The 140,971-nt window shown below is 42.7% G+C and overlaps 1 protein-coding gene across 1 annotated transcript; it reads left to right on the top strand.

The window, feature by feature from the left end:
* Window positions 1-24,718: 24,718 nt before the first annotated feature.
* Window positions 24,719-120,380, top strand: znf385d (zinc finger protein 385D). The gene is made up of 8 exons (XM_030748962.1): window positions 24,719-24,954; window positions 34,711-34,853; window positions 80,614-80,721; window positions 93,470-93,638; window positions 110,535-110,882; window positions 112,436-112,617; window positions 116,287-116,388; window positions 119,270-120,380. The coding sequence occupies exons 1-8, from the start codon at window positions 24,933-24,935 to the stop codon at window positions 119,519-119,521; spliced, it is 1,326 nt and encodes a 441-aa protein (XP_030604822.1). The 5' UTR covers window positions 24,719-24,932; the 3' UTR covers window positions 119,522-120,380.
* Window positions 120,381-140,971: the final 20,591 nt, after the last annotated feature.

Genomic DNA, 140,971 nt, shown 5'->3' with positions numbered 1-140,971 from the left:
TGAATCATGCCCTGGTGACTCTTATCAAGGGAAAGTGGTGTAAAAATAATGTTGTGAAATGAAGAGCTGTTTTGTCAATAGTCGTGCCGATATTTTGATTTATGATATCTGGGGGACTTGGGGGGGGGGGGGGGGGGGGGGTGACAAAATTGCAGCGAGTATACTGGACTCATCACAGCAGCTGTTTTGCTTGAGATCAGCATAAAGAAATATGATGTCTGGAGCTGTAAGCTAATCCATCCAAGCAAGCTGAAGCTGATTCAAACAAAGTGCTCTTATTATATAAAAGAACCGAGTACAGCACTGAAGAACTCATATGAGGTGCATTCAAAATGTTCACAGTCTGTGAAAAAACAAAAACTGTAACTGATTTAAATTGGACTCTTATGATAGCCTTCTCATGCAACATTGCCATACTGACCACTTGCAGGTATGTATTTCCAACCCGCGCTGAACCTCCAACTTCAACATGAATGTCATGTTGAGGGAAGCCATAGGCGTAGGAATCGGGGGGGGGGGGGGGCGGGGGGGACATGCCCCCCCCCCCCCCCAATATTGGAGACAGGCGCATTTGTACCAACCAAAAATTACACCGCCGAGGAGAAAAATCTTTAACTCGTGCTTTTATTTTGAAGGCACAACACAGCGTCATGCCACTGCGCTCCCCCCCCCTCTCTGAACGGCTGCTAGTGTTTGGGAGGTGGAGACAGGGGTAGGACTCAGAAACTCTGAGTGAGGTAAAACAGTCCGTCGGGAATGTTACCATGAGTATGGCTTGTTTGTCAGTTTACTTTCATACATAGGATAAAGTTTATTTACTGGACAAGAAGTCAGGTGGAAAAATTATTTTGGCTCTTCTGCTTAGGCCAATGTTTTTAACCTTTTGTGTAGCTGTTTGGCTAAATGCAGGGCTGTAAAGAGGCACACAGCTTGTCTATTAAATGTTAGAGGTATCACTTTTATTCATTTCTTTTGGTTATTATTTTTATTGATTTTTATTTTTGATTTATTAGATTAGAGTTTCAAACTGAAAAGGCATATTTTAATAGCTGTTTTTTTTAACTTAAGGTTGATATTAAAAAGTGAATAATTTGTTCATTACATTATCTGTGAGGATTCTTTCATGTCAGAACGTTGTTTAATTAAAGAACCAGTTCTGTTGCCAGTCAACCTACATAAATGCATTTTTGACCATTATTAAATGTTTTCGACTACTAAAACATATCAAACTTTGCACTTCTGCTAGTATATGAAGGAGTGAGAGCCACATTGAGGAAAAAAAGAATCATTTTGAGCATTTTGAGAATAAAGTCAAAATCACCTAAGTCGTCATTTCAAGTCAAATAACGGCCACAGCTGCTATACTCTTTACAAAATTCATTGGGTAGAAACAACTTGATCAGCTGTGTTATTGTGTCTTGTGGTTCTACATGTCCCCTCTATACTGTATGAAGGTGCAGCATCCTTCCATCTAACCATTGCCAGTTTGTGTGGTTTTTCCCTCTGAGCAGATGCAGCTTTCTGCGCTCTCTCTTTAACGTCCTCATACTTATCACTACATTGTGTTTATGTACATTTCCTTGTTACTAAAACTGATTCTAAAGCATAGTTTCACTAACTCATAATACAAGACATCCTGGAGGGTATAACAGACGTGTCGTGGCACGTCTGACTTGAAACGACTTTAATCTGCACATTTCGACTTTTTTTCTCAAAATTTTGAATTTATTCACAAAATGCACAATTTTTTTTTTTTCAATGTGGCCCTAATACTCCTTTGTACTAGTACCAGTGTGGCCAGCAGATAAAGTAAGCCCTACAGCCTGGAATGACATGGTCATTATGCTTCATAAAAGACTCAAGCCATTTTGTTTGGTGGTTTGTCCACGTCTTATGATTATAAAACATATATATATGTAAATTATACATGCAATAATATAGGTGTACACGACACTATTTTTCCAAGAAACATTTGAAAAAGAAGAAAGTAAAAGATCAAATAGCAGTTTTTATGCTTTGCTCCGAGTATTTACGGATCTGTCAGATTTCCGATATGTGTCCCCCCCAATAGTAAACTCCTTCCTACCCCCTTGAGGGAAGCCAACAAAGTCTCAGGGAGCCATATGGGACAAGCTCTGTGGTGAGTGGAGATTGTGTTGAGGGTGTTTTCTGGGGTGGAAAAAAATCATTTTGCTGAAACCAAAATGATTTATTGAAAAAAAGAGTAAACCTTTGCAAAGGGATCAATACAGCACCAGTCTTTGCACCGGCATTGACCAAAGAACAAAATAATAACAGCTCTTTTATGCTCATTGTGTGGAAACAATCTTGTTCTGTTGACGGGAGTTCCAGTTCCCACACCATGTAGGCATCAGCAATGATAATAACCTGCGTCATGACCTTGGACACGGCTTACATTTTAGTTGTTTTCTCATCTTCACACACTCAGTCTTTGTACAAGAAAATTACAATTACATACCCAAGAGGTACACAGAGGTTATTTGAGTTTAAACACATATTTTCCATCACAGTTTCCACTTAATGTTTTTCTGCTTCAGGATGTTAATGCAGAAAGTATGAACTTGGGGGGGAATGTTTGGAAAACAACAGACATGCTCCGACCTGATTCCCAGCCTTTGGGCTTGGACATTGCCGGCTCTTCCATAGAAACCTGCTGTTTCGTCTCTGTGTTGTAGCTGAAGGACCAGTTCTTGTCAGCACTGATGATCCTTGACATGAAAGTTGGTTGGTTTGATGCACACCTGGAAGTGATCAGAGTGGGATTTCCAGGGAGCACAGTGGAAGTACTGAGAGCATCGATGCACAAGCAGAAGGGGAGCCAAAAATAAATCAGGTACGGCTTTTGCTGTTTGATTGCATCTTGTATGTTTGCTTGATGCAGTCAATTAGACTGTTGAAACAAGACTTGGAATCTTTATGAGGTATGGCCAATCTTTGAGCTAAATGCTAATGACAGTATCTTCAGCGGAGCGAAGCGCGTGAGCTAGTTCAGCCAGGCAATCCAAACTGCACTGCGTCATCCACCCTAACATGCCTCCCCCTCCTCATGTCGTGTACCAAACACTCTCACAATTTATGCTACAGGATTTCCCATCTCTCCCACTAACAGCTGCTAGTGTAGCTGGATTGCTGCCTGCTGCTTCAGTCACCCCAACACCCACCTCAACAAGGTGCTGGAAACATTCCTCACAGATTTTGGTCCATATTGACATAAGAAACCAGTTTGATTGAGCTGTGTGACATAACTGGATATGCTGCTGGAAGCAGCCATCAGGTGATGGCTACACTGTGGTCATAACGGGATGGGCATGGTCAGTAAAACTATTCAGGTAGGCTGTGGTGTTTAAACCATGCCCCTTTGGTACCGAGGGGCCAAATGTGCCAAAAAAATATCCCCACACTATTACATCACCAGCAGCCCGAACTATTGCTATAAGACAGGATGGATCCATGCTTTCATGTTGTTTATGCCACATTCTGTCACCATCTAAAATTAGAAACATCCTTTCTCAGAGTGATGCTGAAAAGCTAATTCATGCATTTATTACTTCTAGGCTGGACTATTGTAATTCATTATTATCAGGCTGTCCTAAAAGCTTCCTGAAAAGCCTTCAGCTGATCCAAAATGCTGCAGCTAGAGTACTGACAGGGACTAGAAAGAGAGAGCAGATTTCTCCCATATTGGCTTCTCTTCATTGGCTCCCTGTTAAATCTAGAATAGAATTTAAAATCCTTCTCCTCACATACAAGGTCTTGAATAATCAGGCCCCATCTTATCTCAAAGACCTCATAGTACCATATCACCCCAACAGAGCACTTCACTCTCAGACTGCTGGCTTACTTGTGGTTCCTAGGATACTTAAGAGCAGAATGGGAGGCAGAGCCTTCAGCCTTCAGGCCCCTCTTCTGTGGAACCAGCTCCCAGCTTGGATTCAGGAGACAGACACCCTCTCTATTTTTAAGATTAGGCTGAAAACTTTCCTTTATGATCAAGCTTATAGTTAGGGCTGGATCAGGTGACCCTGAACCCTCCCTTAGTTATGCTGCTATAGGCCTAGGCTGTTGGGGAGTTCCCATGATGCACTGAGTGTTTCTTCTTCACTCACCTCTTTACACTTTCTATGTCACCACTCTGCATTTAATCATTAGTTATTATTAATCTCTGTCTCTCTCCCCCCTCAGCAGATTACCCCCCCTCCCTGAGCCTGGTTCTGTTGGAGGTTTCTTCCTGTTAAAGGGAGTTTTTTCTTCCCACTGTCACCAAGTGCTGCTCATAGGGGGTCGTTTTGACTGTTGGGTTTTCTTGAAGCAACTGTTTGTTGTGATTTGGTGCTGTATAAATAAAACTGAATTGAATTGAATTGAATCTGAATGTCACAGCAGAAACAGAGTAATCAGACCAGGTAACATGTTTCCAAGCTCGTGTACACTATAACCTCCGTTTCCTGTTCTTAGCTGACAGCAGTGGCACCAGACAGGAGTGTGGTCTTCTGCTGCTGTAGCCCATCTTCTTCAAGGTTCAGTGTGTTCAGAGATGCTCTTCTGCAAACCTTGGTTGCAACAAGTGGTTATTTGAGTTACTGTTGCCTTCCTATCAGCTTGATGCAGTCTGGCCATTGTCCTCTGACATCAACAAGGCATTTTTGTCTGGAGAACTGCTGCTCACTGGATATTTTCTCTTTTTCAGATCCATTCTCTGTAAACCCTAAATATGGTCGTGTGGAAAATCTCAGTAGATCAACAGTTTCTGAAATACTCAGACCAGCCCATCTGGCACCACCAACAACGCCACATTCAAAGTCATTTTCAGCATCTTTCTTCCCCCATTCTGATGATCAGTTTGAACTCAGCAGGTCCTCTTGACCTCGTCTGCATGCCTAAATGCTTTGAGTTGCTGCCTCATTCCTAGCTGATTAGATGTTTGTGTTAAATTGAACAGCCTAATAAAGTGGCCAAGTGGGTGTACATACACCTGTGCTTTTCTTCCCGTGACAACTCCAAGTGTCAGAAACGTCTATATGGACTGAACCCAGCCATTAATATATTCAACATCATCGTCAGACGTGATGTCTGATACATTTTCATGATCTCATATCATATCATAAACCTACCTTCTGTGCCACATTTTTATTTAAAAATTTTTTTTATCTTTAACATGAATTGACATTTAGCTTTTTTGTGCTCTAAAAAAGTTTGTTGGCAATGCCTGCTGAAGTTCAACCATTCAAAATGATTGTTCCTGCTCCCGCTGAAGCTGCGTTTATGTGACAAAAATCTGTGCCTGCGATATTGTGTGTGACGGGGGAATGAAAAACAAACGAATGGAAGTAAGAAAGCTGATTTATTGTCACCCCATTGCTAGATATTTGTTTTGCAATAAAACGAAACAATGGAAAGAGCAGAAATTACATGGCTGTGAAAGTTTGGTCTCATCACAGCGTGAGCATGAAGATGTGAAGAATAATTTCACAGCATTTCTGAAACTGCCTATTCTTAACCTCTGGCACAACATTAATTAAAGTAGAACCTGAATAAATAAATATTTTTTTTTCTTCTTCAGTGACTCCTGCAGGGTAGCCGAGTCAGTTCGCTCAGTTGTCACCCAGATATAACGCTTTGATCCCACTCCCCCCCTCAAACGAGACAACTCCTGCTGCAGCTGCATGGAGCTCAGGGCGGCGATGATGGAAAATAAAGAGTGCTGATCCCTCTCAAAGTGCTTTGCTCGGGGTAACCTTGATAGTAGCTGCAAGTGGACCGGAGGGTGGGGAGTGCAGGTAGTTTGAGCGGAGGGGGGGGTTCCATTTATCTTGTGATGCAGTGACGGCAGCAGGATTTATGGGGCTTTGGGTGTCATCCCGTGACAAGGTGCACATTATTTCCGTGCATTATGGGCCCAGATGATACTAGTTGGAGGCTCCCTGTAAATAACCTCGAGGTTATGTCTTTTATTGAGTTATACATTGTGTTAAATTTATGATTGAGGCCCTATGGAAGACACAGTGGTGGGGAAAACGCGTTTGGCTTGCTGTACCGGTGATAATGTAAAAACAATATTGCAGAGAAAAGTGTTAAGTACAAACATCGGTGGGAAAAACAAAAGCAGAGAGATCAGCACAACACAAGAAGACAAAATCCAAAAATGTTGATTATCAGCAGCTCAGTTTGTCTGTCCATGGTTACTTTGTCACTGGACAACATGAATGAGTAAGGATTACTGAAACACTAAAACCACCAGACAGTGAAAGGGACAAAGACAAAAAGATGAATAAAACTTATTAGTCTTCTACTTAAATTAATATGTGAGATTTTCAATCCCACACTGATTGATTATCCATCAGTGCAACACTGATTTCTATCTCCTAAATGACCTGAAAAGGAGGAAGCAGAAGGCAGGCCCAAGAACCAATCCTGACAGGAGGCTTAGGGTCCTCACACAGCACGGCCACATTAATGGGAAATACGTAGTTTGAAACAAACCACAACAAACGATGTATACTGTACAGATTATAAACAATCTAAGTGTGATCTGGAAACATGGAGCCTAAAGTGCATAAAAAGAAGAAAATCAAACTTTTATGCTTTATGTCGTTCTGTAATCCACAGTTCTCGTGAAGAAAATGACTAAATGATAAGTTGGTTTCCTCCTATGAGGGCTCTCTCTTCTACTAGAAGGATTTCAGGAACCCAGCTTGGTTTTGTTTTGCTTTGGTGAATTCAGTTAAAATTGTCCCTTCTTTGTTAAGCCCTGAACAGTAGACATACTTGGAAATGAACTCAAACTAGTGTCACTCAAAAATATATCTTCTGGGTTCTGCTGGGTGTCGGGCAGTTCTCAGGCGCCCGGAGCCATGTTCTCGGCTCGTGCTGGGGGGGCCGGCCCATGGAGGGGTGGGCAGCTCATTGCCTCTGGCTCTCTGGGGCTCTTGCCCTTTGGTCATGGGAGCACCGTCTGGGGTCTCCTTTCTTCTTCCTCTGGGGTGTGCATGCGATTGCCATCGGGATGTGTGGCCTCAGGTCTTCTGAGCTCCTGGTGGGCTGTGGTTGGCCCCGGTCCCCTGGGTCTTTCCCTGTCTGCCTCTAGATCCCAGAGGGTGGGGGGTGGGGGCATCATTGCAGCTTAAAAAAAATAAATAAACAAATCTTCATCCTCAGCCTGTAGTTTCTAATCTAACAAGCTTAAATTGTAATGTACTGTCATGGTGTTGCTGTGCGGCTGAAAGACAGTGTACCCAGAATGCAGGACTCAGAGGAAGAATTGAACTTAAAGGCTTATTTATTGAAGGAAAATGACATGAAATACTAAATACTAGGGGTGGGACTTTAACGCGTTAATTTAGATTAATTAATTACGGGGAAATTAACGAATTAAAAATTTTAATGCATTTTAATTGCACATTGCACCGTGGAACGTTTCTCAGTGCACGAGTTCCAGGCATACAGATTATATTGACACACAATGTCCAAATTCAGGGGCCGCATCCTTCGAAGGACTCGGCCCACGTCCTTCAGAGCCCAGCAAGACCGCAAAGATCGGAAGTGAACGTCTAGCCTTCATATCAGCGTCGCCTGCCCTCACCTCTGCGTAGCTCATGTCGCCTAGCAACCGTAAGTGTGAAGTACAGCTGTGGAAAAGCAGCTGGTTAAACGGAGAACGAACTTTTCTCCTTTTTGTGGTTTAATTTGAAGTGTTTAATTCAAAATAAGCTGTTAAAACAAGCATAACAACATCAAGGAATACAGCTGAGCAAATGATTAATTTCCAGCTATATTAAGTGAGACATTAATGTTGAATAAAACTATCCAGTTATGATGCTTAACTTTAATTTCAGGTGTTTGCTTATCACAGGAGCACTTCCACCCTTCGGTGGTCTGTGTAGCAGACTGGTGGGAAAATAACATTTTGAAGTTTAAGCTTATGTATATTGATTCATTCATCAACCAAACTTAAATTAATATTTCACATGTTAAATATTAAAATGTGATTAAAATGTGATTAATTTCGATTAATTAATTACAAAGCTTCTAATTAATTCGATTAATTTTTTTTAATCGAGTCCCACCCCTACTAAATACAAATAAATGCAAAAGAATGCAAAGTATTTCTCATGGCTTTAGCAGAAAAGCAGACATTACACAGTTTATTTTGTATAATAATTACACAACAAATGAAAGCTAATACAAACCCACACTTCAGCAGTCCTCACAGTGAGCTTTGAGGCACCTCCATACAAACGCTCTGAGATCTGTTACACGAGCCCTTTTGTTGAGGAAAAAATGACTCATTAGCAGCGATCACGGACATGTTAGCTCAGCACGCTGTAGTATCGACCTCCTGCAGTATTTTCTGCAGCTCCCCTTCCCTCTTCTCGCCTCACTAATCCAGTGATGCTGGAAAATACAGCAAACATTTTCTCCGATGGTTTACAAATGCAGACTTTGTTGAACAGCCAAGAAATTTTTGGATCAGATCACAAATGCATTTTAAACACTGCGAGTGGATGTATGACATGCTTGTATGGGCCCTGAAGTGCTCACTCAGGCCTGCGCATTCCTGGTGTCAAGGAAATTCTCGGTTCTCGAGAATCTAATGAAGACAGATTTGATAGGAAAATTGATCTTTTAAAGCTCTGGATCTGCACTAGCTGTGAGGAAAATATCCACTGGGTTTTGTCCTGCAATGAGATTTCCACAGTTTGAAATATGGGACACTTACTCTGAGAAAATAAGTCTGTGTCCAGCATTAATTTGCTGGCAACCTCAGACCTTTACTCATTTATTATTAATTGGTGGAGGATGTTCTCATTGTGTTTTTACTGTTACTTCTAATTAGTTTCTGATACTGCTCTGGGTGAAATAATAATCAGCTGTGTTCTTCCACATATACGGTGTAAAAGTACACCTTAGAGCAGTGTTTCTCAAACTGTGGGGAGCACCCCACTGGAAGGGGCGCAGGGTCATGACAGGTGGGGCGTGAAAGACCTGGGAGAAAAGTCATGCGCAACAACATCGGATTAATAAGTGGGGCATGATGGATGATGGTAAAAGTTTGAGAACCGCTGCCTTAAAGGGACATTGAACCCGAGTAAAAAGAGAAACGCCCTAAAATCAGACTTGATGTACATAAAAATGATGTTTATAGGAGTGTCTAAGATTTTGTCGAGTCCACTTAGCAGATTGTTCTTAGGAAGTTTTTTCCCAGGAAACGTGAAGAGGGATAAACTGTATTTTGCCAACCAACCAAACAAATGGAATTTCACAGTATCTTCCCAATACGTGGAACGCCTTCCATCCATGATTTGGAGGGACACACAATCACACTGTAAGAGAAGGAAAGGTGAATCTTAGTGTGTCTCAGCTGTGAGTACAGCTGAGACAGCACTCAGCAGCCACACCAGGCGTGCATCTGGAGATTTCAGGGAAAAACTTCGAGCTCAGTTTTCTAAGACGTTGATGCAAATCGGATCTGCATTGACCCGACATCCCGAAGGCTCGGTCGAGCCACGCGGGCTGCAATCGATACGGCCGCACCAGATCAGCTTTAGTGCCACAGGTCTGTGTGTTACTCGGCGAGCTCTCTGATTTATCCCCACAGAAACGCCTTCTTCCTGGCAGCTTTAATTAAGCCCCGAGACAGCCAACAACAACAGGGCGAGGAGTCCCAGCCGGAGATCAAACAAGATACAGAGCGGCGTCTCAGACAATCCTTTGAAGTTTGTGTCATTAGGCTTGACTTGACGCTGCCAAGACGACCACAACACACTTTGTCACGAGTGCATGTAAAGCCGTCTCCGGTGTGTATCTAATGGCATTCCAACACTAATACCTCCTCTGCTTTCAAGATAACAAGAGTCATGCAGCCTTCCAGTAATGTTTCATTATGTACAGCCACAGAAGAGATCTCACCTACTTTAATAACTTTTAATGCCTGCTCTTTGTCTTAATTAAGGCAACAGTTTGTGTCAGTGGTCTTGCTTGTAATCTCCACTGTTTGCATCTCCACTGGTTACAAACAGCAGGCCCTGCTTAAAAAACACAGTTTATTCTGTTCCTCGTAAAAGGAGATGTTTAGACAGTCGCCATCCCTAGCACACTTTGCGTCTTTCCTTGATTTAGTACCGGCAATGGCTTTTAAAAGTGACTGGATGAAGCAGGAGGTCGTCAGGAAGTCAGGAACACATCAGTATCCAATTAGACGCTGTTAAAACTGGGAACCCTGTGTGTGGAGTTTGGCAGACGTAGGGGGTTAAACTGTGTTTTTTTCCTGCTTTCAAGTCAAAGGGGGAGTGGAGAGTGAATATTCCCTGCTGCAGCTCGGGGCGCGACAGGCGCTGGCGGTCGATGTGCAGTCGAACAAAATTCATTTTGGATGCCTGTTGTCTTAGATCACATCAGACTCAGGCTCGCCATGTTTTTACAGAAATTTTAGAGCCCCAGTTTTGACTTTCCTTTGACACTGAGTGACTTCATGGCCCAAGACCTGCATGTCTCTGCATTACAGGCTTTCTTCATTGCAGCCTTGCGTGTCAATATTGTGTCTAACCACATAAGGAAGGAGCAAAATGGAAGATCAGATGAAAACACCAAAGCTGACATTTAGATGTGAGCTCGGCTGAGCTCAGAAAGCTCTTCCCTCTTAATAATCTTCAAACTTTGATGCCTCCTTTTGTCTAAGCACTTTGGTTAATCTCCTCTTTTCTGCGAGATCCCTTTGAATGGTGGTAAACATTTATCTGAGGCAAACTTGTCTTTCAGGCGAGTGATGAGCTTTTGACATCAATTTGTGTTTGTTAGGCTGCAGCAATTCTCCCTCCCCCAGAGATCAATACCTCAGCTCGTCTCTTTCTGGCTGTTCAGCTTTACAAGCTGTAAAGACAGATAAAGTGAAAAAGAAAGAGGGAGAGGGAGATTGAAAGGAGCGAGGGAAATAGAGGTGGAGGGAATCACAACGGCCAAGCTGCAGAGTAAATCTGGAATTGGTTTTATTACTGGAGCATGACTTCCTTGATGTTTTCCTGCCTGGACTATGTGATGTTTTCAGATCAAGGTTACCGGACTTTCTGTTCTATTGTAATTCTATAAAATAAATGTTCCTGAAAAACGTCTCTCACTAACTGAGATTTCCACCTCTGAGAGCAAGCATTTATGAATCGCCAGCCTTTGAAAGTCAGACTTTTTTTTCTTGTTTTAAAGATTAGGAGCTTGTCAGAGGAGGGCGAATCATATATTGTATGATAAGGAACCTTTGGAGAAGATTAGGCCTTTAAATGAAGGGTTCACTGCCAAAACATTCAGTGTAATAGAAGTCTCCCACCGACTGATAAAAGAATTCGAGCGAAGTCTCATTTCCGCCTGCTCCACTCGTGTGTACAGAGCTTTCTCTCAACATTTTATTCCACTTTCTTCTTTTTCCTTTCTCACCACTGCAGATACAACTCGATTCTTCCTGAGAAACAATTAAAGGAACAAATTAAGATGATGAGATTTTATGACTTAATGGTGAAACCTCCATTGTAGCATCAGAGGCTGTTGACGTGACAAGCTGATGAAGGCTGAAGCCATATTTCACTGATCTAAAAACTAGATTTTGATTCTAATATAACAGCCACACTAGTTTTCTGCATCCAGGCAGGCAGTTTAGCGCAGTTTCATGAGTCGAGGGTTAGTTATTTGTTGCAAACACTACAGAGGAAAATGTGGGGCCAGGAATTTCTTTTACTTGAACCGGCGTTACAGTGGAGCCGTTACTGGGCGGGGCTGTTCCTGGTTCAAAGCTGCCTGCACTCACCCAAGACAATGTTGTGACTCAACCGGACCAGGAGGCTGTGCCCCACCCCACACTGATAAGAAAAAAGTGCTGTACAGACTGTGCAGAGCAGAAGAGGAGGGCAGAAAGTCAGAGGAAAAGACCTAACGCTGACTACATGCTCCACTTCTAAAACACTCCCAGTGTAAGACACAATGTGACGCATACACACTCAGTGAATTCGTGGAGTAAGCAGTGACTTTAAGGTGGTCACTGTGGTGGAAAATGGGAGTCGTCGTAAAACAAATGGCAACACAGAGCAGTGCCAGAAGAAGGCCTGGCCACGGGACACGAGTACCAACACAGGAAGGATGAATCACAGATGGTATGTCAGACCAGCAGTAACACTGACACGATTTAACGTGACTGCAGCATCATTTCCATATTTGTGATTGTCAACACGAAGTCTAAAATCCAAAAGTCTCAGTTTTAAAATGAAATCCTTACTGTAGATGTAACCTGTGTAGGAAAGATTCAAACGGGAATGAGAAGTGGGTGTGGAAAATGACAAAGTTGGATATACCCAAAATTTTAGGACCAAGTGGTGGAAAAATGACTCAAACTACTTAATGGAGGAATCAACTGAAGAAGTATATTTTGAGATTTATATCCTCAGGAAAATGTGATCCTTCTCAGAAGGCAGCAGCTGTTTAAGTCAGATTTACCTCTTCAGCGGCCTTTAATAAGCCCCACTGTATATGGCACTATATTGGTCGTGGTTACAATGAATTCAGTCTTCTCCAAAATGATACAAAACAGCAACATCGAATATGATACGTCCAAAAACAAACTGGCTATTTTAATCATCAAAAATGTGTCAAGCCTGCTTCGCTGCTGCCTTCGCTCCACATTACTCAGGTTTGAAGCCAAAGTAAAAGAATGTGGCTTCTGCACTGCATTTGTGTCAGCTCTTATTCCCATGCAGCAACAGCACGAGGAATATTTGTGTCAACTCATCCACCCTGACAAGTCAGTGTAATGCAATATGCTGTAACAGTCTGCAACATCCATTTTGCTGCCACACCTATCAAGAGCACCGACCTGAAATGTCATGACAACAGAGAAAAAATAAAACAAAAATTAATAAGCTGAAGCGTTTCATTTTTATTTGGAGCGATTATGAGTCATTCACGGAGAGAAATGTCACAACTGCACAAGTGGAAACTCAGCTCCAGATGAGAAAGCTCTGGCCCACGTCGACTCAACCACTGGCTCGCAGACCGGGTATTACGCTGACGGCACATGACGGAGGGTTTATGAACTGCACTGCTACATAAAACTGCACCATGTCAAATGTGGCTTGTGTGTAACCCACCAACATGTGCGCTGAAGGCATTGCGGCCTGCGTCCCTCCCACTAAGCCTTCTGGGATTGAATCTGGTTTCCCACCATTTCCTCTCCATGTGTTTTACATCATTACATGAGGAGTGAACAGGCAGGAGATAACTGCTCGTACCTGCAGGGCCCAACCAAAACAGTTGGAGGAGCTTTTATTCTGGAATTCGATATACACCATCTAAAAAAAAAAAAGAAAAAAAAGTGGCCGTGCTCTGGAGGGAACCTGGCGTGAGTGTAAAGCACATAACTGCTTCCAGTTACAGCAATGAGTCATACAAAAGCTTCTTTGCTGAGAATGATTATATTTTTGAGGATATCATCAATGTTATATGAGATATTGGCTGAAGGTATGTGCTGTTTGTCTGCTCTGAGAGATGGCTGCGATGGGTGTCAGCCGGAAGCAGTTAAGGAATAAAATGACACGTGAAACAGCAGCGGTAACACTTACAGTTGCTGTCAGATTGAAAATGGAAGTGAAATGGGGCTTCAGGTAATCAGCCTGAAAATGCTGTGGCTGCATACTCTGCAATGCTCGACCGCTTGCCAAACTGTTGATCCGTCTTCCACGTTTTTTTTTTTTGCCTTCGAGTTTCTCAGCAGAGAGGATCAAAGAGTCCTCGCAACGCTTTTCAACATGCTCCACCACCAGCCCCACGCTTTTACCCAGTGAAGTAATTGGAAACAGATAGCGCAGCTACAGAGCGCTGGGTGGATGTGGGATCATCAGCGAGCAGGATTCAGAACACAAAGCAAGAAACAAAAAGGACAATGATTTAAACACAGATACACAATTACAACAGTAACAAATGCATGTGTGTGTGCATCCTGTGTGTCTTTGACATATATATATAGTTTGAATCCAGTGCCAAAGTGGTGGACTGAAGATGAAAAATATCTAAAACTGAACCTTTTATTTACTGTCATATAACAAGTTCAGCTCAGTTCGCTCATATTTTATTTAAATAATGCCAGTTCACAAAAAATGTATTTCAAAGCTCTATATATTGTTAAGACCCTACAATATTAGAAGGATGATCCCACCGTTTACCTCTTAAGGAACAATCCTCCTATGAGCAAGCACTTGGCAATGGTGGGGAGGAAAAACCTCCTTTTAAATATCAGGAGACATGTGGGGAAGGTGAAGTTGGGAGGTGTGTGTTCTCGGACAGCCAAAAGCTCCAGCTTCAGATGCTTTTTCTACTCTGGCTCTGTGTGATGTCAATGAGAGCTGATATCCTAATATGGTCATTTCAGGAACGCACCTCTAGCTACGAGAACAGCAGCCAATCAGAGAATTGGCTAAAAGTTACAGTGTGTAAAATCTCAACACTAGATATGAGTAGACTGCAGAAACGTGAATTCTGCTTTTGTATGTAATCCTAGCTACGGTGGCCGCTGTAGGACAAACATGTTTTAGTCAGCCAAGAGAGATCAAACATATTAGACTGTACCTGATAACGGCCGCGGCCGGCGTGCTTCACAATGATTTTTGTGTAAAAAAAAACATTTTTGCACACTATATTTTAACATATTTGAATAATGTCAACACTTCGCTATAAATCAGGAATAAAAAAAACAGACGTGTGGAATAAATATTTTATTGTATTTTCTGTTTTTACCCCTGAGTCACCTCAAAAACTCTGGCCTCCATTCGGAGCTTCCCTCTGCCTGCAGGCCGCTGTTTACCTCAGCTGTCAATGCTGTGTGAGAAGCATCCATGTCTATTTACTCTGGAAGAGGCTGTGAAACTCTGAAAGGAGTCCGATACGAGTCGACACCGACACTTCGTGAATAAACTTATACAACGTGAGAATGTAATCAAACTGTTCATCAGAGGGAAAGTGGGATTTTCAGGACACTCAAGCCCAGCATTAGCTGCCACAAATGTTAGCTTATAACCAGCTGTTGTTGTTGTTAGCTGGCTCACTGTTAGCTGTCTGGAGACAGGAGGGTCACACATCTAATCTGCTAACAATAAACTGCCACAATATCAGGAATAAATATGCTTATTTTCACGAGTTAGAGCCCTGACTTCAGGAGGTGAGGAAGACGAGGACGACATTTTATCCAGGTGCCAATCACGTCGTAGCTCTCCTTCATTTTTTCACTTCTCTGGGGAAGAGGACCCCGTCTCAGATGATAAAACAGGTGTGATCCTTCATATCTTGAGTCTGAAAGTACAGACATAAGCTAATATTTGTCTCCGAGTTCTCATCTCCTCCACCTTTGGAGTACTGCGTATGTCTCTGAGCACATATGTGAACACGATTAGGTGGAACGGTGATGTCTTATCTTGGCTGCTGTATCCAAGATGGCTTCCACAAACTGGCACCCACTCTTATGTTTATTTAATGCATTAATTGGGAAACATAATTACACCCTAACCAGTATATATTTAGTATAATATTTGTTTTCTATTGCATAAACTAAAACAACTAAAAAGACTGACTGTGCCTTTAACGTAAGGGTGGCCTTAAGCATAGGGGCGCTAAAACATTATTGACTTTGTCCCAGGCGGTGGATGAGCTGAGGGGCTGCACCAACACCCAGCAGAAGATTAGTAAGAATTACTTGGACGTGCAAATGCAAATCTAATGCTTTTAAACGGCTTTTGGTGAAAGAGTGCTGACCTTAAATAGCACCGAAAACAAGCTCTGATGTCACGAAAATCTCAAAACACAGATTGTTTTTGCTAGAATAAATAGTGTTTTAGAACAAATGCTCCAAACAAATTATAACAAATAAAACACACATGGATTCCAACTCGGACAGAAATATCCACTTACTAAATCAGTGCATCACAAAATGTTCTCCGTGGCGCCACATGAGTCTATTTCCCACAAGACTCTGATTTGTTAGAGGCCAAGACAATCAGAAGTCCTCCTTTGATTCACTTGAGGTCTCATTTCTCTCGTTTCTGTTTCTTCACAAACCTCCAGCCCCCCCCTCCAGGCTGCTGCTGGACGGCTTTGAAACATCGGGAGTGTGCCTGTTGATCAGATAGCCTTATAACTAATGAAAAGCGTCGTGGAAGTGACAGCAAGATTAATGAAGTATCCCAGGCTGCACTCGCATGCGGTGCACTGGGGCTTTTCCTGCAGGGCTGCCGCCACTGCTTAACCGCTATTTATGGTGACAAATAATGCCCCATTCTGCCACCGACACCTGCGAGTCAAGGTTAAAAAACACATTCTCCACAGCCAGCATGCGGTCGAGGACGACACGCACAAAAAGGGGTGGAAGACAGAAGGGAGGGGGTGGACAGAGACGAACAGAAAGGGAGAGCTGCCCTTTCAGATCCAGGATAAACTTATTTTCTGTAACTGGGCTCAGCAGGGGGATCGGGGAGATGGTGGGAGGGCGGACAGGGAGAAAGGGAATTCAGGATTAATTGAAAACATATGTGCTGTGCAAAATGGCCGCAGCAGTAGAGCCTGAAGGCGGTGATAGCAGAGAGGAATCTCTCACAGCACATGAGAACATTTTTTTAAATATTTGATTCTGTTTTTATTTATTTATTTTTTCACTCTTGAGGAGATGGCTGATGATGTCACCAAACAACTGGCTGGCTGATAGAGTGTGTGTGTGTGTGTGTGTGTGTGTGTGTGTGTGTGTGTGTGTGTGTGTGTGTGTGTGTGTGTGCGCGCGCTGGCGGGCAGATATCGCTTTGATCAAGGAAAGTGTCTCATTTGTAGTCGATACTGGCGGCCGGAGCTCAGGAGCGGTCAATTCTGTCTGACCTTCAGCAGCGGTACAGTGGGCCAGTCACATCGTCTGCACTTGTGTGTCTGTGTGTGTCTGGCAGAGGCAAAACCCAGGCAGAGGTTAAGCATGTCTGGGAATAAGAAGCCACACTTACACTATGAAATGGATAAACAGATACATACACGCTGGTATAATCCTGCTCAGACCCCGGGGAGCATTTGAACTCCAGCTGTGAACCTTTACAAACACGACGCGCTTGTAAGGAAACACAGGTGTAAGTGAGTATGTTTCCTGTGTGTAGTATGTTTCAACACACAACCACACATGTGCAAACCTACACATCTATACACAGCTTGTCTTTGCTGGCATGTTTTTGCAACAAAAACACAGCTAAAAAAAAACTCGTCTGAGTTTAGAGAAGGAAAGGAGTGAAATACATCACTTTAGTGCTTTTAACAAACGACAGTCACAGCAACCTCCAGGGCTGGACAATGAAGACAACACACATATAAGTTCCTGCAGTGACAACTGAAGGCTGGCTCCAAGAGTGAGTCAATCAAATTAGCAGCATTAAAGAGCATGTTTACAGCCTGGTAAAGAGAAAAAAAAAAAACACTTTAATTTCTTCATAACCATGATTTTTAATAACTCACCCATCTGGATTTTGTTAAAGCTTGTCAGCTGGGCATCACCTCAGCTAATTTGAGTCACTGAACTAGCCCTTTCTACCATGTTTGTGTATTTTTATTTGTGTCTTGGGGCATTTTAATGACAAGTAATATGGCTTACTTTGAGGTGTAGCTTTTCCAAGAGGTTTTGCTTCAGCTTTGGTGAAAGAAGTTCTGCTGAAGTCTATTTAGCAGTAATTAGTAGACTGCTAATTCCCATTATACATCAGAGGCATGTTTTGTCTCACCTTGGTGTGGAAAAACTGTTTCTTGGATTTGGTGCCTAGACCAAACCAAAATGTGAGGTGACTTCAAGAGCCTGACCGATTTATCCCCCGGCTGATATTAGCTATTTTCTGATATCAGTATTTATAATGGCAGATAAATGAAAATTAAGAAGAGACGCTAGAAACACCCTTCAACCACGATGAATGCTGACATTCCAGAGCTCATCCAACTTTCTTGTTGGCAGCATGATGATGATGATACTTTATTGATCCCACAATGGGGAAATTACAGCTAACAGGTTTGAAACACCACAAATGCAACAACCAGCTGATCTAAACAGAATCAGTTTATGTTTGTGTGTCTGAAAGAAAAGGAAAAAAAGGCAGTTACACTGGAATTTATGCAGACACTCAGAGGCAGACTGAGTGGAGCCGTTTATTGTGGGCTGATGGCAGGTTGTACAAAAAAAAAAAAAACTTAAAAAAAAAAAACAAACTTATTGAAACCAAAAATGAGGAAACATGTTAAAGTGAGAAACACTAGGGCTGAGAATCACTGGAGCAAGGAGAGCAGACACTGAGGAAGGGAGACAGTGACTATAAATACACAGAGGGGCAATTAGGGGAAGTGGAGACAGCTGGGGAGAGTGAGACACAGGTGAACTAAATCACAGCAGGTGAGACAAAGGAAGCAAAACTAAAGGCAAAGCACAAGGAACACAAACTCCCCCAAAAACAGGAAGTGAGATGACAGGGAAAACACACACACACACATGAATGAACTCGACACACGAGGAGGGAACACTGAAGGAGGACTAAAACTAAGGCACCTGGGAGCTCGTAATAGAACTAAATACACTAAAGAAGAAACACAAACCAAACCAGGAATCTAATAGATCATTTAAATCAGCAAAAGGTCCAAGTGAAGTCATGGCACCAGCTCCATGAACAGACTGCTGAGTATCCAGATATAGAAAGAGATCTTTGGGAGTGATTTCTTCTATAACAATAAAGACCAATTAAAGAGTTAACAATATTTGAAGAATCTGGAAAGATTGAACCCTCTGACATGCATGAATGAGTCATTTTGTTTGCTTAAACTGCAGTCAGCAGTTCTCAGTGCTGGCACCTTGTGAAACTAATAACAAAGGCGTAAATTATGCTGTTTTGCAGATAACATCTCACATGTTGCAAATTAGGTGAAAATGAGCTCTGGCTTCCATTGTGATCTCAGTAAGGTGCTAGTAACCTGCATCATGTACATTTTAGCACACTAGCAAAAAATAAATAAATAAGGAGATGAGTTCAACCTTATCCTGCCGGCATGAGCTAAGCAGCAAAGCTATAAGTAGCAGCAGAAAGTGAATTAAAAGTGTACAGTTTTCATTCACAGAGCATTGCTTCCCTTAGCCTGGGAACCATTGTGCTTGTTAGTGTTGGAAAACCCTGAATTACTTTTTTACATGTTAACATGAGGTGTAAAAGCAGGGCCCATGAGTCCGATGTCAGCTGCTCCAACATTCTCCTCTTTTCCCTACCTTCAAATCCCCCCAAATTCTGTGGAGTCTAACACAAATGAGTGGAAGGGTAATTTGCTTGAGGCAGTGTAAAGTGAGTTGTTGACACTGTGGTGTAAAATGGCTTGAGAACCGAAGTCTCTGAACCTTGTTTCATTTCTGGTGCAACAGCCTGTCGCTGCTTCCTCTATGAAAGGCTGCTGACAAAAAAGAAAAACCATAGCAGACAAATCTACAGTATTTATGAGAGTAAACCAAAAACCATGGGAAGCAACAATGACGTGCTACTTTTTACCCCAGGCCTCAGTCTGTGCCTGTAATGTTTTCATTTGAACCACAGTATGAACGCAAAGTTTGAAAAGCCGGACAAACTGTTTGACAGGACTTTGTGTTGTTTATATGAGATTTCTCATCACCAAACTGAGCCTTTTACGCTGCTGCAAAAGCAGAACTTTATTTTTGTTGTTTGTGTGTATTTGGGTCTATATGTTGCATGATGACAGTGCTTTTGAGCACCCATGTGTGTGCGTGTGCACACGCCTTAGAGTAGCATGTCTAAACTACAGGAAGGGTTAACGTACACCTATGTGCAAAAATGACATATATGAGGATCTGTAGCCCGGGCTGCAGACTCTGTGCTCAGGGCTGCAGTGTCAAACACTGCAGTTTTGTTTAAGCTGCTGGCATCTCAGAGATAAACTCAGGTATCCTTTGGTGCTGGTGCTGTGCAGCTGTACGATCAACCTTACTCACAGCTTGTCATAAATGGAAACTTGGTAGGAACCCCTTGGTGTCAAATTTTAGCCACAGTTTGAATGTGAAAGATTGATGGAGCTTCTGGGTCTAAAAAGCGAAGCCAAGAAGAACCTTAAACCTGCATTATTTCTATTGGCAGCAAGGGGCGACTCCTTTGGTCACAAAAACACTCCCACAGTCTGTGGGAAAAATGGCCCTGGGCTCCTTGGATCTGTGGCCTCAGTAAACACTTTCTTTAAGTAAATTTTGGTCAAATTTTGTTCATTATTAGAGTCAGAAAGGAGGATGAATCAGACTGAATCACTGGCTACGACTTGTCAGTTACAAGTTGTTAGTTGTTCACTTTTAAAACACCAAGATAGTGAAAATGCTCAACTTGAGACTTCATAACTGGACTTAATTAACTCTATATTAATACAGATATGTCAAATTTTATATGTAACTGTATGTTTATGTGTTGGTACGTGTTAAAGTTTAATTATATTAAAATTTTTTTGGACACATAAGAAATCACAGCTAGAAGACGAATCTGGCATCAACTCTATAACTTGTTTTGACCACCTCTCCTCATGGTGATGTGACCCTTGGAATTTGACCCCAAAAGTTTTCTCCACTGAATTAAAGTATCATAAAACAGATAGACCATCCAGAGCGTTGACACTTGTTTCCCACTTCTGGGCAAAGTTGTGCAGCACTGAGTGGACAGCTTGACCACTCGTCACAAAACAAGCAGTGAAAATGAGTTTCCTTGTGGGGTGGCTGCGCTCTGCCTTACAGACATCCGTAAAGAGCTCTGAGTAGAATCGCTGCTCCTCTGCATCAAAAGGTGCCAGTTGATGTGGTTCAGGCTTCTGGTTAGGATGGTTCTCTTCCCTTTGGATGCTTTCCATGCACGCCCAACTGGAAGGAAATCCTAGAGCAGACCCAGAATCTGCTGGAGAGATTATATATATCTGGCCTGGGAATGCCTTGGGAGCCTTCAGGAGGAACTGTAATCCTACAAGAGAAGGATTTCTTGAGTACCCTGATTAGCCTCAAGCAGAAGAGGATGGATGGATGGATGGATGGATGGATGTTTGCTGTATGAAAGAGTGTTTAGGCTGCTGCTCCTGAGAGGTTAGGTTGGAGGCACACTGATTTTTCCTGGAATAGGCCCACTGCCCTGTTCACAGGTTTTGGTTCTTCATCCTTTTCTCCAAAATGAAATTCAGTTTAAAGTTGCTCTGCAAAAGCACACCTGCAATGTGATGTCCAGGGAGAGCTCTAAAAATATCAGCAGTCCAAAGGTACATGAGGAGATGACCTTGAAGGGGACAGCAGCCAAACTTAAATCAGGCTGGTTTTCTTCTTCACAGGTGGAGTCCTGGAACTGGAACTCGCTCACTGTAAGTCTGTTTTCATGTGTGAGTGTGGGTAGAACATGTACAGATGATTTTGTTCCTGTGTTTCATTTCTAGAGGCCCTGTGTGTGTTTTTGTGTTTGTGTGTGTGTGTGTAAAAACCAAAGAGAGGAGCAGCAGAGCCTCATGGCTGCAGAAGCAGAGCAGCAGCCCCATATCAGCTCCTGTTGAGTCTGATTACAACCAGCCAGAGAGCGAAAAGGAGGGAGAAAAAATTGTGAAAAGAAAACAAGAGAGTGACTAAGTGAAAGGAAAACGAGACAGAAGGGAGCGAAATGCAACAGAATGACTTTCTGGGAATGAGTGTGTAGGTATTTGAGAGAAAACAAAAGCCTGAGTGTCATCAACAAAGGCTGGAAAGGATGTGTAAAAGAGGAGAGAGAGAAAAGAATCAATCAGGGTACTTACATGTGCATAAGTAACTGTGTTACTGTCGCCTCACTGCAGTAATCGGATTTCTTTAGCATCATGAATACAAACAGCCTCCAATTAAAGCAGGTGATTAGAGAAACCTGATTAATGTGCCATGTTGCTTTTGGAGACTTCAGAGTGGTGACGTGTCTGCAAGCAAAGCAAAATGTTTCCAAATAAGTTTTTTCTCCATGTGAAAAATTATGAATCAAACACAAAGTGAAAGTTTTAAATGGCGGCTAAAATTCACACCGTAAGGACCTTTTCATGCACCATCAGTCCAAATCATCCAAAACAAAGAAAAATAAAACAATAAATCAAAGGATATGGAAGAAATCTAATTATCAACCTGCAGCATCCTGCATAAATATTTTTTTAACTGATGCATGTTACCACACGGCTCCAAATAAAAATGCAAACTATAAATAAACACAACAAACGGGAGGTGTTGAAAATCTTAACAGTTACAAAAATACTAACTCTCTGGGTGGTCGCTAATCTGCTTTGGAACTTGGAGAGAAAAAATAAGACGTGGAAATAAAAGTGCAGTGTGCTCAGCAAGTGATTAAAATAAATTAACCACCCATGGCAGCAACGAGCACTGCTGAGCCAGTCAGTGCGAGAGAAAGAAATCGCTTCCTGCTTTCTTTGATTTGATAAGATTTGACATTAATGGAAGTCAGAATAAATAATGTTTTCTGCTGCTTTACATCAGCAACACATTTCTCTTCCTGGTGATCCTGCAATAGTTCATTCTTGTGCCCAGAGGTCAAAACAGCAAGTTATAAACATGGCATCAACATGTTACCGCCTCATTCAGCTGTCATGGTGAACATGCTAGCACCTGGCAGCCTATGAGGCAACAAGAACCCTGAGTAAAATATCTGGATGTTTAAACCACGACCCCTCACATTTTCTTTTTTTTTTTTCTTATTTTACAAAAAATCCTGGTTACATTTTAACTCTTGCCTGCTGCACGTGGTGACTGAACAAACACGTGCTCCTTTAGATCACGTGTCAACTCAACAGCTGGAAAATAAAGTTGAAAACAAATGTTGCCTTTGAGGCTGGCCTCCAACACCGAATCATTCTTCATAGACTTTCATATTAAAACGTCTGACTTTGCAGGAGAAAAAAAAAATGATTACAGCTGGATACAAAAACAGTTTTGGTTCCTATAGCGACATCCTTTCTTTCTAACTCACCTGTTTAAATTGCGTCATTAGGGGTGTGGGCGGAGCTAGCTGCCTTCTGGACTTCGTCACAGCTAACCTGGATCAGTGACGTGGGCTCTTGATCAGGTTTGTTGGTTTTTTGTTTGCGTCGGTGCATTTTTAATAATAAATAATACGGCCCGCTGTGCTTTTAACAGCTTGCCCGAGACATCTGTGCATCAGTCTTGGTGAGTAATATTAAAGCGTTTCATTTGTATGTTGCTGATTACTAATTAGCAGATATCTGTGTCTGCGGTGTGCACCCACACAGTTTATGGATGCAGTTTGCTAATGAAGTCTATTAGTGTTATTTGATAACTCTGCACTCCATCTTCCCACCTAAATATGATCACTTATGACTCCAAAAAAACAATGAAATAGTGCTAAAATCAAAGCGGTGCTTCAGCAGGTCTCTGTGGCTTCATCATTAATAGAATAGAAAAGGTGGGGATCCGCTGTCTTTGCTGTGGCCACATGCTTATAGAGTGCAGCACAAATGAGTCCTAAAATTTGGATATTAATTAGCATTTTTGCATTTTCTGCTGTCAGTGGGACTTTTGAATGTCAAGCTTTAGATGTCAGAAAATAAAATTCACACTAAATACTTTCTGCATCAATTTTAAAGCGATTACATTCAAGAGAAGATACTCGGACGGGAGTTTAGTGGTAGTGACGTTAAAGCCTGTGGAGTGGTTTTTTTACACTTCAAGAATTATCAAAGTGGGCCATCTTCATTCTAATAAAACAAAAACAAACATGTAAGTGATAAACTTTTATTTCCCACTGAGCTTATTGTATGTGATCCTTCAGGACGGTATGGGAAATCCCTCTGGCTGTGATGTTGGTATCTGGGTTATATGTTGTGACCCATGTTGCTCTGCTGAGGAGTTACTTTGTTCACCAGGAGAACAACAAGGTGAAAGCAACCCAAAACAATGGGCTGCAAGAGAGCTGAGAAGACCTGGAGCATGGAGGGGAATATTTTTCTGCTGTTAACATAAAAAATATATTAAAAAAAAAAAAAAAATATATATATATATATAACACACACACACTGATGCTTTAAAGGAAATTAATTCTTCTTAATGCCTGAATGCCTGAAATGCTTCTGTCAGATGTCATCCAGGACTTTGATGCCTACGTGCTGCTCCATCTCCCCCATAACCTGATTTTTTTTTTTTTGTGTGCATGTAAATGTGTGGAGTATAGAGAAAGATGAGGCGGAAACAATGAGAGCGAAAAGGAGGAGAAAGAAATAAGGGAGATACGAGAACATTCAGAGTAAAGTGACAAGAAAAGAAGCGAGCTGGAGATGGAAGCATGGAGAGGAGAATACGATCAAATAGAGCAGTGACAGCGGGGGAAAACAAGAAGTGAGAAAGCGCAGGAGAGGGAGAGGCTTGGTTGACACATAAAACAAAGATGAGACAACTACAGAGAGAGGAAGAGGCATTGGTGGAGGAGAAGCTATTGCTGGAAAATGTAGATACACACCTCGGAGAGAGAAAAGACAGAAGTGCAGGGATTCAGCTCGTGGAGGGGCCAGAGAGGAGAAGGAGGAGGAAGACGAGGAGGGGGAGGAGGGAAGGGAAGAGCTAAAGAGGAGGGGAGGGGACGAAAGAGGCAAGGGACGACGAGTACGAGGAGAGAGAGAGAGAGAGGCAGATACGGAGGTCCACGAGCAGCAGCGGTGTGCAGAGTGCAGCATGCAGACTGGCCACTGACGCTGCTGTCAGACTGAACACACATGCAGACACACACACACCCCTGAGGAGTGTATGAGACATGCCCAGGCTGCTGTCCACTGACATCCACACACTGGCAGGGCACCAGAGAGGAAATACAGCAAACCCCCGAGCCTGAGGAGCTATGGAGAGCAGCATGTTCTTTGGTGAGTGTCTGCATTTATGTGTGTCTGTGGAGTGTTTACATGGACCACCTCCACATCGTATGTATGTATGTGAATCAGTGCAAAGGTTTTCCTCTAAATCTGTGTGATCTTTCTTGTTGTGAATACTAAAAGCATGAGCAGGAAAAGCACAGATTTCCATTGAAGGAAAAGAGCGTGAAGTTATACACAAAAGAAACCCTTTTTTCTGTGTATATGAGTGTGTGTATGTTTTTAAATGTTTAATATAGTCAGAAGCAGAGTGTAAGTGCACATTCCCTCCCCTCCTAAATGTAAATGTGTCACAGTCTGCCTGTAACTTGTTGTGGAAAGTGAAAAAGATGGATCTGGGAGCTGCTCGCCGACAGCGTGAAGTTGCTCACTGAAGGCTCCTAAAAATGTTGAATGAACCTGCTCCTCAGGTAGACTCCTTCCTTTCGCTCACGTTTGAGTTTACTGGACTTAAACCTGGGTGGCTGAGAATTCACGCTTTGGATTTCATTGTGGATGTTTAACCAGGCGACACTCTGGAGGAATCTAAATACGACTGCAGTCTCCAGCCATGGGCGCCACTTGATATTCAATGTAGTTTTGGAGAAATTGAAGAAAGGCCTCTTCCATTAGTTTTGATGGAGAAGGCTGAAGGAGGCTTTGGAAGACTTAATGCGCGAGCAGCTTCGAGTCAAGTGCTCTTCTCACGGCTGGCTTACAGTCACATTGGAGGAATAATTACACAGGGATCCGGAGTTCTAAGGGGGTGATTTGTTAAATGAAAGCCTTTTTTTTCTATTCAAGGGATTAAAGTGATCTGAAGTTACAGACCGTGGCTTGTAAGCATCAGAAGGATTTTCTCTTGTTATGCCATACACAGAGGAGGAGGAGGAGGAGGAGGAGGAGGGAGGGAGGAAAGGAGAGCTGGGAGCTTATAAATGAATAAGCTGTCAGGTGCAGAGACAGCTTGAGCTCTTTGAGATCCACAGTTGATGTCGGTCAGGTGTGAAGCTGCTGGAAGGCGAAGAGAAAATAAAGGTAGTGCAGGTCTGGCTGGATGGGTGGGTTTCCAGTTTGGGCTCGTTTAACCCAAAATCGTAAGAAGTGAAAGAGGAAACGCTGAGAAGAGTTCAGAGAGGTTTTATTTTATTTATTAATTTTTTTTAGAAGGTCACGCTTGTTTGGTCTTCAGTCTCATCGGGGAGAATGCTAAGAAGCATTTTATCTCCGGTGCTCAGTGTAAAACAAATGAAAGGGTAAAGGTCACCGCGCACTGGATGTGCATCGGTTTAGCATTTATGAATGCGATCCTGAGTGCACTGCATGGAGAAAATAGATGGTAACTCTTAAAAGATTAATAACACTGTTTGTGCTCCGGCTCTGCGTTGTTGCTGTTTAACTGGAGCTTGTTTTCTGCTCAGGTGATTAATATCATGTCAGGTGTCTTGACCTCTTTGAAACAAGATTCCAGGAGTGCAAGAATAAAAATAAACAGAGCAGAAACAAACGTTAATCTCTCATACATCAAAATCAGTAAATGAACTCCGAGCGGGGTAATAGGTGCTGAGTGTGGGCTGCAATCATACAAGCTATTAACGTTGTTGAGTCAGAGGCCCAGAGGATATCTATCCCGTGTGTTTGCCACTGCGGTCGGCGTTTAGCCTCACATAAACATCTTTTTGGTTAACCTCAGATTACAGAGTGCATGGGAAGTGATTGTTGGAGCCGATTCACAGACAGCTGTGTTTATTAGCGGGCCCCACTCGTGACAACAGAGAGAGCCACAGTATGCTAATCTGACGGGAGTAGAGGTAGCATGTGTTATGTAGCTGAAAGCCAAATTTATGCCACATGCCGGTGAGATTTTAAAGGTTAATTGGAAAATGGGTGAACGTGTAGCTTTCAAAAAGTAAGAATGCTCTAAATCTACCCTTTGTACTCACTTTGTTCATTTTAATAGGGGTGAAATGATGTTCTGCTCCGTGCTTGAAGGGAAACGCTGATCTCACAGCATGTTAAGGGTCACAGAATACAATCATGAAAACACAAAAGTGTTAATCACATCTGGAACGTCATCAGCATATGAATGAGTTTCTAGAGGAATTCAGATTTATCTAATAATTGGATTTATATTTGCTGAGAGAAATTGATGGCTGTGCGAGAGCGAGCGTTTTTATTTTGAGGCTCTCTGGCTGCGTGGACCGTCGGTCTCTCTGGGCAGATCTTATCGGAGGAGCTTCCAGGTTCAGGACAGTAAGAGGAGGCAGAAGGTGGAGGAGAGCAAGCACAAGATGATTCATTATTAATGCCAGTCGGCGTCCTCCAGACATCATTTTTACTCTCTCCCTCTCTCGACATAATGCCGCAGGAGTAAAAAAAGCTCGAGCCCCAGATACAGGAATCCTTCAGGAAGGGCAATGCAGAGGACAGAGTCTAAAGCACAGTGCGAAACTGTGGCCACGCACACATCTTGTTCAATGAGCTGCTCTTAACATCTCATACGCCGCGCGGTGCAACACGGTCTCAAAAAGAATGGATAAGCAAAAAAAACTTTAATCTATTCTGATCTTTTTCAAATGTTTCCAGAAGTCAGATCTCATCTCAGCTCTGCATCTTTACACTTGTGGGCAAAGCGGGCAAAAAAAAGCTTCTCCAAGAGCCCGAGGTTGAATGTGTATCAACTGGATTGTGCCTAATTTGATTCATTAGAATTACGTTGAATAAAATAACCCCTAAAGCATGCCTGCAGCTGACATTAAAATGTTATCAAAGCTGCATTATGCTAATGTGTTTACATGTCCGGCAGACACAGAGCATCATTAGCATTGGCTTTGCATCTGTGACACAGGAAAACACGACAGCTTTAGCTGGGATGTTGTTTTTCTTTTAGCTCAGCTTTGGTCGCCACCGGCTCGTTAGGGAGATCTCGGGCTATTTAGCTGCTACGTTCCCGTGGAAACTGCTGACTCGGTCCACAGGAAGTTTGTTTGTCACGGCCTTTTGTGCAGAACACAACTGCCTGCTGTGGCTGGAAATGATTTTGATGAGACCGAGTGAATCCAAACTGTAAAGTAAACAAAGTGAAACAGAAACACTGTATCGAGCTCAACAGGGTCAAGTGCTAATTCTCCGAGTTCAACACTGTGGGTGAAACTTGTCTATTTAGACATTGTATTTTGAGCTACTGTTCCTTTAAAATATAGATTAGCAAAGAAAGTTGCAGCACTTTCTCGAGTCAAAATTTTGTTTGAGTCGCTCTTTGGATGGAAAAAGCCTCCAAGGGCCGTACTGTGATTCACGTGTAAAATGATCTCACAGACAAAGTTAGAAGCATCAGAGATGTTGCAAAGGATGAAGAGTGGCTACAGCTGGTGACAAAGATACTAAATTAACAACAAATGAACTCATGCTACGTCACTGCTGAGAGCGGGAGCGATGTCAGGTGAACAAACCGAGACAGTTTCTGCAATTTAATAATGCACACGAATCCCAAAACTGAAAACCAAATATCCACTGAACAAATAGTTGGGTAAAGAAACCAGTTTTGATATGATTAAATTGGAATTACACAGAAGTACTGTACATTATTCCTGTTAACCTGTCTTTGCTGAGACTTAATTTCAGCTGTGGTTGCATCTTATTTTATATTATATTTGATTTATTCATTTGTTTTCAGGTTTTGTTGTCTGAGAGAGACGCAGGGACACAGTAAGCTCTCTCTGCAGTTTTCTGTGTGGCATGAAGTACAAATTTGTGGTTACATTTCATAAACAAGTGTTTTGCAACTGCAACCACTTATAAATCTTACATTTAGCTCTGGCATACTTGGTGCCATCGCCGGCACGAGAAGCTCACAGAGAGGTCTTCATTCAGCTCCGAGACTTCCCTCACTGTGTAAACAGATCAGTACTGGAGAGATTGTTTGGAGGCCACTGTCCTGACATATAACCGGGCTTCTTATTCCAGTGACCTTTACTGTGTTATTTTGTTGGTTTTTGCTTGTTTACTTTAGCTGTAACGATTTCAGCGAATGCTCCTGACAGAAAATAGACGACTAGAGCAACGAGAACTTAACTTCCTTTTTTATAATGTCCTGCCTTATAATGACTGTGACCACATGACCTTCCAGAGTAGAGTGACTCTCCTGAATGAGTCTTGATGTGAAATAGATGTGAAATAGATGCCACTGTCACCTGAACTTACTCACAAAGTCACAATTTAGAAGCAGTCATCACAGGTTAAACACTGAAACCTTCGAACAGTTGATCCCATTTGTGTTCTTACTGCCTGCTGTAACCGACTTTTCCTGTCATGAATCAGCATGCTGCTCAGGAGTTGGGGGTCAAAGTTTACCTTCCTGGTTGCCTGATATTGTGACCCTTTGCTGGTGGTGACAGATGATCGGGCTTAAGAAGGAATGCAGGAATGTCCTCATGTGTTTGGGCATGTTGGCCAGGTTGCGATTGTTGCGTTACCTTTCACAGGAGACTAAAAAAAGAATCGCAGTTACCTTTGTACACCTCAGACAGGCCAGGATTTAGGAAAGACTAAAAATTCACAACCACATTAAATCCACTTACTTTCATTTACTCCTTTACTGACCTCCTTCATGCTCCAGGGAGGAAATTTGACTTTTACACCGCTGTACTGATTGGACAGAGCTAATTACTAGATGTTTAGATCATTAGCCATAGTAGCTGCATCGATCTACAATAAATGTGGGAATATGGGTGAAGATTGATCCACCACTATGGTCCAAATTAAGAGTATTTAATGTACTTTTGTATTCACAGGCATTACTCCCAGTGACTGTGGTGATCCCTTGACTTTTCACATTGCACCACAATGAGGAATATCTCACAATGATTGCATCAGTTGCTGTAAAATTGAAAGATATTCAACACGTACTCATGTCTGATTCTCCCAAATCACCGTACACACAAGTTAAAGACGTTTTGCATTTACATGTAAAGTGAGCTCTCAGAAAGCAGCAGGGGGTCTCTTACTTTTATGTCTCACTCGGTGCTCTGCTGCTCGCTCCTCCTCACGAACACAGCAGACGGGGAGAGAGGGGAGCGCTGTTCCTGTGCCCGGAGAGCAGGATGTTGCACAGAGCAGCATTAGAGTTGTTGTTTGGCCTCTTTTGAAGTGACAAAGGTGCTAAGTTAGCAGCAAATAGGTGAACTGAAGTGTGATTATCACTGCGGTGAATGAGAAGGATGTCAGGTGGAGAAGCTGAGAAGGTTTCTGTTTCCAAAAACAAATATCGGAATCCTCAATTTGGGAACCGAATACTTCCCAGAGAGTGAATATCCAAAAAGCTGCATATTTTCTTATAGTCCTAATAAGGACATGATATCATGCCAACATTTTAAGGGGAGACTGTGACCAATATCACAGTTAGGCATTTAGTTAGAGTAGCCACAGACTGAACCCTGTTTGGAGCAGGGTGTGTGTGTGTGTGTGTGTGTGTGTGTGTGTGCGTGTGTGAGACTCCTTTGGTTATGAAGAGACGTCTGATTGTGTAAAAGTCTCACTGGAAATGACTCCACTTTTTAACTGTTTATGACCTCGTTTGTCACTTTCCTAATGGGTTAATAGTTTGAACTGTACGTACTTTAAGACGTGGCTGTACGATGACTTTTACTACTAATAACAATAATAGAATATTGAATTCAAGCAAAAAGACATATTCTTGCCAAAAATAAAACTGAATAAAATTAAGTAGAAGTTAAAACAGGAAAACTCTGCATGAAAAATACATGCAAAGGCTACAGTTAAAAACATTAAAGCTGTTAATCATATTAAAGTAATATTAATCCAAAAATCTCGAGCAGTAAAACACCCTAAAAGTGCCCATTTAAGTAAGTCCAGTAATGGAGATGTTTTATGTGTCTTGAAATAAAAACAGCTTTTTTTCCACTAGTTACCGTGTCAATAAAATAACGACTTTATTGTGATTTCCTGTTCAGTGGTGGAACAAATCAGTTACTTGTGTATAAAAAAAAAATCCCAGACTTCCACCATGGTGGGATGTCAGATTTCATATCCTATCACTCAGCAAACCAAACACGACCCTATCAAACAAATCCACTTTTCAGTTTGTCACTCCTCATCTCGCTGCAGACTAATCCGACACATCATCCCCGTCGTCTTTGAACGGGCTGTTTTGACTGTGCGCGTCGAGCTGATGAATGGAGGATTTGGCTGGGAGAGAGGTGAGGCGAGCCTGCAGGCTGACGTCAGGCCGGCATGTTGAGAGATGGCACGGTTGGACGATCCCTGCAGAAGAGCATGCTCTGTTAAAGTTGGGACTAGGACGTGCCTCCACATGAGAGCCGGCATGTGCTGTTTTTCCAACAGATGGCAGCGCTCCGGCGACTGGAGGGAGAAGATGGAAGACGGAGTGGGAGAAGCGGAGACAACTTGTGGGTTTTTTCCCCTGTTCCCCTCTCATCTTTATGACTTTTGCATTTTATTTACCCCTAACCGCTGCCTGGGGACTGAAACGTGGCAAATCTTGTTTTTATTTGTCTCAAGATGGTGGTTTGATATCGTATCTGCCAGAGCTTTAGAGCCACGCTGGCCCAGAGCTCCACTGTTGTTAAATGTGCAGTGATTTAAAAAAAAAAAAAAAAAAAAAAAAAAATCATCCCTCTGGTTCTCATTATAGCTTTACGAAATAGCTTCTTCAATTCCTAATGTTCTGGAAGCTTGTGACGGCTTTCTCTGCTCTTTCTCTTTCAATCCTGGCCGTGCTGAAATCGGCCCTGTGCTGTTTCTAATTGGTGGTTTTAAAAGCACTCTGCTGGCGTGGCATGCTCGCATGACAATAAAAATGAAATATTTACTTTTGTTTTTCCTAGAGATGTGTGGGCCAGGCCTCACTTGCCATTGAATCATTGAAACGTTGCGCCTGCTGCAGTCATTCCACGTCAGCTATTTCTGGTGACGATTTCAGAATGAGAGCATCTGTTTTGGAGAGATAAACATCATTGCAGAATCGCACGGCGGTTATCTGCATATAAAGCTCGTTCTCGGTGGACAGTTTGGGTCTGATTGTGATTACAACAAGGGAATAAATTCAGTGAATTCACAAGACTGCAGAATGAATGAGTCCAATGAATTATTGAAACAATTCACAGTATTCTCTTGACCAAGAAATACATCACATAAACATACACATTAACGGCTGCTTTTGCAAGATTACAGTAAGTAAATTAGTTTGAATGAACCTTTTTATCATGATGTAAGTTATAATTATAATTGATGAATTGTAGATATGATACAAAATGCAATAAAACGACTAAATTCTTGACTCTGGAATCAACAGGCATGCTAAAATATCAAGCCTTTATACCGAATGGTATGTTTCCACAAGAACCATCATTTCCTTGCTGAGCTTATTACCTATGCAACCAGCTGAGCAACTGTGATGCAGTTGTGTTGTATTTCTAACAGCAGAACAAAGAGTTGCATAATGTTATGCAAATCAGGAATGCCCACCATAACTTCCCTCAGGAAGCTCCCAGAAAACCTCAGCATCAGCACGGATTATTTCCTGTGTTGAATAATTTCAGGAGCAAATTTTGCAGGATTGGAGACACTTTGTGAAACAGCCACGGTGGAAGTTTAAGTTTGAATTCCAGGAACAGAGAGTGCATGAGAGGCATTCATCCAGTCAGGTGCAACTGTGCACGAGGCTGTAGGACATGGCTGTTAGTCATGTGACGTTATGCCATTCAGTGGTTCACTGATCCAAGCATCCAAGGAGCAGAAACCACCGAGACACGTACTGACAGTTTCATAAGTTGACCTTTGATGCAAACAAAGTGAGACAGCGACTGATGCTACAGAAGTTGTAAAACATTTTTAAACAGATGAAATGAAATTGTAAATGTTATTTAATTATTTTGTTTTTTTTAAGAATTGTTCAGTCTTGGTGGCCGTATCATCCACAAAGAGCAGAGATGAGCTCTCATCTCTGCTCTTTGTGGATGATACGGTCCTGTTGGCTTCATCAGGTGGTGGCCTCCAGCTCACAGTCCAATAATTCGCAGCGGAGTGTGAAGCGGCTGGCATGAGAATTAGCACCTCTAAGTCTGAGGCCACGGTCCTCAGACGGAAAAGGGTGGAGTGCCCACTCCGGCTCAGGGACAAGTTGCTGCCCCAGGTGGAGGTGTTGAAGTATCTCGGGGTCTTGTTCACAAGTGACGGGAGAAGAGGTCTGTTGGGGTGAAGAGGGACCTGAGCGTGAAAGCAAAGCTGTCCATTTACCGGTCCCTACCCTCACCGATGGTCACTTTGGGCAGTGACCGAAAGAATGAGATCACGAATACAAGCAGCGGAAATGAACTTCCCCCGAAGGGTGGCTGGCCTCTCCCTTTGAGAGAGGGTGAGGAGTGCAGCCATTTGGGAGGGGCTCAGAGTAGAGCCGCTGCTCCTCCACCTTGAAAGGAGCCAGTTGAGGTGGCTTGTGCATCTGACTAGGACGCCTCCTGGGCACCTCTTGGGTGAGGTGTTCTACTGGGAGGAGGCCCCAGAGCAGACCCAGGACATGCTGGAGAGATTATATCTCTTGGCTGGCCTGGGAACGCCTTGGGGTCTCCCCGGATGAGCTGGTGGAGGTGGCTGGGGAGAGGGAGGTCTGGGCATCTCTGCTTAAGATGCTGCCCCTTTGACCCAGCCCTGGATAAGTGGAATAGAATGGATGGATGGACAGACGTATGTTCAGTCTCCACTATTGATGATATATGAAAGATGGTCAAAGCCACAGATTAACAAACTGTTGGATGGGCTGTATAACACAGGAAACATTTGTCAGATAATTTCATTAAAATACCCCAAAAGGCACCAACACCACAAACGTGTCGGAGACGTTCATTTCAGTGTGATTAGATAACGACTGGTTGCAGTCCTAACTTTAAACCTGAAATCAAACTCCCACCGTGCAATGATTATAAAGGGTGAGGGTACCCACAGAGTACCAGGCTCTGAACGTGCTCGGGCATTTTAACATGGGTGTCTGTAGGGATCGATTCCCTTTTGCCTCAAACAGCCATCGGAGGAACTGCAGTTTTGAGCACTTTTGTACTGGCTTCATTTTTCAGCCCGGAGGTTGGAACGCGTTCGGTCTTCAGCGTAGATCAGCAGGACACTCTCACATTCTTCCTAAGTTGAGATGTGATTAAAAGTTCCAGAAAAGGTTGTAATTGGACCTGGAGTTGAAATAATGTAATCACAGTTGAGTGTTAAAACATGAAAATCCTCAAAACTGGAGCGAGGAAATTAGATTATGATGAGTTCGAACTACAATAATAAAACCATTGCTACAAAATGATTAAAAAAAATTACTTTGAAATAATGGAAATCCCCCAAAGGGTATCAAGGTTTTTCCAGCTTTAAAACATTAAAACCAACTCAAGTGGAGGTCTGGGGGGGTTTCCATGCCATCAGATGAATTACAACCTATTTCACAAGCAGCCAAAAATACTTTTTACTTCTGGCATTAATTTAAGAGAAGTCAGATTACGCTGTAAGCTCTGGAGCCAGTGTGAGGGATGTGTGGCCTTGGCAGTCTTGGTGGCTGAGGTGCTAAAGTGTTAGATTAAATGATTTACACAAACACGATGTGATGCCACAGTGATATCGTAGACCTGGACTAAACAAACCCTGAAGGTTAATTCGGACGTAAGCTGCAAGGTTTCGGCTTGAGCGCTCCGATGCTGTCTGCAGTTCAACATGTTGCCTTTGCTCTCCCTCCTGCAGGTAACACATGTCAAAATGGCCTCATGCCTGCGTTGGTGCGTCCCGCCCTGCCTGCTGTCCAGACCTCGCTGAGCATGAAGCAGTTTCTACCTATTCCATTGGATACAGCCTCAGCGGTCAGCCTCTTCCCTGGATTCAACACAGTGAGTCTCATCCTTATCTCCTCGCGTCATGTGATTCACTCGCTGGTTTTCTGCTTCTGTTTGACTCCTGCTAAGGTCACAGCGAAGGACGCCTCCTGTGATCTCAGCGGCAGAGAAGACAGACTGTGTTTTTGTCAGATTTGTCAGCACGCTTGTTTAAGCTGTTATTACTGCTTCAAAGCTACAATGAGGAGCTTTTAGCTTTTGTCCGAGTCGTTTTATCAAACGCTCTCTCACACAGTTGTGCATAAAACATTTAATTAGGAGGATTCTTTTAAAGCTTTAATGTGAGTTTGATAAAGCACGAGTATGTATAATGTGGCTGACGCTTCTCTGAAGAGGACCGCTTCTTTCTGTGCAGTAATGAATGCTTTCTTATGCAAACATTTAGATAGAAGCTGTTTACATTGATCTCCAATCATGTCATCGTATTTCTCTTATAAAAGTACACATTTTCTCCTTTTGTAGCGCTCTAATAATGCGTCTCTGACTCTCTGCATGCGTGATTATTGTGATTATTGTGCACTTACTCTGCAGAGAGTTAACATATTCTGTTTTATCTTTATATGATTTATAGGCAACTCTGTCTTTAAGCTCCAAGTTCAAAACTCATAAAAACTGAGAGCAGGTTACTTCTCTTGGAGGAATTTGTCTGCAAAGGACAGCTCATCTCCTTGTTAACATTCACATCTGTTTTTATTTATAACCCAGACACAGAAGATGATGTAGCCTACTGTAGAAAATGCTGAAAACTAGTGTTCATCCCAGCTGTGCAGAAGCAGTGTGAAATGGCGCCATCCACAATGTGCTGAACAGTCCCGGCCCTTTAGTTTTAGAAATGTACCTTCTTTGAGGAATTCTCACAAACTGATTCTGCTTCGTGATGCACGGACGATGTGGGAAGACTGCGGTGCAAACTTCATGCGAGTGGCGTCTAAAGGTAGCAAAAGTTTGGCTGCAGAAATGTTGCAAATGATTTGGCTTCATTTTCTGTGCCAGTCTAATCACAAAGGTGTTTCCTGGAAGGAACCCTGTAGTTCAGTGTTAATTACAGGAAAACAGATGCTGTTCAAAAGTTACTTTTTCAGACTTGTATTTGGAAGTAATTGCTGTCAGATCTGGAGTGAGTGCAGTTGGTCAGCTTAATATGAAAAACTGTTCAATTTGTTTAGAAGCAGGCAAACGTGAAGTTTCTCTCTAATTAGTGACTTCTTATAGAATCACTAAACAAAAGCTTTCCAATTGTTTTTCACATTGTCCATTTTTCACTGGGTCACTTTTGTGTTTGGCTCACATTTTTTCTTTGTTCTTAATTAGCGCTGTCTGCATCCATAACACCCCTCCTGAAGCTAACTTCAAACATTTTTGTAGACCAATTTCATTTCATACTTGTAACATTTTAAAGATGATGAAAACAAGAGAAATCTGTACTTTCATTCAGTGTAATGGTCAGTGGCAATTCATTTGCCTGCATTGTTTCAAACACACAGAAGAGCGCCAGGTTGCAACACAACTGAATTTACCACATATTGCTACATATATGCATATATGCATAGTGGACTCACCTAATGGAGAAGATCACGGATAAGGTGTTTAAACAATATAACCTGAATATATGACTAATATATGAATGGATCTCAAATAATTAAAATTTGAATACAAATCTTCTTTTGGGAGCATGATTCCTAATTTAGTCAAAAGAGATGTTTAGTGGAAAAAGTAATAAAAACAGTTCCTACGATCCCACAACGCGCTCTCATGGCAGCTTGTTAAAGAGTTTGTGTTCCTGGACACAAAATTAGATACTTTCCATTTGGTATTGCACATTGGATCAAAATCAGTTCTTTTCTGTGTTCATAATTCCATCAGTTTTGGCAACTTTCCCAAACCATGACAGAGCCTCCACCATATTTTATAGATGCTGTAGACACACACTGTTGACAGTTTGAAAGAAGAACTGGATCAGTCACTTCATGAGATCTTTTGCCACTGATTTTCGGCCCAGTCCTTGTGTAATTTGGCGTACCTCAGCCACCCATCCACTGAGACCATTTCTGATGAGGCTTTGGTGAACAGTAGATGGATCAGCTGAGGGGCCAGCTGCATCTCCCAGGTCCTGTGTCAGGTCTTTGCTGAACTCTGTCAGATTTCTTAAGGACATGACTTTCAGATATCATTCATTGGCTGTAGATAATTGTCTAGGCCTGCCACTGCTTTGGTCTGGTACTTGTCCAGTTTACCCAGATTTTTTAAGGACACACCACACACCATGCAGTGTGAAAATAAGTGAAAAAGCAGCCGATATCCAAAGAAAAACTTTGGTAAAATGCTTGGTAAAACTGTTTTCTTGGTTGTGCATCTGGTAACACATCTTGGCTTTGGAGCAAATATGTACTGTGGACATGACATGTACTTCACGACTCTAAACTGGGTAAGTGTAGCTGTGCTGTTATGAAAAAGCATGATATTTTAGCTCAGTAGCTGCATGGAGTGTGGCGCTAGCTAGCCGTCAGCGTACAGAGCCGATACTGCAGTGAGCTCTGGTAAGAGTAAAGGCACTGGGCTCTGTGTTTACATAAATACTGACTGGTGCACAAACCAAATTACTATAGAGACTTACTGCTCCACAGATTTGGAAAATGTAATCCTCGAATGCAGAGATTTTAACCGACTGAGGGAGTTTTCTGTTGTCGTCATCAGTGGTCTGTATTCTACCTAAAGCTAACGCTAAGCTAGCGCTGACACAGATTGGTCCAGAATTTTTAACAGCACCCTGGACACAAATATTAAAGGTTCCTATAAAGCCCTCCATACCCCACTCATTGGACATCTACACACGTCTTGTCTGCAGAAACAATCTGCCACAAAGACAGTGAAAATATGTCCCACAACTTCATGACAGCTTTGACTGCACACACTGAGCAGGGTTTGCTCAGCAGGCTGTGCCGGGCGCAGAGACCTGGAGCAGGGGTCCGGAGCCACGTGTGGCTCTTTGCACAAGCTGCACATTGAATCTTGCTGTACTGTGTACGGTGACAATAAAGGAATTCAGCTGAGTTCAGTTCAGTTAAATTCAATTCAATTCCATGCACACAAAGAAATAGAATTGTTTTTTATATGTCCCTGTTTTTGCTTTTTGCTAGTCGGTCCTGGGTCCTTTGTCACAAAAACAAATTATGTTGTTTGTTATACTTCTGATCGAAAGCTCCCCAGAGGCAGAAATTACACACTGTACATTTAAGCCGGCGTTTGAAATGCTGGCTTAAAGGCACAGTGTGTAATTTCTGCTCCTCATGTACCAGAAACCGTGTAGCCTGTTGTTTTACGACAATGAGTCTAGCACCTTACAGGAGTTTGGCCGAGTCATATTGTCAGCTAGGAATAATGTTTATCTACATGAACATAACAAAATGTAGTTGCATTACTGGTGAGAATTTTTAAAATGTAATTTATTATTATTTAATTTATTTACATATTTCTCAACTATTTCAATTATATTTTCAAGCAGAATTACTGAAAACAAGTCAATTTGAAATTCTGAAATTTCTGCGTTTACCTGTATTATGATATTAAACTGATTATCTTTGAATCCAAGATTGTTACTTCATCACTGATGTTTTTACTGCAGTTTAGCTTTGACAACTGAAGCAGACTGAAATCTGAACACAATATATAATTTATGTTCAGGTGTCCATTACACCTCCCAATCTTTGCAGCGGTTGTTTTGCTTCATACTTATTCTCTATATTTATCTGTTAATACCTTTCCTTTGCTCTTTGTAAACAGTAACAGTTGTAAACAGCTTTTTTTGTAATGCAGTGATAACATGTGGCTGCACAGGCATTATTAGATTTTTGGCCTGTGAGGAGCTACCTTTTAAATGGAGCACTCACCCGAGGTGCACTTACTGTAGCAGGATGTGTGCGCTCGTATGGATCTATTGATTTTCCTTTTTGAAAGTAGAAAGTAATTATGAGGAAAAAAAATGCGGCCTCACCAGCTCAAATCAGTGAGGTCATCACAAAAATACGATGACTCCTGAAGAGAAGAGAGAAAAAAAAAAAAAAAGGAGAAAAAGCCTTTTTTTTTTTTTTTTTTCTCACCGCTGCTACTTTTGAAATCGCTTAATTCAAAATGTGCTCAAACGAAAGGCCTGAAATATGGAGCACAGCTGGATAAGAGGGAGAAAAAAAACATAAAGGGTGAAAAAAGTGGGACATCACAGAGAAAAGGCCAGATAACCCATGGGAAGACAGATTGTTTCTGCGAGGAGAGTTTCATGAGAAAGTTCAGGAATACTGTGTCCCTTTACTCGCCCTGTCTAATCTGTATTTAACAGACTTGTCTGCAGATAATGACTAATACACTGGGAAGCCTCCAAATGGTAGAAAGCTGATACTAGATTAACGCAAAGTAATCACGTCTTGCACTCTGTTGCACAGACACACTAACACACACCATCTCAATCTTTCAACCTTCCTCTTTTCTTTCGCGAGCCTTTGTTTCCACTCGTGTCTCATGTTCTTTCAGGATCTGTTGCGAGCTCCTGATTTCTTAATCACCAGAAGAATGCGGAGCAGTTTTAAAAGTTCATACACAAGTAGAAAGTTCCTACATGTACTGTTCTACGGTGCTCTTGTTCTGCCTATACGGGCCCTTTGTGGCACTTTGAGCACCGGTGCAGGTTTGGATTCAAAGGTGCAACAAAGGCGCCTGTTTGCCAGCTCACAGGTCTGATCGGATTTCTTTGTGTCACACAGCAGGTGGTGTGCTGGGTGGGAAGAGATGGTTTTCAGATTATACAAACAGTGGTGGAAATATCGAATAGAAAAAGAAAAGTTCTGAATTCGAGTAAGTTCCTTGACTACAAGAAAATTTTTCTTTCTATTTGCCTATACTTGTGTTTACTGTGAAATCAGGAGTAAAATATAATATTTCCACCTGAAATCGTGGATTGCAGAGGTGAACAAATGGAAAATATTTCAAGTATATTACATAAACAACTTTGTTGGTTTAACTAAGAAGTTGCTTTCCCTCTTCTGCACATGTACGATACGGCTTCACTCAAGCAGATTATTAGAGGAGCTCTGATTTTAATTGCGCACAGAAACCAAACAGCTGTTTGATTCAGCGGAGCAGATTTAGTGATTTACGGATCAAGCTGAAGCTACTTTCCATCTGTACTCCCACTGAGAGCAGACGCTTAATATCTGCCCAGATGAGGTCAGATCTGCTTACGCGCCATCGGGGCTCAATAAACATTTATGCTCTCTTTTTCAAAAAAATGCCACATGATCCTATAGGTGATGATGACAGTTCTTCCATTAGCGCACTGCAGCAGTAGGAGCACACTCAGTAAGATTCGTATTATCAGATGCATTTCTCATATGTGATAGAGTTTAAAAATAAAAAAAAAAGGAACTGTGAAAGTGTTTGCGTGTCCACACCTGCATGCAGTGGGACTAATACCAAAGTCTCTTGTTGAGGCTTTGTGTACTCTTGTTCTGGGATGAGTGACACATTCAGGAAGTCCTTAGCCAGAGGGGAAGAAACAGTGTTTGTTTTCTCTCTCTCGTCTGCTCTCTTTTCCCCCAGTGGGGCGCCTTGATACAATAAAATGTAACAGGAAATATGTGGCTTCAAGCCATAGACAAAGACTTCATGCATGCAGCTACATGTGCTCAGAAACACACGGGGAGGAAAGTCTATTAGGAGAGGTTTTCCAGTTCATAAGGAGCTTTAAGACAAACAGTGATGTTAGGAGTTCAGAACGGGGGGAAAACGAGGCTCTTGTCATGGTGCAGTCGTATTCGCCGCCTTACAGAATACTTTACTGCACTATTTCTGCTTATGGTTTGGTTTTTGTGAGCAAAGTTGCAAAGAGTGCAACAATGAATTGGTATTATTGACTGTGCATATGGATTTTCCATTTATTGCACAAAGATCTGATTTGTTTAATTATCCAAAAACTACAGAGCTCACCACTTAATGAGGAGAGGGAAAAAAAGTCATGTGCACAAATGATAATTTATTGATTTTTCTCTTGAAATATAAATTTGTGCACAAATTAATGATTATATGCAGAAATGAACAAATTGACAACATAGTTTTGTTCATAGAACTAATTACTACAATATAATAATACAGATAAACTCAAATATGTGCATCCATCCAAAATCAGAGCGAGCCTATGCTGAATCCAAGCAGCTCAATTAGATTGGATAGAGAATGAAATTATTATTTATGCATTTCAGAGTGCAGATTAATTTTTCTGTGTATCGTGACATTTTCTGAGCGATGTAACAAACTTTAGTATCTGCTTAGCAGCTGTGACACTTGTGTTGTTTTACCTTCATGGGGCTGTGCTTGTGTGTGCATATGTGTGCATGTGTGTGTCATCACAAAATGTGGTTCTGGACCCCCCCCTCCCCGATACCGAGAGATGGTTTTGAGTCGTTTGGGAGGCATTTATATTTCTGTCTGCACACAGTTTGTTATCATGGTAGCAACAAAGCTGTGAAAGATGCAGCCACTCTTTGATGTTTTGGCTGCTGCATTTCCATCACAGCACAGTTTGTAGTTCCTACCTCCGCTGAGGATGTTACGTGGTTGGTCCAGTTTGTCTCAAGTAAGACTCAGTCCAACATCCATCCATCAATCCAGCCATGACTGGGAACCCAAAGCGTCTCCCAGCATTCACCGGTGCGCGTCTATGCACTGTAGGAGGAAACCACAGAAAGACCTGAACCAACCAGAAGGTTTGAACTCTTGCTGTGAGGCCACAGCGGTAAGCGCTCCACCTCCACCCTGCTCAAAACTGATTCATGTTTGGAGTCAGTTCGGATCCAGATGTGGATACAGGAATTTATGTCAGGATTCTTCACCGGTTCAGGATGATAACGAGTCTTCACAACTTCATATTAAATTAAAATAAGACTTTATGTTCTGAGAAAAATAAAACAAATTATCCAAATCCAGATATCCTTATTTTAAGAAAGGTGTTTAACCATCTACCAGGTGCACCTGATAACCTGTAGACAAATATTTTGCAAGATAGTTAAATAAAATTAATCAAACAATAACTGATATAATCAGAATTTCTGGCTTTATGTAAAATGAAATTCCTCTACTTTTTATACAGTCAAAGAACAACAACAGTGTTTATTGTTACTGAAATTTATCAGCCAAAAGAGGGGGAAAAAATCCAATTGATTTTTTTTTTTTCTCTTTCTTCAGAAAAATGCCCACTTGCTTCAACGCTGTTTGTTTGTTACAACTGACAGCTCTCAATACTTTACACACACGAACGTGCTGAAGATTTCACACAGTTACTTTTCAGCAAAGCAGCCGGTTTCCAGTAAAAGAAACAGAAAGTGAGCTTTGAAGAAGTTTTTGGATTTGCTCTGCAACTTTCAATTGATTCAATCACAGCAAAGTTATTGAAATTGCTACCTTGAAAGAAATGGAGCAAACCCGAGAAGAAAAAGGGGGGAAAGGGAGGGAGAGCTCAAAAGAAATGGGAGAGTTTTGGAGTGTAATGAAAGAGAAAAGTGAAAGGGGGAGAAGCAGTTTTCAGTTTAACAGAGTGGAAGGCCTCGTCAGGGAGGAGGAGGAGGAGGTGTGTGCGTGTGTGTGTGTGTGTGTGTGTGTGTGTGTGTGTGTGTGCGTGTGTTTGGGTTGTCTTTCTTTGGCTCTGGAAATAAGATCTATCTTGCCTGGAGCTTACATTTGTCTTGGAGAAACAATACAAACTCTATTTCCCCCTGCAGAGTAATCAGGAATGTGATTTATCGATTCTGGGCACAGATCTGCACGCTGGGAAATTGCTTTGTAGTCCTGCAGCTGCAGTGACACACCGGCCTCAGTCTGCATTCAAGACAACATCACAGTCCATTTCAATGTGTACCTACCCTCACTAAGTCAATGTTAGTATCACTGGCTGTAATGGAAATGTGCTCTTTGACAAAGCACATAACACAGTGAGCAGTAACGCTGGAGGGGTTCTTTTATTTATTTGGGTAAAAATCTCATTTATTTTCTTATTTTCTGCAGAGTTTTTTGGTGACTGACACATGGAAGCTAGCCTGACCTCAGAATCTCTGCACATATTTCACATTTGCAAACTGGAGCTTCCCTGCTTGTACTATACTCTGTCTTTGCTGGCCTCCAGCTGCTGACCTTTTCACCTTGCTGCAGTGTTGTACAGGTGTACTGCAGGAACCTGTGACATCACTGCTGCGTGCATTTGTAGATATAAAAAAACACACACACACGTCTGAACACACTGAATCATGACCTGCAGGAAAACTCTACTTCAGCCTGGTGTTAATTTTACTGATGATTCTGGAGCAGCTACACAGAGAAAAAAAACAAACCTATGCAAATATGCGTGTTAGGAAGATGTTAGGGAATGTTTCAGAAGTGGTTTCTCTCTCTCGATGTACCACTGCCAAAGGAAACGTTTGGAGACGCACGCAGCATCTGACATACAAACCTCAGACTTGCAGAGAAAGAGAACTTTACTCTGTTCGCTCCTGCAGTGGTCTGATAACAACTGCAGAATGCAGCCTTAGCTAAAACAAGTTCTGATGTCTTAATATTGTGATGTTTACTCTTTGTTATGCTGACCCTGAATGAAATAACAACAATATTCTGCTTTAATGTTGAAATTATTTCAGAAATTGCAACAATGTTAATTATGTCAAAGAAACTAACTGTGCAAGACACATTTCTTAAGATACATAAATATTAAGTTAAGATAAATAAACTTCCATAGCAGACTCGTTATTGAACATGTAGGTTATCACTGGTCTTCAAAACAGGAAACCGTGGGGATAAAACACACTTCGAGACCCAGCATCCCCTCCAACTCTGCACCTTTGTTTTAACATGTTGACAAAGGATTGCACAAAGCGCGCTTTGGACGATAAGGTAAAAAGAACAAAGGCTGAGCTGAGCCTGCTTTGCAGACTCTCATTTGATTTATACATGTCCTATAAACATCTAATGCACTCTATAAAGTGTGTTCCTGGGGGAAGCATGCACGACCACAAAACAACAGCGAATGATCAAAAGCTAGAGAGTGCGAGCAGACCACCACGGTGCCAGGCGCTGCCTTCCAGCGAGTCGCACCTGGAGCCGAGTGGAGTGCATATCTGTTTAATGTGTGGCACAGTGGTCCTTATCATTTAGCGCGTGCTCTGGGGCTTCTTAACCCCCTGAACTGAGTGGAAGCTTTATGCTGGCAGAGCTCGTCTTGATGTGTTCTCCCACGATAATATTTCATTCTCTCTGGATGGCTGCCAGCTCACCGCTCTCTCTGGTGGAATGCAAAGAGCTCTAGATGATTTTTTATGGAGGTATTTAGTGCCAGCTTCCCAGGCGAGCCGACGCTGTAGTGCAGTGTCTCCTCGTTGTCTGAGTGACCTGCTGATACTGTACACAGCAGTGAGGCTAACAGCTCTCAAAGCTCATCTCAGTGTTTAAATTCTGAGGGTTTAAATTCTGGGAAATATCAACTGTTTAATAAGCAAATGCCAGGGTTTGAAAAAAAAAAAAGAGGTTCCTCCTCTGTGTTTCAGAGATCAGGATATAAATGGAAAGAAATGGAAGACAGGACCAATCTGTTTCTGATTTGATGGTGGTGCCATGTGCTTTGGGTTTTTTGAGGCGATAACAAAAATATGTCAACTTTAACTGGCCATCTGGTCATCTTAAAAAGCAGGAATACTACTCAATTTGAGAACTGAAGACCGTATGTATCAGTTAAAAACAGCAGAGTGTGTTTTTGATTTGGTCTTTAGAGAAAGTTGGTCGCAGAGAGGATCCGGCGTTCCGTAAACAACAGTAAAAGCAGCAGACGTGTGGACGTTTGAGGTTCATTGAAACTGTCACCTCAGAGCCAGACTAGCTCAAAACGGTCTCATGTTCGGGCACAAACAGCACCTGAAAATGCCACAGGCCTTTACAAAGTCTGCATCTCCAGTTGTTGCACGCATGGCCACAAATGTAGAACAGATCATCATGATGCTGACACAGCTGTGCTGGGAGGTGGGAATGCTCACAGCTTGGGATCATTATTGCATGTTACCCCCCCTTCATGACTCAGAGTATGGAGTTTAAATTTAATCACGATTAGCTTTAACTAACTAAGCTACTTTACAGTTGGATATATCTGATCTATTTTAACCAGCTGTGGTTCAGTTAATAGTTAAAGTAGCTCTGAAAAAGGCGCACAGCCACCAAACAAAGACAGAACCAGGGTTCAATCCATGAACCTTCTTCAACGTGCCACCTCGTGGCCAGTGGTAGTTTTCTCAGTGAAGCTGGACGTTTGTAATTAACCAAAGTGGGAAACACAATTACTCATGATCAATAAGATCTTTTAATTTTTCTTTATTCCACCTCTTCATCGTTCTTCTTCTGGCTCTGTAGTGACACCCTAAAACTGCACGGCAGAAATTTTTGAGACTCCGAGCTCCCCGTGGCTCCGTGGAATAAAGGTGAATTTGTAAACAGAATTCAGGAAGTTCTCCATGACGTCTCTAACTCACACGATCTTAACCCATATTGTATTTTATGAAAGCATTTAAATATTTTTTTTGCAGGACAATTTTTTTTTTTCCCCCAATCGTTACTAAAACTGGCACCAATAATCTTCAGCCTCACGTTGCTGACATGTTTACCTGAAACAAATAATTCCTGTGTTCAGTAGCTTCATGGGAGATCCCAAAGGTTCATGGATTAAATACTGGTATAAAGGATGACTGAACATCCTGGTCTGAAAAGTGATGGCAACGCACCTTAAATCTGTTTCTAATGGCCAGCAGGGGGCGATACCTCTGGTTGCAAAAAGATGGTCAGATTGTATACAAGACAGAAAAATAACTCCCCGGCTTCCTTGCTTTGACTTTCCTGATGACCTTATGGACTCAATGTATACTGTAAGTCTCACTGACTACAAGATGAAGTCCATTATTAAGTTATGGTCCCAGTTAGAGTCAAAAAGGGTGATAAAGATTTGAGGCGGTCCTATGTTATGATTGAAAGGTTGTTGCTGTATGAGCTCCACCCCTGACTCATCACATGCTTCTAAAGATCGAGAAAGCAAAAACATTCAGTTTGCCTTTACAACAAAACCGAATGGCGGAGCGTCCCCACGAGGGTTTAAATACCCGGGGCTCTCCACCCTCTGGTTTTAGAACCGAGGAAGACTTTTGAATGAAAGGTACCGCCATGACCCACACAGACAAACAGGTACATGAGCTTGATGAACCAGGATGCCTTCCTATCAATACTTCCAGCCACACTTTTCACATTTTCAGATCAAGTTGCCAGGGTGACTGTGTCATGCTGATCAGCTGGGGTTCCTCATCACAGCGTGAGCTATTTTTAACAGCGACATTATGAATTGAAAAGTGACATGAACTAATGGTGTCACTGGAGAAAACACCACTGAGAACCAAAACCTGGACTTTTTGTAGTAATAACAAAATATGAATCAATTTATATTTAATTTTCATCATGATGACTTGGTTAATTAATTTATATCTATAACTTTTATATTTCAAACATATTCATGCAGTTCTGTGTTATATAATTATTTGTTTAGTTAAACTGCAGGAATGTCTTAAAGACATTAAGGCCTGGATGACCTCTAATTTCCTGCTTCTAAATTCAGATCAAACTGAAGTTCTTGTACTCGGCCCCACAAATCTTAGAAACATGGTGTCTAACCAGATACTTACTCTGGATGGCATTACTTTGGCCTCCAGTAACACTGTGAGAAATCTTGGAGTCATTTTTGACCAGGATATGTCCTTCAATGCACATATTAAACAAATATGTAGGTCCGCTTTTTAGAATTTGTGCAATATTTCTAAAATTAGAAACATCCTTTCTCAGAGTGATGCTGAAAAGCTAATTCATCCATTTATTACTTCTAGGCTGGACTATTGTAATTCGTTATTATCAGGCTGTCCTAAAAGCTCCCTGAAAAGCCTTCAGCTGATCCAAAATGCTGCAGCTAGAGTACTGACAGGGACTAGAAAGAGAGAGCAGATTTCTCCCATATTGGCTTCTCTTCATTGGCTCCCTGTTAAATCTAGAATAGAATTTAAAATCCTTCTCCTCACCTACAAGGTCTTGAATAATCAGGCCCCGTCTTATCTCAAAGACCTCATAGTACCATATCACCCCAACAGAGCACTTCTCTCTCAGACTGCTGGCTTACTTGTGGTTCCTCGGATACTTAAGAGTAGAATGGGAGGCAGAGCCTTCAGCTTTCAGGCGCCTCTTCTGTGGAACCAGCTCCCAGCTTGGATTCAGGAGACAGACACCCTCTCTATTTTTAAGATTAGGCTTCAAACTTTCCTTTTTGATCAAGCTTATAGTTAGGGCTGGATCAGGTGACCCTGAACCCTCCCTTAGTTATGCTGCTATAGGCCTAGGCTGCTGGGGGGGTTCACATGATGCACAGTTTCTTTTCATTCACCTCTTTTCACTCTGTTTATACTCCACTCTGTATTTAATCATGAGTTATTATTAATTCCTGTCTCTTCCCCCTCACAGCAGATGACCCCCCCTCCCTGAGCCTGGTTCTGCTGGAGGTTTCTTCCTGTTAAAGGGAGTTTTTCCTTCCCACTGTCACCAAGTGCTGCTCATAGGGGGTCGTTGTGACTGTTGGGTTTTCTCTGTATTATTGTAGGGTCTTTATCCACAATACAAAGTGCCTTGATGTGTTTGTTGTGATTTGGCGCTGTATAAATAAAATTGAATTTAAAAAATTGAATTGAATAGAATGAGTTTTTACATTTATTTACTCTTATTCAGAATAGTCAAACAAATAATTGGCTGGATTGAATTTGATCTGCTTGTAAGGAACAGCATGTGTGTCGCAGTATCGTTCTCGCTCTTACGTTAACAGGCGTTCTTACTGCAGACCTAAATCTGATGTTAATTAACCAGAAAAGTTGAACTCACGGAAATGTTTACATTACTGAAACCTTAATAATCCAAAGATTGTAAACACAGCATTGGTAAACTGAGCACTGTTACCCTTAAAGACGGCTGTTTTTCCAAGAGCCGAACATTCTCTGAGCGTCAGTCATCCGACATTCGTCCTTTAGTCATCTCCTCCGCAGCGTGTGTGAGAGTTAGCCTCGTGCTTTACCATGTTTCACCGTCAAAGCAGAACCAGCTGGAGCGCTAGTGGGAACAGTTTGCACCTGTAATGCCATCAATCCCTTAATGAAAAGCACACTGGGTCCAGAGGGAGAATTCAGTGGTGTCTTTTTTGCACGCAGACAAGGTTGACTGGGGATTTACGAGTGTGACGGACTCCCAGGACTAAATCATAATTTTGATGAGGCAGCCTGCGGCTCGCACGAGCTCGTGCCAGCAGTACGAGGTCTTCAAACACACCCTGTTTGTCTGCAGCAACAGTTCCCCTCCGTTCTCATATATAAATTTTGAGCACTGTTTTTCTCTCCATGAGCTCACAAAATGTGTCCCCTGTGGACCCGGAGAACTCGAACAAGGGCCAACCATAAATCATTCATACTGCAAAGCGCCTATCGGAGGGTGGCAGTCACTGTGGAGTTAAAGAAACTGGGCTCAGATACTCAGTGGTTTAAATCCCTGCTTTGACTGAGAAAAGTTTGAGAAATACAATACTCAACTGTCACTGTGTTGCAGCTTGAGGAGAGCACATAACCACAGGGGAGGCCCCCCAGATTTCAACTTCTGAGTGCACATAGTCCATATTTAACAGCACCAGGCTTTACTGTAACAGATGATATGTAGAACCGGATAAATGAGGCTTTGATAAAGAACATGATTGCTCAGCAAATGTTTCCTGCATTAAGTGAAGCTAAAGAATATCAACATCGATGAAAGCAGGATCCCTGCAGGGCTTTTGAGGAGTTACAGGAATTACGGCGCATTTGTTGCGTTGTTGAGCTTCGGTGTCTGCAGGTGGCTCATGCATTTTTCTATCGGAGGACATCGATTTTGGAAATCCAATAGATGGCCACGCTCCTCAGGCTCCTCTCTCATTACCACAGATTCAGCCTCGTTTGATATTCATGGTGGAATATTACGAGAAGATAAATCGTTTAATCTTAGATTTTATTGAACGCTGTCACGAGTGAGACACTCCCCTTCGTTCTGCGGGTGTAGCTGAAGCGGTTTGACAGAATGACGGATTAGAAATTAGCCTGCGAGGGAATTTAGCAAAAACACAATCGAACAGCAGTTCCAGTTTGCTCATTTATATGCAAAAAAGACTTTCGCTGTCCTGACGCTGCACTTTCCTTAAGCTTAATAAGATGCATATTACAAGCTAAATACATGCAATTTTTGAGTGCGTACTTCTTCTACTTTGTCTTTATTGAAGTTTGGCAGTGGCAATCTTAATGCTAAATTTTTCATTACAGCATGTCTACGAATGATAATACTGGATGATAATTTCCCATCTCAGATTTTTCAGTATTGGCAGATCTGTTAGCTGATATGTGCCAATAAGATTTTTTTTTCCCCCCAAAACTGCAGCCTCTGGACCGAAATCCCGAGTGTGTTCCAACGACCTTAAAATGCTGGCTCCAAAAAAACGGATTAGTCATAAAAAATTCCCTTCTTAAAATTTACAGCGTTACAGTCAAGGTTGATGTTGCAGTGACTGCATCCACCTTTTTAAAACAGTCTATGCTTTTGCTTTTTTTATTGGGGCCATTTAGTATTACTGTTATTACATAGTTTGTCCAGAAGAACGGCTCTAACTGTTTATGATACTCTGCAGCACATGTGGTAGAGTAGCACCGCGGCTGAGCAGAGGGCAGTGCAGAGGAAGGGGTCTCTACATGGTGAGCTGCAAACTAGTTTGTGAAATACATTGTTGTAATACACATTTCTCCTTATATACATATCCAATACATACAGCACTATATGTGATCCATCCATCCATCCATCCATTCTCTTCTGCTTATCCTGTTCAGGGTCGCGGGGGGGCTGGAGCCTATCTCAGCCGACACAGGGTGAGAGGCAGGGTGCACCCTGTACAGGTCGCCAGCCTGTCGCAGGGCTAACACAGAGAGACAGACAACCATTCACACCTATGGGCAATTTAGAGTGACCAGTTAACCTAACCCCAGTAACTGCATGTCTTTGGACTGTGGGAGGAAACCCACACAGACAGGGGGAGAACATGCAAACTCCACACAGAAAGGCCCGCGCTGAGGTGGAATCGAATTCTAGCTGTGAGGCATCAATGCTAACCACTACACTACTGGGCTGCCTACACTTACACTTATGGCCATATCACCCTGAACCTGCCCGATCTCACTATATGTGATGGATATGTTATTGTTTTCAGCCCTGAAAATACAGTACAATATTCATCAGGTTCTTCAATTAAAATATGTTTATTCTATACAGCCATGGTCTCAGTGATAAATATATTTATAGTTTCTAGTTTTTAAGGGACCTTCATGCTATCAATGTTACAGATGATACAGGTGTGTTTGGGTCTAATGGTGCTTTGGTGGAATTTGATTGGTCTTCTTGAAAGAGCAGTCTAAATCAGTGCTTTGAGCTAAAATCCATCAGCTGCTTAGTAGATGCTTAAAATCACATGCTTGTTCTACAAGGTGTATGAGAGCATCTCATATTTTTCCACAAAAACTTCATAACTGTATACAACTGAATCAAAGTGTGAGCATATTAACCCAGCAGTAGTTTGACCCTTACAGCCCAGGCGGCAGATGAAAGTAGGACCTTTATCGATTCAAGAACCAAGATTAAGTATTGATCCTGCAAAACCTACACCCAGATTTTTATCCTTTCATTGTTCAAACAAAGGTGTTTTTTTTTTCTGTAATAATGAAATATGTTGGCCAAAAGTTGAAAAAAAAATATCACCCATGCTCTACAGGCAACTGTTTAACTCGACTCTTCTCCAAAGCTTTGATTTAAAGGAGCCCCATAAGACAACAGCCATAACAGTAACAGTACTGTTAAAGGGATGTGATGCTTTAAGTTTGTGGGAGGACCCGGTGCAGAAGGGGGTCACAGTATTACATTTTTATGTTTCATCTCACCTGGACTGTGGACGGAGTGTCAGGCTGCCAAATGCCTGGTGGGAACTCGCCCAATTCAATATTTTGTCCTGATGGTAGCCGTGGTGTGAGAGGGGTCAGTGGGGAAGAGCAATGGGAAAATATGGAGGGAACATACATACCTGCTGAATAACACCATGTCTGTCAGAGAGCCGTGCACAGAGAATGGAGGGAGGAAGAAAAGAGGTCCAGGGTTAGCAATAAGTGGAGAAATGAACTGAAGTGATGGAGGGTGGAGTACAGGGTTCGACCTTCACAATAAAACTCATCCACATGTCTGACACGGAGCCTTTTTTTTTCCTTAACTGCACTGCTTAAATCCTATCAATAAGAAACTTAGCTTCAAAAATGAGTTCACTGGAAGAAGTAAAGGTTGAGTTATTCTCTGTTAATCAGTTAAACCTGGAAAATTAAAGTTTATCATGAAAGCCAAATACACTTCCTCAGTTCTCCCTCAAATGAAAAGCGCGTAAACACACACGATCAAGTGAAAAGCTTAAAGTTTTAACGAGGCCAAATAGATTTTTAGTAATCCATTTAAATCCCATCAGAATATGTTTGAGGAGTATGGAGAAAGCAGCTTTTATGAATATTATTCAAAGTGTGAATTTTCCTGTTCAGTGAAGCCCTCAACAATGAAATTGTTCTTTTTTGCCTTTTATCTGTGCAATGAAAGTATGTTGGAGTCATTATATTCATTAGACTTCATATAACTGCTCGCACAAGGAAATAATATTTCTGAGTAAATGCTGCATACATGCAGCAGAAACATGTCGGCAGAAACGTGATGGCCACCCAACCTCGCGCTTAATTGGGAGGAACAAAGATAAGTTTAATCTAAAGAATGAAAGCAGGGAAAACGCTCTGCTTTTTTGCTGTTAAATTATAAATAAGATAACTTTTAATAGGGCTCTTTTTACTCCATTTAACAAGTCGATAAGTTATTATGCACCACACTGTAGCAGACAACTTTAACAGAAACATTACAGGACAAAGTCAAACTGCCAAAGTCAAGTTCTACAGGCAACTATTTAAACTCATGCAAACAAATGACCACCAGTCAGTGGGCATTGATCTGTTGTACAGTAAATGCTTTGATAATGAAAGACAGAAACACAGATATTATTTGATTGCCGAGTAAATGACGACTTTAATTTGGGCTGACCGAGGGAGGGGGCGTCAGATAGCTGCTATTTTGTCTAAATGTGTGAAAGATACACACAAGATGTCCTTTATCACTGATGCAGTCACACCAACACTGCAGTATTCAGCACAGGGAGGATTCAGTCTTTTGGTTGGTTTTCTTTGGATTTTCACTTTGTGTTCCTGCACCTTGAAAAATAATGCTAATTGTGTCCAGTACATTAGAGTGTGATGCCAGTGTATCAAGTGTCTGTATTATCTGGGAGGGAACCCAGGCTGGCTCCATTCAGTACCAGCAGGGCTGAAGGGAAGGATCTTCTGCAGTGTGGCCTGGTTCGTGTGCACGTTGCTGCACGTCTGAGATCTCTCTTGTTTGTTTTGGGATGAGAAATTATTAAGCTACTTATTTTGCAAGTTAGCTAGCTTCAGATGGCAGAGTTCCTTCTGCGGGTTTGACCCTCGGTTACTCACTAGCTGTGAGCACGCCTGTGGCTGCAGCTACTGCTAGATTTAATCATTCATTGTTCTTGCAGAACATAAAAAAGTAGCAAAAGGTTATAAAACAAGTCACAAATGTAGCTGAACACATAGCTGAAAGTTATTATAGTTGAATATAAAACATTTAACACTTCATATCTTTGCTGCACTGACTTGGTTAAAGCATTATGAAGAGTGCACAAGTCTCTTAGTGTGTGGCATTTTTAGTTTTCTTTTTTCAACAATTATTGAAATTTCTTTTCTTTTTTTTGGCTCTTTGCTCAGATTTAAATGCTTATTTACTTTCTCTGCAGAGCATTTCCTTTGGTCAGTTTTGGTCAGAATTTGTCATCATGGGCATGAGTGTCGTGGTAATTTGGGCCTTCGAATTATTTCTTTGAACTGTTTGTTTCCCAGGGAGCGTTGATTTAAATTGTTTGGTTTCCTGGCACTGACCCGGCTTTTAAGATCTAAGATCTAAGATAGTGTTTATTTGTCACATGCACAGTTATACACAGTACAATGCACAGTGAAATGTATTTTGTACCTGCAACCATATATACACACATATAAATAAGAAGAAGAATAAAAATAAAAAAAAGTAATTCACACTATACACTATACTCTATATACTATACACTATACACACTTTTACGTGGAATTATAGATTATAAATTATAGATTATAAATTATAATATTTACATTGTGCAATAATGGTCCAGTTAGGGCTCAGAGTTGAGCAGACGGATGGCTTGTGGGTAAAAACTCTTCTTCAACCTTTCAGTCTTAGTCCTCAGGCAGCGGTAACGCCGGCCTGATGGGAGCAGGGAGAAGAGAGAGTGTCCGGGGTGGCTGGGCTGTTTTAGGATCTTCATGGCCCTCAGCCTGCACTGCTTGGTGTAAATGTCCTGCAGGTTGGGGAGGGTGGTTCTGATGGTCCGTTCAGCTGAACGAACCACCCTTTTTAGGGCCATGAAGTCCTGCTCGGTGCAGTTTCCCATCCAGGTGGTGATGCTCCCACGCATGATGCTCTCGATGGTGCAGGTGTAAAAGTTCCTGAGCACCTTGAGTGGGAGCTTGAAGTCTCTCAGCCGCCTGAGGAGGTAGAGACGCTGTCTGGCCTTCTTCACAGTGATGTTTATGTGATGAGTCCAGGACAGGTCCTGTGAGATGGTCACTCCCAGGTATTTGAAAGTGTCCACTCTTTCCACCTCAGCACCACTGATGACAAGTGGATGGTTTTAAATGTAATCCATAAATTTTAAACATCGTTGAAGGTAATTGGCTTTGGAAGGACCACTGCTGAAGCTTAATGTTAGCCTGCTTTATCCATGACAAGTGTATGTAAACGTCTGAGCCCCACTGTGTCTGATACGGGCATGTCCATGCATGAGAAGTGACTGGAGGATAAAGGAAAATGATAATACTTAATGCTCCTTGAATTTTTATTTACGCATTTTGATTAATTTACCAAACATTATTTTTAGGCAGTGTTAGATTTTGCCTGTTTACCCACTCTAAAACATTATATTTGTTTTGGGTCAGTCCAGTTTTATATATGACTGAAAAATTACACACTGGCTTTAGTGCTTCGTGGCTTTGATTTTGCCTGTGCCATCTCACAGCTGGACTCAGGACTACATTTTCTTTGTGATACATTTGCTAAGTGTTGAAGTCCTTTCCATGTTGCAGCAGTCTGATGATAAACTAACAGACTGGGTCAGGTGCTGAACGTAATTGGGAGACACATAGTGGGAAGGATTACTTTTGACAGGTCATTCATCCCACTTTAGTTAATAGTAAATGAGTTGAGTGATGGTGAATAGAGCATTTAGACCTCAATGACCAGTCATTCTCTCTCTCTCTACACACACACACACACACACAATGATCACACATAACATTGTGACCACTGACTGGTAAAGTGTATAACACAGATTTTCTCTTCATCATGGCACCTGTTAGTGGGTTCAAGTGAACATTTTGTCCTCAAAGTTGATGTTAGAAGTATGAAAAATGGAGTTTGATGAGGGCCAAATTGTGATGGCTAGACGACCGGGTCAGAGCATCTCCAAAACTGCAGCTCCTGTGGGGGGGTTTCCAGTCTGCAGCGGTCAGTATGAACCAGCGACAGGGACAGGGATAGGCGTGGGGAGTGAAGGCTGGCCCGTGTGGTCCGGTCCAACAGATGAGTTACTGTAGCTCAAACTACTGAAACAGCTGATGCTAATTCTGATAGAAAGGTGTCAGAATCCACAGTGCATTGCAGTTTGTTGTGTATGAGGCTGCATGGCCACAAACCACTCAGAGCGCCCATGCTGGCCTCTGTCCCACGTGGAATAGAAGACTAGAGGCCAAGCTGAAGGTAGCACAAAGGGAAGTTAGCCAACTATCAGAGCTGCAGAAAGGGGTGCCTAAGAAGTGCAGCAGGCTGTCCATACCTGAGGCCTTGGCAAACTGCTTGAAGAGGTACATGAGACAGATCGAAGCCAGGAGAATAAACCAGATGTCCGTTATGATGACAACACAAGACACACCCAGAATGGTTCCATCCAACTACCGGTCAATAATCTCAGCTCCTGTCAGGCATCACAGCAGCTGAGATGAACAGGCACATGGCTCAGTGCATGAGTGGGTCCACAAAGGAGTCACTGTAGACTGTAAGGTCAGGCGGAACAACCTGTGCACTGTTGGGTTTTCTCTGTAATTATTGTAGGGTTTTACCTTACAATATAAAGTGTCTTGAGGCAGATTGTTGTGATTTGGTGCTATATAAATAAAATTGAATTGAGTTGACCAGTTAAAATAAGAGCAACATCAAAATTAAGAAAATTAAATTTAATCTGTTCCTCCCTTTATAAGATTTTATACTGTAAAAAAAAGCTACAGCTGTTAAAATTTAATTACCCTCCTCAAGTGTGTCATTTTGTACAAAATAAGTACTTTAGAAGAAAATAGCCGTAGGTCTTAAGTGGGTGTGTTGCTTTGGTTTACCCTACCTGTTACTAACTAAAGCTCATTTCTGATGCAAAGTGCCAGTTTTTGTTTAAACCGTGATGGTGATCTTTTCCAAACCATCATCAGGTAGTTTTAGTTTATCAGGCCGAGTCACGTATGGAATAATGAGCCTGCGATGTGAGAGGACTTGTTTCTTTTTCTGTCCAAAAAGTCGGTGGATTTGAAAACCAGGATTACGGCTTCCAGCTGTGTGCACAGAGAACAGATTTACACCTCCGAGACACGCTAAGCCCCAATCTGTAATTTGTTTGCTCGCATAAATTATTTATATACATCCACATGCATAATGAAAAGGTCTGAGGTATGCTGCATTAAGCCACCATTTTGTTTTTTGCTTAAAAGATGATTTTACTGATGGAAATCACAGAACAGCAACACGTCTGAAATAAAGAAGCTGTCGCCGCAGCGTCAGCAAAGGATCAGCTTCACAGCAAAAGTTTGGAAGGAGAAACTTTTAGTTTATATGTGCTGTTTGTTTTTTTGTAACAAGAGTATCACATCATACCCATACCCATGATAATCCTGCTAATTAAAATATTTTTAAAAATTGATTTCATTATGCTCATATAATGTTATAGTAAACAATCCAGCGCTGTGCAGCTGGGAACCGCCTCTCTTCCCTTTCAGTAACTACTTTACTGCAGCCTCAGCTTCTCCACACACTGTATGGCTGACTAAAGTGAAGTGACTCCCACTCACAGCATTCAGTTTTCTGTGGCTGTGAGTGTGTACACACACACACACACACACACACACACACACACTGGAAGAGGCTTACTTCCAGCAACAAATCTGCTAAACTACTCTGTCACACAGGTGCAGTTAGGCTGTGAGGCGCTGTAGACTTCTTAATGTAATTACCAATTTGTTGTCTGCCCTTGCTGAGGCTTCTCATCTCTGAGCTAAAGGCTAGCTGCTTTCTTAAATAGTGCTCCTGTGCCCTGCACCTTGTCTTTTGGCTGCTCGAGTGCTGCATATATTATTTTTACTTATCTTGTTTTTCCTATTTATTCATATTCATGAGCAGCTGATGAAGATGAAACTATAGGAAAAATATGAAGAAGTTAAACACAACACAGCTTCTGCAGACAAGTGTGTGAGAAGAAAAGCACTGCAGAGTAATATCATGTTAAAAGTGCGAGTTTTAAATGATTTGGTCAGTAAGACTGAATCAGAGTCACTGCATTAATAAAGTTTAGCCTACGCTGAAGCCGGGAAAGCTGCCAAAAATGTCGACTGTGTGAATTAACAGACTTTTCAGTATCTCCGCTCTCTCATTAAGACATGGGAGAATCTGATGGATTATAATCAAATGTTTTATTAAATTAATGTTTAAAACGTTTTGATTCTTTCAGCTGCAGACTTGGTGTTTCAGGGTCTGAGAATAAAGAGCAAATACAAAAAAACGAACTCACATTTGAGGTCAGCAAGTACAAATAAGTGCCCTGCTTCAGGATCATAGATTAATGCCTGTGGAACAATAAAATTTGTAAAACTGTTTGCAGCCAACAGGAAAAATCACCCCGATAAAAAGTGAGCATCCTTCGTAGTACAGAAAACCCAGAGTTAACCCTGAAACTTCACAGAGCAGGCCTCTGGGAAGCACTTTGGATTAGCTCCTGTTGTTTTTAAACGTGCTATTTAAAATAAAAGTGACTTGACTATATGAGTACAGCTCTTAGGTGAAGTGTCTGTGTAGATTCTCAGTTATCCAGGTCATAGTAGTCTCTGGAGCTTGAAAAAGGCGACTGGACTTCTTTTTGTTTCTTGAAGACGTTTCACCTCTCATCCGAAAGGCTTCTTCAGTTCTCAACCAAATGGTGGAGAGACCCAGGTATTTAAACCCCTGTGGGCGTAGTCCCCTGGAGGTGGTTATGACCCTCTATTGATCATGTGCGTGAACACATGTGCCCAGGTGTGAAGAGGGCGTGGGTCATATTTAATCAGTGGTTTCAGTTGAAACCAACTTAGGACTCCGCTCCATTGTTTCCTGTGGCCTATTGAGGTCACTGGAACAAAGGTGTGAATGGGGGTTGAGACGTCTGGGAAGGGAGCTCAGGACAGCACTGTAAGCGGGGGAAAGTTGGTGACGTAATCCACCTCCTCTGTTCAATGATGGTTGTTCACAGTGGACATAGATGGCTTCTTTCACTCCTCTTTCAAACCATCTGTTTTCCCTGTCCAAAATGTGAACATTGGCATCCTCAAAAGAGTGCCCTTTTTCCTTCAGATGCAGATGTACTGCTGAATCTTGTCCTGTCGAGGTGGCTCTTCTATGTTGTGCCATTCGTTTGTGAAGAGGCTGTTTGGTTTCACCAATGTAGAGGTCCGAGCACTCTTCACTGCACTGAACAGCATACACTACATCGCTGATCTTGTGTTTGGCGGGTTTGTCCTTGGGATGAACCAGTTTTTGTCTTAGGGTGTGACTTGGTTTGAAGTATACTGAGATGTCATGCTTGGAGAAAATTCTTCTGAGTTTCTCTGACAAGCCTGACACATATGGGATGACAATGTTGTTCCTCTTGTCCTTCCTATTCTCTGTAGTTTGTGTTTGGCCTTCATTCCTGTGCATCTTAGCTGATTTGATGAAGGCCCAGTTGGGGTAACCGCATGTTTTGAGGGCTTTCTTAATGTGTGTGTGTTCCTTCTGCTTCCCTTCTGCCTTAGAGGGAACACTTTCCGCACGGTGTTGTAGGGTCCTGATCCCCCCAAGTTTGTGTTCCAGAGGGTGGTGGGAGTCAAAGAGGAGATACTGGTCTGTGTGTGTGGGCTTCCGGTAAACTTCAATGTTGAGGCTTCCATCTTCCTCGATAAGCACCGCACAGTCCAGGAATGGTAACTTGTTATCTCTGGTGTCCTCCCTGGTAAAACGTATGTATTTATCCACTGAGTTGATGTGACGAGTGAAGGCTTCTACTTCATGGGTTTTGATTTTGACCCAGGTGTCATCTACATATCTGTACCAGTGGCTAGGTGCCGTCCCTTTGAAAGAACCAAGAGCTTTACTTTCCACTTCCTCCATGTAAAGGTTGGCTACAATGGGAGACACTGGGGAGCCCATGGCACATCCATGCTTCTGTCTGTAGAATCCATCATTGTATTTAAAATATGTTGTGGTAAGGCAGAGATCTAAAAGTGCACAAATCTGATCTGGGGTGAGGCTGGTTCTGTTCAGTAAGGAATCGTCTTCCTGTAGTCGTCTTCTGACGGTTCTTTCAAAGGGATGGCACCTAGCCACTGGTACAGATATGTAGATGACACCTGGGTCAAAATCAAAACCCATGAAGTAGAAGCCTTCACTCGTCACATCAACTCAGTGGATAAATACATACGTTTTACCAGGGAGGACACCAGAGATAACAAGTTACCATTCCTGGACTGTGCGGTGCTTATCGAGGAAGATGGAAGCCTCAACATTGAAGTTTACCGGAAGCCCACACACACAGACCAGTATCTCCTCTTTGACTCCCACCACCCTCTGGAACACAAACTTGGGGTGATCAGGACCCTACAACACCGTGCGGAAAGTGTTCCCTCTAAGGCAGAAGGGAAGCATAAGGAACACACACACATTAAGAAAGCCCTCAAAACATGCGGTTACCCCAACTGGGCCTTCATCAAATCAGCTAAGATGCACAGGAATGAAGGCCAAACACAAACTACAGAGAATAGGAAGGACAAGAGGAACAACATTGTCATCCCATATGTGTCAGGCTTGTCAGAGAAACTCAGAAGAATTTTCTCCAAGCATGACATCTCAGTATACTTCAAACCAAGTCACACCCTAAGACAAAAACTGGTTCATCCCAAGGACAAACCCGCCAAACACAAGATCAGCGATGTAGTGTATGCTGTTCAGTGCAGTGAAGAGTGCTCGGACCTCTACATTGGTGAAACCAAACAGCCTCTTCACAAACGAATGGCACAACATAGAAGAGCCACCTCGACAGGACAAGATTCAGCAGTACATCTGCATCTGAAGGAAAAAGGGCACTCTTTTGAGGATGCCAATGTCCACATTTTGGACAGGGAAAACAGATGGTTTGAAAGAGGAGTGAAAGAAGCCATCTATGTCCACTGTGAACAACCATCATTGAACAGAGGAGGTGGATTACGTCACCAACTTTCCCCCGCTTACAGTGCTGTCCTGAGCTCCCTTCCCAGACGTCTCAACCCCCATTCACACCTTTGTTCCAGTGACCTCAATAGGCCACAGGAAACAATGGAGCGGAGTCCTAAATTGGTTTCAACTGAAACCACTGATTAAATATGACCCACGCCCTCTTCACACCTGGGTACATGTGTTCACGCACATGATCAATAGAGGGTCATAACCACCTCCAGGGGACTACGCCCACAGGGGTTTAAATACCTGGGTCTCTCCACCATTTGGTTGAGAACTGAAGAAGCCTTTCGGATGAGAGGTGAAACGTCTTCAAGAAACAAAAAGAAGTCCAGTCGCCTTTTTCAAGCTCCAGAGACCTCTTAGGTGAAGGTTTGCTGGTGAGAAAACCCAAGCACATAGGCAGGCAAGGTAAATTATAAGCATGAGGAACCAAACAACAGAGGGAGTGGACTCCAGAGGGGTATACTGCAGACGAAATTCAACGCAGCCAGCCTTTCATTCGCTGGCTCGACAAAACCTAAAACCCCGGCTGGAGATAACAGGTATCACAACGTTATGGCAATCATTTGCTGTTTGCTGTGTGGGTCCCCTCTGCTCTCTCTGCCAGCTTTCCCGCCAACTCTCAACTGTCTCGTCATAATAAAGCCAAAAAAAAAGCCCCCCAAAACACAAATGCCACGCATCCATTCATCTCAAATCTGAGCGTTCAAATCCAACTCAAAGGTACAGAAACAACTGCTGCTTACAACCAGGACTTTGCTCCCAAGGAAGAGTGGCAGAAACATTACATTAAATGCAAGAACCGCCCTCCTGCTGGGCAATTATGAAGTTGTTTATATTGACCAACCAACCCCCTGCAGTTATGTTGTAGCCATTTCATGCTATAGATCAGTAAAAATATGACTTACTGCTGCTTCAAAGTGATTATAATCTCCTTGAAAACAACTCAAATGGATGAATTAATCCAAAAAGTCAAATAATTGATTATGTGATGCTCTGTAAATGCATTTCAGATCCAGCCTATTTGACTGGCACCGAGTCCTGCTGCCATGCGCAAACCCACATCTGTGAGTAATGGGGTCTGAATCCTCGTGAAGCCAGAAAAGACAGAGCTCAGTGTGTGTTTCTGACCCTTTTACCAGCCGTCCGCTGTAAGCGTCAGCCGGTGTCGACCGCCATCTCAGCTCATCACTGTCGGGTCCTGTCACATTATCCGGCAGCGCTGAGTGGGGTAGCGTCAGCGGTGGATGCTGTGCTGAACTTTGAGATGGACAGGCCTTCTGTGGGCTGTCAGATAGCATCCAGCAAATGACCTGCTTATTCTCCCTCGCTGTCGACACTCTGCCGACGTCTCCCCCGACACAAACACATCAGTGGAAATCAAACACAGGCCGAGGAATGAAAGGAGACACCAACAGACAGACAGCCGGGGGGGAGAAAAATAGATTTACTTATTTTGTTAACAGGAGAAAGAAACAGAAAAAGCTTTTTAAAGCTTCATGAGGCGACATTTTTACATAAATACAGATAACCTTAATCTCACATTAGACTTCCTTCTATTTGTGCAATCCCAAACCTCCCATATTCAGCTAAAATTGCTTTATCAACCCTGTTAGGGATGTTTACGTGACAGCGAGACCTATTCAAAAAGCAAACATTTCTTTTTCTCTAATTGCAGATTGGCTGTGCTCGCCATCTGCTCACTGATCGACTGCGGTGGCTTTACGGTTACCTCAGCCTCCGGCGAGAAGCTGTTTCAAGGCAGACAGCTCATCAGGATGATTGACAGGTCTCGGTGCTGGAACTCGACCAGCTGAGGAAAAATTGCATATTAGAGCTTTAGGAAGTGATTTGAAAGATGACACTGAATTTGCTGCAGCTGGAGATGGTGCACTGCACACCGCTGCAGGCTTCAGAATGGGAGCCCGTGATATGCTTTGGTGTGTGTGTGGGTGTTTGTGCTTTGCAAGTGGATTATATGTGGGTCGCGGTACATTTGCTCCGGCAACATTTCAGTCTCTGGCAGGCGTGGTCCGTGTGGAGTGTGTGGCTCAGTGGGTGGTTGAAGGGAGCACAGCTCCGGGAATAACATGTCTCTGGCGTTGCAGCTGCTCTCTGCAGACGAGGCCTGTAGTGTGTGGGGGAGGAATGAAATGTTACATGACAGGGGGATTTCTGAAAGCTTCATGCACCGAAGGTGGTGGGGTTTTCGATGCAGAATTGTGGCTAAACTAATAGCCCGGCCAAGCATAGCGGAGAGGAAAAAATTCAAATAGCGAGCTCTGAGTCTCCTTTTCACCACTTTACGCCCGATGATTAATGATATTTCCATGAATAGCTACAGAAATCTTCACTGATTATGCTCCTTTTTGTGGCCTTGTCACTGCGGATTCATTTCACACCATCTGCGCCAGAGTGAAAGAGGAATAACATGTTTCTCGCCCAGTGCGTGTTTCTAGTAAGAGGTCACCCATTCTCTTATGGCCCAGATGTTTTTAACTGGCGTTAGCTTTCCACAACTCAGGCCCCAGTTTCCCAGCAGGCTGCAGCGAGTGTGGTTCTCTGCTGTAGAGTTTCCTGAGCCAGAGAGCCTCGCCAGATCCGTGTGTCATCCTCTCTTTCCAAATAACTTGGGTGAGATTTACAGTACAAAGGTAGGCTGTTGCATAACTCCGTCTTTCTCTCCAATTCAGCAACAAAGTGTGTCAGGGCAAAAGCTGAGGAGAGTCCCTTCTCTGTTAATGCAGTGCAGAGACAGTGTTTTAATGTTTTCAGGCTGATCTCTTTGCCAGGCTTCACATTTCACTGTATAATAGCAAGTGCACTTCAGTTAAAGAAGTGGGCATTATTTTCTTTTAGCTTCTTGATGTTGCCTACGTGACTAATGCAACGAGATGGTTATGATCAGACAAACCCATGTAAAGAGACTTGTTTTTTAAGATAGTAATATATTTCTGCGTGCCACTTCATTTTCGGTTTATGCTGCATGGTGTGGTTGCTTGTCTGGACTATCACAGTAAACACCCCACTGCCCCATATTAATACATAATGTATATATAAATAATATAAGCCTGTAGTGCAGTACTTTATGTGTGTTGAAATGTTGATCCCCGATGGGGTAAGAGTTGGTCTGCAGGATCGCATATCACAAATGAAACTATCCCCTGTGGCAGAATACTTTTAAAAGAATCATATAAAACATCAAAAATTTTCCTTAGCTTAAAAGTCCAAGAAGGCTGTCAGGGAGAAATGGTGCCGTTTTCATTCAGGAACCAGTTTTACCCGAAACTCGATGTCGAGAATGGACCGTCGGCCAACACTGGGATGTTTGATAAAGGTTATTGTTAGTGGTTGTTGTTATTGATAGTTTGTGGTTATTTTACAGCAGTGTCATTACAGTTTGCAACATAGTAACATTTGTTTGATTTGATTTTTAAATTTGGCCTGTTGTATTGAGTTCTGTTCATGGACAGATGAGTAAACTGAAAAAGTAAAGCAGACACAAAAATGGCTGCAGCGCGGTCCGCTTGTGAGCCAGTTTCGGAAATTTAGGCGTTCTTTTGTGTTCATATGTACAAATTGTAGTGGCTCCACTTAAGTGACAGAGAGGGAAGATGGTGGTGGTGTTAGTAGGTCACAGGTCACAAGTCATTCACCTAAGAGACTGCAGAATAGTTTTTACATGATATATTTTATTCATTCAGTTTAGGTTTTAACCTGCTTTTTCATCATATGTTTGAAAGTCCCGTGTACCGTCAGAGGACATCCTCAAAAACTGTGTGATGCCTGCACAAAACAAGCGTCCTATTCAGATGCATTGATTTTAAAGTTGTGCTGAGTGCTCTGAGCTGACAGGAGTGGCATCATGGTGTGTTCTTCAGCAGCTGTTCGTGTTGGGTTGAATAGGTGTACGTAATAAAGTAGCCTGGGCTGTGTGCTACTTTAGAGCGGTGCTGTGTATTTCTGTCATTTAATTTTCTTTGTATTTTCTGTCAGTACAGTCTTCATTAAAGCTGATAACATATTCCAGTTTTCCATCTGTTGAGTAGGCGTGTTAGGTCATTCTACCTGCTGAGAATAGTGGTGGAGATGTAAAAGCTTTTATTAGTCTGCTTTCTTCTCTGCCGCTGTCACTGAAAAATCAAAAGTCACAGAATTCAGAATAGCTGCATATTTTTATGTAAATGCACATATTTTTCAACACAAGAAAAGTAACTTTGTCTCGGTTTTTCGCACCTGAAAATGTTTCGTCTGCTTCTCTGGGGCTGGGTTATGGGGGCAGCAGCCTAAGCAGAGAAGCCCAGACTTCCCTCTCTCCAGCCACCTCCTCCATCTTATCCAGGAGATCACTGAGGCGGTCACTCCAATATCTTTGAGAGCATAAAGAGCTGGTCCGGCGTTCCGCGACCATGACGAAAACCACATTGTTCCTCTTGAATTAATGGGCAAACTCTCTTTTCCAGCACCCTGGTATTGACCTTCCTTAGGAGGCTGAGGAGTGTGATCCCCTGATAGCTGGAGCACACCCTCTGGTCCTCTTTCTTAAAGATGGGGACCACCACCCTAGTTTGCCAATCCAGTGGTACCATCCCAGATCTCCAGGTGGCGTTGCACTTCAGGAACTCAGGGCGAATCTTGTCCACCCCAGGGACCCTGCCACCAAGGAGTTGTTTAACCACCTCAGTGACCTCACCGCCAGTGATGGGTGAGTCATCTCTGCTTCCACTGCAGAAGGCGTGTCAGTGGGATTAAGGATGTCCTCAACATATTCCTTTCACCACCTGACTATAACCTCAGTTAAAGTCAGCAGCGCCCCACCTGCACTGTGTGAGCATAGCACCGCTTCCCTCTCCAGAGCCACCTGATGGTTTGCCAGAATCACTTTGAGGCCGTCCAAAAGTCTTATTCCTTGGCTTCTCCAAACTCCTCCCACACCCGAGTTTTTGCTTCGGCCACCACTCGAGCCCTGTCGCGTTTGGCCTGCCGATACCTATCAGCTGCCTCTGATGTCCCACAGGCCAACCAAGCCCAATAGGACTCCTTCTTCAGCTTGATGGCTCCCTTCACCTCTGGTATCCTCCCCCACCACCTGATCCAACTCACCACCAACACATAGGCCTAAATCGTGAAAATGTTGGAACTGTTAAAATCCAATTTTTCCTTTTGGCTCTGTCCTCTGCATCTAGACAGTTAGAGTGCTCTTTGTTTATAAACATTACTTTTTGTTTGAAAAGCAAATAAGTGCAGTGGAAGTTAACCAAAAATATTAAAGCTGCCAACCCCAAAACAGGAAGCTCAAAGACAACAAAGGCAGCTGCAGAGTCTGATAATGATTCTTCCCCACAGACTGCTGCAATCACATCAACCATTGATTCAGTGCTATGTAACAAATGCATCTTTAACGTGTGAACCAGTGGGTGATATTTTCTACAACATGCTGCGTCTCTTCTCTGCGATCCGAATCAATTCAGCTCAAGACACGAGCTCCTGTTAGTTTTTTATCCCCAGCTGGATCAAACTTTGGCCCTGAACACCACACAGAGATTCCCGGGAGAACTGCTCCGTGTCAGCAGACTCTGTGTAGAAATGTCCTACCAGAAATATTTCACCAACTGTGCTGAAACACAGTTGCTTCCATCAGTGATGATTGCTGCAGTGGATTGAGGACTACTTTGTGATACGGCTGATTGTGAATGATAATGAGTAATAATGTGACAGCACAACTGGTATAATTTTTCATTTTGCGGGATTTTGATTGCAAAATTGAGAATAATAATCTTGGCAGTGATTTCTGATAGGCTAAACCATTTCAAAATGATAATTACAACTCACTTTATTTGAGAGAAACACGTCATGAACACAAACTATATTTAAACAGGAAGGGGAGACCGGCTGAAATGAAACACGTGACACTGGGGCAGGTAGAGTTGCAGACACATCATCAGGATATTTGAGTTAAATATACTTTTAATTCAGTTCATGGAATTAAAATCCAGTTGCCTCTAGAGTAGCTGCTTAGTCTTCTAAAAATATATAATTTTGACTTGAATGCGTACCCTACAATATGCAACATCTAGAAATTTTTTTTTTCCCCACAGCAGCTTTTTTATTAGTGTAGATAGACAGGAAATTGGGGAAAGACTCACGGGCAAATTGGCGACAGGCCGGGACTCAAACCTGCGCCGCCCACACCGCAACATATGCATGTGGTCGCCTGCTCCACCACTGAGCCACGCAGGTGCCATCTAATTTGAAAGTATATGAACTAAAGACTTTTTAAGTTACGTTAATAATTAAAACTACAGTAATGTGATTACTTTGAAGATTGCTTCTGTTGACATGATGCATTTTTTTCAGTGTTACAGCTGCCCCCACCAAGAGGACACAATATAACTTCTACTATTAGCACACATATACTGTATATCCTTATCTCAAAAGATGACTAGTCTATTTTATGTAAGCTGTGAGTTATGAAGGAAAAGTTATAATTGCACCTCGTCTCCCCTACTTATAGATTGGATCTCTTTTTCTTGCATAGAGGACTCTATGCAAGAGGTGGAAGCTGGAGCCAAAAGGAAAATCCATTGTAATTTCTTTTTATTCCTATTTTATTTTAGTTTTGGTGATTGAGCAGGAATTTCCTCTAGCATAATGCACATATTTGTATATCAAATTGACAGAAATAACAGAAAAATGATTTCTGTGAACTAAATCCACACAGATTCAGCCTCTTTGCAGCCGTGCTCACTCTCTAAAGGTCCTTTCTCTTCCAGGAAAAACTCTGGATCCTGACCTCACAGTTTCCTTAAAGGCCATATCTTTAACACCGAGCTCAAGGGGACACGCTGGTGCTTTCTTTTCTCTGTTGTGGTTTTGATAAATTCATAGAACTATACTGAAAGCACCAAACTCCCATTACAGTAGTCTTTCATTAAATCATCTGATTCTGCTCTGAGCCCGTTACCTCCGGCTAAACTTCAGCGTTTCACTCTTCCTGACCCCTGACCCCTGACCCTCTGTCTGAGGGTTGGGTTATAATCGTCAGTGTTGTCTGACCGTGTTAGAAATCAGAAGCATTTTTGTTGATGCTCCTAAATTCTTTACTCTCCTCCAAGCTATTTGCTTGGGTCAGTGTGAACCAGCTCATCCTGTGTCTGTGTTCCTTGGAGGGATCTCCATCATCAGAGCCGGATTTCTGTCAGGATGATGTTCGATGATGTCTGATTCAAGATGGCGGCGCGCACAGACGCAGCGGCTCACGGCTCTTCCTTTCGGTGCTCTTTTTTGTACTTTTTGTATTTCATATTTGTTAGTTTTGGTGCATTTGTCTCCGCAAACAACTGCTACACACGCCAGGATCTTGTGGACATTGGCTACCGGCACAAGATATCAGTATCGAGTGATTATCACTACACTCATAACATCCCAGACAACATAGCGATACCGCCGGGTGCTCCGTGGATTGTTATCGGGTCTGGAAGGCGCCGCCGACGGCGGAGGGAGAGGAAGCAGAAGCGGGGCTGCAGGTCCGGCTTTATGCTGAAGCTGAAATGCCAACCACACAGGCCTCCTCTGCCGAGCCTGTATCTCTCCAACGCCAGGTCCATGGTAAATAAAATGGAGAACCTAGAGTTAGAGCTGGCTGGTAATCGCTATGTTCATGACTGCTGTGTAATGATTATCACCGAGACCTGGTTAAACCCGCAGATTCCCGATGCTAGCATGCAGCTAGCAGGCCGCACTCTGCTACGCGGAGATTGGACCAAGGACTCCGGTAAGAGCAGGGGAGGGGGTCTCTGTATTTACGTGCATGAGGACTGGTGTAACAACGGAACAATCATAGACAAACATTGTTCCCCAGACCTCGAGTACATGTCTGTAAGATGTCTGCCTTTTTTTCTACCCAGAGAGCTAACAGTAGTGATCGTCACAGCTGTGTATATAGCTCCCGATGCTAACGTTAGCATGGCGCTGGCTCTCCTGCTGAACGCCATTAACGAACAGCAGCGGGTCCACCCCGACGGTGTTCTTATTATCGCGGGAGACTTTAACAAGGCCAACTTAAAGACTGTACTCCCGAAATTCCACCAACATGTCAAATGTTCTACAAGAGGGGAGAACACTCTTGACCATGTTTACTCCAACATTAAGCACGCTTACAGAGCCAAACCCCTCCCCCACCTCGGCCAGTCCGACCATCTTTCCCTGCTGCTCACCCCAGCATACACCCCCCTCAGACGGAGAGCCAGGCCTACTGTAAAAACCATTACAACCTGGCCTGAAAACGCACTCTCCGACCTACAGGACTGCTTTGCATACACAGACTGGGACTTATTCGAACACGAGGACCTAGAAACATTCACAGGGACGGTACTGGACTACATTAAGTTCTGTATCGGAAATGTGACTGTCAGCAAAAACATCCGGGTTTTCCCTAACCAGAAACCCTGGATGAACAGCCAGGTCCGTTCACTCCTCAAAACCCGTGATGCTGCCTTCAGGTCAGGCGACAGAGCTCTGTACAGTGCTGCTCGAGCTGACCTGAAAAGAGGAATTAAAAAAGCCAAGACGGACTACAGGAGGAGAATACAGTCCCATCTGTCCAGCAATAACACACGGGAGGTGTGGCAGGGCATTCAGAACATCACAAACTTCAGAGGCTGTGATGTGACTGCAGGAGACCTGAGTGTGTCACTAGCAGAGGAACTTAACTGTTTCTTTGCTCGCTTTGAGACACCTCAGGACCACCCATCTGCTCCAGTCCTGCCCCCCCCACTAGGCTGCACCCCACTCACTGTCCAGGAGCATGAGGTACGGCGTGTGCTCCTGGCAGTGAACCCCAGGAAGGCTGCCGGACCAGACGGAGTACCTGGCAAGGTGATCAGAGCGTGTGCCCACCAGCTCACCCTGATTCTCACCAGGATTTTCAACCTCTCCCTGGCCCAAGCAGTCATCCCCCCCTGCCTAAAAACAGCCACAATCATCCCCGTGCCCAAAAGGTCATCTGTCACCAGCCTAAATGATTACCGCCCTGTGGCCCTCACACCGGTAATCATGAAGTGCTTTGAGAGGCTGGTTCTCCAGCACATCAAAGACCATCTGCCCCCCACTTTCGACACCCATCAGTTTGCATATCGTGCAAACAGATCCACAGAGGATGCCATCGCTGTAGCTCTCCACTCTGTGTTGAGCCACTTGGAGCAGCAGCAGAGCTACGCTCGCATGCTCTTTGTGGATTACAGCTCAGCGTTCAACACAATCATCCCGGACATTCTCACCACCAAACTGCACACCCTGGGCCTTCCCCCTCTCACATGTTCCTGGATCAAGGACTTCTTAACCAACCGGCCCCAGACTGTGAGACTTGGCCCCCATCTCTCCTCCACCCGCACACTGAGCACTGGCTCCCCACAGGGCTGTGTGCTGAGCCCCCTCCTGTACTGCCTCTACACCCATGACTGCAGTCCGGCCCACAATAACAACCTCATCGTCAAATTTGCTGACGACACCACAGTGGTCGGACTCATCTCAAAGGGAGATGAGGCAGCTTACAGAGAGGAGGTCCTGAAGTTGACAGCCTGGTGTTCAGAGAACAACCTGGTACTGAACACCATGAAAACCAAAGAGATCATCGACTTCAGGAAGCACAGGACTGACCCAGCCCCCCTCTACATCAACGGCGAGCGTGTGGAGAGGGTCCACACCTTCAGGTTTCTTGGTGTCCTCATCTCTGCTGATCTTTCTTGGTCAGATCAGAATCAGAATCAGAATCAGAATCTTTATTGTCATTGTACACAGAAGTTGCACAACGAAATTTAAAATGCATTCCTTTCTAGGTGCCTCAGACAATAAATAATAAAATAATAAAAATATGAGTGATAAAAATGATTACTAAAATACAGTGCACAATAGTAAATTAAGACGAATCTAGCCCCAATACACACACCAACGCACGCACACAGTCAGCACTACCACCCCACATCACTGTCCAAACCACACAGAGTTCAGTTCAATGATAGCCCTGGCATAAAAGCTGTTCCTCAGTCTGTTTGTTCTGGCCTTCATTGTCCTGAAACGTCTGCCTGATGGCAGTAGCTGAAACAGTGTCCAGGGTGTGAGGGGTCCTGGAGGATGTTCTGTGCCCTCCTCTGGCAGCGGGCATTGAACAGTTCCTGGAGGGAGGGCAGGGGACAGCCTATGATCTTTTGAGCCGTGTTGATGATTCGCTGGAGTGTTTTCCTGTCTGCTGCTGTGCAGCTGTTGAACCACACGCACAGACAGTAGGTCAGGATGCTCTCTACACAGCAACGGTAGAAGGACACCAGCAGATTCTGGGTCAGATAGTTGCTCCTAAGAACCCTCAGGAAATGCAGTCTCTGTTGGGCCTTCCTGACAATGCTGGTCGTATTGATACTCCAGGTCAAATCATCCTGCAGATGTACTCCCAGGAACCTAAAATCTGAAACCAGCTCCACTTCATCCCCCTCGATGAACAGAGGTTGAATGACATGTGTTGTCCTCCTAAAGTCTACTACCATCTCCTTTGTCTTAGTGGTGTTCAGGATCAAGTTATTCTCACTGCACCACCTTGACAGCCGCTGCACCTCGTCCCGGTATGCTGACTCATCCCCGCCTGATATGAGCCCCACCACAGTGGTGTCATCCGCAAACTTAATGATGCAGTTACTGGCATGTATGGAGGTGCAGTCATGTGTGTAGAGGGTGAAGAGTAGGGGACTCAGCACACAGCCCTGTGGAGAGCCGGTGCTGAGGCTGATGGCTGAAGAGAGGTGGGGACCTACTCTTACCCTCTGGGAACGGTCTGTCAGGAAGTCCTTGATCCAAAGACAGGTGGAGCGTGGTATCCCCAGATCTGACAGTTTAGTCACCAGTCTGCCAGGAAGGATGGTGTTAAACGCCGAGCTGAAGTCCACAAAGAGCAGCCGAGCGTAGTTCCCCCCCTGCTCCAGGTGAGAGAAGGCAGAGTGGAGGGCCGTGGCAATGGCGTCCTCTGTGGACCGGTTGGCTCTGTAGGCAAACTGGTGGGGGTCTAGTCTGGGAGAGAGACTGGAGATGACGTGAGCCCGGACAAGCTTTTCAAAGCACTTCATAACAATTGGTGTTAGTGCTACTGGCCTGTAGTCATTCAAACCTCTGATAGTGTTCTTCTTGGGGATGGGGACGATAATGGAGGACTTCAGGCAGGAAGGGACAGCAGCCTGGCTCAGGGACTGGTTAAAAATGCTGGTAAAAATACCAGCCAGCTGAGCCGCACAGACCTTCAGTATCCGTCCAGAGACACCATCGGGCCCCACAGCTTTCCTGGGGTTCACAGTTTCCAGCATACGCCTCACCTCTTGCTCTTGCAGCCTGAGGATGCTGCTGCTGCCTGCTGAGGGATGTTGGATGGCTGTCTCTGATTGCTGTACCTCAAAGCGTGCAAAGAAGCTGTTCAGCTCCTCTGCCAGATTGATGTTACGCTGATCAACTAACAGGCTGTGTTTGTAGTTCAAAATATGCCGAACCCCTTGCCACACCTGCCTGAAGTCGTGGCTCTGGAAACAGTCCTCAATCCTCCTCTTATACACAGCCTTGGCCTCCCTGATGCCCCTCTTCAGGTTGGCTCTGGCAGCGCTGTAAAGCGCCCCATCACCAGCTCTGAAGGCGATGTTCCTTTCTCTGAGTAAGCTCTGCACCTTTCCATTCATCCATGGCTTTCTATTTGGAAAAACCCGGATATTCTTGTCCACAGTTACAGTGTCGGTGCAGAACTTGATGTAGTCCAGAACAGCCGAGGTATACTGCTCCAGGTCCTGGTGCTTGAATACGTCCCAGTCAGTTGTTTCAAAGCAGTCCTGCAGCTGTTGAGAGGCACCTTCAGGCCAGGTCTGAACAGTCTTAGATGTAGAAAGAGCAGTTTTGCTGAGGGGGGTGTATGCTGGAATCATAAGCAGGGACAGATGGTCTGACTGGCCCAGATGTGGCAGTGGCACAGCCCTGAAACCCAGCTTGATGTTAGAGTAGACTTTATCCAGTGTGTTGTTCCCTCTTGTAGGGCATTTAACATGCTGATGGAACTTGGGTAGAACAGTCTTTAAATCGACATGGTTAAAGTCTCCTGCAATGATGTGTACAGCCTCAGGATATCTGCTCTGTTGACTGCAAACCGTGTCATGTAAGAGACTAACAGCCGAGTTAGCATTAGCATCAGGGGGAAGATAAACAACAGTGATCAAAACAGCTGTAAACTCACGGGGCAGATAGATGGGCCTGCATTTAACAGTCATGTACTCCAGGTCCGGAGAGCAGTGGCTGTTCACAGTCATACTGTCTGTACACCAGCTGTTGTTTACATACAAGCACACACCCCCTCCTCTGCTCTTACCGGAGGTCCGCATTCTGTCATGCCGGTGCGTTGTCCTGCCGGCTAGCTCGATGGCTGCATCAGGAATGGATGAATGAAGCCAGGTCTCAGTGAAGAGCAAAACGCAGCAGTCCTTCACAGTCCTGTTTGTAGCCACCAGCAGTCTCAACTCATCCATTTTATTCGGGAGTGATCTTACATTGGCGAGGAAAACACTGGGTAACGGAGGTCTATGAGGCCGTTTACGTAGCCTCTCCAAAACGCCAGCTCTGCCGCCTCTTTTCTGCCTCCTTTCTCTGCGCCGTCTCCGTCTGCGACCCCCCCTCACAGGGATGATGAACCACAAAGAGCCAGGTGGTCTGGCGATGTCCACCGGGATGTTGTGAGAGTGGAGGAAGTCAGCCATAACCGCCTGCTCACTTTGTGCTCCTATATGTAGGAGTTCGTGCCGTCTGTATGTTATAATGTCCGCCCGACATAATGGTGATGTGTTGAGCCACAGTTGAAGCACACATAACAACATACACAATTTCACAGAGCACCGAAAAGGAGAGCACTGAGCCGCTGCGACTATGCGCGCCGCCATCTTGAATGACCAGCGTATAGCTGAGATAACATCACAGCTGTTATCAAGAAGGCTCAGCAGCGACTTCACTTCCTGAGGGTCCTCAGGAAGAACAACTTGGACTCAAACCTGCTGCTGACCTTCTACCGCTCATCCATTGAGAGCCTGCTGACCTACTGTATCACAGTATGGTACGGCAGCTGCACTGAGGCAGACAGGGTCAGGCTTCAGAGGGTAGTCAAGACAGCACAAAGAATCGTTGGCTGCCCTCTCCCCTCCCTGATGGACATCTACACCTCCCGCTGCATCAGCAGAGCCAGGAACATCATCAAGGACAGCTCACACCCTGGCTTTGACCTGTTTGACCTGCTGCCCTCTGGCAGGCGCTACAGGTGCATCAAAGCCAGAACAAACAGACTCAAGAACAGTTTCTTCGCCAGAGCAATCACCACCCTGAACTCACACACTCACCCACCGTAACTGTGCAACACCCACATCTCTGTGCAATATTAGATAATTCATACTGAACAATATCTAACATTCCTATATTGGTAATATCCAGTATTCATTCACTAGTGCAATATTCATCATCATTTTTATATGTATGCACTTATTTACTTTTCTTACAATGTACAGATGCACCAATGTATGTATATTTTTTATACATTCTATTTTTTGTATATTTTATACATTGTTTATTTTCTGTATATTTCTTGATTATACTAGACTATAATATTTTTATTTTTTATTTTAGAGAATTTGATTTTCTATTGCATGGCACTGAACAGGAGTGGCCCTCCTATCTCATTGTACATCCTGTATAATGACAATAAAAGGCATTCTATTCTATTCTATTCTATGAACTCCTCCTCCGCTCTTTCTTTTGTTCAGCCTTTTTTCTTCTCCCTCTCTTTTTGTGCCTTTCCTGGAATTTTCTGTTCCCCGTCTTACGTCACATGGACTCAAATTGCCCTCAAAGAGTTTACCTCCTCTAGAGATGGGCTGACCTTGTTGCCACTCTCCCAAACATTAGGCATTCATTCAGTCCCATTAGAAACACAGAGACCACTTTTTAGGCAGTCTTTTCCAGATTGCTGCTGTAACATTTCAGTCACTGCTGTCGCCTGCACCTGATTATTGCCTTTCCTGTTTCAGTCCAAGTTGTTTGTCTGATTGTCACTGCCTGCCCACGGCTGATGTGGGAAACACCAAAATGTCAGACATCATTGTGAGAGTAGACCAACAGAAGGTAAAAACTGTAAAGATGACCAAAGAATTGAATAGAAAAAAGCCGACTGCCCGGCTCCTCTTTTTTTTTTTTTAAATCCCAATGAAGAACACATCAAGCTTCTTTTTCTACTTCTGCACACAAATACTTTTAAAGTAATGCTTCAGTTCAGCTGAACAGCTTCTACAGAAAGTGACAGCGTAACATCACTGGGCCTACCTTCTGCAGCACAATTGTCAGGGCAGTTTAGTTAATCCTCCCACGCAGAGCCGGCACCTTTCCACTTTCCCCAGCCAAGTGGTGCCTGTTCAGACTTTTTTTTTTCCTGTGAGAGGCAGATGTGTTTGTTCATTCCCCAAAGCTCTGTCAGCACACAGAGGGAGGTTCGCACACCAAACACACAAGCGACATGAAGCAGAGCAAGTTCTAAAGCTGAGTGTGTGCACTCACTGTGCAACAGAAGGGCTTTTGCACATGCTTTTGGGCTCTGGGCATTGCTATTTTACCTTCTGTAAAACGAACAAAGAATACCTGCTAACTGTCATTATTTATGCGCAGCTTGTTACCACTTATGCCTACATACTATAAAATTCCACTTCACAAGAAGCAGCTGCATTTTCAGTATGCACACTGCTCTTTTCTTACACGATGGATGGGAAACTTTTGCAAGTTTGGTTCATCCAAACACTTTTCAGTCAGGACCACTTCAGTCAACACAGGACTGTTTTTCATTTGCATATTTGGGCGTATGGCTCTTTTCTAGGACTTCGTTCCCCTCCACATGCATACATGGAAAGCATAAAGCAGAGAAAGCAGCAGCAAAATCTCTGTACAAAACAGAGCAGTCGTGGAAAGCCGGTTTGCAAATCAGCTTGCAGAAGTGGCAGCAATTTAGGCAGCTTATTTAGTGGGCCTCATCTTAGATTTGCCAGTAAGATGAGCAGATCAGCTGAGCCATCGGCTATGGTTTGGAGACTGGAGACACTAACAAAAAGACAGGGGGCAGGGCTGGAGGTAGCCAGGCCGGACAAGATCAGAAATCAGTATACACAGCTCGAGTGGTTTGGAGGCAAAGATGGAGAGGCAAGGCATGCGCAGAGGAGGGATAGTGGATATGTTGGACAAATGATGCTGCATATGTAGCTGCCAGGCAGGAGGAAAAGAGGAAGACCAGAGAGAAGATTCATGGATGTAGTGAAGGATGAGATGCAGAGTGCTGGTGTGACAGAGAAGGATACTGAGAACAGGGTGAGGTGGAGGCAGATGATCTGCTGTGGCGAACCCTAAAGGGAGCAGCCAGAAGATTTGAGATAAATTTCTGAACAGACGGTGAACTGAGCTTGAATCCATCACCTACCTAAGTTAATGATAAGCATTAGATTTACCCATTATTGATGAGCTACATCACACATTTTCCATAGACTGTGTATTCAGATTATCCAATAAATTTGATTAATAATGAATAATAAGGCCACAGCAGAGAAAACACAGATGGAGCTGCAGACTGTTGAGCAAACTCTTAATCTAAAATAAAAAGGATCAGATTAAGTTCATGACTTATTGAAGATGTGGGTTCATGGTTACAGAATTTTACATGGAGAGTTGGTCAAAGCATATTACTGATTGATTGCTTGATTGATGACTGATTAAGGTATACTTATTTAAAACAAACAAACAAACAAACAAATGTACCTCGCTTGCGGTTTTGGAAGAGTTTTTATTCATCAGTTCAGACAAACTCACACACAGTTTTAATAGACAGGATGTGCTAGAAGAACTCTGCTGCATCTGGTTGTCTCGTTGTGTTACCCAGACAGGACGTCTTGGTATTCTTGTCACTCTGGGTCCGCGCCGCCGATGACTGCTGCGGCCCTGAGCTCTTCAAACCTCGGCAGCTATTTTATCCTTTTTATTCTCTGTTCACTTTTTTCCATAACTGCGGGACTTCAGTATAGCAGAACATATTTGCTAGCTGCTGCTAACAACATAACTCACCAGAAACACTGGGACTTTATCCCTCCGGAGATTCGAAGATATTCCGAGAGCAACAACATCATCCCTCCTCTGCTGAAGCGACACAGACGGTGGCGCGCCAGAAACAAAAGAGGGGGAAGAGGGGAGGACTAGCGGCTAAGCTAAAGCTAAACCATTCAAACCGGCCCTTCCAAGTCTGTTTATAGCCAACACCCGATCGCAACATAACAAAATGGATGAATTAAGACTGCGGATCACATCGCACGAACTGGATTATTGTGCACTTGTATTCACAGAGTCTTGGTTGGATTTAATTAACCCCGATGCTAGCATTGCGCTAACGGGACGTACCATCTTCAGAGCGGACAGAACAGCGGTAAGAGCAAAGGAGGGGGACTCTGCATTTACATTGACAGCAGATGGTGCACAAATATCACTATCAAAGACACTTACTGTTCTCCGGACACTGAATTTATGATGCTGCAGTGCAGACTGTTCTACCTGTGCAGAGAGCTTACATCGGTGACTATTATTGCTGTTTATGTTCCACCGCAGGCTAATGATAAACTAGCCATGGAGAAACTATACTCCTCCATTAGTAAACAGCAGCACAACCAGACAGCATTGTCATCGTTGCAGGAGACTTTAATCACGCCAACCTAAAGTCTGTCCTGCCGAAATTCCACAAATACATAAACTTTCCCACACGAGAGAGGAACATTTTAGATCAGGTCTACTGCAACATCCCTCATGCTTACAAAGCCAGACCCCTACCACATCTGGGTATGTCTGATCATCTGTCCCTGTCCCTAACACCAGCATATAAACCACTCATCTGCAGACATAAGCCAACTATAAAGACAGAGTATGGACTGAAGAAGCTACCTCAGCCCTGCAGGACTGCTTTAAGGACACAGATTGGGGAATTTTTGCTGAGGGGACAGATTTGAATGGTCACACATCAGCTGTGCTGGACTACATCAACTTCTGTGCTGAATGTGTGACCAAGACCATAACTATCAAAGTGCTGCCTAATCAGAAACCATGGTTCAACGGAGAACTGAGGTCCCTGCTCAAAGCTAGGAACTCTGCTTTCAAAATCGGGGACCAACTGGCCTACAAGACAGCGAGAGCCAACCTGAGGAGAGGCATCATGAGAGCCAAGCACAAATACCAACTACGCATCCAAGAGCACTTCAACCAAAATAACTCAAGAGGTATGTGGCAAGGAATAAAATCACTCACTGGATACAAACTCACACCTGCAACCTCTACAGACAATACCCACCCTGACACACTAAATCAGTTCTTTGCTCGCTTTGACCATAAGAACAACAACAACCTGGAATCCACCACGAAGCCTAGGTGGGCATCTGAGGACACCCCCCATTCAGCTGCTTCCAAACCAGGTCCATTCTGCTCTGCGCAGGATAAACACCAACAAAGCCCCTGGATCAGATGGAGTTGCCGGACACATTCTCAAGGCCTGCGCAGACCAGCTGTCAGGAGTGTTCACCACAATTTTCAACCTCTCACTGCAACAATCTGTTGTTCCCACCTGCCTCAAATCGGCCATCATCATCCCAATGGCAAGTGAGCTGCCTCAATGACTTCCGCCTGGTCGCTCTAACTCCCATCATCTCTAAATGCTTTGAGAGACTAATTATCCATCATATCAGATCTGCCATCCCAGCTGACCTTGACCAACATCAATTTGCCTATAGGGCAAACAGGTCAACTGAGGATGCTGTGATCACAGCTCTCCACACAGCCCTCACTCACCTAGAACAGAAAAATTCATATGTGAGAATGCTGTTTGTGGATTTCAGTTCAGCCTTTAATACAGTTATTCCACATAACCTGGTTAAAACACTGAGCGATCTGGGCCTGGGCAGTTCACTGCGTTCAGGGATATTTGACTTTCTGAGCAACAGACCCCAATTTGTCAGGATGGGAGACCGCACATCCTCAACTCTCATCTTGAACACAGGCACCCCACAAGGTTGTGTCCTCAGCCCCCTCCTCTACTCGCTCTTCACTCATGACTGCTCCCCCATTCACACCTCCAATACCATCATTAAGTCTGCTGATGACACCACCATTGTAGGACTGATCACGGACAACAACGAGTCAGCCTACAGGGAGAAGGTCCAGCATCTGACAGTATGGTGCAATAATAATAACCTGGAATTAAACCCCAACAAAACCAAGGAGCTATTGGTGGATTTTAGAAGATCCACACGCACTGAGACCACAGCTCTTCACATTAACGGAGTGGAGGTCGAGAGAGTGGAGAGCTTTAAGTTTCTTGGGGTGCAGATCTCTGCTGATCTCACGTGGGTTCTCCACACTCGACACCAAGTGGGGAAGGCACAACAGAGACTCTACTTCCTCAGGAAGCACTCCCACCTCCCTCAACACTTGCTGGTGAACTTTAACAGAGCTACCATTGAAAGCCTCCTGACCTACTGCTGCACAGTCTGGTTTTCCAGCTGCACAGCACGGGACAGGAGAGACCTGCAGCGAGTGGTGAGAGAGGCAGAAAAAAATCACGGGCACCTCACTACCCCCCCGCAGTGACATCTACAACAGTCGACTCCAGAAAAAGGCTCTCTGCATCGCAATGGACACTACTCACCCTGGACACTCCCCTCAAAAAAGAGATTCAGACAATTAAAGGTAAACACAAACAGACTGAAACACAGCTTCTTCCCTCAGGCTGTGAAAGCCATCAATCCCCCACCTTCAGCCAACCTGTCCACCCTGATGGGCAAACAGCGGAATTAATGGACAATCATCGATTTGAATGGACAATCACAGTGAACTCAACCCCCACCCCACCCCGCATCCGCCAACCCACCACCGATTGCACACGTCACTTTAAACAATCTTAAGCTTGTTCTACTTTTTCCTAGTGTTAATATATTTACTTTAATTTACTATATTTACTTATTTATTGTTGTTTTGCATATGCACATTTTTAAATTTTTTTTTTTTAAATCACTGCCACAGAGGGGATGCTAAACTACATTTCACTGTTTTAACATTGTTCTTGCATTGTTTTTATATCAGTGACAATAAAACACTATTCAGGTAACTGAATGTGTGTCATTCTGCAATCAAATCAAGGAGGCCACTTCAGCGTGTGATGGACATAGTCAGTGTGTGTGTCTCTCTCTCTCTCATCCATCATCCATGTCACACACCGATTTGTGAATAGCATGCTTTCTTAGAAAGATGCAACCTTAGCTAGTATAGTTGCTGTCACAGATGACAAATAAAATACTGGAATTTAACAGAATAAATTTATATTCAAACTAGGCACGCGCCGATCCGATATTCAGTATCGGTATCGGTCCGATCCTGGCCTAAATTACTGGATCGGATATCGGAAAGAGATAAAAAATGCAATCCAATCCGATCCGACCCACATGAGCTGCATTACAGTTCTCCGTCATCATCATCTTCTTGTGGGTTTGCGGTTGACCAAACCAGCTTAGAGCTGCATTACCGCCACCTACTGGAATGGAGTGGGGATCAGGAAATAACCCCCTCATTTCTCCATCGCTGCGACTGATTCCCTTTGACACCGAGCGATCATCGCTGACATGTTTTTCCGCCTCCACCGCTCTCTGCGTGTTCGTGTGTTGTGCTCGCTGTGCTGAGAATTTCAGCTGTTATTTTTTTCTCTACTTCAGCTCCCGGACATACTGCTAGCGAGCTAGTGATTGTCAGGACCCCTTCCCCGTCAAAATATTTTTTATACTTTAATCCCTGATTAGTGACTAAATATAGACCTGCAGTAGAAACGTATTTAGGAGAATGCTAGTGAATATAAAGCATTACAAGATTATGTATCCAGGCATTTGAAATCTTTTTTTTTTTTTTTTTTAAAAGATCGGATTTGTATCGGTATCGGCAGATAAAATATTGGTATTGGTATCGGACCTAAAAAAGTGGTATCGTGCCATCCCTAATTCAAACTAACCATACTGCAAGTCATAGTGTTTGACTGATAATTACATTTAAAAACTCCTCCAAATGCATCAACACTTCTACAGCCTGAGGAGGTGCCCCTCGAATTAGCCAAGGTGATGCCCAACAGGCAGTCCAACTGTCAGTCAAAGCAGCCACACCCATAAGATGATACATTTTTATTCATCATTTAAGCATTATTGAAACCTAAACACATAAGCCAAACCCCAAACATTTTTTTTTTTTTCCAGGCTGTAAACATGTTTATTTATGCTGTTAAAAGTTGGGCATATTAATATGGAAATCTGGGGGGGCTGAGTGGCATTTGGAGCCACCCTGAAGTGGCCATTCAAGGAACTGCAATAGAGGTTTCCAGTCGATAGCCTCTGATCTGTGGCTTGGTTGGCATTGGTAACATCTGACTCCCTTTTTAGAAAGTTTAATATGCTTTCATGTTGATAAAAATAGGAATGAAAAAGCCACAGGTGTCCTTTAAGTGTTCCCTTGGTAAAATTTGCCAAAAGCATTACTGTAAGATTAGTAAAGAGTGGCGGTGTCTGCCTAAAGTAAGCCAATAGACCATTAATTCTGTGCTAATGTTGGAGCCAGAAATCACCTGTTGAAGGAAAAGATGGATGTGTGGCTTTCTAGAAGCCCCCAGGCAGCCTGCTTTCTCTTCACAGCAGAGTGAGCGAGCGGAGTGAAGCTGATTTACAGGTCGGCTTTAGCACTGTTTTAATTATCCTCTCTCTGCGTGTCTCCCTCCATCCTCCAGATGGATCCGGTGCAGAAAGCCGTCCTCCATCACACCCTCGGGCTCCCTCCCATCGCCAAGAGGAAGCATGTCTCCTGCAGCGTTTGCCAGCTGAGGTTCAACTCACAGGTGAGGAAGTTTTCTTCTGAAGAGGAATAAAAGTTCAAAAGTCACAAGTACTCCTGCAAGAGATACAGACCGAAAAGAAAAAAAGAATGGCACCACATCACAACCTGTAAAACTCCGCCTGCCCTGGTGTCAGCCATACTATCTCAATGTGCTGTTAGAGCTGAAGATATTTTATTAAAAAAAGTGAAATGTGCAATTGCAGAAGGGACCACACGAAGCGCCAGTGGTTAAAGGATAGGACTAAAGGGATTTAACACCAGCAGAGCAGTAAATGCAGGACATGCATGCAGTCTTCTGCAGCTGTTGCTGTAAATCAGACAAAATGATTACAGATATTGTAAAAATATCTTTATGATGTAAATAATGTAAAGATAGTAACTGTGTAACCTTTGTGGCAGGAACTTGGCCTTCTAATAACCTTAAGATCTTGAGCCCCTCGATTTTAAATGTGATGGCTTTAGACATAAAAGAATATTAATTTATTATTAAGTTATTATCGACTATATATAAAAAGATGGACCTTAGAGTCTGGAAAATTAAACCAATGTGGGTGTGCCTAAAACCTGTATTTTTAATACAACATGGGATTTATTTTGTAGATCACAGTAAAATATAGAGAAAAGTAAATGATAAAGAAGGGTACTTACTAGGGCAGGGCTATTATGTCAGCTGGGATAAGATGCACCCTCACCCTACAACCCTAAGTTGGATAAATGAAGCATTTTTTTTTATGAAGCATATTCAAAATGAACACACTCGAAACACAGAGTTCGAACCACCTGAATCAGGTTTAGCCAACAGCTCCTGTAATTAAATCCTGATCATTTCTCTCAGGCCAGTCTCCTATGTGGGAACAACCTATTCCAATCTATGGCACACCTGGTGGAGGAAATTTCCTCTTCACACCCCTGGAGAGTCTCCATTTATCCACTTAAAAACACAAAAGCATCACTACTTTGTTGGGAAGTAGGTGAGAAAAATAGTGAGGAAAGGAAGGAGGGAAAATAATTGGAGTGGCGAGCATAAAAGAATAACATAGTGGTTTATTACTAAATGGATCGGGGATGTTCACAGTAGACATGCATGCACTGATAAAGGTTGAAATGCGTGTGTCACAGTGGCAGCATCTGGCACACACTCCAAAAATCAAGTATGTTTGAGTTAAATTGGGTTCTTCTCTCCAGAGGCAGGTGTGCTGTTCCGAAAACGCAGGTGTGGATCATGTGATCGCTGATGTCGAGCAGGTTCTTCTTAGCTGTTACTCTGAATACCTTCCACTTCCTCTGTTGGCCAGTTGGGCCTACAAAGGCCGTACGCACAGACCGCACACAGATGATAATGAGTGAAGCCAAAACAAACATTTTCCTAATGAGTTTTTGGGCTCGATCATTAGATTCAAACCTTATTTGATGCAGAATCGTGTTCATTTTACAGACTTGTTTTTATATGTGGTCCCGTGGAGTACTAACATAAAAGGAGAGTAGGTTGTGCAGATATCGTGATTGACAAGCTGCTGGCCTGCCTCTCGTCCACACTGCATAACGTTGCCTCCGTCACGTTTGACAGTAATGTTGCACTTTGGATCATCAGCTGTGTCTTCTTCTCTGTATTTTTCTCTTCCCGTCGTTCTGGTTTCATCTATCTAAAGACCCTTCTTCAGGACCGCTCAGGCTCTTTTAGATGTTTTTTGGTAAAAACTAATGTTGTGCTCTTGCTCCTGATTGTAACCAGTCATTCCCACCGCATTGTAAACGCTCTGCATTCACATTCATGAAGACATCTTTTAATTGCAGACTTTGACAATGACCTCCTCCTTGGAAGTGTTCTTGTCTCGGACATTTGTTGCAAAGTTGTTTTTCTTAACAAGGAAAGAATTTTGTGATTATTCACTTTAGCTGTGTTCTGTGGTTTTCCGGAGCTTTTGATGTTGCTGAGCGGGTTTATTTGTTTGAGTGCGCTTATTTTGGTTTTGCAGCACAGTTATGGTCTACTTCACTCGCATCAACATCTCTTTGGACCACATAGTGAGAATTCTGGTGAATAGCTACCAAATACAAGCTCAACACTTGGGATCAACTTCAGATCCTGTACTGTATCTGTTTCATTTGTCATGGAATAACATGGAATAACATGGATTATGGGAACAGACCTCACTTTTGAGCCTCTGAAAATTCCTAAACAGTTAATTCCGTACTTTTGCCAAACCTCTGAAGTTAATCCACCGCAGTGGGGTACAGAGGTAAAATTACAAAGATTACATCATTGTCCAAATACTTATGGACCTAACTGTGTACGGTTACAGTGGTGCTGATTGTTTCTGACAGTTTTTCTACACTTCAGTCTTAATGGATGAGAAGTCCTCAATATGGCCAATCAGAAACACAGCTCAGGCTGTGAGCAGAGAAACTCCACCCACCTGCTGGTTGAACCTCCAAACAGCAGCCAATCAGAATAAAGCGTGTTACATATAGAGCAGGGATCCTCAAATCCAGGCCTCGAGGTCCGGTGTCCTGCACCTTTTACACGTGTCTCTGCTTCAACACACCTGAGTCAAGTATAGAAGTCATTAGCAGGACTGTGGAGAACTTGACTGCATACTGAGGAGGGAATTCAGCCATTGATCAGGGACACATCTAAAACCCGCAGGACACCGGCCCTCGAGGCCTGGATTTGAGGATCCCTGAAATAGAGGATGAATAGAGGGGCTGCATCAGAGTCCAACACAAGATAGATGAGAATGAATTTAAACTGAATCACGCAAAGCTTTTGTAGTCCAAAAATATAAACACAAAGCTGGAAATGAGAATAATAGGACTTCTCTGTAATCATTAAATTTGTGTTTCCAAATCCTCAGGAGAGACTGAATCAGGTATGTGAGGTGAGCAGTTTCAGGATGCCAGCTAGCTCTCCTCGGATCTATCAGACTCATAATATCATCATTATATTAGGATCACTTGTCTTTCTGTTTGTCATCATCACTGTGTTTCAGTAATATATATCATATGTTCCAACCTGAATGTATTTTTGCATTCATTAGATTATACGAGCTTGTAATGAAATGCATGGCATTGCTATTAGCTTGCTAAATTTAAATGTCCACTCCTGGCAGCGCCTGATTTCCAGACTATTTTGAAAGTAATAAAAAAATGTAAAAAGAAAATCATGGCTCCTGCTGCATGCCGTTAAATTAGCTGTATCCTGAAATAGCAGCTCCTTGATTAAATGAGTAATCAATCCTTTTCAAACACTGAATGGGAAGGTGATTACTCAGAATGAGATTATTATGTTTTACATGAGGAAATCTCTCTTAGTATATATGTACCATCAGCTGCTAATTTAAAGCTTCATTAGAGAAACAGAGCCTGTGTTTAGCTGTCAGTCGGCAGGTAGCACTGTGAGAGACACGGGGTGGAAAAAAGGAAACCCTGCGGCTGTTTTCTTCTGTTTTATTCAAGGATACAGCAGAGAATTGTTTTAATTTGCTCCTGTGACAGTTGATCATGAAACTAAGATGATGATGATGCAGAGGAGGGGAGCTGGACCTGTCCTTGAGATCCTGCTACAGTAACTGCTGAAACATGCTGCTGAGGAGAGAAGAAAGCCTCGCTGAAAAGCTTTTAATGGTCTGAGAGCTTAAAAACAACAACAAAAAAGTTTTTCTGCTTTAATAGATTTTAAGATGCTCTTGCTTTACTTTGCAGTTATGTTTATGAGCTAAGGTCATAAACATGCCCCGAGTCTGCAGTTCGTTAAGTGTGAGTGAGTCACCAGATAGTCTGATCTGCGCCATCACACGGAAAACTTCATTTATTTAGCGTGACTTTTGTTTTTGTAGGTTTTATCCGGCTTAATTTTACAGGGTGATATATTTTTATCTGTATCTTTTCCTGAAAGACGAAGGAATACATTTACACATCACTTTAAACGCGTCAGGCTAGGAGAGGCTGAGACGCTTTCTTCCTAATGCATCATCATGGTGACTGACATTAGTTACTGTATTGTGCGTGAGATATGGAGTGAACAAGCAACAAAGACTGTGAGAGAGACACACACACACACACACACACACACACAGACAAGCTGGTAATTATAAATTCATATGATGATGGTGTTTACATAAGCGGAAAAAAATCCAATGAAAATTGCTTTGCCAACCTGTGCAGTACTTTGGTGCCAAGTGCAAAGGGAGGGAGCAAAGAGGTGGGAGGTTAAATCAAATAAGGACATGAAGAGAGAATTGCTGGTGTTTGTGGTCTGCTGCTGCCTAATGAAAAGCTCTCCTCTGCTTCATTAAATTCCTGCAGCCATCTGAGGAACACATGTTGATAAGTCTGCAGCCTCTGGCCTGAGACGTCCCGTGCCAAAGTGCAGTAACACTTTGTTTACCTTTTTTTTAATGACACAGGCTGTTACAGAATACACACACACACACACACACACACACACACACACACACACACACACACACACACACACACACACACGACTGCGTTTTACTACGCAGTACACAACATGCAGTTTGCTTCCTTGTTTTGATTCATTTGTTCAATTTAAGTTACCCAAATTTGTCTAAACCACAGGACAAATGTTTTTTATCAAGCTCTGAGGATGGCCTGTTTTTATGATTATTAGCTTGTTGCTCCTTGCCTGCCTTATTTCCAGGGCTTATTTTTTATGTTGGGGAACCTTTCAGATAAGGCCAGGAGCCACTCAGGAACAGACGTACCCACCAGAGAGACCAACATAATACTACTTGATGAGTTTAGGGCACAGAACACCGGGCATTGTCATTTTACAGCGTACACAATAAGCAATCACTGGTTGCCCTCAAGAAGTCAATAATTTGAACACGGGTGGATATTTCTTATAGTGAGAGTTTCATATACTGTTTGCTTCCTGAGCAAAACTTTAAAAAGTGAGAAATAAGGAAATCGAGCAGAGTGTTTTATACAGTCCTCAATCCCAGCAGATCAGCTCTCATCTGACCCCCTTCAACACATCCAATTATTTAAGCTGCTTTAATCTGACCACAGCTGCTGTGCATCTGCAAGCTGCTTTGCAACCCACCTCCACCCCGGGTCTTTCTTTGATGCTGTTTTGGACTTGGTCCATGTCTCTGTTCTCTTCTGCATATCTAACAAACACAAGGAGATGCCCCCTAACAACAACTTTTAATCCTTTATTTATGTGTGTACTGATGTGTGTATTCCTACATATAAACACACATTGCAGGAATATAAAAATGTTTTCCTTAAAATCAATACTTGAAAGAAAAGAATGATTCCATTGTTTCCTTGTGTTTATGTCCTAAAGCTTAATTAGTCATGCTGTGAAGGCCACTCTTTCTTTCCACTTCTGGAGGTCTTTTCTCCATCCATGCAAATTTCATTGTTTTGCATTAGTACAAAACCGACAACACAATGACTCCGTCTTGTTTACTTCTCAGTAAACAGAACAGTGTTTTTAGACCGTGGGCTTCTGTTCTGGGGCCTTGGGTGTACAGATTACAGTCTTTCACAGTCCTAAAAAACAAATTTACTTGACATTTTATCGTGTTATTACTTCACCACTTTTCCCAGGTTTATGAGGCATGCTGAAAATGATTTTTAACTGATAATGTGCCAGTCAGCTACAGAAAATTAAGCATCGCCACTAGACTCCATCCAAAAATATGCTGTGCTAAATGAAGTGCATTTTCATTCTCTGTATCCGTGAGGAGTGTTGATTGGGGTTTTTACTCCGCTTTGGCAGTCCCAGTTTCCCAGTAAGTCTGTTTGGGTTTGTGCTTTAGGAATTTTATAACAGAGAGTTCAGCAGGATTTATGTTCTGTCCGAACTGCATGCTGGATGGTCAGATAGGCTGCGTCGGCCATTATCTGTCACTTTCAGCGATCCAACATTCACACCCACTTTATGCCACGATGGTCCAGCTGTGAAGACGAGTCAGGCTCCGTAGTCATGTTTCTATGTTACTTTTTCCATTTGTCATTCAAGCCAAAGCAACACTTTAAACGCATTCATCACGAGGCTGTCTGAGAAGCTGTGATATCCCAGTTTTATGGCATCTTCCTCCTATAAAGAGCAACTTTCTGAACAACTATCTTCTGAAGAACCAGCACTGAGAGACCAGGACCTGACCTTTATGCCTGCAGCATCTTTAGACATGCACCTTTTTATATTAATCTGATGGCACGTTAACGTGTTGGTCTCATGTCTCCATATTTCCATGAGTTGTTCAGCAGAATAAAACAGCACTGAATGCTGTCAGATTAACGTAAAGCTGCACAAGCTCAGATAATTTATGTGCAGAAAAAGACGAATTCACGATTTGGACTCATCTGAGATTATTGTGATGGACTCTTTATCTTCATTGCATATACACAAAGAAAATAATATTAGCCAAACAGTAACAAGAGCACCAAGATGAGATCATTCTGGAGTTATCACATTCACAAGATTTTCACAAAACTTGACCTTTGACCTTTACCTTTGGGTCGAGGTCACTGAGATTGGAACTGGTCTGAGATTTTCAACAGATGCATCTACGGTGTGAACATTTTAGGGCACATTGTTTTTGAGTTATGGCCGAAGTTAGTGTTCTATTTTTTTCAACTGAAAATAGGAATTAAAAGCTGAGTCCCAGCTTAATGTTCTTTGTGCTCATGATAGTAATTAATTAAGTCTTTAATGGCAAAACAAGTTTAAAAAAAAAAACTATCAGTAATGCAGCCTGTGAGCTATCAATGACATTTGTAATTCACTGCTCGGGCAGCATGAATTGTTACCACTTTAATAGTGTTTTTATCACTGTAATGTTATTAGTTGTGTCTGCATTATTTTGTGGAATAGAGAAATTATTTTCTCTCCGGAGACCTTCGTTAATAATCTGAAGCTCGTTCACTTTTTTTAACTCTCAGTTCTTTCCCATAGTTTGAATAACAAGCAACGATCGTGCCTGAAGTAATGCCATTAGGCAGTTTGAGGAAAATGGAAAGCAATTATCATTTACCAAAACGAAGACCTAAATACAGAATACTTAACAAAAAGTGCGCTTTAATACAAAGTCTGCTGAATTTATAGAAAGTCAGAAAATGCAAACTTCAGGAGGCTGATAAAAATAAAATGAAAGCGAAATGGTGAGAAAACAGGTGGTGTGTGTGTGTGTGTGTGGGGGGGGGGGGGGGCACAGAAGGTGAAGCAGACAGAAACAAGGGCAGGAAAAACAACAAAGGATGTAGCCAAAAAACAAGACAGGAAGTATCTGAAGAGAGACACCAGGTGCTGCTGACTTCAGCCGCCTCCTTTTTCTGATCGTTTACCTTAATGGAAAACATCATGAGCTCAAGGAAAGAGAGGAGAGATTTTATAAAGACTAAAGAGACACTTGGTGATCAGATAATGTCTAATACCAGCTGTTTTCACTAATTATAGACAATATTTAAATCTAGATGTATTGGATGTTTTTGTTGTATTATTTTATTGGCCCATAAACTATTTTAAACAAGATATTTGTTATATGTTTGTTGGGTTTGATTTGTTTTAAACTGCTGTAACAAAATGATTTCTCAGAACTGTGATAAATAAAGTAGATCTGATCTGATTTGAAGACTTTCAGTCTGGATTTCGAGCTGCGGTGAAGTTGCGCGTCCTGCTGGACCTCAGTGCAGCGTTTGATGCCGATCACAGCGGGTTACTAGAGAGACTCAAGACATTGTTTGTATTTCTATTGTTTTGATATGATGAGTGATGCTGCACAACCAGTTGATGCATTGGTTACATGTAGGATGGACTGTTTGGTCTGAAACACCACAGTGAAAGTTCTAACCAGGACGAGAAGGAGAGATCATTGTTCTCCCATGTTAGCTGGTCTTCTGTTAAACCCAGAACTGAGTTTAAAATCACAGAGTCGTGAATGATGAGGCTCCCATCATATCTTCAAGACCTCAGTGTATCATATTTTCCCAACAGAGCACTTTGCTTTCATCCCAGCTGACCTGGAGTAAAAATTAATTTCATGATAATCCTGAAGACCACACCAAGATTTTGTTACAGCAGCATGATGTTCTGCTGTAGGACAAATTAAAAACCTGTCAACAAGTTGTTGCAGGAAATGGAAAGCACACCTATATTTAACATGAGCATGCACCTATTGGTGACACTGACTGCAACACTTTTTAATCAGAGTTTAGCATCGAGGCAGTTAAACTTCTGGGATATTGATCTGGTCAGTAAGTAGCAGAGGTGGGTGGTTAATGAGCTTCAGCTTCTTTGGTGTTAATGAAATTAACAACAGGAGGGGCAATCATCACTTCACTAAGTTAGGAACCTTCCTAAACAAAACTACATGACTGTTCAGCTGACAGAAACAACAGAAACAGTGTTTTTGTTCACATACCTGCTTTCCCCTTCAGCTTTCTGTTTTTGGTTTATCCATAAATGGCTACTTTCAGCTGCTCCCTTCTTCACAACGGGCTGCCACAGCGGGTAGCTCCGCAGGTTTGATTTGGCAGATTTCTATGCCGGATGCCCATCTTAATGCAACCCCAAAGGGATTTGTGTCTCTTCCCAGGGGGTTCCATTTATCCATATCAGAAGTTTAAAAAAAAAAAAATCCCTGCCATAAACCTCCAGTTATTTATCGTGCCTGGACTCTGATTCCTGGGCTGCTGTGGAGTGATTTGAGAGAACTGTTGCCTGTTCTTCCTGGGATTCCTCTTACTGTTCCTCAGGAAGTTGGCTGCAGGAGCACTGGGAGTGAAATCAAGAGCTGCAGCTGCCCAGGAAGCAGCTTCTTCGGCTTCGCAAACAAAGAAGAAGAAGAAGGTTCAGGAGGTGTTTCAAAAGTTTGAAAAAAAAAAAAAGACGGGGCTCTGGTTTGCATGACGACAGCTCAGCTCCTCATTCAGCAACTGCACAGTTTTGGACAGATTTCTGGTTTACTCGATACCGTGTATGATGTGCATTATGACTGGAAAGACTCCCTCATAGGACCTGCATGTGCTTTGGCCATATTGATAATCCTGGGCATGACTTTTTTAATTGGTCCTGCTGTGAGGTTGACTCGGGTCGTTGTCTAATCTTTATCTCAGTCTTAATGATGTTTTTGAGCAATCCTTTACACAATCAGTCTTTGGCACTGTTTTACAAATTAAACCTTTTTTGACAAACAAAACTCTAAAAGCTTAACTAACATCAGTTAAAGTTAATAGATGCCTTTTTACATGTGGTAGATTTAATAACACAAGAATGCCATACAAATATTACTTTAACTTTGCATTAAACCAGTGTAAATCAGTTTAATCCTTAAACATTTATGGCCCCAGCCTACAGCAACAATCTGTGCAGAAGCCATTCAGTATGATTTAACTTTACTGAAGGAAATCTAATAATGTACTCAACAGCAAGCAGGTGCTGGCTGCAGGCTGGTACCAGATGAAAATGTGTTTAAAGAATGTGTTTATTTTCATTTGGTTTTGACGTAAGTCACAACAAATTTGAGTCACACTATGAATCAGACTTTGGGAGCAGCTTCTTCCTGTGAGACTCATCGGTGCTCCCCATCACGCTGAGGCCCACACACTGGCTGCTATGGGTTAAAACAATGACTGGGGCTTTTTTGTTGTTGTGACTTGGACTTGTTTTCTGGGGTCTTAACTCATCCACAGGAATGTGGATGGGAGAGTTTCTGCTTGGATGCAGCAGCACAGCGTAATAGACTCAACGATTTTCAAAATAAGACCCTGAAATCCCCTAAAACAACATCACCAGAAAGTACTTTTTCCATCGCCTGCACCCTCATGATACTACTGGCTGCAGGGCTTTGTATACACACCCTGTGAATCTGGGTCATAAAGATTTATGGCAGGCTAAAAATGGTGCATAAACTTAGCACTACAAATAAAAGTGTGAGATGGCTCATCTCCATAAATAAAAAAAAAAAAAAGGGCAAAATCTACATGTGAATAAAACTGAGTGAACTATTCCACAAGTAAAAAAAAAAAAAAATTAAGTTTACCCTCCATTACATCAATGTTGGTCTTTTGAGATAATTTTATTTAAAAAATTAAATTAATGTTGAATCGTGAATTCAAAAATCTGTTCTGAGTAACCAGAAACAGCTAGAGTGTTTATGGAAGAACTGGGTCATAGACCTATTTAAATGATATTAAATTAATTGAATTGGGAAGTCAGAACCAGCTTATCCTTCTCTTCAGCGGAACAGTGGACAATTTGAGGATTGGGGCTATTTTCCTCTGAATTTTCTGACTTCTGAACAAAGATTTAATTAAAAGAACATTTGAAGTGTCTCCTGTCCCGTTTCATGACTGCAGCGGTTCAAACAACATCATTAACTTCACAGCATTTATCAAAAACCAGAAATATCTTTAAACGTGTAGAATATGATGTTGACACGTGATTAAAATGGAATTACTGTGACAGTCCTGCCTGGAATTAAAATAACAGTCACAGTATTATTATAAAGCTGTCTTACAGATGTAAGGGGATGGTAACACTGTTACTTTAGCAATGTGGAAATATTGGTTAAAGCAGTTGCACCATAACGTGATTCTTTGTGTTTTAACCTTTTGTTGCTGTGGTTTTTCCATTAATATGGTTGCGCAACTTTCATGGAAAAGTTGCCAAATTCCCATCAACAAAACTGACTCTGGGCCTTTTTCGGCCTCTGTGTGGTCACAACAATCAGCAACACACCAGCTTAATGTCACAGAGCTTTGCTTTTATTTATCCTGAACTCTCACTGAGGTTTAGTCATGATGCACAAGGGGGTCGAATTGTTCATGGCTGCTGATGGATACGTTGAAATTAAACTGTGACCTTTCGGTTTCCAGCAGCCTCTAAAGCGGCGCTGCAATGCTGCTGTGTTTGATGTGTTTCCGCCCCTCACAGAGCACCTGAAAGGGAAACAAATGATTCCCGTCCCAGTTTTAATCATGCATGTGCCAGATTTGGAGTTCGGGTAATTCTTCCACTTCATTGCTTTAATGAAAGATGAATTATTTCTGCGGTTGCATTAAACACCCATCCATATCAGCTGTGTCTCATGACAAATGGTAAGTTATGTCTTTGGTACCTGCAGGGTGATGAATGTGGGCTAAAATGAACGGTTTCCTGCCGGAACAAGATGCAAACTCTGTGTGAAAAAGTGATGAAGGGGGGATGTTTGAGGCACTCCAGCAATTTCCTTTGCCAACAAAATTACTGAACTATGAGTTCTTGGCAACTTTATGCACCGAGTGTAATGAAACCTCTTTACTTGTCTCATTCTATTAACTTTTCACATACTCTAGTACGTACTCTGCTCTACTTCTCACGTAATTCTCCAGAGTTCAGTCTGCTCGGTATAGTGTACATCCAAACTAAATGTTACAAGGACTTTGTGTGATCGTGAGCTTTTTTTTTCCCTTTCATTTAAAACAATCCAGCCACTGCTCAAACGATGCACACTAATGACTGAAAATGACAAAAAGGAAGAAGAACAATATGCTAATCTAAAGATGCTACCTGGAGTGGGCTTTCTGTCCCAGCAGCCTTTGGTAAATATCCCCACAGCGGTGCATAAATAAAACTGCTTACCAGCGTCTTCTGGGGCTGCACGGTTGGTGTTTTTATTTATTCCAACTGGATCCCTCCTGAAACCTTCATTCCTGCCACAGGCAAAGTGCGCAGAGGTAAACAAGGGCAGCTCAAAGTCTCTGCATATGTCCCCCTTCTGTGCGTCTTGATGAATCTGTTGTGAAGGTGAATCTTGGTGGCACTGCGTGCTCTGACTTTAAACCAAACGGCCAGTGCATAAATTAAACTTCATGGGTCACGAAGATTTCGTAATCACTGACATCAAGATATTATTTTTATAATAGATAGATATAAACACTCAAGTCTGCCCCCCCAAACTTTGGCTCTATATGTCAGTAAAAATGGATCCCAAATCTGATCATATCAGGTACACAGGTGTGGGTGAGCCCAGAAGCCCCACCCACCTGCTCTTCAAACCTTCTGTTTGCGAGTCCAGCGAATCAGATGAAAGCTGGCTCAAAGGGAGAGATGTAAAAGATCTGGCTGCAGATACAGGGTGAATTAAAGGGCTGCAGGAAAGTCCGGTTTAAGATAAATAAAAATCATTTTGAACTGTGAGTCATGCAAAGTTGCTCCAGTAGATTCCATGGATGCAAACGTGGAGCTGGAAATGCTCATAATGGGTCCCCTTTGGAGAAATTAGTCTCATATGTAGGTTTAATGAACATTTCATCCAAACTCTTTTATAGTTGCAGTAGCCAGAAAAATGCAACCTTAGCACCTATCCGGGGGGTGCAGCAGCTGCTGGATTGTTACTATAATGAGCTAATTTAGCAAAACTCCTCTTACAGGAAAAATATTTGACATCAAGGCCTCATAAAGTCGGCATTGGCTGTGGAACATTAAATTAATATTTGATCCAAAAAAAGTTCCCTTTACTAGCACATGAGGAGGAAAGGTAGGAGCTGTTCACTCAGTCATAATCCACCCAGTCTTACCTGCGTGCATTAAACATTCTGCTCAGAGTTTTCTAAAACTGGCAGAAACACAATCAACACTTTTTGCTGGACTGCAAGGCAAGCCTGCTAATTATGTTTAGTCTGCTTCATTGACCCTGACTGTGCTCCTTTTTAGTTTTCATATTTCAGTTCATCCAGGCTCTGTAGCTGCTTTCTCACCGTTAAATCAAGCCTGTTATTTGTTCTTCTCACAGAGCCAGGCCTTGGCCCACTACAAGGGCACCAAACATGCCAAGAAGCTAAAAGCCCTCGACGCCCCAAAGAGTAAGCTCAAAGGCTCAGTGGTCACCAAGGAAACCGCCAACCAGGAGATGGCCAAGGGCATCAACACCTCACAGGTCCCCAGCAGCGCTGAGAGGAAAGGTTTGTCTTTTCCTGCCTGCTGCATGTTCCCTCACTCAAGTCTTTTGTTGTTTTCTTTATGTAGATGCAGCCCTTCTGTTGGGAATGATTGTTAAACCTCCAAGCCCTGCTGTTTGGCATTTTTGATTTGCTGCACTCAACTCTTAATCACCTTAGGACCTGGACAGACTCACTGTTGATTATATCAGCCCCGTGCTGGCAGTGGGAAGGATGAGGCAGGGCCTCAGTGTGCTTGTTGGATTATCTAGAGCAGACAGACAACAACTCTTTGTGGCAAAACATGCTATCCCCATTCATTTGGATGTGATGATTCCATTGATGCAACATAGTGAGCAACTGGAAAACATTACATGATAATCTGGCAAAAAAAAAAAAAAAAAAATCCTGGCTCGGATATTTTGTTGCATGCAAAGTTTTATTCCTGCTGTTTACCTTGCAACTTATTAACCAAAGTTAATATGTTGCAATGCTGACACCATAAATTTCCACAGCTGTAAAATCCTCTCTCATAGCATTACAAACAGATGTGCAGTGTTTGGGCATTTGAAAGGTATTTTAATGGACGAATCTAGATTAGAATTTCTGGATTACACCTCGTTGGTTTCAAATTCTCCACAAAGCAGCCTGCTGCACTTTTTTATTTATTTATTTTTTTTGCATCTTCCTATTCTCGGTGTCTACGTTCCATTTTGTCCTCATCCCATTTTTCTGACATTATTCTGGTTCACATTATCATGTGCTGACTCCGTGCATCTTAATATTCATCATGTTGCAGCCAGGTGGCTTTCTAAATCCAGTTATCTTGACCAGGTGTTTGCTAAATAAGATTCTTGGTCTCTGTGGTGTTCTCCTGCTTAAAACATGTTTAAAAAGTAAACACAAACTAACTGCAACTTTCAGCGCCTGACAGGAACCAGATGCACAATATTTTAAATGGTTTTATCTGCTGTGTCCTGTGTCGGTCCTGCAGAGGATAATGTTTCTGGCAACTGAAAGCGCTGCTGAGGAGCCCTGCCCTCTCTGTCTCCTGAAGTATAATATTCCTTAAGCTGCCTGTTATTATGTCATAAAACTGGCCCAATGAAAGTCTTCCCCTTCAACTGTAACAATAGAAGTTTTTTGAGTAATTAGAAACACATTGAGCTATAACCTCCAACCATGTCTTCTTCCAATGTTCCAAAGTATTTAAATTAGGAGCACATTTCTGGAGCCCGTTTTGCATCGTGACCTATGCTCGTGCAGAACCTTATACAGCATCGACACTTGAAGTCTCAAGTGCTCACACTATGTGTGCTGGTTTCCCCACCTTTAGCCTGTTTTATGATTTTATCTGAGCATGTGAAGGTTTGCAAAGTTACAAAGTCCACCTCAGAAAAATGACGTCAGGTCGTTTCTCTGTCGACATGTTTACGTCACTCGTCTGCGTCCCAACGAGTTGAAGCAAAGCAGCTCACCGGAGCCACGACCCGAGCACACCAAACGATCTCGTTGTTTCCAACCAGAGCGAACACACGGAGCCTGTGTTGCTCTGTTTACTGTTCGTTACAATGTCACCAAAGAATAGAAACATTTTATCTGTTTCTCACAGGTCAGAGGTCAGCTAATGTTGTAATGTTTAGGACTAATCACGGATTGGGGAAATTTTAAGCCATATTAAATGATTGTGTGTTACTCTTTTTGCTTTTCTGCATTTCATTTAAATATTATGGATTCCTGCTTTGCTGATGTGCTGCCTCTCAACCAAGTCACATGAAATTTGAGTTGGTAGGTTTTTTTTTTTCCCTATTTAAATCTATATCTGTGTACCTACTAGTATGAATGGACTTACTAATACCTCGATTTTGCTCGATCAGCCGACCGAGCTTTCGGGGGCTGGAGGGAGGCGTTAAGGCCACAACAGCTAAAACTGAGCATCTCAGACAGGAAGTAAAACTAGTGAAAAGGAGCTGCAGCAATAAACAGAATAAGAAAATCTTTTCATCACATTGAAATATGTACATATTCTTGTAGACCCCCAAATAAAAATATGAGTGAAATATAGGCATTTTAAAGAAAACTTGAGGTGAAACATTTTAAATCCATGTTTGATAGTTGTGGAATATCCAGGCTGCTCAAATACCCCGGATGTAACCATTTTAAAAACACTACAATAAAACAGCAATAAACAAACAGGGAGCTTAATCTGATATATTTCACCTCGTGCACATCATGTGTTAGTCTTTAAGTTATATTAAGAGCTTCACACCTGGCTGCAGTCTGTCTCGTATCCCGCAGAGTTACTTAGCTACTACACAAATGTCAAACCATTAAGAGGAGCAATTTGCACTCAAGCTTCCCTGAAGCCAGCCCACACTGCAGTCTGTCGACATTTACCGTAAGAGACGGGCGCTGATGTGATGTAATGTTATGTCGAGCTGTCGCTTTGGAGGTCTCCACATCTGAATAACAGTAGTTATTAAATCTTAACAGAAATTGTGACTAAATTTACAATATTGTTTTGTGCAAAGAAAAAATGTAAAAATCGGAGCTTCTGGTGTATTTCTGTCACAGACGAGTCTCTGCAGCCTTGAAATGCTGTTGACCAATATAAGAAATCTGCTGTATCTAATATCGATACATATTTAATGCACTGAGTGTGTTTCCACTCCCTTAGCTGCTGCTGAACATTTAATTTTAATTAAATAGTTATTCACTGTTTACTCTGTTCATGGGGAGGTCATGTTCTGTGGGAGCCTTCAGCATTCAGGACTCAGTAATTAACCAGCTGGATTTGTAAGAAATCAAGAGTTACACTTTTTGTGATCACCCTGCTAATGTTTACACAATTAACTTGTGAAACATTTCCTGACGACATCTTTTGCTCGTCCTCCACCGCATTAGATAATTAATTCATCAATACATCGCCGTGACAAACATTTATAGTTAATCGCGCGTCATTTTTTTTTTGTCTCCATTTTTATTTCACAACACAATTCTTCTTCTTGAGCGTCCCCGTCAGTCGCTGGAGACGAGTTATCTGAGTAAAGCAGCAGACGGGAGCGCTAAAGCCCTGCTGATGAAATGTCACAGTGAAACGTGTCATCCTGAACTGTGATGGTCACTGAGGAAGAATTAAGTCGCAAAATAAACGGCCCTACTTTGACATTTTAAAATAAACACAGCTGGAATTAAATCAATGTGCCTGTTGCTCAAAGAAGCTCAACAAAATCCTGGAAGACCGAAATAAGAGGAGGTTGTCTTTAAATCCTGATTATTTATGTTATTCCTTTAATTAGAGATTGAAAAGCTTTTCCATCCATAGACTGCAGGTTTGGAACCTGCAGCTCCGGAGCTGATGTGGAAATAAACAGTGAATTTCTTTTATACACTAGCAGTCAAAATTTGAACATGTTAATCGGTTCAGTGTGTCCAAACCTGTTATTTTTGTGACTCTTCAATGATTCTCCAGCTGTAATAATGTGTAGCCTACCATGTACACAATTTAAAAAAAAAACAGTGTTTATGTTTATGTAAAATTTACGTAGACTTCTATGGCTGTTAATGGTGGCTAGCATGGCGTATACATATAAATGGCTGTAATGAATCCCTGTGGATTCCTAATCTCTGTCTCTGCCCCCCCAGCAGATGACCCCCCCTCCCTGAGCCTGGTTTTGCTGGAGGTTTCTTCCTGTTAAAGGGAGTTTTTCCTTCCCACTGTCACCAAGTGCTGCTCATAGGGGGTCGTTTGGACTGTTGGGTTTTCTCTGTATTATTGTAGGGTCTTTACCCACAATACAAAGCACCTTGAGGCGCCTGTTTGCTGATTTGGTGCTATATAAATAAAATTGAATTGAATTAATGCAATAAAAAAAAATCAGAAAAATGGAGACTTACTGTGTGCTTGAGCTGCAATGAAAACTCAGCAAACACTAGAAAAAAAGTCATGTGCAAAGATGTTTCCAGAACAAACAGGATATTGTTGCTCAGAAGAGCTTCTCCTCACACTGAACTGAACATTAGCAGTTCAGCTCACTGCAGAGTAATCTCATGTGCTTAATGATCTTAATTATTCACACCTAATAGTAATGTTGATCAGCTAATTCATAATTAATAGGCTGTGTTTTTGGTTTTTGATAATAAAGGCTGAAAGCAGCTTTTTGAACACACAGAGCAGTCTGATCATTTGTAGCCACACCGGCCTCTTTGCCTGCTGTGTGTTTGTGTCCATCATTGTCTCACATGATTAAAGTCAGCAGTGGGTTTTTTCTGGGAGAAAGTCATTTAGTAGCGACACATGTCTGTGTTTCACTTTTGCACGTTGAATTTGAAATGAAAAGATGACTTCTAGCTGAACCTCTTCCATCTCAGTGCAGAGCGGCTGTGCAGCATATCAAACCGATCTGACTCAATGTGACTCGACGTTTCTGAAGGTACGAGTAAGAAAGTCAGATCGGTGGCATGAGTGATATTTTCTATAAACATCACATAATCTTTAATGGAAAAACTGACATGAAGACATTCAAACCTTCACCCTGAAGTAAAAATCACAGAATCTTTTTCCGTATCCATCTGGATTGTTTCGGTGTCAGCTGCCCAGTGTTGCAGATATCAGCTGTAAAAATGTTTCGTTCTCTTGAATATAAATGAATAAAATATTACTTGTGTTGTGGTGCTTTAAGTTGCAGCAGTAATGAAACTAAACAAAAGAAAAAACATTTTGAAAAATTGATACAATTAAGCTCAAATGGATACATTTTTGGTTAACCGGGTTTTTCCATTTTTCACACCTAACCTACACTCACCGCCGCGTTACTGTGCAAAAGAAAGCGTGCACGAAGAGGCTCGTGTTCCTGACAGCGTGACACAATAAAAAAACAGAGATGATGGCTCGTTGACGGAGTTCTCCGACTAATGTTGGCCAGCTGCACAGAACAGAGTGTGCAGCTGGTAGTCATCAGAAAGTTCTTCATAGTTATATTTTTTTGTCATGCTTAGAACATCACAAGGCAAGTACCCTTCAGCTCCATCACACTTACAGTAAGAGAAGGCAGGGATCTCCAAATCTGTGCAGCTGACACTGGAACGGTGTAGATGGAGAAAGCGCTGCAGGCCACGGGGAAAAGCTCGTTTTCTTCAGCTAAAAAATAGAAGGCTAAACAACAAAGGTGGAGCTCAGACACTGACCTCCTCCCACTGCTCCTGAACTGAGATCCTCATCTGTAATGGACTCTACACAGCTCTGACATTAAACTTACACTTAAGCCTGGGGAAAATTGTAAACACATTATACACAGACGGAGACCCTCTGAGACCCTAAACAACACGCTGTCATAACCCAACACACAATCAGCTATTAATCATTTCAGAGAAGGGGGGGGGGGGGCTACATTTCTATACAGCATCTCACTATCGTATCTACAGCCTGTGGGGGCGGTGGTTTGTCACAAGTGGTACAGGGTAATGAATATTAATGCACTCAGATGTCAAAAGAATTAATTGTCGAGGCGGGTAAATGCTGCATTATCTGTGAGGCTCAAGTGTTTGATGGTGCATCAGGGTCACAAAGCTGACTTTAATGACACGTCGAGATCGGAGGAGAGTGATGGAGTTCCTGTGGAAAGAGGGAGGCAGAGCTCTCTGTGCTTTTGCAGTGTGGGCTTTCAATTAGATTGTTTTGTTCTATAAATTACAAGTGAGAAAATATATTATTTCCATTATAATTTTGGTGCAACATATCTGTGGTGGGAACAATGTAATCTGATTGCTCATTTTTGTTCTGCAGAAATCCATCTGATTGTGAATGTTTTGTAATGAGAGGTCTGCAGTTGAGCGACTGCTTAATTAATGCTGGGCGAGTTTTCTTGTGAATGCAAAATGAAACAGTTTGAGCTGGTTAAACCTGTCCACACATACACTTCGTTATAACACCTGTTCTGCATGTTTTTGCCTTTCGCCCACAAACTTGGTGATAACAGAATATCTTCACTTTGCAAGAGTTTTCCAAAAAGGTCGTTTTCACTTTAGTCCCTCCTGATTCGTCTCTCCTTTGCTCCGTTTCTGTGGATTCCTGTGACCCAGATATTGATCTCACTGCTCATCTCGAAGGATATCTCAAATCCAAAAGTGCATCTCGAGAAGAGAGGAGGGCTGAAGGAGCTGTGAGCGTGGATGCAGAAGTCTGCACGATGTATGAAAGACGTATCACACACAGCTGGGATGTAAGAATAATAGTGGGAGGAGGACTCTGCAAATAAGCTTTGCATTTGTATTCATAAGTTGTTTTAGCTATTAACATCAGTAACTGCAAAAATCACACTTTGCTCCCTCCATCTTTTGTGTGCGTGTGGGTGTGAAAGCAAAAATGTGTGATATCCGTCAAATTCTGCCACGTTGTGGATTTAATTAAAAATTAAGCAGCAGTAGGCTTAACAAAAACAAGAGGCAGGTAATGCAGCTGTGGCCCACATCTCACTTAAGTGACACTGATTTAAAGTGACGGCACTGCAATAAACACGCCTCTCTCCTCTTGTCTCATCCTCGCCTCATCTTCATCTCAGCTGGGAGGGACTAAGACTGCAGTGTTTCTGATTGGCTAACGTGTTACGGGGGTCCTATCCCTGCCCTTTTGTTTTGCCTGAAATTAATAAACAATTGTGTATTTTTTGTGTGGATTGAGATTTTATTATTTTATGATTTTAAAATAAAAAAACAGTAAAAAACAAACAATTGAAATAATCCCCACCTACATATAGACTCCACCCTGAAAACACAGGGTTCCTTCTGCCACGTGTAAGGAAAAAAAACTCAGTCATCTCAGGAACAGAGACTGTGGTGTGAAAAAATTTAATTTATATAGCGCCAAATCACAACAAACAGTTGCTTCAAGGTGCTTTGTATTGTAGGTAAAGACCCTACAATAATACAGAGAAAACCCAACAGTCAAAACGACCCCCTATGAGCAGCACTTGGTGACAGTGGGAAGGAAAAACTCCCTTTTAACAGGAAGAAACCTCCATCAGAACCAGGCTCAGGGAGGGGGGTCATCTGCTGTGAGGGGGGGGCAGATTAATAATAACTAATGATTAAACATGATTTAACAAGTGAACACACTGTAACGATTCCACCGGTGATTTCAAATTAAAGTCAGTTTAACCAACGTGTAGATTGTGCTAAACACTTTAAATATTACATTGAATTGTTGTGAAATTACTTAAACTTTGTTAATTTAGCTAAATTCATGTATGATATTTTTCAGTTTGGGGTTCAGATTTTTTAACTTAAAAACAATCAAACACGAGTTTCCAAGAACATCAGCCCAGCATTTAGGGGTCCGCGTTAAAGTGTGCGCTCACAGGTAAAGTATTTGAATTCTTAACGTTCCTGTAGCTGCACGTTTTATGAGACCAATGAGCAGCTGGACACAGTAAGACAGTAGATTAGCCAGATGACTCAGCGGCCGCCTGTCAAGTGTGTTTGTGCGCGTCCTTACACCGGCACCGGGGAGAGCGGGGGTAAAGTGGGAGAGAGAGAAATGCCCACAGCACAGCCGCCATCTCTCAGTTCCAGTCCAGTGCCTGAGGAAATGTACCCTGATATTAGCTATTAAAGAGCAGATTGTCAGGGGAGCCATGCCAGCACTGACAGCAGCTGTACAATGGGGCAGGCTGCTGGGGAGGCAAGAGGCTAGCTCAGGCATTTTTTACTCCACAGACTCCCTCCCCGGCAGCTGACACCCTCCACCGCCCTTCCACCCCGTCCTTTCGCCCCACCCTCCTCCGGCCTTTGTGCATCCGTGTATAAGCACTAAGCTATGAAAAGCCTCCGACAGACGTCAGAGGCAACAGCATACCTGATGAGCGTGTGACCAGATTGGCTCCATACCTGCGCGGTGCTGCAAACACTCTCGTTCGTGAGGTTTCTGGATGCTGATGCGTAACCACAGAAACTTCCCAGAAACAGAAATTAGATGCGGATCATTTGTTTTTGAATGAAACTGGAAAGAGATAAATCTGTATGAATTCAAATCAATAACTCCTGCTGTGTTTAAGTGTCAGAGATAATGTTGCTTTTTTTTCCCCCTTCGACAACAACAAAAGAAAAATGATTGCAAGCTTCGACGCACTCTTATTTGTAAATGCAAATTTGTCATCTTATCAGTCTTCTGTGCTAGAAATACTGAGCCTTGACTCTTTGCTCATTTACTCACTTTGAATACCGACAAGAGGGGAGGAAGAAAAATCACGGATGTCAAATGAAATTTGACAGAACTCAAGAGCCATGAGGGATTTATGTCCTTTAAATTGTGACAGGATATAATAAGGCCCAATCATTTTAATTAAAGAGCCTATTCCAGCTTCATTGTGGAAGGTAATCAGATCTCTGGGGAGTCTTGTGACTGCCTGAAAGCTTAAACGGGGTGGAAAGTTTTCCGAGCCGCGTTTCTCCTCTATCGCCACGGGAAATATCAGGGGAGTCAGGAGAGGCCGAGGCACAAATAGAGGGAAGAAAAGAGGCTGTGTCCTGTCTTGAAGGGTCACAGCTCCTTTCCCCATCTGCCTCTCGCTCGGTTCTCTTTATCATTGTTGACTTCGCCACTCTCAGCCTCTCGGTTTCTCTCTCTTTAATTGTGTCCTTTACTCGCTTGCTCTCTTTAATGCCATCTCTTTTCTCTCACCTTCTCACGCCCCTCTACCTACCCCCTTTCTCCCCCCTTCCTCCTCCTTTCACACACTTCTTCTTCTTCCACTGTTTTTGTGTCACAGTTTGCTTACTTTTCTCATCTCACTTTCTCTCTAATTCAATTTTTCTGTCTTCAGCCCTTTTTGTTTCTTCTCCTTTCCTTTTACCTGGCCTCAATCTCTCTCTCTCTCTCTCTTTCTCTGCCATGTACTCTGCCCTGCTTGCCCGTACCAACTTTAGATTGATCACAGTCATTACCTCCATTAATGAGATGGGATTGAGTTCTTAACTGGGCCTTGCACAGCCAGTTAGGTCACACTGACTGGGGATATGGATTACGGGAGGCTTCCCGGGGAGCGGGGCGTCCTAGGCCAGCCAAAGTACACTTTAATCACCTGCCCCTCGAACAGCAAATGGCTCTTTAATGACACCGTGGTAGATGAGTTCACCCCAACACAAGGGCGAATGCATGCATGACTTACCATGGGATGGGCTCACCAGCCAGCTTCTATAGGAAGCAGATGAAGAAGAACCTTCTCACAGATTTTCTTTGCACCTTTATCAAACACTGATGGTTAAATATGTATGAGCTGTAATTCACACAGCTAAGTAGAATTTAATGTTTCAGTGGGTTTGATTAAGCAGGCTTAGCGTAAAGACTGGAAGCAGATGGAAACTTCTATCATCTGTTCAAATTAAAAAATAGGCCTAACAACATCTCTGAAGCTCAGTGGCTGTATAAAAAGAAATGAGCGACGCCCCGGCCACCCACAGTTTTAAAGTACTTCTTTAACATATGTAAAAATACCAAAACAAACAAGATACAATGTACTACAATGTTTCTCCAGCTTTATTAATAGCCACCTGAGCATTTTTGTCTTTTCTCTGTCTAAAAATAAAATTGTATGTGACTGAGTTACTCGCTCTTATTTTGAAAGTTCAGTTGCCGCTACACAGATAGCCCTGGTGATTAATATTTCATGTTACCTCCCATTTGGCTTCCTGGCTCAGTTGTTATTGTGGCAGTCCTCAATATTATATATCTGCTTCCCCAAAAAAGGATCTCATCCCGTGGTTGGACCGCTGTCTTAGACTGAAGCTTGTGTGTGTGGTCTTCCTTCTGCTCTGGAGCTTCATACCAACCAGAACGTGCAGCAGGTGGACTGGTTCATGTTCCACTGTGCCGAGCTCACCGATGCTGCAGCGCTGCAGTCCACAGTGGAGGAGATAGAGTTCACCTGCAGGATGAGCGGCTCGCTTAAGAGGCAACTGATTATAGCGACCTTTCACGTAAAGCACTTGGCGAATAAAATATTTGCAGAGAAGAAGCTTATAAAGAGAAACAAATAAAGCACATCTGTGGAAGTGACTGAGCATCAGCATCCTGGCCTCATCAAGAAGTTTCCTACATCTCAGCAACACCCCAGGAGTTCTTCAGTGTGGTGCTGATGGGTGTTAGCACGCTGACAGACTCCATCCACTACTTCATAATACTGGAGCTCTGTAAAGGCGTGCTTTGTGGAAGCTAATTATTTCCCTCAGTTTGGAGTCACCGTTTTAATTTACACCATCATAAACACATCCTGGACTCCTCTCTCCACCAAACGATTCAGCTGATGTCTCTCTGAGGTATCCACAAACAAGGACACTGCCATGAAGTCCATTTTTCTGACTGATACAGATATTTGTTCTCCCTAAATGATGTTACTTCTGATATAAGGAGGACAGAAAATCTCTAACTTTGAGCAGAGCATCTCTGATTACCCCCTAAAAATTATTCTGCTGGTGCATCCAGTTCAGCTCTGTAATTGTGAGAACACCTGCCAAAATCAGCTAAATGAGAACTCACAGGCATGAGAACACCAAACCTTTACTTGAACGTTTTCTGAAACTGCACTCGGCTTGCTCCCCACGCCGCTGAAAATCTGCCCAGAGAAGCAGGTGTGATGGCAGCCTTTTGGTGGCCGGTGAGCGCAGTGAGGCTGCCCGAGTTAATCGCTGTGATTTCAGGTTGTTTTGACGCTTGGCAAACCTGGGCGGACTGGGACGAAGTGGTCGTTAATTGCAGGGGGCAAAGAGGTCGCTTTGCTGCTCTGCCTGTAGCATAAATATTACTTATCGGGAGGGGCAAGGTCAGCCGTATTATAAATAGTTAACTGATTAATTATCGTTCATGGCTTGTTGGGATGCAGCGTAAAGCTGAAAATTGCTGTTACACCAGGTGAATGTTTTAAATATTAGAAGCAGAAGAACCGATGGCCTTCCATAGAACTCCAAAGGGATTTGTGTCTCCTCCCGGGATCGAACCAGGAATCTTTCTCTTCTATGATTCAAATGAGGACATGATAATTACATCCTTAAGTATGGCAGTCTTTTGAGTGTGTGGATTGAATGCACCGGGTGGATTTTCTTCCCCTTGCCTGTAGCCTTAATCTGCTTCAACTCAAATAAAATAGAATATAAATTATTCACGGCTAATGGGTGAAGTTCTTTTCCCCAGTTCAAGTTGAGCTCAAAATTTTTTAAGTCACGGTTCTGACTGTGAAAGCTGCAGATAATGGCCTTTGGATGCCAGATGTTCTTCCTTAAATCAGTGCACAGGCATCCAAAGCATCTGCTGACATAACGGAGGAGAACACGTATCCTCATGTGCACCAAACTATACCATGCTCAATGATATTAAGTCAGTAAGCAATATATACCCTGGCTTAAAGCTCAGGAGGTGACAGATCTGTTTAGGGGCAGTTTGTAAATGCCGTGCGAACCCTGCAGCAACAAAACGCTGATTTTAAAAAAGGGAAATGCTGTAAACTTCTGCTGGAAGTAACACTTTATAATAACCATCATGAATCAATGATAAATTCATCATTTAAACTTGATTCATAGAAAAAAGTTTGGTTGGATAAGCTTATTATTGGGCATTTAGAGTAAAGTTGCAGAATATGTTTGTAAAATATGAATAAATGATTACCAAATGTGCAGTGAGTCCAGTAGCACTATCTGGATACAGTTGAAACTGATGTTTGTAATATTCAGAGTGTCTGTATCAGCAGGTCCTGTGACGCAACTGTGACTGTGTGCCAGGAAACTGTGACACTTGTTACTTTATTTCAAAGCCGCTTGATTTTAGTAAACTGTAGATTGCTGGTTGGCTGGTTGTTAGCGACGCACATCTAAATAACGTCCTGTGTGGCTTTTTTGGAAAAGGGTGTGTTAGCAGTGAGTGACTGCTTTGAATACTGTGGGGTCTTATTTATAAGGGAAGGCGGGAGTTTGATGAGCAGATCGTTTCTGGGTTGCCGGTAACTCAGTTAGACTGCTGGGGTAAAGAATAAATCCAGTCTGAGGCAAAGCTTTTAGTTTCACTGTCAATCTGTCAGTCATGAGCTGATCAAAACCAAAGAATGAGATCAAAGATCTGAGCAGCTGTAATGAGTTTCAAACAGGGAATGGCTTCAGACGAGAGGCTGCAGAACAAAACAGCTTCAATGTGTCCTCACCTCAGGTCATCAAATCCTGCCCCGACACATTCGTTGGCTAGATTCGGGCACCTAAACGTGCTTGGTCGAGGGTAGAAAAAATGTGGTTCGGGTTGAAATGTGCTCAGTGTGCTTAAATGTGACACCACAACTGTTCAGGTAATTGCCATGCTGTGCACCTGGATCATCACATCACAGTGTTTCCAGAACGGCAGAATTTGGCATCAGGGAAAGCAGAGCAGGTTGATAGTTTTGCGTAGGGTTCTGAAATGATGTGGAGGCAGCACCGAATGGGATGCTGAGGACTACTCTGGCTCTGAATCCAGAAACATGAAACTTTCCCATCTTTCTTCTCTGCAGCAGAATTGCCGTCACATCAACTTCTATATTTTGTAAATTCCAAAATCCCCTGTGGAAAAATAAGTTAACTCTGAGCTGCTGTGGATGGTTTCCTGAGCCGGTGTGTAAAAACCCAGTTAGTGATAAGATGATGAGGTCAGACACCTGGAGGGAGATTAAAGGAGAACCTCTGCCCTTTCCTGTTGAATCAGTTGAGGTGCTTCAGGATCAAGCGGACTCTCGGATGGGCTCCTGTGGTATTCCGCAGGAGTATTCCAGGCATGTGCAAGGAGAAGAAGATCCTACAAAAACTGGAAGGACTACACATCCCAGGAAGACCTGAAAGATGTGGCTCAGCGGGAAGGCGGCGCCGTCCACTTTGCCGTGTGAAAAAGTGGAGAAAGCTGGTTGGATGAAGCATTTTAAAAAAGATGAATGATGATGAAAAATAGATGTTCCTCATGGCTTAAAGTCTGTGCAGAAGCACATTCATACAGCGGTGTGTGTTTCTGTTGGTGGTTCAGAGACGACAGGCCTGCTGCATGAATGTACTCAGTGCCGGGAACATTAATGTGGTTTCCCATCAATATATTAGTAAACAAAAGTGTCCTGTTCAAACTTTACATGTTCCTAAAAATTAGAAACCATCCATGACTCACACTAACTGTAGACAGCATTCACCTGAAGATGTTTTTTAATTTTTTAAAAGCACTTGAAGCTGAGCTTCCTTCTGTGCATGTCTGCTGCTTTCAGCTCTGATACATTTTTGAACCTTTGGTTGAAGCGATCTCAGTCACAGCGCAAGTTTAAAGGGTTTTGTGGCGCCAACTGCCGACACCTCCACTGGGATAAAGAAGAACCATATATAATGGCCCACAAAAATAGCATGACATAATTCACTATTGATTTGCTCTCCTGGCTGGCCGATCTTCATTTCGTGACACTGGAGCGCGGGGAACTCTGAGGCATTGGCATCGATCAGGTGACGCCGCCAAGGCAAAAATTCATTTTCGCAGACGTGGCAGCGGTCCTCTGTATTCCATAGTCCGACACGTGGTGTTGTTTTATGAGTCAAACGTATCGATCTGCTGCTGTGGTTCCTAAAAATATCAGGAATTTCCTTCAGTGCTCAGCAGCTCTTTGCACGCGTTAGTGTGATTTCTCATACGAAGAGCAGATTAGAGGTGTGACTGTCTGCAGAGCTTCTTTGATATTTATAAGCATGACATGTAATCAGCAAATCAAATCTTTTTGCTTCTGGTCTATAAAGTTACGACTGCTTGTTTGTGTGACAGTGACGTAAAATGTTTTTTTGTTTATTTTTTAACTTTAGTGCTTTCTTAGTTCCCACTTTAGCTTTAATCTTCACTTTTCAGGTTTTTGTACATTTAGAAGAATATGATATTTTTAAATATTTAGTGCTGAAGCCCCGTTCTGTCGTGTTAAATTCTCCAACAGTGACCCTTTCCCAGTATCCCAGATCCCAGTATATGTTGGTCCTCCTAGTTGGGAGCAAACGCTGTGGCCGGCGCAGCTTCCACATGTAAAAAGTGACATCGTTTGCCAGCAGTGGCTAACTCCTGTGTTTGGATCATAGAGAAGTCTGCAGCTCCTTTGATCTGTAACCACAGTAAACATTTTCCTGATGGTCTTTTGGTCTCAATCTAAATATGTAAATTATGTTTCTCAGGGGCGGGCTTACCCTGTGATTGACAGGCACTGAATGAGTGTGCAGTGTTGCTCAGTTTCACTGTCAGGTGCTCTCCTCACTCCTGAAGTCCGGCTTCAGCAGGCTGAGACAGCGCCAGCAAAAAGCATCGGCTCAAAGCTTCAGAAAGGGAATGTAGCAAACCGGTGGGTGACATCACAGTCGCTGTGTCCGTCTTTCATATACAGTCTGTGGTTGTAGATGTCAGCAGTGCATGTGACAAACTTTAGTTGTGACCAAAGTTTGGAAGCTTGTTAGTAGGGTTAGGGTTGGTCTAATTTTGAGTTAACCTGAAATTTTGGGTTACAATAAATAAATAAAGTGATGGCACAAAAGGCAGCTTAATTTTTATGGTCAGTCAATTTCATGACAGAGGGCGAGGCTCTCTGGTACATATAATCGATATAATTAAGGATCCTTTATTTTTAAATAAAAAATACCACACAACCAGTGAGTTGTTATGTTCAGGCCTGTGAAACAAGCTGTGTAAGAGCTGAAGACATACGCACATGAGTAAAATGATTATTTGATTTGCTTTCCACATGGATACATTTTGGTTTAATAAATGACCCAGAGGTCATATTCAAGCAGGCTGTTGTGAGTTGGTTGTGTGGCATTTTTCTATAACTTGTGTAACTGTAATAAGAAGTCATTATCATCATTTTTGCTTGACTGAATGGTTTAATAGCCAAAGAACTTTTCGTTGACTGCTTTGAGGTTTTAATTGTGTGCTTTTCTATTAAGTTAAAGCAAGTCGATGAACAGCACGTTCGTTCCTTCGTGTGAGCCTCATTTCCCGCTCTGGCCTTTAGTGACAGTGTGTGACACACCTGGTAAATCTTCACTGGAATAAATGGATCAGTCTGATAGCCGGTCTCTGAGACTGCACTTCCATTCTGTGTGTTATTGGACGTGTTTTTGGAAGTGCACGTTCCAATTCTGTTTCACGGCAGATGTCTCAAAACCAAACCGGGTTTAGGTTGCCAGAGTCGTGTTGCCGTGTTTATCCACAGTTTATGTTTAAGGTTGTTGTGCTCTGTGCTGCTCATCCGCCCGAGTTTTAGTGACAAAACACTAACATGTGGCGTTTGTAGCTTCCTTATGTGCTGATTTTGCAAAATGAGGTCTGTCTGTTTCTAAAGAACAAACATGTTTGGATGGAAACATGTTTCTTTTGAGGATCAGTGTTTATGTAGTTTATATAATTAATAGAAAAAATGAACTTGATCTGAGTCCAGACATTTCCAAATCTCAGCTTTCATAAGTTGAATACATGTTGAGGTTTTGTGACCAGAAGCTGGCAGGTCCAAACACAGAACACGTTGAGGTCTCGAGCTGGCGAAGTGAGAGCAGGTAGGAGGGAAGAAGCTGGAGAGGACACGGGCGCATGAATGGTGTTGTTTGGTGTGAGACTTGTGCGGGCAGTGAGCTGTGCAAAAGGAGGCAGCCAAGTTAGAACTAAGGAAATCTTTATAAAGGGGCCAAGAGTTGCTACCACACTGGTGATGCAAACAGTTTGGCAGGAAGTGAGTGAAAGGAATATAAACACCGCAGCTTGATTGAAGCCATGTGCGGCAGCCCTGATGCCGGTGAGAGGAAGCCACACCTCTCATTGCACGCAAACACTACAGGGCACTAGCCTACCTTCTCAGATTGTGCATCCTTGATTCCTTTCCTCGCCTCGTATCCACGTGTCTCTTGGTGCCTCGCGCCGAAGACGCAGTCGAGGGAGCGAGACAAGAAGAGAGGAGCTGAGGTTTCACGTATTTAACCAAATGAACTGTTCTTCCTTCAGAACCATCATTTTAAAGGGATTCAGGTGAGTCGATTAAATATGACTCACGTCTCATCTGCTGTTGCATTTTCTCAGATGTGAATACCAGTGTTCATGACTGATGTACTGAGGCCTGCAATCAATGAAATTCACAGGCTAAATGTGGCAAGAAGAAAGAGATATGATACATTCATGTTTTTTAATGACACACACACACACACACACACACACACACACACACACACACACACACACAGTGAAGGGCAGACAGTTTGATTGCAGAGCTGATCATCTTAAATACCTGAAACAGGTTATGAATACATATCTGTCCCCCCTCCCACCATGGTTTTTATTAGAGATGCAGCTTTTTTCATTTGCAGTATGATACAGGTATCTGATCCAGGACCAGCGGTAAATTAAGGAGCTGTATTCCTCAGTCTCAGGAAATACTGGAACGATGCATCCCTAGTTTGTATATTTCAAGAGTGTAGCTTCTTCAGCAAGCCTCCTCTGTCCTCCAGAGGCATTTGATCCTTTAAGACGGCACACAGACTGATTTATGGGTGGACAGGAGACAAAACAGAGAAATGAAACAAAACCCATGAACGACAGAGTGCAAGACAGCGAGAGACAGAGACACAGATGGGGAGGAAATAAAGATGTAGAGGAAAAAAAATAAGTAGGCCAGCACTGGAGGCATGAGCAGTATGACAGCGTACAACAGAACCTCTTTACTTTAGGTCAATATTTCATGTTATATTCTTGAATAAAGCAAACAAATGAAATAGAAATGATGCTGTGAAGTCTGAATGAAAACACATTAAGCCACCTGTGGAGTGAAGAGCACATGAATAAAACATTTCTGTCCCTGAATGATGGATGGATAAATATGATTCAAAACAAACGCCTCTCTCTGTGTGATTTCATTCTCCCTACAGATGGCCTCCCTGGAACAGCGCCCCCAGTGCTCTCCCCCGTGCTCAGAATGACACAACCCCTGGCATCCTTGGTGACCCCCACCACGCCAACGCCAGCACCTGTGGCCCCGCTGATAGTCCCGAGCAGGACGTCTGCCACGGCCCTAGAGACTACCTCAGCTGCTGGGGAGGACGAGGGGCACTCAAAGCTAAATTCCCCATCAGAACCCGACCTCCCGGAGCCGGATGCTGAACCCGAGGCGGAGACAGACACAGAAACAGAGGAGGAGAAGGCTCGCCGGCTTCTCTACTGCTCGCTCTGCAAAGTGGCGGTCAACTCTGCGTCGCAGCTGGAGGCTCACAACAGCGGTAAGAAATGTGTGCCGAGATGTGCTGCAAATGTTCAGAGTTTGAGTGTATGATGGAGCATTTTTTTTTTTTTTTAAACTTAAAACAGAAAACACCCCAAAAAAGTCTGGATCTGCTGCACGAATGAGGCGTTTACCTGCTGGTAATGTTTCTCTCAGTAAACACGGGCTCGGCGTGATTGTTTCAGTCCATGTTGTGCAATTTCCACGACAGCATCTGTGTTGAAATGATTTTCTCGGTGAGCCGGTGCTTTTTTGTGGGGAAGGTTGTTATCTGCTGGGTTCCTTCGGTGTCGAAGCGTTTGTTTGTCATTATTGTAGAGTTATCTCCGCCGTCTTCAACAATCATTCTGAGGCCGGAAAAAAATAAATAAATCTTCAATTATCCTGCGGTGGTTTCCATAGGAACCTTTTATCAAACTTTGATCAGGTATTGTGAGACATCCTTACTTCTGAACACAAAGTGAATCATTGTTTCAGACTAATTTCTCGCACTGCATTCACACACACACACACACACAGTGACAGTACACTGAGTCATCTCTGCTTTCGGTCTGAGCTTCGTGATGTCCCGCTGATTCTCGTTGCAGCATCTCTGTATTTTATTTTTTTTAAAGTGAAGCTTTTTATTAAAGTTTTAACAAAGGAACACAGTTAAATAAAGATTTCTAAACAGTTTGCTCAACATGAAAAACAATCCATTGCTGAAATGATCATCAGCCAGGTTGAATTTCGCAAGTGACCACAAAGCTCAACATGAATTCAGATGAATCAGGCGTCTTCATTACTGAGTATTTGATCATCTCAGAACCATCCAACCAGGTTTGTTACCCCTGCCAGCAGTCTTTTTTTTTGGCAGTTGCAATAGCTAAAATACTCCATTTGCTTTCAGTTAAAGTGAAGTCAGAGTCTTTGGGTTCAGTGCTTCACTTCGATTGGCAGTGACAGTTTTGCATAAACTTGGAGCTCCTTTTTTAGCTCTTCAATCTGCTGGATTACACTACTGAGCTTTAGGAGCTGGACCTAAACGCATGCATGGCTCCCAGCTGGTAGTTAGATCGTAGGTCAAGCTTGTCCAAAAATTATTGCAATCTGAAATGTAGCTGATTTCCTGCTGAATATTGAACATCAGTACCAAAACATGCTAATTTACTGCACAAGAATCCTATATTAATGACATCTGTGTTGGTTATTTGAGCTTCTGTTTGAGTGAAACTGAAACAAGTTCTGCAGAGGTTTTGGATGGCAGCATGATCCAGTGAACCAGCTGAGGGCCAGCAGAGGCATTGTTCCAGGGACTGAACCTACAGTGCAACCTGCCCCTTACCCCCCCCCCCCAGCCCCGAGACAGCTGTTTCCTCAGTGACTTTAATTGGACTATTCACTGTCTTTGGTCTGGAACATGAGGATAGTATTACAGCTTTGCCCTTTCACACAATGACCCTCACAGATCACAAAAAAAGCAGCATTCCTCTGATTTCACCTTTCCCTCAGGCTACCTCTGCTGAGTGAAATTCACGTACTGACCAAACCGCCTCCTGTTTGAACCTGCAGGTACGAAGCACAAGACGATGCTCGAGGCCAGGAGCGGCGTGGGCTCCATCAAGTCCTTCCCTCGAGCGGGAGTCAAAAGCAAATTGGCAACGTCCTCCAAATCGTCAACGGGCCTGCAGAACAAAACGTTTTACTGTGAGACGTGCGACGTGCACGTCAACTCAGAGACTCAGCTAAAACAGGTGAGAGAGACGCGCCCACCGAGACGCTCAGCGGCAAACTGGAAAAACTGATTTCTGTGTAAAATCGGTCCTCGTTTTTATGCTCATAAAATATATAAAAATGTAATTAAGCACAGCCATATACAGATTAGGCTGCCATAAAATCAAAATGTTTGCAATAATATGACATTTTACTTCTTTAGTTATCTTGCCTCACAAATATCAGGCCAAAATAAAATCATTATCAAGCTTTCTTTTTGTTTTTTTTAACTCCATTAGTGAATCATTTGGTCTTTTTGGAAATTATTTGTCTCAACTAAATTCTCTGCATTTGGAAAGGAAAAGTCCAGCAGACAGTGGCACTTTCATTAGTTTCTTATTTACATTACAATTATTAAAAAGGTTTATTTGGAGCTTTAACGCTTTGTTTAATGCCATCATGACTTTATTAGATCTACCTGGAGGACTACATGGAAAAAATTCAAACAAAATTTTGATTGAATATTTTATAATGAGTCATAATAGTTTACAGTTTGGGGGAAAGGAGGATTTTCTTGACCTCTACTGGACTCAAAGAACTTGAACATTTATTAGAACTTTTAGTTTCACCGTCTTTCACTGAGGGCGGTGTTGTGGTTGGTGTTGGTGAACCTCCTGATCAGATGGGACCTTTTTGTGAGGAGTTTACATGTTCTTGTGCCTACAGTGTTGTAGGGACTGCAAACATAAACCGAGCATCATTAGCTGGAAAAAAAAGATCACAAAAGTCTGAAAAACATGACAAGAATTCAGGAAGACAAACACAAAGACTCAGGCTGTACACTCACACAGCGTGACAGGGACAAAAGGAAACACAAGGCTACATATACACAGAAGACTGATTACTTACAAACAGGAGGGAGAGGAACACAGGTGAGGACAATTAACAACAGGACAAACCAGTCAGGGAATCAGGGGAAGACGGAAAGGAAGGAAGACTGATGCTAGACATGAAAGGAAACAGTCTCCGAGTAAAACAGGAAATAATCAACAGAGACACGAATGCGAACTCTAAACAAGATATACGAGGAAAGGAAACAAAGGGACCGAGGCATGAACACAGTCTGAGAGCGAGACAGCAGACAGACTTTTTCTACAGAAAATACAAAAAGCTCAAACTCCTAACTAGAATAACCAAAGTAAACCAAAGCCAGAGAATCAACCCACTACAAAATAATCATAATTTGACATCTGAGTCACTGGAATGCACCTTTGGATGTCTTCAGCTGGTTGGACCTGCTACAGCATTGTAGGCCAATGCATGAATGAGTCCCTGTTGCAGGTGGTGAACTGTGAGGTCTGGGTTGCAGTGGTTGCAACAGGACGCTTCCTTCGGTTTCTCCTCTCTGCAGCAATCTGACCTCTCCAAACATCTTAATAAATACTAATACTAACAGGATACTTGTGGACAGTGAAACACCAGGCAGCACAATCCATGCCTGAGTTTCCCCATTTGTCTGTGGAGACGTTGCATCCTTAAAACAGAGTTTGGCATGACTGACTCATGGTGCCCTGGGCTAGCTGTCCATGCAGGATTTCTTTATGTAGCAAACAAAGGTGCTCCAACCGTCGCAGGCGGTGCCGGTTCAGCAGGGAGCGCCTGCTGGGGATCTCAGTGTGCTGCAGGATGTCTCGGTGAGGAATGGTGGTCCAGGTTTCTCTTCCATATAGTGGGGTCCTGAGGATGCAGACCCGGTGCAGTCTGATCTTTATGTGTTCATTCTTGATGATGTTTGCCTTCTCGAGTTGATGATCGAGTGAGAAGGTGTTGTTGATGGTGAACTCCAGGGAGGTGAAGCCGTCTACGACTTCTAGGGTGATGTTTCAAAGAGAAACTCAAATATATTAAGAGTTCAAAACAGTGAAGATGAACCAAAACTGGGAACAACGATGATTTTCCCCCCACGGTCCAAATACATGCTTGTTAGGTCCAGTTATGATTTTTAAACTGGCCTCAGGTGTGGGCGTCTGTATTTTATTGCCGTCATATGAGTTCTCACAGAGAAACAATTACATGCATTATTATAATAAACTTGTTCCTATAAAACCCACATTTACCTGCACCCAACTTCTTCCTTTATTCCTGCTGGATATCAGTCAGAAGTCTTTCAAATGCAGGAATCCTAAATAACGCTCCTTAAATAAAGTACATGGCCAAGAAATTGTGCTTCTCCTGCAATAATAAACACAATAAGCATGCTTTAATTTAACATGAGGTTAAACGAGGGAACAAGAGAAAGGTGACAAAAATTTCACTGTGACTGAAACGCACGAAGCTTTTCATTGCAGTTCCCGTGGGACTCGAGCTGCTGATCATGAGGGGGGGGGTTGTCAGCTCCAACACCCGGAGACCATTGTGTTCAGACTGAGCTGGCTTCGAGTTTTCTCCCTGAAAACAGGATTTGTATGAATTTTTCATGTGAGGACTTTTGCCGAGTGCTTCTGAACAGCAGCAATTCTCTGTGAAAAGAATCCAGCATGACACATTTGAGTTAGAGCTGAAAGCAGAAGAAAAGTGCGATTGTTAAGCCCACTACAAGGACCTGTGAAATTTAGACACAGCCAGAAATTTGCCTTTTGTTGTCAGCATGTACCCACTCTGAATTTACTGGCTTTAGGTCACAGCGTATTTCTCTGTCTTCTATTTTATTGGTTCGTTCAGATCTGGCCCGATGCTCCGAGGCTTTCCACGAGAATTGAATTTAACAGTGGAATATAGTGTGGCATTTAGCAAAAGGCTCTCTGAGGTGTAACTTGCAGTGATAGAACTGCAGTCATTTTCACCATGAGTGGGTACAGTCACTATGAAACCCATAAAGCTGGAAGACCTTTTGCTATGAGTCAATAGGTGTATTTTTGGTCTTCGTACCTCCTTTTCTGCTCTCCGTGTTCCCTCCTCGGTCCATGAAAAGGATGTGAAATTGCGGCAGTAATAATGATGGAAATAATTCCATTTTCTCTAGTTTTGATGTGGAGTGGCACTTTTATGGGAGTATTGGTATTGCAGTATTATTTGTGCATGTTGAATCTGTATGTGTGCAGTCTGATTTGATGAGGTGTAAAGGAATCTGCAAAGGTCTGTTCGACTCTGGGCGCACATCAGAAGCCTTTAAATGTGCGTTCAGGTTTGTGAGCTGGTCTAAAAATGCAGATACTGTTTGTGCATGCATGCAAATTCAGATTTGGCTTTAAGTAGTAAGGAAAGAAGTAGTAAGGAGCTTTAAGTAGTAAGGAAAGTAGTAAGGAAAGAAAAAGCACATTTCCACTTCAGTGATGCGTCCCCGTCTATGTTCCTTTGACTTTTCCTTTTACAAACCTTACTCACATTAACAGATTGTTGCACACATTCAGAAATCTTTGTCACATTTGCAGGTTTTATTGCTGCTAAACTGCAGTTTCAGGGTAAGAGGTCGATGTCTCTGCCAGAGCAGGATTCTGTGTTTGGAGGTGGTTTAATGAAGAAAATCAGAAAAATACTAACCTCACCTGACCTGCTCTGCAGCCTATAAACATATAAATATTTTTAATTGACTGACAGAAACAGCAAATGATCAATCTGTTTCTGTTAAGGCTGGAAGTAAATTTTCATATTGGAATAACCAATGAAAGCATGAAAGTGTGACTCGTTCTGGATCTGTGTCTCATTTCCAGCACATCAGCAGCCGGCGTCATAAAGACCGAGCAGCAGGTAAACCAGCCAAACCGAAATACAGCCCCTACAGCAAACCACAGAAAGGCCAGACCAAGCAGCCGGTGAGTCATTGCACACCTCGGTTATCTCATCAGCAGCACGAGTCCCGACCGCTGTGTTGGGATTTTTTACAGAAACAGTTTCAATTTTCTTGGCCAATCCTGATTTAGGATTTAATATAACTGTTTTATATTCACTATAAAACACTGATCATTTAATAACATACATTTTTCTCCAGATGTGCTCCAGGTTTGAGGCCCTTCTATCATTCTCACTCAGATCTCAGCATCATGTGTCCTGGGTCACAACATTAGCTGGTGCTGATGTTGAGTTTCCTCACACGTTACTGACTCTTCTGATCCTGCACACACTGCTGTAAAAACCGAACCCAGCTGCACGGGCAGATACTGCATTAGCTTTACGTTTAGCATTGCATGGAACACATTACATATTGTGTTTTATGGAATACGCATCTGTGTGCAGATCATTTTTTTTATATTGATTTAGGTGTTTACACAGCACATTGCTACCAAGCGTAACAATGACCGGCTGCAGAACAGGCCAAGATCAGCACGTAGCCTGATACATCTGAGGCCGATCGATGGAGCCGGGCTTTCTTTGCGTCAACAACCTCAAACCCCAGTTTGAGATTATGGTTCTCAGCTTTCTCTGGTAGCCCAGGCGGTCTGCTTCAAAGGGGTGTTTGTCATGTAATTTCAGGCTCTCTGTACAAAATATACTGATCACATTATCAGAGGAACAGGTGATCGAGATCTTTAAAGAATAAGTCAATATGAATTTTCACTGCCATTTATTTCTAACTTGATAGCTGCACATTAAAAAGGTGTGAAACTTTAAATTATAGGCCACACAGTGTGTTCAGGTCTGCCACGCTTCTGCAGCCTAATGAAAGAAGTGATGGATCTTCTCTGCAATAAATAATAGACTAATTGATTTTCTAATCTGCGTTCTCTCGGCTGCTGGTGAAACAGATGTGGCAGCAGATCGGGAATGTTCTGCATTACCAGCTGAATGCGAGCGAATTCCAGTTTGCGCTGCTGAAATTTTACTGCTCATCTTTATTTGGTGGGATCAACAACGTACGGCTCATCACTTCAGCAAACAATCTTCCATCCGATTTTAAGCTGAAACTATGAAACTATGACCCGCTCCTGACCAGGCTGCGTGGTCAGCATGTATTACCATGGTGATCCAGCTAGGTCAGGGGTCTCAAACTCCAGGCCTCGAGGGCCGGTGTCCTGCAGGTTTTAGATGTGTCTCTGCTTCAACACACCTGAGTCATTAGCAGCACTCTGGAGAACTTGACTGCCTACTGAGGAGGTAATTCAGCCATTTGATTCAGGCGTGTTGGATAGGTAAATAGAGCTGTGTTTGTGACACTGAAACCTCTGACCTTTGTACACCTCACTACACTACTACTTAATCCCCAACTAACCCCTCAGGGTATGTTGATCTTGCTCCTTGGTATCAACAAAAACAGCCAAAGTGACTCACCACTAACAGCCTCTTAGGAGACTGACTCATCAAACCCATGAGTAGCAGTCTGTAGTGGTGCTGCAGTTTCTTGAGCGCTGCCTCCTCTCTTTGTTTTCATGGGAGAGAAAACAGATGGACACTCCAAATTTCTTTGCTTGTCAGCACAAAATCCTGCATCTCTCTCCTGAAGTGTATTTTGATTAAGCGCGCTCAGACCACTTGATGGCACCTGTTCCAGTAAAATGTCAACTTTCATAAGCGGATCACCCGCTGCCCGGCTTTTATTAAAAACCCGTGACAGCGCGCGATGCCATTTAATTTGAAAAGTTGATATTTTATTGACAAAAACGGCATGGCTGAAGGCTTTTCTGAGCCAGCGTGCTGGAGGTGGAATGCAGGCTCGCGTTGAATACTGTTTAGAGTTTGATTGTAAATGTCAGTTTTAACTGATTTAGAGGCCCCCGGAGTGTGGTCTTCAGCATCGCAGCAGTTCATATTAGAGTCAGGCAAGCTGACAAACCGCAGAATAAGAGACGCGCTTTGAAAAGAAAACTTTCAAATACTTTCCTGAGGTCATTGTTTAACTTTCGTGCATCCTGTAGAAAACCCGATCTCTCCGCGCAGCAGGCGAGTTGAGACAAATGTTAAAAAGAGTTTTGTGTGTCATGTGACACATGATTAGCAGCAGTGCAATAAGGAGCCATATGGAATCAAAGTGGGAAAGATAAAGGACAGCTGAACTTTTCATCTTACAAAAAAAAGGCACCAGAAAAAAAAAGTGCATTCATCACACCCACTGTTCGCTGAGACGAAGCATGGGGGGGGGTTACCAGTGTGGGGGAAATGACTTTTTCTGAAACCCATCATTGACTGAGTTAACGGAGAGGAGCTTCTCTGATGAGCACAGAGTAAAGAATGCTTCCCACAGGGTTTCGATGCCTGAGTCAGTGATTGATAATCCATGACAACTGCTGCCGTACTGCTGTCATGAGAATACTGATACAGAAGATTAAGCCGGATAACTTTGGTGACCTTTTAACCTTTTTTTTTTTTTTTAGCTGTTTTTGGAGGTTGGATTCAGTTTATCTGTCGCGTTCACGGTATTTTTCCCTTTTCTTTCTCTGTTAAATCTACAGGAGTTTACTCATGAAGCGGTTAGCTCATTTTTACATGCAAGAAAGAATCACTCATTATTAGAGGTCTGCAGAACTGCTTAATAAGTTGAGCTGTAACCCTGGTCAACAACACTGGACACGATGAAGAGACTGAGATTTTCACTGATGCCTCTCATCTCAGTTCAGGCATCTCGAATAACATATGAAAGTGTTTCAGCAATTAGCTGATTTCTGCCCCATTGATCCCTCTGGTCTCAAAGGGCTTTCATTGCTTTGTCTGTCCTGTGCACATTTAAGGTTGTTAACTGTGTTTTTCTCTTGTCTCCACCAGATAAAGTTGATTTTGGGAAAGGAGCGCCAGTGTCAGCCTCTGACCACACAGATTATACCTGCTCACCTGGCAGCAGTGGCAGCCGCTGCCGCAGCCATCGGCAACTCTTTCACACACCGCACGAACAACACCACTAATCACACTCCGACCCCTGCACTCTTTCAGACACAAACCCTCCCTGCTGCGCTGCTCCGCCCAGCCCCTGGGCCTGTCAGGACCTCCCATCCACAAGTCCTATTTGCCCCTTATTGACCCGTTTGACCCAGCTGGAGCTACTGCGCCTCTGCTCAAGGAACTGACCACGTGGGTCACCCAGACCAGGCCAAGGAGTGCTTTCAGCAACCGTACTCCTTCTATGCATCCAGAATACTGAATATCATCACGCCATGATCAGACCTTTACTGTTTCTCACCTCTCCTCATGTGGATTAACCTCCATTCAGAGCAGCAAAGCATCGGGCGCTTTCTCATGCTGGATTTATTTCTCTAATCTCACTGGACTTTACATGCTTTCTGTGCCATCCTGCTGCCCGTGGCTCATGCCTGGACCCTGGACTTGAACCTACATTGTACCGCAATAATGTATGAGACTATGCAGTGTCATTATTTCATGAAGCAAGGCACAGTTTGAGCTAAAATATGGTGGGGATGTGCTCTTTGTAAAGATGCAGCGTGGCACTTAGATCATTGCTTTGGTGGAGGATTACTGTCACCCATAATTTAAAAGGTTGTTACAAATTGTAAGAGTGAGCAAAGCCCTCCTCTGTCCCTGTATGCACTTTAAGCCCCTCCTCTGTTGATGTCTACATTAGATGGTTAGACTATGTTAGGTGGTTAGTATATGTCGTACTGTGCGTTTTTTGTATTCGTCCTTGCATATCTGTGTGTGTGTGTGTGTGTGTGTGTGTGTGTGTGTGTGTGTGTGCGTGCGTGCGTGCGTGTGTGTGTGTGTGTGTGTGTGTGTGTGTGTGTTTTCCATCCACCATAAGCCATCCCAGTCGATATCCAGCACACGTTGCCACTGACCATGTCTCAGACCAGAGGGACCACAAAGGCTTGTCTATGTTAACTGTCAGTGTGTAAAAGGTGAACAGTTTCAAATAAAAGAGTCCTAATTTGTTAACGCTGGCGGCCATGAGTAATTCTTTGGATGATGTCGTGTGTGTACAGCTATGGTGCTCATAGGAGCTTAGAGCACTGCGATTTCAATGACAATCATCTGGTTTTCAAACGTTTTTAATACAACAGTTCAGCTAGGACCACTGTAGTGAAGAGAAGATTATTTCCATCTGCAGTAATTTATATTTGCTGGTCTGTTCTCAGCCCTTACACACACACACACACACACACACACACACACACACACACACACACACACACACACACACAAGCAAAGCATAAATGGGACTCACATGGGAAGTGTCACTAGTGTTTGATTAATTTTCAGTAAGAAGCAGGCAGGTGAGGTGGGCGGTGCTATAGTCAGCGGACGTGGTTCTAACAGACTTCAGAGAAACAGAATAGAGAACATTTGAGTTGGCGGCGCGTGACTAAAATGAGATCATACTAAACTCCAAGGTGACAGAATGGGGGAATTCAGGCTGTGGCAGGTTAGCCACAGCTGTATAATGTACACGTTCAAATTTACAGGGACATTTACGAGGCGATAGCATCGAAACACGGAGAAACCTGAAGAGCGGCCAGCAAACAGTTTTCAAGGAACAAAGTAGAAATGAAATGTTTCACTTTTCCCAACTCCACAGTGTTGCAGCCAGCTAGCACCTAAGCTGCTGTGATTGCAAAGTAAATAATGTCCAGCAGTGTGAAAGGTCTGTAAGGCTTGGAGAGCAAAGACCCAGCATGAAGAGGAGGAGCTGGGTTGCAAAGTGGCTTGCAGATGTAGGCAGGGTAAAGCAGATTAAATAGGTGTGTGGGGGGGTTCCACCTGGATGATTAAAAGTGTGAGCTGAGCCTTCAGCTGATGAATTATGATCACCTGATCTGCTGGGATCGTGGGCTGAGCTTCGCTTCTCATGCTCTGCTCTATTTTCACCTATTCTGAGCAAAAGTGAAACTCACAACACACAGTCAGAGGTTATGACAAAATTACTGTGTCTCAGTTTTAGGAGCCAAAATTTGAACATGGAAACCCCAAATTACTGTACCTATAAAAGGATGGTCACAGAGCTTCAGTGCACATACATGCCCTCCAAATACAAAGAGAATTAAGATTCATCGCAGAGCTCTGTTCCTGCTACTAACAAATGTTTCTGAAGGATCTTTGCTCACCTTATTTATATCACAGTGTGTTACTGCAGAACAGAAATCTATAATCCTGAGGGTAAATACCGCTACTGGCACATTTACATTCTGCTGAAATATCAGATTTATTATGTGGCATTTATCCAGATTCACCAAGCAGAGTTGATGTGTCATTAAGTGACATGAAATTTTACTAATTCAGTGCAACAATTTGCCCAAACAGGCAGCTGCGGCTGACAGATGATTAATTGGACCACTAATGCAGCAAAGCTCATGATCTTGGTAATTAGCTGAATGTAGTTATGATAGGTCCAGCCAGTCAGACACAAACACACTGCTTGGCATTTAAAATGGAAAACTTTAGAAATATATGTATATTTAAATATGATTTCATGAAACACCCTGAAGCTGTAGTTCTGATAAAAAGATAGATATAGAGGTGTGAAATGATCGTGGTGGCAGTGCTGTGAGAATACGCCATGTTCACACACATACATATTCATGTGTGTGACTGTTTAACTCTATACCCTTGAGCATTATGAAGCTAATGCACTCAAACCACCAATCTTCCAATTAGCAGGCATCCTGCTCTGCCACCCGGCCCATTGCAGCCTGGTGTCACTCATGTTGGGTAAGTTGAAGGGCAATTTGAATTTAAACTGATGCTGCTAATTAGCTGTACTTGTTAGTTGGAAAGTAGCTGTGATAGCTCATGTAACAGAAACAGAGCTAAACCTCAGAGCCAGCAGCCAATCGATGGCAGCAGCACAGGTCAGCTGACTGCGGCCTGTTCAAACGGACTGTATGCTTGGAGCTCACAGTATGAACAAGTTTGGTAGTTATTTTGAGATGAGTCATTTTTTTTCCCCCTGCTGAACCACTACCCGGATCTTATGGTTCCCCCACCTGCCAAATCCCGCTGTAAGCCCCTGTCATTTGTAATGGTCTTGAGAACAAACAGCCCAAAACAACACCAAATGGACTGGATGGTTGGTAAAACGTGCCAAATAAAAGTTTGGGTTTCTGACAAACAAGGAAATCTCACTGAGTCGTGGCAGCAGAAGATGTGTTTGTACAGTGTGATGTCTATCTCCAGCTGATATGTTCTCACCAAGGTGGACAGAGCTGCAGCTGTGCGTCATTTTCTACCACTCAGTCGAAATGATCATTGCATAATCTATATGCACAAGTTCATTAGCCCTATATTGCACAGCGCTTGCAAAAACTTAATAAAGTCCTGAAATCTTGCAGAGTGTAGGCACCTCGAGGGACTATTTTCAGCCTTGAATAATTAGACATTTGGTACTCTGCTAAGTATTAGTGGCAGCAGGGCGGTGAATGTGGGAATGAGTCAAAATAAACTTGAGTGTGTGTGCTTATGGTAATGAAGGAATATGTCAGCCACAGCATTGCAGTGGCTTACTGAGCTAAATCTCTCCCTCTTTTAGACAAGACTTCATCTTTGTTCTGTAAGACATTTTCTCTGCAGACATTAATCTGCCTGTATCAAAATAAACCCCAACAAATGCATTTTACAGTACGATCAAAATCACTGCATGCTTTAATAAAAACTCATATACGTGGCAGGCAAACATTAACTAGATGAGTGTGCAAAATTTATAGACACCGTGGCATGCACGCACACCATAAATACACCAATGAGCTCTGACATCTTAAAGTCCCGATGGTTTTCTTCCATCCAAGAAACAAAATCACTCGCCAAAGCAGCGCTGAGGGCTTTAACATTTTGGACAGACTGCAACTCACGACAACACCATAACTCTTGCACAAGGTATTAAACTCAGTTGTTCAGTCTGTGAACTTTTCCATAGACCCATAAGCTCATTTGTTCACCCCTCGTTTGTAGCACATCTAGCCCCAAAGTCCCTGACGCATGAAAACTGGCCGTCCACCCAGATGAGGGAGCTTCTTTTCGCCAGAGCTCTGCTCACCCTCCAAAACCAATACAGCGGGCCGCCTGAGGACCGGGCCGCTGTTCTGTGAGTTGAATCTCTGGCCAGCGTCTCGCTTCCATTTAATCTCACTGGAGCAATGATCACAAACATCTGTAAGTGGGACGCTCAGCTTCTCTATCTGCTGTTCAAGAGAGCTATCAGCAGAAAACACTGCCTGGCTCCTTCCCTGTCAGCGGGGAAAACGCTGTGAACAGCTGGACGTCCAACCAAGCGAGCACTGAAATGTAGATTAGGTCTGAGTGTGACTCAGAAAAGAGGAAATCTGCTCTAGCTGATGACCAGATTGAAACCAAGTGAACCTTATCTAAGGCTTGTTTCGAGACAATGAATTCAATAATGAACAAACACTGACGTGTAGTGGAGTTTTTATAAATTCACTGCAGTCTCTAATTGGCACAAAGAAATATATTTGTTTTTATTTTAATTCTCAGCAGCTGTTTATTTTCATTCCTCTTCAGTTCACCCGGCAACAGTTTAACTTTTTTTTTTGTTACTGAATATCAAAAAGAGAAAAATGGGAATAATCAAATCCAGTTTATCCAGTTTTCATTTGTTCCTTTGAACTTTCTTTAAAAGAGCAGCTTTCTAAAAATATCCAGAATTTTATTTTTACTCAACATGACATGAGATTTATTATTTTACCATGAAGCTCTAAATACTGCAGTAACTACTGCAGGTGACATGCTTTATTTATTTATGTACTTATTTGACTGAAAGTAGAAACTCTAAAATACCCTGATTAAAACGTATTATTGAAAATAACATTAGAATATACATTTACCAGCCACTTTGTTAGGTACACCTTGCTAGTACCAGGTTGCCCCCCCTTTGCCTTCGGGACAGCTTTAATTCTTCATGGCACAAATCCACCGAGGTGCTGGAAACATTCCTCAGATTTTGGTCCACGTTGATGTGACGGCCTCACGTAGTTGCTGCACCTGCGTGTGATGCAGGGAGGCCGTGTGAGCCGGTGAGCTCATGTTCAAGAAGCCAGTTTGGTGATTGGAGCTTTCTGACCTGGTGCACTGTCAGAAAGCTCCACCAGAAAATGGGAACATAAAGGGGCACAGTCACCATGGCATCACAGCATTAAACAAAAACAATGTCCAATTGGTACTAAAGGGCCCAAAGTGTGCCACAACCCCCCCCCCCCCCCCCCCCATACACACGCACACACACACCACCAGCCTGAGACTCATCACTCTAGGAAATGTGTTTTCAATCTTCCATTGTCCAGTTTTGATGAGCATGTGTGAACTGCAGCCTCAGTTTCCTGTTCTCAGCTGACAGGAGCAGCACCCGGTGTGGTTCTTCTGCTGCTGCAGCCCATCTGCTTCAAGGTTTGACATGTGTGTTCAGAGAAGCTGTTCTCCGTACTTTGGCTGTACCAAGTAGTCATCTGAGTTTCTGCTGCCTTCCTATCAGCTCGAAGCCGTCTGGCCATTCTCCTCTGACCTCTGCATCAACGAGGCGTTTTTCCTCAGAGAGCTGCTGCTCACTTCATATTTTCTCCTCTCTCTGTAAACCCCAGTAATGGTTGTGTGGGAAGATCCTAGTAGATCAGCAGTTTCTGAAATACTCAGATCAGCCCATCTGGCACCAGCAGCCATGCCACGTTCATGTCACTTAAATCACTTTTCTTCCCCATTTTGATGCTCAGTTCAAACTTCACCCTAAATGCTTAAATCCACTGAGTGATTGGTGAATATTTGTGTGAACAAGCAGTTATATGTATTCACTGTGACACCGATGAGTAATAATAAATCAATTTTTTTGTTTTTTAAAAAGAGGGCAGCCACATCCTCACTGTACTCATTTGTTAGATTCCCACAAAGCTCTGCCTCTGCAACAACACACACACACACACACACACACACACACACACACACACACACACACACACACACACACACAGATGGAGGAGGGAGAGAGAAGGGTCGGCCCAGGAGGACAGGGCGACCGACCTCAAAGCTGCTCAGATTTTTATACAGTACAATTCTTTTATTGCAGCAAACAGGACAAGGAGGAGAAAACTGATTTCATTTTAATTTTACTGTATTTTCCGTGTATTATTCACCATCACAGTGCCAGAGCTAAATGCACTTATTTAAATATATCAAGTTTAAAGTTTCAGAGCTTTTAATGTGGCAGCTTTAAAACGGCAGCACTGAGCATGCACTCAGGGGGAAGGCATGAATAATAATAATTCCTCTGTCGTCTTGTTTGTGGCATGTTATTATCGTTTTGTATTTTTCATGGTGTGACATGTTCCTCTCAGCTGAAGCATGAGACCCTCAATCTGATTATTTTATGAAGAGTCCAGTAGCGTGTCCAGCTTTCAAACAGAGCCTGGAGCGGACAGCCTGGGTTAACAAAAACCGCTGATAACCACAAACTATGATATCCATTACTTCTGATTTTAGGTTATTATGAGCCAGCTAACGCAGGCAAAGCCTGTGAATTTGTCCCGCAGGGTTTGTGCTGCACAAACAGTCTGGGCTCTTTTTTTTTTTTTTTTGCAACATTAACAATGAGGACATCTTCTTCCTCTTGACACAAAAACGTCAGGAAAAAAATGCCACAAAAACAGCAAAGTGCATGAAATCTGAACAACAGTGCAGGTAACTCCACAGAAACAAAGACGTTATATTCCTCTGAGCTGCTGCTGGTTTTTATGTGCCGGCTCAAACATCACGAGCGTGTCACCGACTGCCGAGGAGAAATAAAATGGTAATTCGCTCTGATTATCTGGCTGTAATTATAGTTTTTCAAAACATGACTGGCATTTAGTTGAGGTAAATGCACTTTTCTCTCTTTGTTGATGCAGAAATTAACAGCCATGAGGTGCTGGTAACAGGAAGAAGAATATTTATAACATTTATAGCTTAAGAACTGGCACAGAAAAAAAAAAATCTGCTTTGTTTCATTAGTTTTTAATGGGCAAAACCTGCATGCCATTATCATCAGGCCTGATGAAGCTGTAGGCAAAACACACAGCTCATTATGATCCTACAATATAAAAAGGATTCTTTTCCAGCACGGCTGTTGTCACGGATCTTGAATCATAATGATGTGACATTTTCAGCTGCTGTGATTTAAAAAAAAAAAAAAAAAAAAGTCCTGTCCTTGATGGATGTGACATTTCCTTATTCACAGTGTCATACGGAGAGAACAATAGAGTTAAAGAATCATCTCATCGACTTGCTTATCTGCTTATGACTGAATTACAACAAGTACTGACTGCTCAGCCTATAAAAATAATAACCACTGAGTTATTTATGGCTCTTCCCAAAGTTACAAGCCTGCAGCAACTTTCAGGAGTTTGTCTTCATCTGGCTTTGAAATATTGGGCAACAGATGACATAAATGACCAGTGGGATATCCATCTTTAACACATGAAACTTAGCAGAAAGAGACATTTTAAAGTTCATTTGTAAAAGCAATGGCCTACATGTGGCCATCTTTTATGTACAGTCTTAATCGAAGTATAAAGACTAAAGCACAAAACAAAGAATCTAATAAGCAAAAGAAGGCTGGTCCAAACAAAACCCACAAAGAACAATACTGACACCCAATCAGAGGGAGAATTCAGGACACATGGAAGGACTACATACACATGAGGACCTGACCTGATGGAAACAACTAGGGTGTAGCTGAGAATCACAGGGCCAGGAAAAAGCAACCAAAGATGCACACAGAAAGCCCAGCCATCCATTTTCTTCCAGTAATGCAATTCAGGGTCACGGGGGCGCTCGAGCCTATTGCAGCTGGCACAGGACCAGAGGCAGCTCGCCAATCTGTTGCAAGGCTAACACAGAGAGACAACGCATGTCTTTGGACTGTGGGAGGAAGCCGGAGAGTCTCCACACCAAAAAGGTGCCAGCTAAATAGCGGATTCGAACCCGCACCTTCTTGCTGTGAGGCAACAGTGCTAACCACCGTGCTTGCCCTGCACACTGATGAACAAAATAAGAGAGTATGACAGTAAAAACACGGCACAGGAACACAGGCGGGGGACGAAGAAATGCAATAAAACACTAGAAGCATAAGTTAATAATAACAAAGGGAAGTGTTAAAGGGAATTACAGCAGTGGTACTAATTACAATGAACCTTCAAACAAAACACTCAGTGTTATTGGAATCATTAAATTGATGATTTCATCTGGCTGCTTTCAAATTCAGCTGCATGTGGTCTTCAACTCTTTTACCTCCTTGTTTTCAATTCGCTCTACAGGGAAGTGATTTATATCCAGGATACCTGCTTGGCACAGCTGGAGTCTGTTTGCTGGCCAAGTTCCTCCGTCAGATTCATCACTTTGTGTTTTTCTGTCACTCTAACACGAAAGAAGTTCATTGCTTTTCATTAGCTGCATCGAACTGTTTTTCATTTTTCATTTGCAGCCGCTCGAGAGGAGAAGCCCCTAAAGGCCACAGCGCTCAGGATGTTGTAACACATACTCAACATGAGCTGTGCTGACAGCGCCTCCAGGACTCCAGGCAGGTCCAGGCAGCCCATTCCCATGTCCCTGTAAGAGCTTTGATTCAACATCATGATAAATGCCCCAATTAACATTCCAGTCCATTACGACTCTGACATTTTTACTTCATCTGGACACTCATGGTTTACAAAGGTTCGCTCCTGGGCAGTGATCCTCTTGAAACGCGGTCCCTCTCGTGAATTTGACAGAACACCTGCTTTAAAAGTGCCCCGGTTTTAGTGTCCTGTGTGTTTTTGATGAGTGCTTTTAGGCTCCGGCAACAAAAGATAAAGATTTAACAAGAGGGGAGGTGTGCAGAGGAGTCACTGAAAGGTTTGCTCTCAGAACACCTTTGCAGTCTTTTTAAAAAGACTCACTAAAGCCCAAAATAGGCTCGGCAACATATACACACTCATATGTAAACACAGAAAGGCACAATACACGCACAAACCATCCACCCATCCATATCCACCCACACACAGTCACACTGGAATCGTTTTTAATAGGTATGTTAAATAGCAGCATCTGTCGTATGCAATGGTGCATTTGCAGTAAGAACATCCTGCATAAATTTGGAGTTTGGGTCACCAACCTTCATGTTGTTCCATGAAAACTAATCCCCCATTTACATGAGATGCAAATTTAGGCCACTGTTGCCAAAGTTTTGAAGTGTAGAAGTTGCAGAGGGGAGCAGGAGATGTTCACTCCTAAAGAAGAAACCAGGAAATGTGTGAGAGAAATATAAATATAAATAAAACAAATACGGTGTCAGCGCTGTGCTTTCGTTACATTCTGTCAACAGTTTTAGGTAATTCTGGAATATTTTGAACTGTTTTTAAATCCTACATTCGACATTATGTATCTTTACATATACATCTATGCTAAAATCTTTGTAATCAGGCCCCATCTTATCTCAAAGACCTCATAGTACCATATCACCCCAACAGAGCACTTCTCTCTCAGACTGCTGGCTTACTTGTGGTTCCTAGGATACTTAAGAGTAGAATGGGAGGCAGAGCCTTCAGCTTTCAGGCCCCTCTTCTGTGGAACCAGCTCCCAGCTTGGATTCAGGAGACAGACACCCTCTCTATGTTTAAGATTAGGCTTAAAACTTTCCTTTATGATCAAGCTTATAGTTAGGGCTGGATCAGGTGACCCTGAACCCTCCCTTAGTTATGCTGCTATAGGCCTAGTCTGCTGGGGGGTTCCCATAATGCACTGTTTCTTTTCATTCACCTTATTTAATTTGTTTATACTCCACTCTGTATTTAATCATGAGTTATTATTAATTCCTGTCTCCCTCCCCTCAGCAGATGACCCCCCCTCCCTGAGCTTGTTTCTGTTGGAGGTTTCTTCCTGTTAAAGGGAGTTTTTCCTTCCCACTGTCACCAAGTGCTGCTCATAGGGGGTCGTTGTGACTGTTGGGTTTTCTCTGTATTATTGTAGGGTCTTTACCCACAATACAAAGCGCCTTGAGGCGACTGTTTGTTGTGATTTGGCGCTATATAAATTAAATTGAATTGAATACTGTTATTTGAGTAAAAGGGCCTAAATGCTTCTTTCATCACTTTGCAAAATTATTGAATACAAAGCAATTTTCATGACATTTAAGAAAAAAAAAATCCTGGAAACACTCAGGGGGGAGATCATCGCTTCAAGCTGTCAGTAAACTGCATAGTTGCTGTTTTTGTATGTTTCCTTCCAACATGTGATTGTTGCTGTGTATCACTGACTTCAGGGCTTTCCAGCCTCTCCATCACTGACAAAGACTCAGCTTTACTCTAGAAACAGAAACGTGTTTACATTTGTTTCTAGGGCTGGAAGTTGTAACCACTGATTGCTTTAAATACGCCGTGTTAACGATGCCGTAGTTTATTTGAATGACTCGATGACCGAGTTTGCTCAAGTTTGTAAAAGGAAAAGTTAAGAATTTGTGACCAGAAGCAATTTAAAAAACTAACAAATGTAAATGTCGCTGAAGCGTTTGATATTTCTGACATGGAGACATCGCAACTTCAACCTCTAATAAATTAAACACTTGACTCCATGTTGAAAATACAATCCAGAAAATTGCATCTTGAGCATCAGTGCATCTTTCTCTTGATATTCAGTCACAGTCAGTCTTTGTGCTCAAATGACAAACCACGAAGAGGAAGTGAGGTCATACTGAGAGCCGCAGCCTCAGCAGATTGACGAGCTCAGGGTTGTTTCCTATTTTCCAACTAAATGTAAACAATGACCTCATAATAACCTCAGCTCAGTGCCTTCGTTGTAACAAGTACATACTTGAACCCAAATCGTGATTTTTTTTTTTTAGCCTCCATTTCTGCATCCTTTCCACAAACACAACCAAGTCCTTTTTGTACTTAAAAATATCCAAACTTTATCGACAGCACTGTAATGTGACACACAAATTTGTCTTGAATTTACTCTCAGGAAAGTGTAACAAAGATTTTGTCATTTAAGAGAAATCAGAGTGAAGTGAAGCTCCTGGTCTCTCTGTGGCCCGGTGTGTTTTGGTTAAAGTAACCAGACTGAAAAACAGACCCGACTTGCAGATTAAGTTTAATAACATGCAGGTACTGAAGTGCATCCCCTGGTGGATATTACCTTCCATCTGGCTCTTAAAAAAATAAATAAATAAAAATCTCTGCTGACAACACAGCTACATGAACAGTATGAGTGCAATCAAAAAAGTTTCAAGGACTAGTCTGACAGCTGTGTTATCACAGTGCTCATGAATATAGACAGCATTGCCTGCTCTTGTTACTGTGACTGACACTGGTAACAAAGTAATGCATTACTTTGTCACATTGCTCTGTCTGGCCTGATGATGTGCAGTACAGGAACTCCACAGGTGACGGTGCATCCATCATGGATAATCCTGACCACCCTCTGCAGCATTTACTGGGCCTTCTCTAACAGACAGATTCAGCTGCACTGCCACAACACAGCAATGTAACTCCTTCCTGTACTAAACCCAGTAATCACAGTTACAAGTAGGTCATTACCGGTGTTACAAAGGTTCTCTAATTATCAGCAGGATGGGTGGATTGAAAAAGTATGCATTTCCCCTGCAGGTACAAGCAGCTCACTGGGTGGAGGACAATGGTAGAGCAGTCTATAACATCTGAGGATGAGAGGCATGGACATTCATTTTATTTTTATTGGACAAGAGGACGACAACTGACAGCTGCTAACATGACATCAACTCTTTGCAAGCATCTGCAAAGACAGTATGACACAAATCTAGCAAAGATCCCGGAGAGTCAAAGCTGAGCGCAGGCTGAGCCCAGCTAAGCAGCCAGAGCCTGATCTTCAGCACGTGTCAGAAACAGCGATGAGCCGTCACTCTTGTAGCCTCCAGTTTTTAAAAATCACCGTGGCGATTGCTGTTAGGTGTTCTTTGGGCTAGTTTTTCCACTTTGCTTTGTGCTGGTACTTAAAGACTACAAGAAGCAGCTTGTCCCTCTCAGGAAAGGGATGTGTGTCAGGGTGTGGGGCTGTAGCTCAGGGTTTATACTGTTAACTGGAGATTATCTGTCAAGGCTGAGTGCAGGCAAGGCAGGGAGGACCCCAGTGCAGGACACGGCGAGAGCAGGTTCGGAGGGAAGTTTATTTGATAACTCAAACAATTACAAAACAGACACCTCGAAAGCAGAAACACACAGGCAAAAACTGATGAGGACCCGAACAAGGAACAGAGGGAAAACTAAGGGCTTAAATACACACAAGGGGATTTGGGCAAGTGGAAACAGCGGGGGACGACAGGTGAACCAAATGAACCTAATGACAAACGGGAAGCAAAACTAAACACAAAGCACAGGGAACACGAGACCGTCAAAATAAAACAGGAACTGAGTAAACATAACAGACGCAGACCTAACACTGAGAACTTAAAGGGAACATACACAAAAAACAAGGGAAACTAAACAGCATAATATATAAGAAACACAACCTGAAAATACAACAAAAGAAAGCTACACAAAAGAAAACTCTAAACGCTGGGCCACTGGCCCAGGGTCACAACAATCTCAGGCCATGTTACAGAGTAACCCTATAATAATATCACAAATAGTAAAATTCTTTCTCCAGGGATTAGTCATGCAGTGTAATACATCACTTTTCCAAAAAAAAAAAAAAAAAAAAAAAAAAAAAAAAAGATGAAAAACATGTAAAACTTTTCTGTTTTTTGAGGACCACCACAACACTGATACCCAAAGACTCCTACAGTATGCTAAAATGCCCGGGTCCATTTATTAAATTGATCAAAGTATAACTCTATAAATAATTTACCACTTCATAACTGTACGGGGTGTAAATGGATGGGTACTTGTATAGCACTTTTCTACTCCAAGATAAGATTTTCTTCTCCAGCTATCAGCACACACTAATGGATGCAGCAGCGCTCATTGGTTTTCAGTATCTTGCCCAAGGACGTGTGGACGGGAGGAGACGGGAATCAAACCACCGATCGAGTCCAGTTCCAGATTCTTGGTTTTAAGGCTTAAAGTTGGGAACTTGGATACGTTAACAGACACGTGTCAACACTGGCAGCTAACTCAAGCTCCTGGCTGTGTTTGTGGTGTTGATATTTTTGTACTGGAATTATCTGATGAATAATATGGCTCCCTGTCAGGTTATTTGTCCTAGGAAGTCTGGGCTCCAGTTTCGATGAGTGAAATTCTGTTATTTTATTAGACCATTGCTTGCTGCCAGTAAGCTGGTATCTGTGCACTGGCATTCATACAGTTTAAACATGCAGCTTGCTCAGCAGGCTTAATGCTGGTAACTTAGCATCCCACCTTCACATCTAAACACAGTCACGTCTGACTCGTGCCCACAACCAAAATAGGAAAAATATGGAATGATGCTATTGTATAAGTTATCTGTGGTTTGCTGTGTTTGTTGTGTGAATACTCAAAGTAAATCATGACAAATTAATGAAAGTCAAACCTTTTTCCAGTTTTAGTCCTTCATGCTTTTCTGTGCTGAACATAAAAAATAATGAGTGAACATGAAACAGTCATCATTTCAGGGACACCTGAGTGTTCAGTATCAAGTACTGCAGAGGTTGTTGGTGACCATTGGTATGCATTACTGAGTGACCTAAGCCCCTCAGCAATATCTCTGCCTATATGATGTGCACATCAATTATTGAGCTGTTAATAATTGGCTCAAAACAGATGTCAGTCAAGTGAGACGGATACTTTGACCCTGATGAATAACAGAGCTATAAACACACAGTGAGTGTGTCTGACTGTCCGACCGTGAGCAGTCGTGTATGAACACATTTGTGAGGTGCTATAAATTTCAAGGACAGGGAACTAGTAAAAAAGAGAGCTTCCATGACAATGACTGGGTCATACATCAGCCTGTAGGACGGTATAAACACTTACACTGCTCCATTTCACCTCAAGGAACCAAATAAGCACTTCGGTAGAAGACATTAGTGGATTTAATTTGGCCCATATGGGGGGGAAAGTATCTGTTAAGGAGCTGGAAATACTTGATAAAAGATCCACTGGTACTATGCAAGGTGGCGGTGGCGGAGAGATCACAATCTCTTAATATAACCTTCCTGCAGAGTGAAAACAGCTCAGCTTAGAGAGTGATTTTATCTTCTGGTCAGGCTTAGAGAGCTTATTTCACTCAGGTCAGTTGGTAGAGAGAGATGTACTAAAGCTCTGAGTTCAGGCTTTAATTCCTCCTGGGCCCACTAGAGTTATGATGAGTGTTCATCTTTCAAACTTGGGTAAAAAAGTGTCCATTAAATTGTATGTGCAAAGTCATACAATCTTAGTTACCAACAACAACCAGTGCCACTATAAAGGGAAGGATGCATTAATGTGTTCCAATTAATTAGGTTTTCATGTAGAATAGAAGCACCGATTTTAGACAAAATCTTTCACTGTTTACTATTTTAAAGTTTCTGAAGCTCAAACAAATAACCAGCACTTTATTTTGTTGCAGATCACCGCCTTTGTTACAATCCATCAGCATTAATGATAACTGGGATATTTAAAAATTTAATACTCATGTCTACCACACTTTCTAGTTTATTTTGTCTGTTTCCCTTTCAGTGGAGACTTTAGTGCAGCCTCAGCTTATCTACACACTTTATGGTCGACTAAAGTAAAGTGATTACCACTGAGGACGCTCACTTTTCTGTTACTGCAGCAACTTTTCTCACAACTGGAGAGACTCATTTCCCACAGCAAACTGGCTAAACTCGACTGAGTGACAGAGGTGCAGTTAGGCTTGTTGAGAGAAGCGCTGGAGTTGAGTGAACTGCTGAGAACTTAATTGCTAATTTAATAACCTGTTTGCTGTCAGCTCTCCGAGCTAAGGCTAGCGGCTCTGTTAAAGAGCGCTGCTGTGCCCTGTGCCTATAATCACAGGTTTCCACAGGTTTCCGTTGGCCTGGCTGAGTCACCGCAACTCTATTTAGCTCCATGATATTTTGTGTACAAATTGCGTACTGCATGTTTCCCTTATAATGAACAATAATGGATTATAAAGTATTTTTTGATGGTTTAATATCCTTCATATACTTTGATTAGCTAGCCAACATCCACATATACCACTAAACCGTGAATCTGACTGATAGCATTCATTTTTCAAAAGTCCTGTAAATATATACACACACATTATTACTGTGATTGGCCACAATAATCATGTGGTGAAATCTGCTGTGGAGCCAGCCTACCTATTCCAGGCTTTATGCTAAGCTAAGCTAAATAATGGTAAAGTTGCAGCGACAGATGTGGGAGTGGTAGCAGTCTGTATGTATGTGTTTGCTTTCTTAGCAAGAAAGCAAAAAATAATAAATTCACAAACAAACAATCTTTGCCTTTATTAAGAAATAACCTTGTTGAGGCGTTTACGTAACCTAGCAAACCTTCCCAGTGTTGGGCTAACACTGGCAGGCTTTGCTAATATTGACTACAGTTTATCCACCTTGACATGCAAAAACTTTACGAGTACTGCAAGATGCTGCTAAAACATGTCCTGTGATGGTTTCATCTTAATCGCTGGACAGAACAGCCTGATGGTGAGAAATGACCTTCAGCAGAGCAGTGACCAGCCTCAAAGCGGTTTTTATTTTAGTGCTTCTGCAGTATAACGCTCAGTACTCAGTCTCACTGAGCACCCGGCACATTTACATTTAACATTTATATTTAATTATGATATTTAAATTTATCACTTAACATTTAGATTTAGAATTTGTTTATATTTAGATTTACCATTTAATATTATAGATTTAAATGTTATAAGTTGCAGATGGGACGGTTGTGTGGGAGGCAGGAATAGGACCCCAATGCAGGATTCAGAACAGGACTGAACTTAAATGCAGCTTCATTGTCTGGGTCAAAGGAGAAATACACTGAACATATACAGGGCTGGACAGGAGCCAGAGATACACTAACTAAGATACCAAGAGGAAACTTGGGGACACACAGCATGACTGGAGCCAAAGACGAGGACACGAAAAGGAACAAAGGAAAGCTCAGACAATATATACACATGAGGTAATCAGGGAGATTAGACACAGCAGGGAGCACAGCTGAACCTAATCACTGAAGACAAGGAAAGTAAAACTAAACTCAAACACAGAGAGAAAACTTAAGGCATACAAACTGGACAGAGAGACAGAAGATAATAAAGAGAAGGGAATGACACAAAAGGACAAAACCCAGAGAAGAGAGTGGGACTAAAAGAAAAAAAAACTTGACAACTAAACAGAGAAACTAGACAACCATGGGGCAGGACACAGAGGGACAAAACAGACACAGGGACACAAGAGGGTCAGGAACGCACTCAGGAGATCTAACAAACGGTACCCGTGAACCAGAACCAAAACCTTAGGAATATAGAGACATTTCAAAACCCTGGACCCAGAGACCATGATACGTACAAATGATGCTGTAAATCTGTGCTTCATTTTATCAATCAGCACCCCACTCGTTACTTCATCCACATAGGGCAAGTGATGAGTTAAAATTCAGACATTTAAGAACACCCAGGACTACAATTATAAGGTTTCCTGTTTGATTCTGTCTGTGGACCTCTGTAATGGCTCAGTCATACTAGAGTAAAAATAAGGCAGCAACCCCCTTGAAACTAGGAATATTCAGTGGTTGGCAGATGATTGCACTGAACTTTTTTGCAGCTGGCAACAATTAAAAGAGCTGCGCTGACCATCTGATTGCCCAGAGGGTAAACGTTCATCATCCTCAAACTTTGGGCAGCCACTTTCAATCGTGATTGCACAGGTTGCCTTCCACCAGGCAGCCTGTCTCCATACAACTGCAGTTTGACTCAGATTGAGTGCAGTCAGTCTCAGATGGGTTTGCAAATAATTGCTGTCTAATTTATAATCAGTCTAATAACTGCAACTTGACTGGGACATCTTTGCAATACAGGACTCAATCCATATGGTTGCCAACCGGTTGTTTCCCTTCATAAATGCATGGCTATATGCCCTCCTGTTTGTTCTCATTTTCATGCACCCACCCATCCCAACACTTTTCAATTAATTTGCTATCAAATCTAAATGAGCATGTGGTTCCAGCTAATGAATACGAGGTTCTGGCTGGACTTTGAATGTAGTAATGTGAATCTTCAATTCACAGTAACATTTGCCTCAAGGTGCGTTTATACTGCAGGGTAAAGAGCCTACAATATTAGAAGGACGCTCCAACAATCAGACAGCCTCCTATGAATGAGCCCTTGGTGACAGTGGGAAGGAAAAATTTCCTTTTTACAGGAAGAAACCTCTGACTGAACCAGGCTCAGGAAGCTAGGGGATGAGGGGGAGGAAGAAATTCACATTCATTTCTGTTTAGTGTAAATTTCTCTTTATGTTGATGGCTACAGATGTGGTATTTTTGCTAATGTATCACAGTTAATCGCTGTATTATCACAAACAGACTGCATGTAATTACCAGCTTGACCCCATTCAGTCTCAAACTGATAATAGACTCACTCAGTCCTGTTCCTATTTTATTGCAGTCTTGACACACCAAATTTGTTTTGAAGACAGTAAAATACAGCACGTGGTTTCAGACCTGGTCCCTCCTCTTTAACGCAAACATTTCGAAGGCAAACATTTTTGCAGTAATTTTGGTAGTGATGTGTGCATAAGGTGGCATCACCTTTGAAACCATGTGTTTCTGTGATGAAGTGGTGCGAAGAGGACCCCGGCACACACTCATACACGAGCCTTTATTCGGTTTGAAACACAAAGTCCAAAGTTTACAAAAATACATTAACCAGGAGAAGACGGAGGACAGAACACCAACTGGGACACAACAGTAGGCTCTGACAAAGACACAAGATACAACTACTCATACACCGAGGACTAACGGAGATTTGAAACCGGATGAGAACGAGAGTGAAAGTAATCAAGACGCTCAGACAGGAAATAAAACCAAAAACATGACACCAAAGAAAACAAACACTCAAAGTAGAACAGGAAATGACCCAAAAGACACAGAGAAGACTCAGCCTGAGTATGGAAACAGAGACGATGGATGAGCGGAGGACAAAGGCATAAACACAGAATGATGAGACAGAAGAAGGAACGGACAGAGAAACACTGAGAGAACCAAACACAGTAAATGAAACCAAGACAGAAACTTCAGCTAAAGAAAGGCAGAGAACTCAAAACTCGCACCAAAACAGTGAAACCGCCTGAACAGTATTCAAGAACCCAACTGGAACTAGAACTCAAATAATTAAAATTATAAAATAATAAAAGTTCAACTTAAATTCAGCATTACTAGAATGATAAAACAGGAATCCACAACTCAGCCTACCAAACATAAAAAATCTAAACTTCAAACATTATTATTATTATTATTATTATTATTATTATTATTATAAAACAGTAAAGCCAAAACAGAATCCATGTCGGGGTTAGGAAGTGTGGCAGGCAGGATGGGGACCCAAACGCAGGACTCGGGAGGCTGAACGTGAACGTGAACATGGAGACGTTCAACAGGAACCAATAATCCAACAGACTGGGGTTCTCAGGAGAACACAGAACAAAAAAAACACTACCAATGAGAGACAACCTGACAAAGAACACTGAAAACCACAACCAAGAGCCTAACCCACAACACTGCACACCTGAGAAAGTAAATCCATCCATCCATCCATCCATCCATCCATCCATTCTCTTCCGCTTATCTTGTTCAGGATCACGGGGGGGCTGGAGCCTATCCCAGCTGACATAGGGCGAGAGGCAGGGTACACCCTGGACAGGTCGCCAGCCTGTCGCAGGGCCAACACAGAGAGACAAACAACCATTCACACTCACATTCACACCTATGGGCAACTTAGAGTGACCAGTTAACCTAACCCCAGTAAGTGCATGTCTTTGGACTGTGGGAGGAAACTGGAGTAATGAAGAAAAGCCCTGTAAATACCCCAAAGGGATACAAAACTGCAAAACTACAACTCAAACTGTGAAAATACATAATGAAAATTAGGAGTCACAGAACCAGGACCACCACAGTTTCTCTCTCAACTGTCAACTTTCAAATTAAACCTCTCTGCTTATGACAGCACACACTGGACTGGACTGGTAAAACAAATCAGCCTTGTTATGAAAGATTTTTCTTCCCCTCACATTGAAATATTTCACCATGTGACCTGTGTGTAACCAAGGTGGGAGACACCGTAGAGCTGGGCGGATTAGATAAGCACTATCCACATCGTGATAAACCACAGGAGCTTATGAGCCGGGCCTGCTGCGGTTTGTCGCTGTGGTAACGTTTCCTCTGCACCATCTTTAGCCTGCAGGGTGTACGTGGATGAAATACCTCACAGCCTGGAGCCGAGGAGTTAAAAGTTTGCAGAAGTGCCCCCCCAGGCCATCACTGGAACACTGCACATCATAACATCAGCGGGAACATAACGGAAACATTTTCAGTCAGCACCACAGTTATCACTGTAATGAGGCTGTCACCGTGGCGACATCCCGGGGTTACCGGTGACAGGCGGGACAGGTGACGCATGCCGTCGGCTACGGAGATCACAGCGGGCAGCGGCCGTGACTTTCAGGAGGTCTCACCTTGTGCTCTGCCTCAGAATATGAAACGCGGGCAGGAAAACAACACTTTGATGTCTCCCGTCTGATGACATTTCTGTTAATTGGCAGGAAAAGGTGGAAAAGGTTGCTATTATGTTTTGAAACATTTTCATATTTATGTTTAGCTGTTCATCATCATTTCAGTGAAAACTTCAGCCTCAGGCAGTGCGTGAAGCTTTGGCATTTCTGCAGGAAAACGAATACTTCTGGCAACACCACCAGCATTGTGTTTGGAGAATGTGTTGTATTTGATACAATGTTAGCACACCACAATAATAATCACTAGAATCAAAGTTGTTGCAAAACTGGATGATTCATGTTGTCGCCTGTTTAAACAGTCTGTGACTAATTTAATGACTGAGTTCCCTTGGGCATGGCACCAAATAGACTTGCCTCTTTCAATATTATTGTTTGTCCCCCATTATATAGTAGCATTATTTTAATGGTAGCATTTTTTCTACCTATCCATCACAGGGGAAAAAAACAAAACAGTGCTGCTCTATCAGTGCGGCCAACACATGCAATGACCTCCTCTGCACTTATGTGCAGTTTCCCAGAATGAACATGTTGTCTGTTAACTTATTGATAAACTCAGAGCTCTCATGAAAAATGAATGTCTCTCTTTCAGGTACTTGTTGACTTTGTAATGTTGCATGATTGCTCCTGTAAATCACTCAGCTTTAAAACTGTAGATTGCCTCTGAAGTGAATATCAGTGTTTTCTTTCTGGACCTTTTATTTTTATTTTTACAAACATTCCCCTTGGATGGCTGGACTGAGGATACCTGCAGACACGTACGGTGCATTGCTGCCCCCACATGGACACCAGGGTGAAAGACAGTTAAAAGTACTGAATGAAAGTGGTTAAAAGATGAACTGGAAAAATCATTTCATTATATTTTGGGAGGGCTTGTGTGACTAAAAAGGCATCATTTTTGAAGTCGCGCTCGAGTCATGTTGCAACGCCAGGCTTAATTTATCAACTCTAATAAACCATAAAAGAAAAACAGATTTATGAATGACAGCATGTAGAAAATCTGAATTACGCTTAAAAGCAAAGCGTGTCAGTTAGATTTTAAGCTGCCTGAGACCGAGGCCTTTCAAAACACACAAACAATCAACTATCGCTGCAGCAGAAATTAAAATGTCTTAATTGGACCATGAGAAGAAGTTCTATGGTTTATCTGAATGTCTTTGAGCCTTTAGAGGCCGTGAGTCTGTGAATGTTCTGTGCTACATTTATATTGGTGATGAATGAAATCTTAAAAGGGAACCTATGATGCTTGTCCAACTGTCACAATAGACGACATTCATATTAAACCTGATTTAAAATTACAAGGTAAACATATGAATATCTGTCACCGTGAGTCAAAAGCTTCAAGCTGCTCTAAACGTTCACTTTCACACAGTTTTTTCACCTCTTTGCTCTGTGGAGCGTCACAGAAAGCAGATATTCTCTGGCAGCTGTCCGTGACTGTGAGCACAGCAGCTTCAACCACCTGATGTTCAAGCCTCATGTTGGCAGCAGGGGTTCAAGGGAGGAGGGAGGGAGCTAAAGCTGATATTCTTTTTCAGACAGATATAACATAAGTAATGACTATATTACACTAGTATAGTCCAAGAATAAAAATATGGAGCTGGAAGTTAACATAACAGGTTCCCTTTAGAATGCAAACATTTACCGATTCATTTGCATCAGATGGACAAACACAAGGCAGCTGCAGATTTTTGTGTTTTGCAGTGATTATCAGAGATGATGCAGAAATTGGCCTCTTTGTACTTGTGAAGTGTTTCTGTTGCCTCATGAAATGTCGGTGGAGCAGACTTCAGAGATGGGTAACGTGGGCCTTGTGCTCGAAATGTTAGACACCAAATAAAAACCTCATACAG

This window comes from Archocentrus centrarchus, chromosome 16, assembly GCF_007364275.1.
Source record: "Archocentrus centrarchus isolate MPI-CPG fArcCen1 chromosome 16, fArcCen1, whole genome shotgun sequence".
In the NCBI taxonomy this organism is placed as follows: domain Eukaryota; kingdom Metazoa; phylum Chordata; class Actinopteri; order Cichliformes; family Cichlidae; genus Archocentrus; species Archocentrus centrarchus.
This window is presented reverse-complemented; position numbering and strand designations above follow the sequence as displayed.

Coding starts and splice junctions, on each gene's coding strand:
- znf385d (XM_030748962.1), top strand. CDS start 24,933: ATGGAGAGCAGCATGTTCTTTG. Junction 80,722..93,469: donor AGCTGAGGTTCAACTCACAG/GTGAGGAAGTTT, acceptor TTCTTCTCACAG/AGCCAGGCCTTGGCCCACTA. Junction 110,883..112,435: donor GCTGGAGGCTCACAACAGCG/GTAAGAAATGTG, acceptor TTGAACCTGCAG/GTACGAAGCACAAGACGATG.